Source organism: Bos taurus, chromosome 20 (genome assembly GCF_002263795.3).
Source record: "Bos taurus isolate L1 Dominette 01449 registration number 42190680 breed Hereford chromosome 20, ARS-UCD2.0, whole genome shotgun sequence".
Classification (NCBI taxonomy): domain Eukaryota; kingdom Metazoa; phylum Chordata; class Mammalia; order Artiodactyla; family Bovidae; genus Bos; species Bos taurus.
Genome location: NC_037347.1, coordinates 5,563,941 through 5,708,119, shown reverse-complemented (window position 1 = coordinate 5,708,119; position 144,179 = coordinate 5,563,941). Strand labels below are relative to the sequence as shown.

Here is a 144,179-nt window from a genome sequence, read left to right as displayed (position 1 = left end):
CAGGGCAGCCAACTAGAGGAAAGCTATTCTAGCTCAGCACAAAGTTAAAAAAGCAGAGAGTTGGTTCCACAATCTGAGCTCTTTGCCATCCTGTCGTTTCTACCTAACTTATGTGGGGATCTCCAGTACTCATTCATGCATCCTTTCCCTTCTCCCATGAGCTTCTTCATCTGTTTTTCAATATTCTTCATTTCTAATCTACTACCTTACTGCTGGACTATTGTTTTTCTCTTTGATCTGCTGGTGCTAATGCAATACTGGATCCATTTTATTCTTTCCTCTCTTCCTGCTCTCTCCTTTTTAAAGTTGAAGTGCTCACCACTACCACCACACTCGTAATTTCTAGAATGAGTCTTTTGTCTGTTTCTATTATTCAAAGGAACTGGAAACCTAATGCTAAAATGTCTTACACTATTCCTAATTTTTTAGATCACCAGTTCAGGGGCCAAAAAATAAAACTCCAAAACAAAAAACCTGAGCACCTTTTAACAACAGGACCTTTGGAGGGATATGAAGTCTAAAATAGTGCCCCTGATGAAGAATCTCTGAAGGTTTCCCACCACAGCTGATTCTCAGGAGTCAATCAAGTTACATACAGTACAGTTTTATACTTCTAAATTATCAAAATTAATTTAGGTAAATTAAATTAGCAAAGTAAAATTAAGTCCTGAAAAAGGATAGCAAACAAATTATTCATGTATTTTTCAACTTGGGCTTTATTCTTGCCTGCCTCCAACTCTCCTCTAAACAGCATGAAATAAGTAAACCTGTTCCTACTATTTCTCTTGTTCAAAACCTTTCAGTGCAGAACTTCTGGTAGCTACAGTGAATAGCAGGGGGAGGGGAGAGAGAGACAGGGTACAGTAATAAACATGCCAAAATTTCTCCCCAAAAAACTTGACAAGGATTCTTCACAAAACCATACCCCCAGCATTACTTGAAGAGAGAGAATGCTGAAAATACAAAATTAATATAAGTAAAATGAGAAAAAGCATTAAATCACAGCACTACGATCCTATTTGCTTAAACCTCACCCTAAGCAAGGCTTTGTGGCCAACAATGAAGAGAAAGGAGGGACACTAGAAGAGGTGCCTGCAAGAGAGCTGGAGCAAACAGATGAAATGCACCCTAAATCTCAAAATACTATTACAGAAGATAACCAGGCAGATCACAGCACAGACTACAGGAAAGAATTTCAATGTGTGATTTAAAAGGCCAGACACCACATAAAGGACCAAAAGCCTGCAATTTAATGGAACTGATTTGGTTAAAGCAGCAAGCATGAATTTAAAGGAAGAAACACAACTTAAAAGGCCAGTCCTCTCTCTTGGCTTTTGGAGAAAAAGAACCAGAAGCAGAGTTCATGAACTGGGTCACAAAATAAACATCAATAACATTCATAAAGTGGAGACATTACAAACAACATTCTGATCACAATGCAATAAAACTAGAGCTTACTAGGAGAAAAGAAAGAAAAAAAAGAATAAGTCCTGGAAACTTTTAAAATCAAATCTATTAAGCAACTCTAGAGTGAAAGTGGTAATACAAACTGAAATTACAAAAATGAAAATTTTTTTAAGTGACAATAAAAACATTATATATTAGAATCTATGGGATTTAAAGCAGTAATTAATTCCTGTCAAATAGGAAGTCTGGTTGTGGCTAAGTCATGTCCAGTTCTTACAGCCCCATAGACTGTAGCCTGCCGGGCTCCTCTGTCCATGGGATTCTCCAGGCAAGAATACTGGAGTGGGTTGCCATTTCCTTCTCCAAGGGATCTTCCCAACCCAGGAACTGAACCTGGGTCTCCTGCATTGCACACAGATTCTTTATCAACTGAACTATGAGGGAAGCCCATTTATTAGAATCTATGGGATTTAAAGTAGTTAGAAAGAAAACTCAGGTGCTAAATACTTTTATTGACAAAAAGGAAGGAAAAATTAAATTTTTTGCTCAAAACAAAAGCATAAGGACAAAGTAAACCAAGAGAAAGTACACATAAGGAAATAATGGAGTTTTATCTTTATTGTTTATCTTTATTATTGAGAAAGAAATTAGAAAAATAAAACACCTAATTAACAAACCAAAATCCTCTGTTTTAAAAAATTAACAAAATAAAACACTGGTGAACTTGATCAAGAAAAAAAAAAACAGATACATCAAAAAATGAAAAGGGGGAACTAACCATTGAAACACAAATAATTTTTAAAAATCACAAGACGCTACTGAGCAGACCTCTATGCAAAGAAATAAAACAACGAAAGCAATAATCTCCTAGAAAAATACAGATTAGCAAAACTGGCCCAATCCAATTAGAAAATGTAAAGGGACTAATTTCCATAGAAGATACAGAGAAAATTATTAAGGAATTATCCCATAAAAACTAGACCTAGATGTTTTCACAAAAGAATTCTACCAAATCTTCAAATACCAAATATTCTCAGTGCTCTATAAACTATTCCAGAGCATTGAAAATAAAGGGAAAGTTCCTAATTCCTTTTATGAACTAAGTTTAACTATGATACCTAAACCAAATGAAATAAAGAAAGAAAAACTGTCTCAAATTCCAAAACAAAAATCCTAAACAAATTATTAGCAAACAGAATCCAACATCATATTAAGAAAAAAAATACATTATAACCAAGTGGGATTTATTTCAGGAAGACAAAGTTCGTTCAATCTTATGAAATCTATTATCACATACCATATTAATAAGTCTAAGGAAAAAATATTATCTCCAAAAATCTAAGAAAGTCTTCGACAAAATTCAACATTCATTCCTGGTAAAAACAATGAAGAAAATAAAAACTGAAGAATACATTTTAATGTTTTAAACATACAGGCCTTAGTCTTAAAGACAAGACTTCATTTAATGGAGAAAAACTAGAGGCATTTCCCCTAAGATCAGGAACAAGACAAGGATGCTTACTATCCCTACTACTATTCAACATTCTATTCATGGTATCAGCTAGAGCAATTAAACAATAATAATTTAATAATCAACTGCAGGCATAAAAATAGGTTAAAAATAAAGCTATATCTATTTACAAATAATATAATAGCATACCCAGAAAATCATTAAGCATTAATGACAAAACTAATTCAAATAATAAAAGAATTCAGTGAAGTACTTGGATCAAAAATTAACATACAAAAATCCACAGGCTCTGGCCTGGAAAATCCCATGGATGGAGGAGTCTGGTAGGCTGCAGTCCATGGAGTCGCTAGGAGTCAGACACGACTGAGCGACTTCACTTTCACTTTTCACTTTCATGCATTAGAGAAGGAAAAGGCAACCCACTCCAGTACTCTTGCCTGGAAAATCCCATGGATGGAGGAGCCTAGTAGGCTGCAGTCCATGGGGTCGCTAGGAGTCGGACACGACCGAGCGGCTTCACTTTCACTTTTCACTTTTATGCATTGGAGAAGGAAATGGCAACCCACTCCAGTGTTCTTGCCTGGAGAATTCCCAGGGACAGGGGAGCCTGGTGGGCTACCGTCTATGGGGTCGTACAGAGTCCGACACGACTGAAGCGACTTAGCACCAGCAGCAGCAGGGACTTCCCTGGTGGTACAGTGGATAGGAATCCACCTGCCAATGCAGGGGACACAGGTTTGACCCTTGATCCGGGAAGGTTCCACATGCTAAGCCCACAACTCCTGAAGCCTGAGTGCCTAGAGCCTGTGCTCCACAAGAGAAGCCGCCACAAGAGAAGCCGCCACAACGAGAAGCCCGTACACTGCAAAGAAGAGTCCTCTCCACTCTCTGCAACTAGTGAAAGCCTGTGTGTAGCAACCGAAAAATTAAAAATCAATTAAAATCAATAGGTTACTTGAAAGAAGCAAATCACAAAAGTGCCCGTACTGCATGATTTCATATATACAAAATGCCCGGAATAGGTAAATCGGTGGAGACAGTAAATAGTTGAGTGCTCACTTGGGGCTGGGGTTAGGTGCAGTGAGAAGAAATGTTGAGTGACAGTAAAGGGTACAGGGTTTGTTTGGGGGGAGGTAATAAAAATGTTCTAAATTGATTGTGATGATGGTAGCACAACACTATTTTTAAAAATCACTGAATTACAGACTTTAAATGAGCAAACTCAGTCTACTGTGAATTATATCTCAATAAACTATTAATTTTTTTAAGTACAGCTAGAGGGATGGGCTGTCAAAAGAGAGGCAGGACTTTTTGAGGTGATGTCCATGTTCTCGATTCTGACTATGGTGGTATACTACCCAGTGTATAACTCTCAACTCTCCTGAAACTTTTTGTTTTTTAATCAAGAGGCCTTATATACACAAACAACATTCAGAGGACATTATGGAAGAGGAAATCACATTCACGACCGAATATAAGATCAAATACCTAGGAAAAAATTTAACAAGATATATGAAAAACCTAAAGAAGAAAAAACGTTCGAATATAAAACATTCCTGAAGGACACAAAGTGAAGAGTAAGTTGCCCAATCACGTCTGATTCTTTGTAACCCCATGGACTATAGAGGCCATAGAATAATCCAGGCCAGCATACCGGAGAGGGTAGCCTTTCCCTTTTCCAGGGGATCTTCCCAACCCAGGGGTCGAATCCAGGTCTCCTGCATTGCAGGCAGATTCATTACCAGCTGAACCACAAGGTAAGCCCAAGAACACTGGAGTGGGTAGGCTTTCCCTTCTCCAAGGGATCTCCCCGACCCAGGAATCCAACCCAGGTCTCCTGCTTTTCAGGCGGATTCTTTACCAACTGAGCTATGAGGGAAGTCAGGTAGAATGAAAATATAAAGACATCCTCTCCTCTGTTTTCAAGGAGGAAGAGACAGCATTTTAAAGGTGTCGGTTCTCCTTCGGCTAACTCATAAATTCAATGAGTCCTAAAAGGAATACGGACACTTAGGCCAAGGCCCCCATCATCCTGAGAGACACTAGTAGCTCCTTCCAATAGCCTCCCCTCTCGGATTCGGATCTCAGGCTTATTTCAAATGACCTTCATTGCACTTCTGCGGCTTCTCGGGGCAATCCCGAAGCGCAGTTCGGACTCGTCTCTTCGTCCCCAGACCGACAGGAGGGCTGTCCATGGCGAGTGGCCCACTGCCTGTGGTCTAACGGCCGCTAAGCAAAGCGACTAACCCGGAGCCGCCCACGGAGGGGCGGTGGGGGTGTGGCGGCGGGGGAGAGACTGAGAAGCCGACCGTTCAACTGACTCGAGCCCCTGGTAAAATGGCTGCTGAGACGGATGGAGAGGTCAGCTGACCCGCTGGCCCCGCCCGCCCAGCCAGCCGCTCTGCCGCCTCGCGCCGCCGGCATGCGCCTGCTCGGCTCGCTCGAGGAGGGCGCGGGGGAGGAGGCCGCGAGGGCCCCGGACCGGAAGCCAAGGGGCAGCTCCCCAGCACCTGGACTCCCTGGCGCTGCCGCCCGCGGCTTCTCCTGGCTGTGGCCGTGCTTGAGCCCGGCGTTCTTCGGGCCCTGAGCCCTGCGGCCGCCCAGCGCAAGCACGCCGCCACACTGGTGCGAGCCGAAGCGGGTCACGTAGACGAAGCGCGCCCGGTCCCGCTCCAGCTCCCGGCCTACCGCTGCCATCTCTGCCTTCGTCTCGCCTCAGGGTCCTCAGAGACCAGCCCTGCGAGTCTGGGGGTCGGACCACTGGGTGTATGAAGGAGGGGGAGCAGACCTGTTGGAACGGACCACTGTGTGTGCGGGGGTGGGGGGTGGTGTGAAGCGCTAGATCACTGTGCACCACACAGGAGAGGAGAGGCGAGCTTCGGAGCAGGACCCTGTTGAGTGACGGCACGTGGGTTGCGGAGGGATCAGGGAAGAGGAAGGGAGTGAAGAGAGACCAGAGAGCCTGGTCACTGGATGGGCAGCGGGAAAAGGGACGTTTGGACCACTGTGCTGGGACAGGGGCCCAGGAGGGTCTTTGGTTGGGGGGGTGATGGTATACCGCTCATCTGAAAAGTGGTGTTAAGAGTTTGGAGACCACATCACTTGGGAGTGGGGAGCAGACCAGGCAGAGCGGACTTCTCTGAGGAAAAGAACTGAATCAAAAGTAGGGTTGGGGAAAGGAAAGTTACTAAATCAATGGGGCACCCCTCCCCGTGGTCCGGTGTCGGGCAGATTTCAGAGTGAGGAGCTAGCCCTGGACTTAACTGGTCTGGACTGTCAGCCAGATGAAGATGGGAGTCTTGGGGGAAGGGTGGAGCGGGGAGAGAATACTCTTTGATGCCAAAGGATTCTAGTGTGACCTTGGTCTGGCATGTGTTCTACTGGGCCATGAGCTTCAAGAGACCCTGTGCAGAGAGGTGATGGGCCTGAGGTCAGCATCTTAACTCAGGTAGTCCTGAGGCCCATCAGGGTTTAGCTTCTGACCAGCTGGGTTATTTAGGCAAGCCACTTTCCCCGTCTGAGCTTCTGGTTTCCTCAGATGTAACTCAGGAAATCTGGTAAAGATATACCAAAATAAGGCATACTAAGCACCTGGCACATAGTAAGAGGTAATTCCTTTAGATATAACGTTCAGTTCACATTTATTGCGGACATTTATTGGGACTTCCCTGGTGGCCCAGATGTTAAAGCATCTGCCTACCATGCGGGAGACCCGGGTTAATCCCTGGGTCGGGAAGATCCCCTGGAGAAGGAAATGACAACCCACTCCAGTATTCTTGCCTGGAAAATCCCATGAACAGAGGAGCCTGGTAGGCTACATTCCATGGGGTCGCAGAGAGTCGAACACAACTGAGCAACTTCACTTTCTTTCTTTCTTTCACATTTATTGAGTACATACCCTCTGAAGTATCAGTTCAGTTCAGTCGTCAGTTGTGTCCTATCTTTGAGACCCCATGGACTGCAGCACACCAGGCATCCCTGTCCATCACCAAGTCCCAAGCTCAAACTCCTGTCCATCGAGTCAGTGATGCCATCCAAACCATCTCATCATCTATCGTCGTCTTCTCCTCCTGCCTTCAATCTTTCCCAGCATCAGAGTCTTTTCCAAGGAGTCAGTTCTTCACATCAAGTGGCCACAGTATTGGAGTTTCAGCTTTAGCATCAGTCCGTCCAATGAATATTCGGGACTGATTTCCTTTAGGATGGACTGGTTGGATCTCCTTGCAGTCCAAGGGACTCTCAAGAGTCTTCTCCAACACCGCAATTCAAAATCATCAATTCTTTGATGCTCAGCTTTCTTTATAGTCCAATTCTCACATCCGTACATGACTACTGGAAAAATCATACCTTTGACTAGATGGAACTTTGTTGGCAAAGTAACATCTCTGCTTTTAATGTGCTGTCTAGGTTGGTCATAGCTTTTCTTCCAAGAAGCAAGCATCTTTTAGTTTCATGGATGCAGGCACCATCTGCAGTGATTTTGGAGGCCAAGAAAATAAAGTCTGTTACTGTTTCCATTGTTTCCCCATCTATTTGCCACGAAATGATGGGACCAGATGCCATGATCTTAGTTTTCTGAATGTTGAGTTTTAAGCCAACTTTTTCACTCTCCTCTTTCACTTTCATCAAGAGGCTCTTTAGTTCTTCGCTTTCTGCCATAAATGTGGTGTCATCTGCATATCTGAGGTTATTGATATCTCTCCAGACAATCTTGATTCCAGCTTGTGTTTCTTCCAGCCCAGCATTTCTCATGATGTACTCTGCATATAAGTTAAATAAGCAGGGAGACAATATACAGCCTTGTACTCCTTTCCTGATTTGGAACCAGTCTGTTATTCCATGTCCAGTTCTAACTGTTGCCTCTTGACCTGCATACAGATTTCTAAGGAAGCAAGTCAGGTGGTCTGGTATTCCCATCTCTTTCAGAATTTTCCACAGTTTATTGTGATCCACACAGTCAAAGGCTTTGGCATAGTCAATAAGCAGAAGTAGATGTTTTTCTGGAACTCTCTTGCTTTTTCGATGATCTAATGGATGTTGGCAATTTGATCTCTGGTTCCTCTGTTTTCTAAATTCAGCTTGAATCTGGAAGTTCACGGTTCACATACTGTCGAAGCCTGGCTTGGAGAACTTTGGGCATTACTTTGCTAGTGTGTGAGATGAGTGCAATTGTGCAGTAGTTTGAGCATTCTTTGGCATTGCCTTTCTTTAATTAGAATGAAAACTGGCCTTTTTCAGTCCTGTGGCCACTGCTGAGTTTTCCAAATTTGCTGGCATATTGAGTGCAGCACTTTCACAGCATCATCTTTTAGGATTTGAAATAGCTCAACTGGAATTCCATCACCTCCACTAGCTTTGTTCATAGTGATGATCCTAAAGCCCACTTGACTTTGCATTCCAGGTTGTCTGTCTCTAGGTGAGTGATCACACCATCGTGGTTATCTGGGTCACGAAGATCTTTTTTGTATAGTTCTTCTGAGTAGTCTTGCCACCTCTTCTTAATATCTTCTGCTTCTGTTGAGTCCATACCATTTCTGTCCTTTATTGTGCCCATCCTTGCATGAAAAATTCCCTTGGTATCTTATTTTCTTGAAGAGATCTCTAGTCTTTCCCATTTTATTGTTTTCCTCTATTTCTTTGCATTGATCACTGAGGAAGTCTTTCTTATCTCTCCTTGCTATTCTTTGGAACTCTGCATTCAAATAGGTATATCTTTCCTTTTCTCCTTTGCTTTTCACTTCTCTTCTTTTCAAGCTATTTGTAAGGCCTCCTCAGACACCATTTTGCCTTTTTGCATTTCTTTTTCTTGGGGATGGTCTTGATCCTTGCCTCCTGTACAATGTCACAAACCTCCATCCATAGTTCTTCAGGCACTCTGTCTATCAGATTTAATCCTTTGAAACTATTTGTCACTTCCACTGTATAATCATAAGAAATTTTATTTAGGTCATACCTGAATGTTCTAGTGGGTTTCCCTACTTTTCTTCAGTTTAAGAAGAAAATGGTCTTCTGGAGAAGGGAATGGCAAATCACTTCAGTATTCTTGCCTTGAGAACCCCATGAGCAATATGAAAAGGCAAAAAGATAGGACACTAAAAGATGAACTCCCCAGGTCAGTAGGTGCCCAATATGCTACTGCAGATCAGTGGAGAAATAACTCCAGGAAGAATGAAGAGATGGAGCCAAAGCAAAAACAACACCCAGTTGTGGATGTGACTGGTGATGGAAGTAAAGTCCAATGCTGTAAAGAGCAATATTGCATAAGAACCGGGAATGTTAGGTCTATGAATTAAGGCAAATTGGAAGTGGTCAAACAGGAGATGGCAAGAGTGAACATTGACATTTTAGGAATCAGTGAACTAAAATGGACTGGAATGGGTGAATTTAACTCAGATGACCATTATATCTACTACTGTGGGCAAGAATCCCTTAGAAGAAATGGAGTAACCATCATAGTCAACAAAAGAGTCCAAAATGCAGTACTTGGATGCAATCTCAAAAACAACAAAATGATCTCTGTTCGTTTCCAAGGCAAACCATTCAGTATCACAGTAATCCAAGTCTATGCCCCAGCCAGCAATGCTGAAGAAGCTGAAGTTGAACTTGTAGGTTCTATGAAGACCTACAAGACCTTCTAGAGCTAACACCCAAGAAAAGATGTCCTCTTCATTATAGGGGACTGGAATGCAAAAGTAGGAAGTCGAGAAATACCTGAAGTAGCAGGCAAATTTGGCCTTGGAGTACAGAATAAAGCAGGGCAATGGCTCATAGAATTTTGCCAAGAGAATGCACTGGTCATAGCAAACACCCTCTTCCAACAACACAAGAGAAGACTCTACACATGGACATCACCCAATGGTCAACACTGAAATCAGATTGATTATATTCTTTGCAGCCAAAGATGGAGAAGCTCTATACAGTCAGCAAAATCAAGACTGGGAGATGACTGTGGCTCAGATCATGAACTCCTTATTGCCAAATTCAGACTTATATTGAAGAAAGTAGGGAAAACCACTAGACCATTCAAGTGAAGTGAAGTGAAGTTGCTCAGTCGCGTCCGACTCTTTGCAACCCCATGGACTGTAGCCTACTACGCTCCGCTGTCCATGGGATTTTCCAGGCAAGAGTACTGGAGTGGGTTGCCATTTCCTTTTCCAGAGGATCTTCCTGACCCAGGGATAGAACCCAGGTCTCCCGCACTGTAGGCAGATGCTTTACCCTCTGACCCACCAGGGAAGTCCATTCAGGTATGACCTAAATCAAATCCTCTTATGTATACATGATAATAATTAATTTATACTTTAAAAATAGCTTTACCATGAATCATCTCTTTAAATCCATGCAGCATTTTACAGCAGAGGAATGGGGGGGGGGGGGTGGCCAAAATGTAGAGTGACTTCCCCAAAGTAAGAGACAGAGACATACACAATTTAACTTTTAAAAACTGATTTATAAATATGTACAGAAAAAATCACCAGTCATCAGTAGATAAAATAGATAGATCTATAATCTATAGATTTTCACATAGTGAATACACCTACATAATATCCACTGAGGTTCAGAAATGATGCACAGCAGAAACACTTCTTATCCTTACCCAGTCCCAGTAAGGACTTCTTTCTTGACTTCAGACAGCATCAATTAGTTTTGCCCATTGTGTTTGACTTCTTTCACTCGTTATGTTTATGAGATACAAGTTATTGCATAAGTTTATATGTCATTTTAATATACTATCATTGATTCATTCATTCCACTGTCGATGGACATTTGGTTGTTTCCAATTTAGAATCATCATCAATTGTGCTGCTGGGAACATTATATATTGATATATATATAGTAGAATATATGTTATAGGATATATCTTAGTGTGGAATTGCTTAGTGTATTCATATGTTCAGCTTTAGCAGCTACTGACAGAGAGGAATCTGAAGTGGTTGTACCAATTTTCACTCCCACCAGCCAAGTTTGAGAATTCCAATTGCTCCACATGTTCATCATCCCTTGGGGTTGTCTCTTTCATTTTAGCCATTCTAATGGATGTGTGTGTTAGGACTCTGCAGAGGCAGAACCAATAGGGTGTGCATGTACATGTGTGTATGTGTGCAGACAAGTCCAAAATCTTCACGACAGGTCAACAGGCTGGAGACCCAGGGAATAGTTGATGCTGTAGTTCAAGCCTGAAAGGCCATCTGCTAACAGAATCCTCCTTTCTTCAAGAAAATTCATTCTTTTTCTATTTTTTCTATTAAGGCTTTCAACCGAGGCAATAATGAGTACCATCCATATTATGGAGAGTAATCTGTTTTACTCCAAATCTACTGGTTTAAAGAACTTCCCAGGTGGTGCTAGTGGTAAAGAACCTGCCTGCCAATGCAGAAGACATTAAGAGATGCGGGTTGGATCCTTAGGTCAGGAAGACCCCTGGAGGAGGGCATGGCAACCTTGCATTCCAGTATTCTTGCCTAGAGAATCCCATGGACAGAGGAGCCTGAAGGGCTTCAGTCCACAGGTCACAAAGGGTCCGACACAACTGAAGCAACTTATCATGCACTGGTTTAAATGTTGATCTCATCTAAAAAAATACCTTCACAGACACATCCAGAATGTTTGACCAAATATCTGGGTACTGTGGACTAGGCAAGTTGAGACATAAAATGAACCATTACAATGTGATATTGCTTTCTTGTAATTTGCATTTCCCCAATGATGTATGAAGCTGAGCTTATTGGCCCTTTGGATATTATCTTTTGCATTTTAATTTCTTATCTATTTCTATATGGGGTTCTCATTCTCATTCGGGAGAAGGCAATGGCACCCCACTCCAGTACTGTTGCCCAGAGAATCCCATGGATGGAGAGGCCTGGTGGGCTGCAGTCCATGGGGTCGCTAAGAGTCGACACGACTGAGCGACTTCGCTTTCACTTTCCACTTTCATGCACTGGAGAAGGAAAGGGCAACCCACTCCAGTGTTCTTGCCTGGAGAATCCCATGGACGGAGAAGCCTGGTGGGCTGCAGTACATGGGGTCGCACAGAGTCGGACACGACTGAAGCGACTTAGCAGCAGCATTCTCATTCATTAAGAGGAGTTCCTTATATATTCCATATATTTACTATTTGTTAGTTGTGTGTATCGGAGAAGGCAATGGCACCCCACTCCAGTACTCTTGCCTGACAAATCCCATGGACGGAGGAGCCTGGTAGGCTGCAGTCCATGGGGTCACTAGGAGTCGGACACAACTGAGCGACTTCACTTTCACCTTTCACTTTCACGCACTGGAGAAGGAAATGGCAACCCACTCCAGTGTTCTTGCCTGGAGAATCCCAAGGACAGAGGAGCCTTGTGGGCTGCCATCTATGGGGTCGCACAGAGTCAGACACGACTGAAGCAACTTAGCAGCAGCAGCAGCAGTTGTATGTATTGCAAATTTCCTTCTCTTCTGTGCTTCACCTTTTTATTCTCTTTATATTATTTTCTTCCATAGAGAATTTCCTTGTTTCTGGCATGCAGTTAAGGTAGGGGAAGTTCATCTTAATCCTATCAGGAATTGAGTTTTCTATAGCTTGGCTTCAGTCTTTATACAGGTAAATGTATGTCTTGAAAGTGAAAGTGTTAGTTGCTCAGTCGTGTCTGACTCTTTGTGACCTCATGGACGATAGCCCCCTGGGCTCCTCTGTCTATGGAATTCTCCAGGCAAGAATACTGGAGTGGGTTGCCATTTCCTTCTCCAGGGGATCTTCCCAACCCACGGATCAAACCTGGGTCTCCTGCATTGCAGGCGGATTCCTTGCCATCTGAGCCACCAGGGAAGCCCCAAATGTATGTCTTATTTGGTCTTATTCTTTAGAATAAAGCTCTTCAGGTGTCCCAACTTAAAATCTAGTGCATTTACTAGGACCCTAGAGCTGACTGGCCCTGGACTCCAGATTTTATTCCTTTAGGCCATTAGACTGCCTGTAGTTCTGCTCAGCGTCTTAGCCTCTAGGCTGCCACTCATAAACCAGCAACATCTGTTGCAGGAAAGCTATGCTGAATATGGAGTCATTGCAGTGCTTTTTTGTCCCTGGAACCTTGGGTCCTCAAAATCTTAGCACCTCACTAGCTTCCCAATTCTTTTGAACAGATTTGTTTCCTTTTTTCATTCAGTGTTTTGATCTTTTTCTTGGTGGAAGAGACAACAAATCTAACACAAATCATTTCCCCCTGGCCAGACCAGGGGTGGGACAACTACAGGGAAGTCTGAAGTCACCGTGCCTTGTGAAGCTAACCACATGAAGCAGTCACAGAGCTCACGGTCACCGTCTCTGTCACCTGAGGCCTTCCCAGTGATCCGCTAGAGCTCAGCATGAGTGGACACTGATGAGACGCCCAGCAGGGTGACAGGAGTGCCTGGTGGGTGAAAGGGGTTTATACAGTCAGAACCTTCTCACCATTCAGCTCTCAGCCTACAGGCCCATTCTGAAAGAACCCACCCTGGGACCCTCTCTCCAAAGCAGTCCCTTTCCCCAGTCTCTGCCTTATACATGGTCTCTACCATTACCTGAAATTATCTTTTTCATATAGTGTTTACTTGTTTATTGAGTACCATACCCAAAATTGCTACACGACAATGAGAACCTTGGCCCCTTTCTTCCCGCATCGTGTTCTCAGGTGTGTAACAGTGCCTGCTGGGCACAGGCATTCCACATCCATTGGTTGTATTAATAAAGAATTCAGGCAGACCTCGGAGGTATTGTGGATTCGGTTCCAGACCAGACCACCGCAATAAAGCAAATACAGTGATAAAGTGAATCACATGAGTTTCCCAGCACATATGAAAGTTATGTTTACACTAAACTGTGGCTTATTAAGTATGCAATAGTCTTATATCTGAAAAAAAAATGTGCATTAAAAATACTGTCTGAGATTTTCTTTTTTTTTTAATTTTATTTTATTTTTAAACTTTACATAATTGTATTAGTTTTGCCGAATCTCAACAAGTTTTAGTAGTAATAGCAAAGATCACTGATCACCATAACAAACACAGTAGTCATGAAAAAGTTTTAAATATGACAAGAATTACCCGAATGTGACACAGAGACAGGAAGTGAGCTAACGCTGTTGGCTAAAAGGGCGTAGACAGACTTGTCTGAGCAGGGTTGCCACAGACCTTCGATTTGTAGAAAAACGCAATGTCTGTGAAGTGCAATGAAATGAATTGGAATACAATGACGTGCTTCTATAACCAAATGAATGGCCGGACAAATTATAAAACGACAAGAGCAGAAGGAATGAAAGGCAAAAAGTCCCGTGAGAACCATCTCTTTCACAAAAGACCTTTGCAAAGAGCACGTTTCCTCCTTTCCTGGCTTTTGCTCTTTCCCAGCCCCACCCCACTTGCATGCAGCTGCCTCTGTTTCTCCCGGAACTCACCTCCCTCAGAAAACCTCACCCTGCCCAAGAGGGGCTCATCCCTCTTTCTCTTCTTGTGTCTTTGATGTCCACCAGGCAGGTGATGGCCTTCTCTGCTCTGTCCACCTGATAGAGATGGTGGTGGTGGTGGGACTTGAGTCCTAAGAAGGAAGGTGGATTCCTTCCTTCCTGGGATTGGGAATGTCCCAATCCCAGTTGGGTCTCTCAGCACAGCAGTTTCTCTTTACTAAGTTACTTAGTGAAGATAAACCTTCATTTGCTGTGACTACATACAGGTCAAAACTCTGTGGAGGAGGTACTTCCCTGGCAGTGTAGTGGTTAAGACTGCACTTCCAGTGCAGGGAATGTGGGTTCAATCCCTGGCTGGGGAACTAAGATCCCAAGTGCCTCATGGCCAGGAAACAAAACTCAGTTGAGGAAAAGCTGGATGTTTCTCCTGCTAGCCTTAGAGGCCAGACCTCTAATTCTCTCCTGTTCACCATCACACCTTGTTGGCGCCATTTCAAAAGAAGCCATCCCTGATGTTATCCACTGGGTTTCCGAGGGCTGGCCCCAGATTTCCCCCATCAGTTCCGCTGGCTTTCTTTGACTTTAGTCTTCTGATAGCAGGTAGGGAGGGCGTGCTGACTCATCCCACTGATTACGTAGGCACATATCCTCCGACATATAGCTAGTAGTCAGCCCTCTGTACCAGGGTGTTCGCCTCTGCCATTCCACTGCCAGGAAGGCACCTTACAAAGTGCAGTCCCTGTCATGGGTCCTTGGGGAGCTGACTCTTGCTCGCATTTTCATCCTCAGCTCAGCTCTCCCTTGGCCTCCAGCCCTACCCAACCTCTGTCAGTTCCTCAAAGGCATTGAGTCTGATTTCTCTATGAGCCATTGCAAGCAGCGTTTGAACTGTTCAAATTCTCTTCTTCTTGCCTCAGTTGGCTACTCTTTCTCATCCTTCAGAACTCATCTTATAGGTTCCTTCGTCACAAAACATCCCCCTCAGCAGGTGACTTAGTTGCCCCTTATGTTCTCCTATGGCACTGAGGACCATTGTGGAATAAGCTTATTACAAATTAGAATCACCAGTTTACAGGTCTAACTCCCTAGCTAGACCCTGGACAGGGACCATATCTATTTGCTCTTCGAGCGGCTGTTAGTTGGCTCGTGCCTGTCTCCCTCCAGACAATGAACTTGATGAGACTAAGGCAGTGTTTCTGTTCACCTTCCTGCACCGCCGCATGCCCAGCATGTAGTAGGTGTGGTCAGTCCAAAGGTGCCCACAGCCCCACGTTTTCCTCCGTACCAGCAACTAACTTTTACTGAATGTTTTCTATGTACCAGACTTCTGGTAAACATTTGCATGGGGTAACAGTTTATTTCTCACAGTCACTCTGTAAGATAGGATTATCAGGCCCACTTCACAGTTGAGGAAATGTAGACACAGGAGAGGTTTAGCAACTCAGCCAAACTGACAATATTAAAGTCCTAGTGAGTGAGTGACTGAAGTTGCTCAGTTATGTCCGACTCTTTGCAACCCCCATGGACTATAGCCCTCCAGGCTCCTCCGACCATGGGATTTTCCAGGCAAGAATACTGGAATGAGTTGCCATTTCCTTCTCCAGGGGATCTTCCCAACCCAGGGATGGAACCCAGGTCTCCCACACTGCAGGAAGACTCTACCGTCTGAACCACCAGGGAATCCCATTAAAGTCCTACAGCAGAGATCAAACCTGGGCCATGTGGCTCCAGCACCCACGCCCTTTACCCCTCCTCAGGACTCTCCCTATCACGACTGCGCTCTGTGTGATGGCTGGCCTCTCCTCCACTCCAACACCCCCCCCCCCGCCCGTCCCCCACCCCCCACATCCCCAGAGCTTCTTCCCATGAAGACAACAACAGGAGAGGAACCAAATGGATGAAGGGCTAACTTTTAAAAGAAAGCAGCCTTTTTAGCTGCTCAGCTAACATTATCCACCAGGTGGCAGTCGCACCTCCCAGATAAAATCGTCTCTCCCTTTACTTCCCTCCACTTTGAGAAATAAAGAACTCCATTTTTATTTTTTGCCAAGGAATGAGTAGTCTGAATTCAAACCTCGACCCTTCTCAGTTGAGCTTTTTGAAAATGGCACTTGGAGAAAGTGTGTTTCCCATCCCTAGGCACCCTAGGGTGCATGGCCAGCACTGCTCAGCCAGGGCAGGAGAAGTTCAGCACCTGCTTGGGGGGGTGCCCTGCATAGGGAAGCCGGGAGCAATTGTGCAAGATGTCGTTTCAGCACGAAAAAGAGATGATTTGCTCTTCCCTCCGCCACCTCTCATCAAACAGCTGCAGGAGCAGAAAACCAAAGGATGCATATTCCTAGTCATGAATTTCATTTGGCCAGCAGCAGGCACGGGGACATATGGTCCCCTGAGGAGATAACCGCAGATGACTGTCAGAAAAGGGCCTTTCCACCTGGTCTGTGCCTGAAATGTTCCTTTGCTCTCCAGGCTCTGCCGTGTGCTTCTGGCAGCTTCCACTGTGTTCCTGAGAGTGGGATGGGCTTGGGGGCTGGAATGGTCCTTGATGCCAAGCCCGCCCTGACTTTCGAAAAGCTAACCACAGGACTTCAAGAAACAAAGAAACCCAGGCCAATACTATGGCAAGAGGAGGGATGCAAGAGAAAATATTTTTTTTTAAATGAAGAAATTGTGATATGTTTAAAATGTTTACATCAAACCAATAAATGGCATTAACCCCCAAAATACAATGTAACAGAATTATCCTTTTCTCCAGGAAATTCCAGGAATTATTTTTAAGACTGAATTCTTTGTGTGTTGTAAGCAGCAGGTGTAATAATGGCACTCAAGCTTAAAGGTGTGTGATGGCTTGACCTGTTCCCGTACCTGTCGCTGGATCTCTGCGGCCACTGTTTAATGTCAACTGTCTCCATTTGGGGCCCTCTGTGTCTGAAAGGACTTGGATCCCTGGGGGCCTAGACTAACATTGAATTTGTTGGGACAGAATGGATGGGAGGACCTCACCTTATGGGGAGAGGAGAGAGAAACTCTAGACTTGATAGTAGGGAAATTGAGCCTTTTCCCTTCCCTTGCCGCCTCACCACACTAACCCAATACACACACACGCGCGCGCGCGCACACACACACACACACACACACCCCCCTCAGCTCCTGGTTTTTGAGCCCAATCCCTAAGATTAATTGAATTGCCTACGTCTTCCATCTATCTCATCTTCCTTTCATATACCCTCTCTGAATCAAAATAATGCTTAATCAGAATTAGAGCCTGTTCAATGCTGCTAAGTGCCACTCAGTAGTTGTTAAAGCAGGATCTCCGGGCCCTTTCGAACAAGCCAAGCATTTCAATGAGACTTCAGAGGACAAGGAGGGGACTGGGGTAAAGATCATCCTTTGTAATCGATACCCTCTTTCTGAAGCTTCTGTGTCTCCCGGTAGGATTAGGACAGGTCTTGCTTCCCTCTCCTTTCATGAAGGTTTTATCTTTGCTGCTGTGTGGCCCAAGGAAATGGGGTTAGCACTGCAGGGTAAATTGTGTCTCCTCCCTAAAGGAGTGCAGCATGTGGGGTTTTGCCAAAGCCCAAGTCCTCGTCTATCTTCCTCCCCACGTTTCCCCACACACACAGCCCTAACATGCCCCGCTCTGTCCCTTCTCCTGTGCTCATCCTAGCTCAAGCTGTTGTAGGCAAGAAAGTGGAGCCAGGGAGGATGGTCACACCCCAAGTCTCCGGCGAGTCCCTAGAATGGCCACTGAGTGTGGGTTCTTGGCTTCGCACAGGAAAGAATTCAGGAGTGAGCCAGAGTAATGCGAAAGGTTTATTTAGGGAGGTACACACTCCACAGAGTGGGGGCCATCTCAGGTGAGAGGCACCAGGGTATGGGGTTGTCAGCTTTTATAGGGTGGATAATTTCATAGGCTAAAGACTGGGAGGATTATCCCAACTATTTGGGGGAAGGATGGACACTTTCAGGAACTGGGCCAGCACCCACTATTTGGCCTTTTATGGTCAGCCTCGGGACTGGCAAGGCACCTGTGGGTGTGTCACTTAGCTTGCTAATATGTTACAAAGAGTATACTGAGGCTCAAGGCCTAGTGGAAGTCAGCTGTTTGCCCTCCTGGAGCAAGTTGGTTCTAACCAGTTTATGTAGTGTTCTTGATGGCTGTCATTCTTTTAAAGGTTGTGCCCTATCACTGTCCTGTCTCAAAGGCTTTGTCACCCACCAACATCATTCACAGGCCCGCTGCCATCCCCTCCTAAATGGTTCTTCTGCTCCCATGCTTCCTCCCCTACAATCTGTTCTCCATGCAATTGCCAGTTCAGTTCAGTCACTCAGTCATGTCCAACTCCTTGCGACCCCATGGACTGCAGCACACCAGGCCTCCCTGTCCATCACCAACTGCCGGAGTCCACCCAAACTCATGTCCATTGAGTCAGTGATGCCATCCAGCCATCTCATCTTCTGTCGTCCTCTTCTCCTCCTCCCCTCAATCTTTCCCAGCATCAGGGTCTTTTCCAAAGAGTCAGCTCTTCGCATCAGGTGGCCAAAGTACTGGAGTTTCAGCTTCAACATCAGTCCTTCCAATGAACACCCAGGACTGATCTCCTTTAGGATGGACTGGTTGGATCTCCGTGCAGTCCAAGGGACTCTCAAGAGTCTTCTCCAACACCACAGTTCAAAAGCATCAATTCTTCGGCACTCAGGTTTCTTTATAGTCCAACTCTCACATCTATACATGACCACTGGAAAAACCAGAGCCTTGACTAGACACGGAGTGGTCACAAAATCAGTTCCTATCCCTCTACTTCAGCTACTCTTCAGTGGCTCTCCATTTAATTTAAAGATAAAATCCAAAGCCTGCGCCCTTGCTAGGAATGCCTTTCCTTATCTGGCCCCTTGACATCTCTGAACTCATCTCCTGACCCTTTTTTCTCTTGTCACTAAGCCCAGCTGCACTACTCTGCCTTGGATATATCAAACCCAGTATTGCCTCAGGACCTTCGCATATGCTGTTTCCTTTGCCTAGAGTATGTTTCCCTCAGATTTTGGCATGGTTTGTTTTTTCTTTCACTATTCACATCTCAGCTTAAATCTCACCTGTCAGAGATAACTTCTCTAATCTCCCAGTTCAAGTAGCCCCATTCTCAGTCTCCACCATATTATCATTTTGTTTTTCTCGTAGCACTAACAGCACTATTTTTTTCTGGTTTATGTATGCGTCTGCTTGTGGATTGTCTGATTTCATCTTCTGAACTATAACTGCCAACAGACAGGGACTTTGCTGGCTTTGCCTCTCCAATACTTTTAGAGCCTAGGACAGGGCAAACACTTGTATAAATGATTGAATGAATAAGAAAATTCCTTGATATGATTCTTCTTTGCAAATTTCCACCTTTGGTTAACAGAATGCAAGTTCAAAACTCAGGTTAGTGATTCTGTGAACAATAATAATCCCTTATCTTTGTAAGGCATTCTATCTTAAGATCCATCCAACAACTTCCAACACTAGGTGTGGGCATCACATTTCACTAGGGCTCAGATCGCTGAAATGAGTCACCAAAATCACACAGACACACACACACACACACACAAACAGCTGAGGCCTCAAAATGTAGGTCTTTGTCTCTAGGATGTAAATGCCAAGAGGACAGAGATTTTGTGTCTTATCCCCAGGTGGTGCAGTGGTAAAGAATCCACCTGCCAATGCAGGAGACATGGGTTCCGTCTCTGGGTTGGGAAGATCCCCTGGAGGAGGGCATGGCAACCCCCTCCAGTATTCTTGCCTGGAGAATCTCAGGGACAGAGGAGCCTGGCGGGCTACAGTCCATGGGGTTGCAAGGAGTCGGACACAACTGAGCACACATACACACATCCCCACAGTATCCTTAGAATAAATAATATGAAAATAATTGTTGAAGAAATAAATGAATGAACAAACTCATGGATAGCACTCTCTCTCTGGGGCTAAAGCAGATTCTCAGACACAGCAGCTCCCCTCCTCTCGCGGTATCTGAGTCGTCTGCTCTAGCATCAGAGGAGGCCAGGTCTTTCTTGTCCTCTACCCTCCCTTCCAGGTCCTGGATGCCCCCACTTCCAATCCGGGAGCTGCACCCACAACCCAGTCAGACTCTCTTCTGGCGCCCACACTCTCCCAGTCCTTGTTTCTCCCAGGTTTCTGCAGGGACTCGGTGTTGGCTTCTCCAGCGTGTTCAGAGAAGCTTGTTAGAAATGCAGTCTCGGGCTCTCTCGGGGCAGAACTAAAACCCGCATTTGAACAATATCCCCAGTTGAACCTGGCACCCACTGGCATTTGAGGACTCTGAGCTGCCTTTATCAAGCATTCCCATCTCTATCCTGCTTGGGAAATACCTGAGCCTTGAGGCCCCGCTGCAGCCCAGCCATCCTCTTGGCCGCAGTTTTGAGAGCTAGCCTTGGAAAGAGAACGAACGTCAGGATCCTATGAGTCACCCACTCGGCAAACATTTAACAAGCACTTACGGTATGGAAGGCTCAGACAAGTCCTGAGGACGCAAATAGGATTCAGGCAGCACTTGTCTGCCTCGCCTGAAAAAGCAAGTACACAAACTATATATCGAGATAATTAGACACTGTACTGAATGCCAGTCAGGAGAGCTTCTGACAACAAATCAAGTGTGATGACGATGAGTGCAGGAACACAGGGCGTTTAGAAAGAGTGATTCAGGAATTTATCTCAGAGGAGGTGATGTTTAATCTAAGCCCCAAAGGGTGAAGGAGGAACCAGTTCTGTTCTGAGCTGAGCTGAAGACAGGGAGAGGGTGGAGCAGGGCAGGCAGATAATTTCTTACTGGAGGTAAAAAGGAGTGGGAAGACCCTGCCCCATGAAAGGTGGCTTGCCCTGAAGGAAAGAGAGGGGTCTGTCCTGTGCCAGGAAGGTGTGATGGAGAAGGGTTAGGAGAGGAAGTTGGGGTGGGAGTGGGGCTAGATCATTCAGGTCATCCACACCTGGGAAAATGTGCTGATTTTATTTCCAGGGCCTTGGGAAGCTGTTGGAAGGGTTTATCAAGGCTTGGCAAGGCCAGATTTCTGTTGTACTCTAGTTGCATCAGGCAGAGCACTAGGCTTTCACGGCACTTGATCCAGTCATCGTAGCTGAGGATCACTGTCCCCTCTGGGTGGGGTTGGGTGTAATATCACAGAGGGGAACGGACTTCCCCAAGATAGTTACTGGCCACAATGTCAATATCTATGACAATAACGGTCATGATAATAAGAGTCACTCATGTTTATAGTTTGTGCGTTTCTTTTTTTTTTTTTTCATGATTGCCTCATTTAATCCTCACTTCAGTCTAATGATGGAGATGTTATTTGCCCCTTCTGATGGATGAGATGACCAATACTCAGAGGTTACCTAGTGTGGCTGAAATCACTCAGCCAGACGTGGCAAAGGGACAGAAATCCTGGGCCGGGGGGAGGGGGTCTCACCCTTAATCTCACCCAAAGCCACACCATTAACCCTACGGATCCCAAGTGGTCTCTACTATCCCACACTGTGCCTGGGTCACATTTGCCTGAGATTTGCTATTTGTGGGGGCAAAAGGGAAATAACTGAGGAACTGAAAATCATATTTCCTCAAAGGCAGGATAATGGAGCGGTCACCTGGGAGACAAAAGGCCTACTTTCTAGCTCCCACTCCTCTTTTCCTGCTTCTTTCCCTAAACTGAAAGATTCCAGAAAACAAGTCCCAGCTCATGGCCCCTTGGAGTTTTGCTCACATTGGTAGCATAGGCTCAGCCCCTCTGCTACAGAGTATGGATTCCCCAACCCCCACCCAGTAGGAGGAAGAAAGCAGGAACTAGGCGATGTGGTGCTGGGCCTGGAGTCTCTGCTTTCTCCGTCACCATGGCAACTCTGTCAGGCTAGATCCTGTGGAAATGTGAGAATAAGCAGGAGGTGGGAAGACAGCATCAGAGGGTTCCCCCTGCTGCCAGTGACCCTGCCGCCCACTCCTGCCTCCCACCCAGCACAGGGACCTGCAATCTGTAACAGTGTAGATAGTCATTATTATGATACTACTAATCATATGTCATTATGTTGCTACTAATAACAGGTAAATGCATTGAGTACTTACTCTGTGATAGCACGGCAGTAATTCTTATCAGAAACAGACATGTATAACCCCAACTTTTGAGAATTATGGCGCTCCACTCTCCATATGTATTAATAATTTAAGGAAGAAACTATAATGATATAAAACAAGAATGTGTGCACTCTTAGTCACTCAGTCGTGTCTGACTTTCTGTGACCCTTAGGGCTGTAGTCTGCCAGGCTCCTCTGTCCCTGGGATTTTTCAGGCAAGAATCCTGGAGTGGGTTGCTGTTTCCCCCTCCAGGACTGTGTGGATTGTGTTAGTCGCTCAGTCGTGTCCAACTCTTTGCAACCCCATGGACTGTAGCCCACCAGGCTTCTCTGTCCATAGAATCCTCCAGGCAAGAATACTGGAGTGGATTGCTATTCCCTTCTCCAGAGGAACTCCCCAACCCAGGGATCAAACCCTAGTCTCCTGCCTCACGGGCAGATTCTTTACCGTTTGAGCTACAGGGAAGTCTCCTCCTCCAGGGGATCTTCCCAACACAGGGATTGAACCCAAGCCTCCTGTGTCTCCTGCATTGCAAGCACATTCTTTACTTGCTGAGCCATTGAGGAAAACAAGTATAAGGAAAGTCAAACAAGATTCCAATTTCCCCCCTTTATGGGTGACTACACTACAAAATTGCCTCACCCTAGGAAAAAGATGAGATTTTCATCAGGAGTGTGGGAGGCTGAATCCTGGTTAGGGTGTGGTGTGTGTTGAGGGAGGTGCCATTGGCTTCTGGACACTACATTGCACTTGACAGCTGAATTCCGCTGTCCTTCTCTTCCTGTCCTTTCCTTCCATACCCTGTATGCGCCCCTTCACGTACCCGCTTCCCCACCACCTTCTGCTGCCCCTTGTAGGGGACTGTTGATCCTGTTTCAAGTAGGACACTTCAGGGCACTAAATTTGAGTCCCCATTTGCATCCCTTCCAATTGTAGAATTTTGCTTCTGGTCTTTGTTAGATTTGAAGACTTTGGGTGGCAAGTGAAAAGGAAGTTGCTGATGACTGTATTTGACTATTGCCTTAATGTCTCCCTCAGAAGGACCTTTTTGCTGCAAACCTATGTTCCAGAATTCTAAGTTGATTCTTCCAGGCTCCACAGCATCACATCTGTTCAGGAACAGCTGTTCAGGCTGCAGTAATGATCAAAGCTCTGCATTCCAGAGCTCTGGTGCTCTAAAAATGGCAAACACTTCTTCTTTCTTTCTTTCTATATATATATATATATATATATATATATATATATATATATGGAACATAAATTCTCAGTAGAAATCTATTTTAATGATTCTGACATCTCAGCCCAGCCCAGAAGCAAAATATTCAAGTGCTGTTTTGAAATTTGACAGGACGCAGCAGTAAGAAAGCCTCTCCCTCTCTCCTTTGGATTTTCAAGACTATTTTGGTTCTGATGACAGAGATGGTGCAGAGTCTCAAAGGAAAAGATTCACAAGGAGGCTTGATTTCTATATAGAATGTGTTCAATTATAGCTCTATAGAAAGAAGTGAAACCCTTTCATTTTGGTGGAATTTTCTTTGAATTTGAAAAAATGATTTATAAATATATACAAGTATATCTTATCTGTGTTTGTCTGTCTGCGTACTTACCTATCCATTTATCCATTCATCCTTCATCCATTCATCCATGTGCCCCTCCATCCATCTACCCATTGAATCCATCCAGCCAGCCAGCTAACTAGAGATCCTTCCTTAGCACCCATGTGATTATGATTGGCTGGACCACTTCTTAGGCCCATGACAATTTAGCAGACAATGTAACAACCATAAAGAATAGCCATCACCTTATTGTTAAAGACATCCCTATCAAACAAAATAACTTTTTTCATAGGAAGGACTGATGCTGAAGCTGAAGCTCCAATACTTTGGCTACCCAAGGTGGAAGAACTGACTCACTGGAAAAGATCCTGATGCCGGGAAAGACTGAGGGCAGGAGAAGGGGATGACAGAGGATGAGATGGTTGGATGGCATCACCGACTCAACAGACATGAGTTTGAGCAAGCTCCAGGAGTTGGTGATGGACAGGGAAGCTTGGTGTGCTGCAGTCCGTGGGGTTGCAGAGTTTGACACCACTGAGCGACTGAACTGAACTGATGTATCCTTTTAGTATAACTTCTTGGTGACTTCTTAGTCAACGCAGTGGGGAAGGTGGAGGATAAAGGTTTAACAAAATTTTTCTTGTTAGAAACTTACAGAGGGTGAAGTGAAACAGCATGTGTGTGTGAACCCTAACTTTGCAAACCGATTACCCTTTCTGAATGTTGGCCACCTTTAAAATGAGCATGCCAACAACAGTTGCCTCATCGGGCTGTGGGGGCAGGCAGGGAGGCATGATGCCTGCACCTGGTGAGCTCTCCATCTGTGTTAGTAGATGTTGTTATCGGTACATGACTATTATTCTCACACCTACGGATTGCTTGTGTTTCTGGGATTGGGACTTCACTGTGCTAGAGAAAAGGTCCTTCCTTTTTCCTTCTTTCCTGCCTTCAAACTGATATTTGTCTTTTCCTGGTAGTGAAGTCAAAGAGAAAAGATATGCTCTAAGGAATCTGGAGTTCTCTGACATAAAAGAAATGACAAGGTTTCAATTCCTTTGCCCCTACTCCTAGAAATGTATAACCCAGTCTGACTGCTGAATCGGACACACTTTTAAGGAAGGCCAGTGGGGCAGGCAAGAATTGTACATGGAGTCACCCATGCTTGACAGAAGAGATCTGGCTTCCTTCCCTGGCCTCTGCTACTCACCTATATGACCTTAAGCAGATCCTTTAACCAAGAAGTAGTGCTTGAGGAGCAAGTGGCCTCATGTCTGGATTCACAATCAAAACTCACCTTCTCTCTAGAGAACTGATTCATCGTCCTCTCTATATACTTTCAAATATGAGAGCTTGCACCCAGATTATGTTTAGGAATGAAATTTTTTGTCTTAAAAACAAACCTAACAACAACAACAAAAAATTCTGTACATCGCTATTCTAGGAGCAATGAGCATTCAGTTCAGTTCAGTCGTTCAGTCATGTCCGACTCTGTGTGACCGCATGGACTGCAGCACACCAGGCTTCCCTGTCCATCACTAACTCTCAGAGCTTGCTCAAACTCATGTCCATTGAGTTGGTGATGCCATCCAACCATCTCATCATCCTCTGTTGTCCCCTTCTGTTCCCGCCTTCAATCTTTCCCAGCATCAGAGTCTTTTCTAAGGAGTCAGTTCTTCCCACATCAGGTGGCCAAAATATTGGAGCTTCAGCTTTAGCATCAGTCCTTCCAATGAATATTTAAAGACTGATTTCCTTTAAGATTGACTAATTTGATCTCTTAGCAGTCCAAGGGACTCTCAAGAGTCTTCTCCAACACCACAGTTCAAAAGCATCAATTTTTTGGTGCTCAGCTTTCTTTATAGTCCAACTCTCACATGCATACATGATCACTGGAAAAACCATAGCTTTGACTAGACAGACCTTTGTAGGCAAAGTAATGTCTCTGCTTTTTAATAAGCTGTCTAGGTTGGTCATAGCTTTTCTTCCAAGGAGCAAGCATCTTTTAATTTCATGGCTGTAGTCACCATCTGCAGTGATTTTGGAGCCCAAGAAAATAAAGTCTGTCACTGTTTCCATTGTTTCCCCATCTATTTGTCATGAAGTGATGGGACCAGATGAGGGTTACAGGGGAAGAACTGGGGATGTGGTAGGTGGGAACTGGAGTCCAGGCTTTACCACACACTAGCTGTGTAAGCTTCTAGGTCACCCAACCATTACAGGACAGAGTTTTCAGTATTTTGTTCAGTACCTCATGGGCGAGAAGTGGAAGTGTGTAACCTGCCAACATATGTAAGTGCCTGACCCATCACAATTGATGAGCAATTGCTAGTTTCCTCTTCCCAGAACCAACCATCATTGTTGTAGTCATGAAGCCATTCCACATCCATTCCCCACCCATGCAGTTAGACACACAAGGGGCCACTTGGCTTTTCCCTCCAATGACAGGTGAATTATGCCTCGATTCGGTAAAATAAGAGGGCTCAGGTCTTTCCTGGATTCTATCTAAAACATTATACTGCTTCACTGACGTATCACTGCCAGTTCTCTTCCTGGTAACAAGTTAAAGACGCTTGAGTTTGGTGGGGATCCTTCGTGGATATGTTTGGTTCTTTTCTTGTGTCTTTTGGTGTTGGGGGTGGGGCTAGAGAAATGTTGAAAATAGTCTTTTTAAAAATGGTGACATCTGCTTGACTGCATTGACATTTTGATGGTGTTAAGGCCCTGCTTACTGAAATAGAACGCCAATGAAAAGGATGAAGCAGGCGGAGGCTGAATTTCTGGCATGGTATTCACTGACTCACCACACTCTACTTCCCACCTATCCACAAGCAGGTTTTTACTGACACTTAGTCAGATTGTATGCAATAGAAAATACTGTGTGTTTGGGCACACACTGGATTTCAATGCTGCTGTTCATTTTTAACTTCTTTGAGACAAACTGTACTTGTCCAACTCTGGTCACCATAATGAATCACAGTGACACTTTTTTTTCCCCCAGCCAGCCAACGACACCTGATTTGACTAGAAAAAGATTCGAAGTTAAAAAACACCAAAAAAGACTCAGGCATGCCAAAACAAAATGTTCTCTAATAAAAGAGGCTGGATGAGTGCTGCCAGATAAGGAGTTCATAGTGGGGCACAAATGTGCGTGTTCTGATTTCTCATTTATCTGAAGCTTGTGGTCCCTATTCTGAGCATGGGGTGGGAGTATGTGCTGACGGAAGTTGGCAAAGGACATTTTTAAAGGAGAGAAGTGATAGGCTTTCCCAGAAAGGCAGACAGCATCCCACAGAAGGCCGATTCAGAGCACAGGTTTTGTGGGTGATGTGGTATTTGTGGCACTCATGAGACATAAGACTTGATCTGAGCCAGAGAGGAGCATAATCAAAATAGCTTTGCAAGCTGATAGTTCATGCTGCAGACTAATCTCCTCTTTTTCTCCTGGGGTGGGAACAGGGGGAGAAGGGGAGAAGGAACTCAACTGGGAATGGGACAGGGGTTAGAGGTTAGGCAAGTACGTCGAGTCCCAGTTAAGTTCAGTGCAGAACGTGGTAACAGGCGAGGATAAGACTCGGCCAGGGCAGGAACAGGAACCCTTGTAGAACGCCAAAGTGGGGTTCGAAGGCTGATGCCAGCAAACATAATAACATGTAAAGCAGGGTACCCCCAAATACCCAAGTGCCACGGGATCCTGTATTACCTGGAGACAGTGTTCCACAGTCTGAGCAATTTTAGGGGAAAAACATTTGAAACAAAGCAAATAGGTTTTCTTCACTGCAGAACTCCTCAAAGCCAACCCAACTGCCTATTTTCTAAGAAACAGGATGCTTTACTTTCTAAGCTAATTTTATAATTTTTTTTTTTTTTTTTTGTCCTTTTCTCATGGTAAGGACTATCTTAGTGCTCTGAAGATCAGAATTTGGGAAACAAATATTAAAAGTTTTTTATTTTTCTATCAGTACATACTTCAGAAAAATAATCCCTGAAATGTGTTTGACTCACTTCATTGACATCTTCAATGCTCCTTAATTTTTATCATCAGGGATTTACTTTCGCAGACTTTTGAGCCAACTTTTAAGTATTTCTCAAACTTGAAAACAAAAATCCTAACAAAATGACTTATTTTCCTTCTGGACTGGGTGTGACTATAAACCTGTTACCAAAGAAGTTATGAAATAACTTCATTGTTAAGAACAGTTAAGAATGGAATAGAGCTTTCCTTGTTGGCTGGATTTAGGTAAGTGACCAGTGAATAATATAAGAAAATGCAACCCTTATAACCTTGCTCTTTCCAGATTCACCATTCTGAGACTTAGGACACCAGAAGTATTTCACCTATATATTATCTCAAGATATAGTTGTTACATCACTTATAGTTGATATAGCACTTGCCTAAGTTAAGTATTTCCTGAAATAAAGAAGCTAAATCTACCTATGTCTTCCCCCCTACCCCTACAGTGCTGAAACCATGCCAGAAAGTCCAGGGATATTGCAGAGGTGGCAACCAAATGTCACCCACATTCTCCTACGTCGCTGGGGCTGTCTCAAGGGCACATCACTGAATTCTGAACATACTGTCAGCCAAAGCTTCTGTGACCCAGTATTCTTGGGGGGTCCTACACACTGCTGGGTTTGGTTACTACTATCAAAAACCCCTATAGTTGAAAGAGTTGCATACTGGGAATATTTAGGCAATTTAGAAGCAAAAGACTCCCCGAGTCCATTTGTCTAAGGACAAGAACTGCTTCTTCCAGTCTTAAGAATACTATGCTCCAAGTAAGAAGGAGTAGAAATTAAATTTTACACAATGGGATATATTTTAGTATTAGGTTCTAGGTATGTGGGTTCAATCCCTTGGTCGGGAAGATCCCCTGGAGAAGGAAATGGCAACCCACTCGAGTATTCTAGCTGGGAAATCCCATGGTCAGAGGAGTCTGGTGGGCTACCGACCACGGGGTCACAAAGAGTCAGTGACTAAACAACAAAAACAAAACCTTTAAAAGCTTGAAAATGCAGTCTAACATATAAATGACTAAAACACCACAGTACTCAATGGTCCACATGATTTATGGACCAACCCAAAGATAATATTTTCAATTCACATGCTGTAGAGAATATAATCCCAGAGGCCACATCCTGTGGTGTGAGGATATACGGAGGAACTGGAGGGTTAACATTCAAGAGAGACTTGTTAACCCAGATCCTCTTGCTGGCATGGCCAGAAATCGAGGCTCTTCACTGACAAAGACTCAAAACTGACCCTCTCAGATACTGACTTTCCCTGTTAAGTAAACATGTGTTCCCCTACTTTCATCAGACAGTTGGCCTTAAGCAGATGACTGAACACTGGGGTCGCGGGCTCAGGCCTCACACACACACTGAAGACCACAGACAAAAAGACCTCTGCAGGGCAGCATGTGAAGTAACTGTGCAGGCCAAAGACAACAACCACTGCCATTTAGGTGTCTGCATAAGCAAGGCACATCTGCCAGGAGCACTTACATGACCAACATCTTTTCATTTCAGTTTCTTCTGCTTTGGCCAAAGAATATGTTCCTAATATTTTTTAAATGTTATATTCCCAACCCTGGAAGCACAATCTACTTATGTTGAAAATAAATAAGTATATTAAAAGAAAGCTGAGTTAAAAGTTTTATTCATTCAACATCTCACATTACAAATATTTAAAAATTATACGCATACTGGTATAAATAGTCATTTGCAAACTATTTAATAACATTAATTTTCCACTAGCACTTCAACAAATGAACTCTTTTAAAAAAGGAACTGTGTTATATAACTTAAGAGTAGAACATACAAAAATAGGAACTTAACGTGAAAATGACTTTAATAAAAAATGAATTACCCTTATTTAAAATGCTATAATAAATACTACAACCTCCCCATACACAGTAAAAACTATATGGAAATTCAGCCAAGTAGTACAATTAACTGACATACTTAAATAACTTTTCCTTCTGATAATATGAGCAATACACTGGAAAAAAAACATTAGGGATTAGTAAAAACTAGACACCCACTTGCTAAAAGTTTCACTTCCAAAAAATATAACAAAAATCTGATGAAAATTATAAAAACTAATTATACTTTAAATTTTAAAAATATAAAAAATAAAACAGTTGAATACAATATTGTCCCAATTCTTACAATGCTATCAATCACAGTAGCTTTAAAATAAGATAATAAAATAAAGCAAATGACCAAAACCTCTTTTATTCCATTTTTAAAAATAATCTCAAATTTACATTAGTAGAAAGATTGATTTCTGATTCTTTTCTTTAGAAACACCAGCAAGAAAGAGGATTACTCTTAACAGTAGAAAATGACATTTTTAAATGTCTGCAATTAAAAACAAAGAATTACACTGCAAAGATCTTTCAAAAGTTTGAAATAAGTATTGCACATAACTTGAAGTTAACTTGCCACAATTCATCACATTCAAGTTTTAAATCACCTTTTAACAGAAGATTCAACTCTTCAAAACAAAAAGGGTGAATTATCAAGTCTTTCCAACAGCACTCTCATAAAATGCTAAATTCATTCACTGCAAGTTTTATTTTGCATTCTGCAGAGGTCTGTGTATGGAGAAGTATATATATTATACCAAAGCGTGGGGACCAGAAGGGGAAGGGAGAGGGTTCCTTTACATAGAAAATAATCAGAAACACTTTATTTTACATTGCAAAAATAACCATGTAATTACTCTGTAACTACATTGTAAGTACATGGCTGGTGCCATGCTAGTGCGCTAGAACTACATGCTTGGTAAATTGAAGTGATACCCTAAAATCTGTAAACTAATTACATGTTAATTATGTTTTGAGTTACATGGTAACTCCCAACTACAATCCCATGTAATCTGAAGGACATGTAATCAATAAAGTTCAGAGTAATAGATAATAATTGTTTATGCCCTGTAAATTGAAGTGTAACCAAATAATCTGTAAACACGCTTGTCACACAATCACAAGTAAATATTAGTAGAATAACAATTTCTTACATTAGTCATGCATACTAACATTACACACCTGTCCCACGGCAGGCTATTTTTTTTCTTTATATATAATTTAAAAGAGCAGACATCTCTGAATCAAACACTTAACATCAATTTATTAATATTAAAAATGGCTAAACATTCACCAAAAATGTCTGCATTATGAATAATTTTAAAAACTTAGTAAGAAGCTGTAGACAATTTTGTTATTTTAAATTTCTACCCTATGCTTATGCATTTAATTTTTTTTTTTAGGAACTACAGTGTTATCTGTCATTTTCATGCGAATTTTTTTTCATTAATTTGTTACTTTACATAGACTATCTCTTAAATTATAGGTACACCAATAGCTGGTGTTGGGGAAGGATGTTTAAGCAACATGCTTTCTCTTCTCTGCAGACTCTAAAATAGCATTGCCAGTGCACAACATTCATAATTTAAAATGTATGCAGAGCACTGAAATGTATAAAAAGCAGAATATAAGAAAATAAAATTTATTAAAATTATTTATATTAAAAAATGAAGTATATGAAGATCTCTCAGTAATAAAAGTACAAAAAGCTACTCTTTGCAATATGAAAAATTGAGGTATTGCATAAAGAGATATCCCGTCAGTGAAAAGTGTGCCTAAAAATGTTCACTGTTGGAAAAACAAGATATACAAAAGTAGTGCATAACAAATATACATTATGTGCATGACAAAATAAGTTAGCTACAAAAACACTGTACCGAAATTCAGCAGGTCATGTACAAAGGGAAAAATTATTATTCAAAGCTAGTTCTCAAACAGTGTTATTTCTTGTTAGCTCATCACACCTGTTTACTGAGTAGGAACAGCACGACAGCACACCCCAAGCCACCTACAAGCATTGAAAAGAATAAGAAGAGGCAAATGAGCATTCCAATTAGAATTATGTCACTCAGGAGAAAAGAAAAAGTCCCTGACCAGCTACACAAGAGCACCCTCCGTTCACATGACCGCTTTCAATATTTGCAGGGGATTCTTTAATAAGCAGCTCCCTTTCTTGTGTCTGACTGTTAGACAGCAAATGCCTCCATTTTGACCTTTGGAACTTAACAGGTATACAGTTCATTAAAGCCTGGATTAAAAATAAAGGATTGCTTTTCCTAAACATGATCAGTAGGGGTCATCAGTCAGGTGGTTTCACCGCAGTGCTAGGGCAAGTCTTTGGTTTTGAAGGATCCAAGATGGTACTGATAGGTAGCACAACTAGCAAGATTGCCATTAGATTTTTGTTTTTAATGTTTTGCACACTGATGATAATAATCCTTTTCATGGTGGATAGGGCATTTCATAAGAAAATGTCCATTAAAATAAAAGTTACTTCCAATGACCAGGGCTTCAAGAGACTATTTTTCAATTTACCCCTGAAGCATACTGTTCAACACATAATAACGCCTTTCAAAAGCTAGAGTTTTATTTATAATAAAGCATGCATTACTTGATGAAGTTGGCACTTCAAACACTGACTATGTCCCATGCTAAATTCTGAAACTGTAATGTTATTTTATTTTATAGGAAGAGTAAGATAAACATACGTACCTTTGCACAGATTTACACAGTTACTTAGTTCAACAGTGCAAAACACTTTGCAACTACTTTTTGTTTTCATTTTCTATGTTACAACTAAATTACAGGATATCCAAAGTAACTTTAAATCTAAAAGTAAGCCAATCAGGAGCCAATTTGAATATTGGTTTTGTCTTCCAGTTTTGGCTACACATGGTAGTCTAACAAAATCAAAAATGATATCCTTGAGGTATCTCTTGATCTGTTTGCTTGCTTTTTTTTAATGTCAAAATGGAGAGCAAAGGCTGACACCTGATGAGTGTTAGGAAATTAGGATATAGAGTTTATATATAACATCAAAAATAAAATTTATACATTTGTTCTTTAGGAGAGGAAATGCTAGTTTTCCCACCAGTTGTCGTTAACTCTAGCTTTGGTAGGTTTCCTGGGGCTGTGACCGGATAAGTAAAAGTTTAAAAATAAATAAGTGCACTCCCCTCAGAAATAAATGTACCCAACTTTTACATTCTAAATTTAAAAACCTGTTTAAAAGAAAATAAATCTAGCTCTGCCTACTTTACTTTTTTTTTCTGATGTGGTAGTAACTTTGAGGCATAATGAAATGATATTCTGCCTCTAAACCCTTAAAATTAGTTATAATGCTGCTTCAATCTTGCTCATGCATTTGTGTTTGCTTTAACATGCTCTTTCCTGTTAATAATTGTTAACTTCCTCCACTGCTGTTGAAAGAACAGAAAGGGGATGGGAAAAAAAGGCAAAAAAGATGAAAGAAAAGAAAGAGAAAGGCAAAAGCACTTCCCTGGGGGAAACCCCGCATCAGGAGAGACTGATAGTGTTATTGTTACGTGGTTATTTTAATAAAAGTATTCTTATCTGTTATATTATCAACAATAATTTAATTAAAAACCCAAAATACTCTATTGTTTCATTTTTCTTTTAATAATTCTCTCTCTCCTCTAAGAAAATGCTGCAGGAAGTTTGGATCCTCTTAGTCTCCAGCGAAACAAGAGAATGAAACTTCCATGCAACATGATGGCAATACAAAAAAGGAGTTCATACATCTTGTTTTCAGTGACACGGGAATCTACAAAACACCTATATTATAGGTCATTCTCTCTTTTAGACTACTGTTAAGTTACAGACTGCACAAAAGGACATGCCAGCGTGAAGAGGTTGAGGAAGGGGGCAGAATTAACAGAAGAGTGCACTTATTCTGAGGCCTGAAAATGAGCACTGTAGTTATCCTTTAGTTCCAGCGGAATGAAATATGTCGAGGACGGTCACCACCTTCCTTCACCAGGGGCTTGTGGAATTCCCTGCCAGCACGAGAATGAATAGCAGCCCAGCAATATTCACAGTAATACTGCAGACAGGTAACATTAGCACAGAAAAATGGAGCAAATTTTCCCCCACAACGGGCCCCCTGACATTCATCACACAGCTGATCATCCAAGACATATGGCTTAACTTCCACCTGCAATCAAAAATAAAAGAAAGGCGTTGAACACTTCTCAGTGAATGGACCTAGCAACTCAGACTGTGTGTGTACATTTCCATCCACTGTCTGAATGAATCTGTGCCAAGGTGTCCAAAAGGAAGGGTCAATAACTACTCTACTGAAATTAAATTATCATCTTTTAAGCAACTAGCAAGTTTTTTATGCCCATTATTTTACATTTTTGTCTTATTAATTAAAGAGTTTTCAAATGAAAGACAAGGTTCCAGCATAAATTTAAAAGTGAAGCCAACTTAATGTTTAAGAACATTACAAGGTTAAACCCACGGGAGAGTTTTCATAGACACAAACCATCACTTTAATTAGTGGATCTGGATTCTCGTCATACGTGGAATTATAATTTGCACAAGACCAACTAAGAGATTCCCAGAGCCACAAAATACCACTTCAATGTACAAATCAGAGGGAAGCTGCCTGACTTCTACACCGTAAGCCTCTGAGCTGTAAGAAGGTCATGGTTTCTATTTACAGTGTACACATCTTGGGTTATAATCACAAACCTCCAACTCCAGGAAAACAAGACACAGCCATAGTACTCATAATCTAAAACCTTGCTTTGTTCTTTGTCAGGAAGAATGGTTTACTTCAGTCTAAAAGTCAGAGGTAAATTTATAAAACTGGGTCTGTTCCAGTGTTCAATAGGCCGATCTGTCATTTGAGCCTCTCAAGCATTAAAAATAACCTGGCTCTTAATTCTCCAGTGAGAAAAAGAGTTGGTTATTTTTAGTCTTGGAGAGACTCACGATTGAAACTCCCTTACACCAGGCTATCACTACCACTGCTGCCATCCATTTCTGACAAGGAATCCTGATGAAGGCAGACCATGAACAAAAAGAGGAGTGACACGGAAGGCCCGAAGAGCAGATGCAACAAGAAGATTAGGCTTCTGGCCCCGAGGCCATTCCATAACATCTACAGTGTGGCAAGAAAACTGGCCAAAGAACTGGAGATCCTAGCGGAATACAAATTAAGTCTGAATTTCTAATGGCTAAACTTACAACTCCTAAACTGATGATGGAATGAAGCAATGAGGTGGGAGACACTGTTTACTCAAATGTACATATTTTTTAGTCCAAATAAAAATCAAGGAGGTATGTTAATACATACAGCAACTAATCCTGCCCCCTTCCTCCATGTTTATTAACAGATCTATACCTTTCCCTTTAACATGTTCACAGTAAGATGACCACTAGGATGAGAAATTTTCAGCTACCACTTATGTGGAATGTACATGAAATGGAACATAAGCAGTAAACGTAAACCACTGCTGCTGCTGCTGCTGCTGCTGCTGCTGCTGCTAAGTCGCTTCAGTCGTGTCCGACTCTGTGCAACCCTATGGACGGCAGTCCACCAGGCTCCTCTGTCCACAGGATTCTCCAGACAAGAATACTGGAGTGGGTTGCCATTTCCTTCTCCCATGTAAACCACTAGCGACTGACAGTTTTTACGTACTAAATTGAGAAAGTCACAATATGGTCAATCACTAAAGACTTTTGAGCATAGGGCTTTGGAGCGCTGGATATCTCAGTCAGCCCTAACCAAAGTACCAGTCTGGCATGAAATAAGGAGCTGACACCAGAATGAAAATCAACGCACTGCTTTCTTCAAGAAGGTCTTTCTGTGAAAAAGTCTCAACTGAACTAAACACTGTGCTCCCTAGTGCAGTGGATTTTTATCTCAACACAAACTCACAGCAAACCATTTACCGACAAGCAGTCGATTCACAGGCCACACTCCGTCCACCAGAACATAAACCCATGAGTACAGAGACTTCTTACCCTAGGCACTAAAGTATTTGTTGAATGAATGAAACACAAAGCTAAGAAATTTGTGAATGCAAAGAAGACATATAGGGAACACAGAGTCTCAAATACAATACATTAAAAAACAGAAGAGTTCTCTCTGAGGTTTTCTCCAGCTTTCTGATGCAGAGGATAAACACAACAAAGAGGAATTTAAAGTGTGAAAATAATTCTAATGAACTCCCACCAAATTTCAGGTGGTAAAAGAGATTACAAATGGAAGAGATTACAAATTACTCCATTCTGAGTTCTTCTAATTAATCTGTTATAATGAAATATTATTTCTTAGACACAGTCCTTGAAGTGAATTATTCAATCATTTGTTACATAGTGAATAGGAAAATAGGGCTTGTTGAGGTATTCTTGATATCCCAGGTTTAAAAAAAAAAAAGGTGAGGAGATGTCAAAGGCATTCAAGTCTATATACTTAATATAATGAAGTACAAAGGATCTGTTAAATATTTATTGAGTGACTAACTGAGTAAATGAATGGATGGAGGTGATAGCTTAGGAAAGATGAAGTAGACTCAAGCAAAGTGACTTTAGTATTTTGTTAGGCTACTCAGAACACTAAGAGATGAAGAAAATCCACAGGAAATTCTTAGACACGCTCTAGAACTTGCATCTAGTGGACCCAATGGGCGGAAGTCAGCTGTCACTTCACTGTCATGTAAAATTCACCCATTCCGAGCTTGGCAATGACACGGAGGGCCCTTCTGAGAACTCCCCAGAATGCAGTCCAGGACTTACCCGTTTATCTATCTCTCCATGCTGCAGCTGCACGAAGCGCGCACTGATAGCAGCTATGTAACTCTGTTGATTAGAGAATGCGACTCGCCCAGCTCCTTTGGGGTATTTCAGCTCAGGGTCGGTATCAATCCCAGCATAGCACACACCTCCGTACAGCCGGTCCATTATCATGGCGAGCTCCACTACATATGGAAGGAGTAGAGAGGACATTTGAGACCAGGAAACATCATTTTGCTCACCAAAGGTTTCATCGAAAGAAGCTCATCTATTCATCATTATAGTAATTATTAAAATGAAACTAGTTATTATAATCAGTTGTCCGTTGTGTTCATTTTAATCTACTGTGACTAAGGACAGGGACTCTGCTGAGTGTTTCACATATAATCTAAACAACCGTATGACGTACGTAGTGATTTCCTGGAGAAACTGAGGCACAGAGAGGATGATCAACCTATGCAAGGTCACGGCAAGTAAAGTGGTTGTGCTGGACTCGGTACCCTGGTCTATCTGCTCCATACCACAATGCCACCGTAAATTTACCAGTTAACAATGTAATGCTTAATAATCATTTAACACTAGAAAGCTAACTGGTAGACTCTCTGGGAGTCCTTTGAGAAGATTTCCATTAAAACCCTTTACCTTTCCCTACAGTCTAGCTATTTGCCAAATTTAAATTTGAAATAATAAATGAATCTTATTCTCCACGAAATGTTACAACTTTGAAATGGCATTCTTGTTCATTTTATGTTCTTCATCTCTCTGATAATATTAAAACTCATATTATTTGAAGTTAAGGATGAAATTTCTTCTGTGAGTACTGCTCTAAAAACATGATGCACTGCTTAGAACCTTGTTGTAAAGTTCAGTGCTCAGTAAGTAGCTGTTGAGCACATGGGGTCATGGGAACAAACAGTGAACATCTCGATACCTAGCCCGTCCCGGAAGGGCTTTCTCTCTTGGATGATGACGACAGTGATGAGCATGAGCATGACGGGACCCTGCACTAAGCACCGGGCATCTGCTACCTCATTTAATCCTCAGAACAACTCTACATAAAGGACATACTTTTAATTCCATTTGACAGATGAGGAAACTGAGAATTAGAGAAATCAATTTGTCCAAAGTTACTCAGCTGTTAAACTGGAACAGAACACATGAATTCAAGCTAAGACACTTGGAGTCCAGGACTCTCACTATTAAGACATTAACTCAAATGTTTATGGAAAACTTATCCTAAAAAAATCTTTATAAGCTATTTCTTATGCTAAAGGATAAACAGAGTTTTTGTTGCTCTGTTGAATCATACCAGCTCGCAATGGTCGGGGAACACCACCAACAAATATAGTTTTTCGTGGGTCAAGAGGCTGTGAACCATCCATCACGAAGTCACTGTCACTGAGATTCCAAGGTCGAATCTGTACCTAGGGAGTGTGCAAACCAAAGTGTCTCGGTCTCAACACAGGCAATTTATGTGGAAATCAAGTTTACAATTATTACAGAATATTTTACTTTACAAAGCTGTAATTTATATAATTAAAAATCAATAAAACTGGAAAACCAAAGAAGATTTAAAAGCATATCCCAACACTTCATTTAATTTTTAAAAGTAATCTAACCAAGGCTGGAAAGTTCAATTTAATTGCCTATTATAAACCAAACTGCTTAACAGTAATACGACCTTAATTATCTGTAAGTTAATTAACAATTTTACAGCTTATTTGGGCTTCTATCCTACCCAACCCCTCAGCAGCCATATAATTTAAATTTAGCATGGTATTTGATGTTGATTAGTATACAGTGCTAAGAAACTAGGGTTGTGTGTCCAAACCTATGTCCAGGAAATGCAAACTACTCCTGATATTAACAAATCTAGTGCATTGTAAAGCATTTCAAAATAAAAATATGGATACCTACAGTAAATGTTTTATGATAAAACACTTCAGTGTGTCCATTAAAACTAACCAATACTCTGGTTTCTCTTCAGGTCATATAAATCTTTTGCCTTTTTCAACACCAAGAATCAAGTACCTCTATTTAACTGTTTGCATTTATATAACCGTTACAAATGCCCACACCAAAGGCTAAGGGGTTAACATCAGGGTATTCTCAACAGGTATACCAACCAGGTCCCAAGGCCCAAAGTTTTCAAAATTAAATACCTATGGGGACCAGCAGGGGACAAAAAAGTCAAATAGAAAGAGTCTAGCCACACAGAAAATTGGGGACAACCCCAAGACACCAAGAGGAGCTCCACAAATTACTGCTTGAGCTAAGCCTACTGGAGCCTCCATCCCAAAATGGACCCTACCACTAGGTACTGGTCAAGGGATAAAAGATTGTGGTTTGTCAGATTTGTCAAAATAGGCCAATTGCTATTGCTACTATTCCTAAAGACTGTGTGAGCATGTGCTCAAGTCATATCCAACTCTGTGACCCCATGGACAGTAGGCTGTCAGGCTCCTCTGTCCATGGCATTTTCTAGGCAAGAATACTGGAGTGGGTTGCCATTTCCTCCTCCAGGGGATCTTCCCAAAAGACTAAATTTTATAATAAAAACTCTTTCAAAAAGAAACAACATGTAATGTACATTTACGTATATACATAATTTATTTTATTAATACTTGGCAAGAGTACCATAGGCAGCAAGTTATTTGTATAACATAACTTGCTGCATATGGTACTGGGTAAAATCTTGACCAAAGAGAGGAAGGAGAAAGACAGGTATATTTGTGATTCTGAGTTCTATTATTCAGAGGAAATTCAGCTACTTTATATTTATCAAATGCATACTAGATGACATCTTTTAATAGAAAGATTCACCAATACTTTAGTTAACCAAAAACTCAATGTCAGAATAATGTGCACAAATATATAGAATGTCAAGGTTAGGAAAATGACAACAACAAAACTTTTTCATTTTGATTCTACTTACAAATGTTTCAATTAACAGATACATTAAGATGTCTGTGTATTTTTCAGGAAAAATGAACAGAGGCAAAAATGAGAAGCTATTTTCATACTAGACTGCACTTACTGGCTTGTCCTTGATAGTGGGACTTGATACACACAGGTAGAGTTTTCCATCTTCTTCAATACACGCATCAATGAGAGCCTGAACAGAGCTTTCATCTTGAAATAGCAGGAATGCATAGCCTAATAAAAACAATTTTGAAAGACTTTTATTTTTCCCATTTTTTTCATAATTCTTCAAGTGAAAGGAAGCATAAAAGTAAGGAAAAGGTTAGAAAAAAATTAAACAAATAAACAAAAACCCCTAAAACTTAATCTCACCCAAAGTCTGACAGTATCAACATTAAGTTCAATTTGGTATTATCTTGAAACCTCTTTTAGAGTAAAATCAAATTTGAATTAAAAGTATATATTAAGTAGAAATTTTAAAAACACATTTGGGAAAATGTTAGTTTAGCAACAAACAGTTGTACACTGAAGGCAAACACTTATGAAAAAAATATAAGGATAAACTACACATGTATTTGAATCCTTAGAAATTACCTTTAGGAGGAAAATAGGATTTGCTCTCTGCTTTATGAGGCCAATCCACAATCAAAGGGCCAAAGCGACGAAAACTGGCTGTGATCTCATCTAATGAACAACAAACCAAAAAAGTAGATGTAAATATTCTTATGACCATTTTGGGAAACAGTTTAGAAAAAACAGTCTCAAATCTACTATTTACAAGAACAGTACACCAAGAACCCCTGCATCTCTTCATCTGGATCCCCCCACTGTTAACATCTGTGCATTTGTCTTCCCCCTCTTCCCTTTTCTCCTTCTACTGATGCACGAGTCTACCAACTGGTCTACCATCTTTTTCTGATGTGATGCTCTAGTACCACAAAATACAACTACTGGTACCTGCTCAAAGCAAGGTCACTCCCTTATGTACCAACATACAACTCCCCTCCAATAAGGAAATCAACAGTGATACAACATTCTCCCAATTCACAGACTCCATCCAAATTTTTAACTGTCACAGTAATACTTCTCTTTTCCTTTCTGATCCAGAATCCTATCTAGAACCATGCTACATTTAGATGTCATGTTCTGAGGGTATCTATTTTTTTCAGTTTACAATAGTTCTTCATTCTTTCCTGTCTTTTCTATAACTGATAGCTTCAAAATATACAGGTCATTCCTTCTGTAGGATGGCTCTCAACCTAGGTCTGTACTTGTTTCCTCATGACCTATGTATTCCAACCAGGAATACTATCATAATGATGCTATGTCATCCTGTCCTTTCAGAAGATGTGTTAATCTTGATCTGCTAGTCGAGTTGATAAGTGTCTGTATTTTTCCACCAAAAGGAAACCATTTCCCTTTGGATATGATCAATATTTTGTGGGGGAATACTGTGTTAACCATCAATATCCTGTTCCCTCATTAGGCCTGGCATTTACTGAAGATTCCTGCCTATATCAACTACCACAATGATAACTGCCAAATGCTGGTTATCTATTTCTATCAACCCTTCTACATTTACTAGTTAGTATAATTCAGTAAGGAAGAGTGTTCCCCTCTCCTCCATTTATTTAGTCATGCATTTATTTATATCAGTGTGGACCTATTTTATTCAATGGACTATAACCTGATTCTGGAGAAGGAAGTGGCACCCCACTCCAGTACTCTTGCCTGGAAAATCCCATGGACATAGGAGCCTGGTAGGCTACAGTCTATGGCGTCGCGAAGAGTCAGACACGACTGAGCGACTTCACGTTCCCTTTTCACTTTCATGCACTGGAGAAGGAAATGGCAACCCACTCCAGTGTTCTTGCCTGGAGGATCCCAGGGACAGGGGAGCCTGGTGGGCTGCCGTCTATGGGGTTGCACAGAGTTGGACACGACTGACGCGACTCAGAAGCAGCAGCAGCAGAACTTGATTCTCTTTCATTTATTCAGTTTGTCCTCAAAACTGCCCCTGATTCAGCCAGTGGAGGGGTTCCTGTGTCCTTTGACTTACCCCCTCCCCCCATCATTCTTCAAGTGCTTCCATACTATCTGACCCAAGAAGATACCCCAGGCTTTCATCTTGTTCTTTCTCTGCCCTAGCCCCAGAATCAGCCTTTTTCCCCCTCCAAGATATCCTGGTTCCTTTCAGTGACAAAAGATACTTAGAAACTCCGATTTGGGTATTCCCTATAGTCATTGTTAGCGGGTATTTATTATTTCTAAGTCTTCTCAGAGGACAAAGCTAGGAAATACATGAACATACACAGACATATTTATAACTATTTCTGTATCTGTGTACATTTATAAAAATGAGTTCATATTGGTACTTGTAAGTCCATTCCAACATCTCATGTCATCTTCTAGCCTTTCCCCTTCTCCTGTTTATAAATTCCCTTCTTACTATGAGAAACCAAGCTCTCACTATCCTCAATTTTTTGCTTCCTTGATCAACGTAGCCCATCTTTCAGCGAGCTGCCCTGGCAGACTCCTCTGCCCTCCACCTCTGCACATAGCCCGTGCTGCCCTGATCTACTGGTCCCACACACACTGCTGCCACGGCCTTGGCACAGGCCCCTCCACGTGTATGTCTATGACACACCTCCACTTGGCACCCTCTTCCTGCTCACCAACCATCCTCCTTGGACATCAACAACTCTGAGTCTTACAAGGAAGGAAAAGGAAGGGGACATGGGATGGACAAGGAAGACTTAATCATATTTTACTATTAATGTAAATGACACCAGTCATGCTGTACTATATATGTGGACAATCAATGAACAGACTTTGCTGCTAAGTCACTTCATAGGAAAATAAATTTCCAAGGAACTTCTAAGAAAGAGTAGGTGAGCTGTGCAGAGAAGATCTGGGAGTAGGGTGGGACAGGGGAACAAAGAAGAGAGATGAGAAGCATTTTGAAATTCCAGTCTGCTAGGACTGTTTTCCCCTCCTCCAGATTGTGATGAAGTTGTCTGTATGAACTGCTACAGTGCCTGTGTCTACATTCAGCCCTGTGAGACCACTAAATAAGGGAGTGATATCAGTGTAACCTAGACATACTGGGTTCACAAATGACTCTTTGTAAGCAAGGTGGGCCAGCCTAGTAGGAGAACCATAATCTTTAGCAGAAGGGAAAAAGCCTCCAGCCTATGTGATGTGCAGGCAGGAACCTCCTCAGCTCTATTGCAAGAAAATTAAAATGAGCACAGCAAGCAAGGCTCTCTAGTCAGAGGTGTCCCTGCAAGCTTTCAGGGCTAGCTCCCGAGAATTTGCACTCCTCAGGGCCCAGAGGTCCACTTTCATCTATGTCGTCTCCAAGCTCGGAAGCCAGAATTTCTGCTCTATTGGTTTTGTGCTTTTCAATATTCTTTGAGGCAGCCTCTAGTAGGTCATATAGTAAGCTACTTGCCTAACTGTCCAAGTTATTTTTCAAAGTATTAATTCTCTTTTTGTTAGTGCTTCTGGTACAAAATTCATTAGGTTCTAAGTGATCTGCCTCTAGCCCCATCTGCCCCATAAACTCTGTGATTCTTAGCATATAATTCTACAGAACATAGTATTTTTCATAAATACATATTTCACATTTTAATATAAAGGCCTGTCCACCTAAACTGCTACTGACTTATCGACATATGTGGTATGAGGCTAAAACAGGATGACTAACACAATCCCCATTAATTCTGCTCAGTTTAAACCACTTCCTGTGATGATTTCTTGGCAATTTTCCAAAAAGATATAGGCTATCTGGGCAAGAGGAGAAGTTTATCCTAAGCAACGTCAGATAAAATTCAGTCTTCTTTTTTTTGTATAAAGCATATAGTTTCCTCACTGAAGTCCATCCAGGGCTCAAAAGTGTTAAGGATTTGACCTCTAAAGGGTCATAAAACCTAGAATCCATTATACTAAGGAAAGTGAGGATTCCAGCTAGAGAATGAGGAGGCTGCATCTGGGAGCTTACTGGACAACACCATGATGAACTGTTTAGCCCCAGATGAACACTCTGAACAGAAGATACGCTTTCTGAGGAGAGAATGGAGACTGAGTCAGCCTGGCCTGAAATCTCAGCACAGCTTCCTTCAGGACACTTTATTAAAGATTAAAAAATAAAATTCTGGTGTTTATTTCAATCTTTGGTTGTTTGGAAGCCATTTTGCCTCAACCTTCCAAAAGACTGAGCATTTTAAGGAAAATGTAGTGTCACAGTAAATTAAATCTCAATCTAAATGGGACATTATTAAACCTCATTATTAGACCTTGTAGGTTTTTAGAGAAAACTTTTCTATCCTCCATAACGTTTCTATTTCCATTCAGGAAACCAAGACAAAATAGATAAGGGAAAAAAGCAAGCAAGGATATATGGTTGCTATATGGTCTGCTACTTTGATTTCTGTCAGGGTCACTTAGACCCACAGTTAAATGAAATACTTCTGGATAACTAGTTCTCTGTCTTTTTGCACGATTGGCTTCTTATTCAGCCATCAGAGCTCAAGTATTACATCTGCAAAGAGGATTTATTTAGCCAACAAATATCACAAGTCTCTCTTTTGAGATTTTGACTATCACATCAATCTGCTTTCTTTTCAGGACTTATTCACTAATATTTTCACACTTATCTCCCTTCGCCCACTAGAATATCAACTCTGTGTGAGCAGGGGCTTTCTTTCACAATCTTATTTACTAAATAATCCTAAGTACAGTGCACAGCATTCAGAAAGCATTTGATGAGTGAAAAAATATTCAGAAAATGACACAATTCTTCAAGATTCCCTACAACTCTAGTTATATTTTTCAAAAATTCAGACTTAATCTAAGATTTTAAACTTTTAAACAATTAACTATACACTATATAGTCCATGGAATTCTCCAGGCCAAACTACTGGAGTAAGTAGCCTTTCCCTTCTCCAGGGGCTCTTCCCAACCCAGGGGTCGAACCCAGGTCTCCTGCATTGAGGCAGATTCTTTACTAGCTGAGCCACAAGGAAAGCCCAAGAATACTGGAGTGGGTAGCCTAATCCTTTCTCCAGAGGGTCTTCCTGACCCAAAAATTGAACTGGGGTCTCCTGTGTTGCAGGCAGATTCTTTACCAACTGAGCTATGAGGGAAGCAGCAGTCATAAAAGGTAGGAAATAGGAAAATGTATAACTGAATTTAGCCAAGGCAGGACACACAGACAGTGCACTTAGCAGCTGTTTGCCCACAACAGAATCCTAGAGTTTTCCAAATAGGGTTTACGCTCTTTGATTTAGTCCAACCACTTGCCTCAGCTAGTTTCCAAAGTCCTACTCCCCTTCCTTTCGAGAACTGATTTTATACACTGTACTAGGAAGACAGGACAAGGGAACGATGTAATCACAACTGAACACCTGGAGCCAGATAATATTAGTATTATACTAACAGCAACATTACCTATGCATTACCTACTATGTGCCAGTCTGGGCACTGTGCTATGAACAGCTCTTTCTAAACATACCTTCATCAATGTCAGGAGGCAAGCCACCCACAAACACCTTGCGAGAGTATCGCTCCACTCTTTCTCCATTCTGGTGAGTGAAGCAGTGAGGCGAACCCAGACCACTGTGAAGAGGCTGATCCCCACGGCCATCATCCAAGAATCCATCTTCCATTGGAAATAGCGAGGACTGACCTGGAAGAGAAAGCAGGAAGAAAAAAAAAAAAGCTAACAGAAAATGCTCCTTGCCACTGATTATCTTAGACAAGAAACAAGGGAAACAGCAGATCCAGTATCGCTGCTGCTTTTGTATTTCTCACTGAATAATAAATCACTTAGATATGCTCTTGAATTTCCATCACCTTAAGGTCCCAACTGAGTCAGAGAGAAAGTACATGGTTAAATAGAGGGCTGCTCAACCATCCCACTGGGTTCCAGAAACTTGAGAGAGGTGAAATGGAAGTACAGTAGAAGAGAGCAGTCTTTTGAAAGGCGTTGGCAGAGACTGCACTGCCTTGGCAGGGCCCCATGGCCACTGGCAATCTAGATACATACACTAAGTATTAAATTTGACCATCAGATGCTAGACGACTTAAATTTCTTTAAGACATCATACAATATAGCCTGCCCAATTTCCTTTAAGACCACCCCTAAATGAACAAGTTGATTTTTAAAGTAAGCACTTATCTTGGTTTACCTTAACTAATGGAAGGTCATGAAAACCCATTTATGCTGTTTCCTAACTTCACTGGCTACTCTGACAGAATTTAAGATTTTTAGGTATGCTGAAGATAAATTTTCTTTTAGTTGAGTAATCATCAGCTGGTAAAGGTAGTATCTAATTCTAAAAACTAGTCATTAAATTTGCTGTTAGAAAATCCTATTATATAGAACATAAAAGCAGAAAAGATCAGAGATGCCAGTTGTGGTTAATATTCTTGCCATACTTACCTGCCAGCAAAATACAAACTTATAAATCATAAGCAAAACAGAGAGCTACAAAGAACTGTAGAATCTCTCAAAAACTGTTTTGTCACTTTTCAGGCTGCCAATTTACTTCTAGGTTCTGCATAAGGAATTTGTTAATGGATCCTGCAGAAATATATCTTAAGTGCTCTTCCTTCACTGAAACATTCCAATGTCTTTCTGTCACACCTGCCTTCCTTAACAGTATATTTATTACGAATTTACCCTATAAAATCACAGTTCAAAAGTTATATAATAAAGATAAAAAATGACTCTAAAATTGGATGTTATTTCTGGATTTTCAAAAGTCACTTTTATTTTAAAGCTACCTTATTTAACTGACTTTCTTATAAAAAGGCAAAACTAATACAGGAGGCAAAAATAAAGTTTATTCACGTACCTCTAAGAAATGATTCTTCAAAAAATTCTCTAAAATGTCTAGAGCTTTCCCCCCTAATGTTTGAAATTTATAGGATTAGGTGTCTACTTAATCTAATTTTAAACAAAACACAGAACTATGCTTAGTAATAAATAAATAAATTTAAAAATCTGAAAGTTGATATAAGGTATTCAAGCATAACTTGTACCTCCAATATAATCAGGTGTTTTGAGACTAGTTATACCATATTTTCCTTTTTAAATATTCTTAATTTTATTCTAAGATATTCCTTTCAGAAAGGAAAACAGAGAAACAAATCTTCAGATATAAATGAGTTTGAAATTATTTCAATTCAAATCCAAATCCTACCATTCCAACTCCCTCAAATTAGAATGTCTATGATGCTAACTATAACACATAAAGTATATATCGATCACAGCTACATATCACTCCCCCTCCCCGCTTCCCAATAAGGGTTAGAAATTGAGCAAACTTGGGTCCTCTCCAAATACAACTGATACATTCAAAAGTTAGAAATAATAATGTTACCTCTCCTCCGCCCATATGTCCTTGCTGCATGTCAAATGAGAAAACAAAAAAACAAAAAAAAAACCTTTCAAACATTGTCAAAAGAATCAACTGTGATTTCATCTACCAGCTTAAGAAACTGAAAAAACAAAACAAAACAAAAAAACAAAAAAACTGGCTATATTCCTTGTTTCCTGGTAAATATCTCAAAAAAATATGGAATTTTGATGCCGAGAGGTCAATGCATTCTTTAAGTTCTTCAAGGACACTGTAAAAATCTATCGAGCATTACTTGTATTAAGGGGAAGCCTTCTGCTGTAACTGTCACCCAAGGTCCAAACTAGTATGAAACTAAAGGAGTATATAACATAGTTTAAATCAAGTTCCACCATATTGATCTTAATTTCTCTCAGAATTTCCTGCTAACTAGCCATTTAATTCGTGACTTTTTTTTTTAATCACGACAGGATAAACAGCAATTCTGTACTATTTCTCAATTATTCCCTAATGAAGAAACTTATAACAAATGAAATCTTTAGGCAATTTATAAACTTCCTTTTAGCCAGTTTCTTGTCCCTAATTAAATCTTCCACCATGGCCCAGAAGTTGAAAAGTATTAAAAACGTTTGGCATTTTATCATGAAGTAGATTCCAACTAAGAAGAGAAGAAAAAGAATACAAAATAATATAGACATATGACTATAAGTATATATCTGAATACTTGGAAAATGGCAGCATAAATTTCAAATCAGGAAACTTGAGAAAATGTTTTCCTCAAATGAACTGAACTTGTATGTGTAGTTACTCTTAATTCCATTCAACATACACTTCCTGAATGCGTGACCTTGCTAAGCACTATAACACACTGCTCTGACTGCAGGGAACTTATAGGCTATTCAGCCAGATAAGCAAATAATGATAATCTGACTATTACAGCAATAAGCCTGTTAAGTGTTAGGTGCAATGGGAGCAGAGGAGGAGGAGAAACTGGTTCTGATTAAAGAGTCAGAGAGGAGTGGGTATGGCTCTGAGATAGATCTTAAAGGTAAAATAGAGAAAGGGCACTGCAGACCTGGCAATGGCACTTAGGGGTGCTATAATACTCAGGGAAAGATGCCCAGAACAGAAGCATATGGAACAAGTGAGGTCTTGGCTAGAGAGAAAATTTAAACAGGAAGCTGGGATAGGTTTTCCAGTTAGAAACTGTTTAAGAGATCATTATATAAACTGGTCAAGGTTTTCACTCTTAGCTCTCTAGATAAATGCTAAGTACAACTCAGTTATAACTGAGTTACAAATATAACTTAGAAGTACCATGTGCCTATTTTCCAAAATGAAATCATGTCTCATACTAAAATAATTTCTAACATTATTAGATAATATTGAATTTCACCAAAGTACTTGGACAAATGGATTAAAACCAATAAAATCTCCCTCTGCAGTTAGGTTTTTCACTTTAGTAATTCTTAAATTTGGGGTGAGGGTGGAGGTATTTTCTTCCTTAGTGAACTTGACAGAGGTTAGGAAGAGAAAGATATCACAGAAGTAGATGTTTGTTTAAGAATATTCTATTCATATGACTACTTCAAAGACAATGGAGTTTGGGGAAACGAATAATTTGAAAATCTTGGTTCTGTCAATCTTAAAAAGTTGATTGATACTGCTTGGATTTCTGAGAAAACAGTTATTTGAAAAAGAGTAGGCATTTAGAAGCTACAAAATTAACATTAAAAATTCTCACGGGCATGTTGCGTGCTAAGTTGTTTCAGTTGAATCCAACATTTTGGAACCGCGTGGACTGTAGCCCACCAGACTCCTCTGTCCATGGGATTTTCCAGGCAGGAATACTGGAGTGGGTTGCCATTTCCTTCTCCAGGGGATCTTCCTGACCCAGGGACCGAACCCATGTCTCTTACGTCTCCTGCATTGACAGGCGGGTTCCTTACCACTGGCCCCACCTGGGAAGTCCAAATAGTTTTCACTATTTCAAAAGTAAGTTTCAAGAACAGTAAAGCCTATACATCAAAAGCAAAAATTGAAGAATCTTAAAGTCTTCAAATGTATACTTTCAAACTTTCATTCTATACTACAAAATTAAGCTGGTTAACACAAAAGAATTCACTATTAAATTCAGAGATTAAATGCCAAAAACTATTTAGAAACATTTTCCCACATTTAGGATACAGGCATATAATGCTTAAAGCAACAAAAACTGCCCAATTAAATAAGCAAATCAATATAAACTAGTACCAAAAAATAAAAACAATGACATTCTGGAGCAAAGAAAATAAGAATGCTTAAATTTTTTATTTCCAATGATATACATTATTTTAATATATATTTGGATGTATGATATATATACATATTTGTGTACTTTCCTATATGTATATATAGGAAATCATAAGCATATACTTCAATGAACTTTCCATAACATAAACACACCTATGTAACCAGAACTCAGGTATGAAAGGAACGGTAAGTGATGCCACTTCCTCTATGTATGAAAGAGGTACTAAAGCATTGTTTTCTCACTAGTTTCAAATTACACTTGGTGCAAACAGTATTATGATGAAATGCTTGTAACACATATCTTCATCAGTTTCCTGAGGAAAATGTCAGACAGATTTCCAATCTCAAGACTATCAAGCATTGCACATTATTTGACACTTTACAAACACTAGAGGTAGTGGCAGTTTAAAAAATCACTTAAATAGAACAGTCTTTTGGACTCTGTAGGAGAGGGAGAGGGTGGGATGATTTGAGAGAATGGCATTGAAACATGTATAATATCATATAAGAAACGAATCACCAGTCTAGGTTCAATGCAGGATACAGGATGCTTGGGGCTGGTGCACTTGGATGACCGAGAGGGATGGTACGGGGAGGGAGGTGGGAGGAGGGTTCAGGATGGGGAACACGTGTACACCTGTGGCGGATTCATGTTGATGTATGGCAAAACCAATACAATATTGTAAAGTAATTAGCCTCCAATTAAAATAAATAAATTTAAATTAAAAAAAAACAATGTTTAAAGAAACCTGTATTTTGGAAAACTTCTAGCTAAGTCAGCAGAAATAAACTCTGCTTAGAATTTTCCTGTAATTACCAAAGAATATGCACTGTTAAGACTTCCCTGACAGCTCAGCTAGTAAAAAATCCACCAGCAATGCAGGAGACCCGGGTTCGATCCCTGCGTTTGGAAGATCCCCTGGAGAAGGGAAAGGCTACCCACTCCAGTATTCTGGTCTGGAGAATCCCATGGAAAGAGAAGCCTGGCGATCTACAATCCATGGGGTCCAAAAGAGCTGGACACGACTGAGTGACTGGGCACAGCACAGCATATACACTGTTAGTTTTTAAAAGATCTATGTTAGTATTGAATAAAACCCTCTGGTTCCCATGAGAGTTAAGGTGAATACTATTTATATGTTTATCATTTATATTACTTGGTTTGATCTATATAATTTGCTGTTCAGTACTAAAATAATTCAAGAATGTTCTAAATGGGCTGGAAACATTATAGCTATAAATTTTTATAACTTTTGGGTGAATATTGCTATTAGATGTATTGATAAATACATTATTTCCAAAATATCTTTACAAGATTGCTTACAAATGCCCTATATTCATCAGTAAATTTTCTCTAGTAAAATATTTCAGTAGTCTGGCATTCTAGACTTGCAAAAATGTACAGAAAGACTCTTATGAGGTCTTTTTCAACACACATTTATTTATATATATATATATAATAAAAATGAAAATATTTATCTCTTAAAAAGTATCTTTTTCTTATTTGGTTGTAACATTTGTTAGAAAAGGAACAAATTAGATATAATAGTGGTATATTTACAAAATATATCACAAAAAATAGTTATTTTAAAAATATGGTACATATTCATGTGCTGATACTAAACATCTCTAAAATGTAGCTTGCATGAGGTACCTAAGTGTATACTGTATGATTCTTATTGTGTGAACTTAACAATAAAGGAAATAGAAATAGATACATGGGAATGTACTCAAATATTTTTTCTAGAAACAACCACAAGAACCTTTGGGGACAGGAACTAGAATGATAAAAGAAAAACTGATTCCACTTCTTATTTTATCCTTTTCTGTTGTATTCAAATTTACAATCTTATGTGCACTGAATTACCATATTTGTTAATGGATCCTTTTGAGTTTTCTTCTTGGTACTTATATTAAAAACAAGACTTAAACAGACATTTCTCCAAATTAGACATACAGATGGCTAATAAACATATGAAGAGATGGTCAACATCACTACTTCAACGCAAATTAAAACTACAGTGAGGTATCTCCTTCACCCCAGACAGGATGGCCATAATCAAAAAATCTACAAACAAGTGCTGGAGAGGGTGTGAAGAAAAGGGAACCCACCTACACTGCTGGTAGAAATGTAAATTGATACAGCCACTATGCAAAACAGTATGGAAATTCCTTAAAAAACTAGGAATAAAACCACCATATCACCCAGCAATACCACTTCTAGGTATATGCCCTGAAGAAATCAAAACTGAAAAAGACACATGTACCCCAATGTTCACTGCAGCACTATTTACAATAGCCAAGACATAGAAGCAACCTAGATGTCCATCAACAAATGAATAGATAAAGAAATTGTGGTACATATACACAATATAATACTGCTCAGCCATAAAAACGAATACATTTGAGTCAGTTGTAATGAAGTGGATGAGCCTAGAGCCTATCATACAGAGTAAAGTAGTCAGAAAGAGAAAAACAAATATTGTATATTAACACATATACATGGAATCTAGAAGGATGGTACTAATGAATCTGTTTGCAGAGCAGCAATGGAGACACAGACATAGTGAACAGACTTATGGACAAGGGTGGAGGAGAAGAGGGAGAGGGTGAGATGAATAGAAAGAGTACCATGGATGCATATACACCAACATATGTAAACATACAGCCAATGAGAATTTGCTGTATGGCTCAGGGGACTCACACGGGGGCTCTGTAGTAACCTAGAGGGGTGGGCATGGGTGGAAGCTGGGAGGGAGATTCAAGAGGGAGGGCACATATGTACACTATGGTTAATTCATGTTGATACATGACAGAAATCAAACCAATACTGCAAACCAAACATCAAGTAAAAATAAATAATTAAAAAAAAACAAATGATATATTAAAAGCATCCTTTCCTACATCTAATTCTGTAAATAGGACTTTAATAAAAAGGAAAGAATTTGAGCCAGTTGAACTGAGGTAATTGAACCTAGAGCCTGTTACACAGAGTGAAGTAAAAACAAATACCGTGTATTAATGCACATTTATGGAGTCTACAAATATGTTACTGATGAATCTATCTGCAGGGCAGGATGGAGACACAGATGTAGAGAACAGACTTGTGGACACAGCAGGGGAAGGAGAGGGCAGGACGAATTGAGAGTAGCATTGAAAGCGCACACATTACCATGTGTAAAACAGAGAGCTGGTGGGGAGCTGCTGATGCAGCACAGGCGCTCAGCTCAGTGCCCTGTGATGGCCTAGGTGGGCGGGATGGAATGCTGGTGGGGGCAGGCTCAAGACAGAGGAGATGTGTGCATACTTACGGCTGGCTGACGTTGTACGGCAGAAACCAACACAACATTGTAAAGCAATTTTCCTCCAATTAAAAATAAATTAAAAAAAAAGAATAGGACTTTAGGCTGTAAAGAATAAAATACGACTAGCTTTTGGTGGGCAGTGAAAGACCTGTGCTACTTATGCGGCCTCAGGCTGGTCTACCTCCATCTACCTCTCTCTGCCCGCTGTGAGAAGGTGGACAGCAGTGCTACTTGGAAAAACAAGGGGAGGTGGGTCGGATTCGAAGATGTTATCAACTAACTTGTTTTTCCAGTAGGACCAAAAAAAAAAAAGAGTATGGGGGAGAATCAGTCAGATTAGTAAGCCAGTTAAAGACAGAAATCAAAGACTGGACGCTGAGTCCATCTGTAAACAAGAGAATAAAGGTGCCAGAACCAAAAAGCAGACAATCATCACAAAGGCCAAAGTATATAATCCAACAAAGACGCAAAGAATCATTTCAAACGATTTTATAGATCATCCCCTAATTTCTTAATGGGTTCACTGTCACAAAATTATTTTAGATATATGCTTTATGGGCTTCCCTGGTAGCTCAGCTGGTAAAGAATCCGCCTGCAATTCCAGAGACCCCAGTTCAATTCCTGGGTCGGGAAGATCCCCTGGAGAAGGAATAGGCTACCCACTCCAGTATTCTTGGGCTTCAGTAGTGGCTCAGCTGGTAACGAATCCACCTGCAATGCAGGAGACCTGGGTTCGATCCCTGGGTTGGGAAGATCCCCTGGAGAAGGGAACGGCTACCCACTCCAGTATTCTGGCCTGGAGAATTTCATGGACTATACAGTCTATGGGGTTGCAAAGAGTCGGACACAACTGAGCAACTTTCACTTTCATACGATTTATAGAATTTCCTATGTCACATTGGCTTGTGTTTATACTAGCTTGCTATACTACTTCAAAGAATGTTGACAAGATATAATACAGATATGAGAGGATTGTTTAAATTGCCTTACAGAAGGGCAGAGATTGAATGTAATTCAGTTTCTGTATTTCACAAACCCTGTTTATTATTTATAAAAATGCAAAAATGAATAACAAAAGATACCACACATATATATGATGGTCTGACAGGTGCTCAGTAAATAATAATTTTCTTCCTTCCTCAAAAGTAACCTCATATGTATATATTCTTAGGCTGATCTTCAACAGTTACTTTCAGCTCTTCATTACTACTCCCAGGATAACAACTGTAGACCACTTTATAGAGTTTACAATAGGTTTTCATATTGTCTTTTTCATGAAAGGATCTTTCAGCATGCTCTTTCCTGTAGCAACTATGAACCATATTACATACATTTTCAGCAAGTGACTATAATCTACATTTCTCCTGGGTAAATTATGCCCTCCCTTTTCATAGATTTCTGTCCCCTACCCTCCTTAAGCAAACAATCTTCTCCCTTTAAAAGAACTATAATTAAGAGGTATTTTTCTATGCTAACTTTTAAAAGATTTCTTACTAATCTCTTCTGAGACAAACAAGTACTTTAGCTAATGCTTCTATATGAGAGACATCCACAGAGGAAAGGAAATACATAGATACATGCATCTGTTCAAAACCAGTACTTTTTGAACTAAATACCAAACTAAATACTAAAGCTGTAAAGTGGGAGGTTGAAGAAAAAAGTACCACACACAAGCACTTTTATACAGAGGTGGTGGTAGTGGTTAAATGTTAGTTTTCTTGGATAAAATAAAATTTCAAGTTGGATAAAAGGAAAACTAATCATTCAATCTAATATCTAGCTCAGAGCTAAACCAAAACACACCAGAGAAATATGAGATGAATCGGCCTATGCTTAGCACTGCTTTCTGACTTAGCTGAGAAACTGTTTTAGGGTTGCTTTTCATAACTATAAAATGGATATTCTAACTATATTCCTACTACATACGATTAACTAGGAAATGGTTATCTGTTAAGGGATGAATAGTGTTTCCTCCTCAAAATCCATATGCTAAAGTCCTGATCCTCAGAACCTCAGAATGTGGCTATTTGAAACAGGGGCTTTAAAGAGGTGGTTAAAGTTAAAAGAGGTCACCAGGCTGGCCCTGATCCAATATGACCGGTGTCCTTATAAGAGATTAGGACACAGACTTTCACAGAGGGGAAAACCATGTAAAGACAAGGAAAAGACAGCTCTCTACAAGCCAAGGAGGGGAGCCTCAGAAGAAACCAACCTTGCTCACCCTTTGATGTCAGACTTCAAGCTTCGAAGACTAGAAATAAATTTCAGTTTAAGCCATCCAGTCAGTGGTACCTGTTATGGCAGTCCTAGAGAACTAATTACAATATCCAAAATGTAGCCAGAAAGTTGCTTTGTTTTTTTAGTACATTTAAAATCCAAGAATCTCCCCCTAAGGATTCCCCTCAAAAAAAAATCTCTACAACTAGTAATACAACAATAGTAATTCCCTAGAATACACAATTAATATTGTTGAATTATACTGGCAATGTCTTTTAAAAGTCTTGAATGGTAATATGAAGGTAATTGCAGTCTGAAAACTGATGATTGAGTATAGCCAGGGGAAAAAAGAAAGCAATCTGATCTGCTGGGTAAGCGAGCCCTTTTTTATCTTTGTACATGTAAATGCTGATATTATTCCAATATAACTGCTGAAGCTAGTAGACTAAGTATTTAGAATCTTTTCCTTTTTATTTATTTAGAATTTAAACCGCACTTCTTCCCCCAAACCTCTGATTGCTTGAAAATTTCAAAACAAGTTATACAATAAAAGTCACATTGAAATTCAAAAGTACATTTAAGAGAGGAAACAATTCTTTCATATTTTTATTCAAATAAAGCAAGAAATGGTTCTCAATTCAACAGAGGCTTGGAAGAAAAAGCTCTGAAAGTTATTAATTGAAGCAAAGTAAAGTAGCTATATAATCACCTTTCTAAAGGTTTTTAAAAGCCTGAATAGACTACTTGTGATGGACAGAAAAGAACAGCTCCTGCTGGTTCATTTAAGTTTCAACGTTGAATAATGAATACAAAACAACACAACATATTAGGCTTATTTTCAGCTTTAAGAAAAGGCTGAATGGATGTAAGATGTAAAGAGACTGCATTTAAAAGTAAATAAATTAAGTTTCAGGCTATCTATCCTAATAAGAGACAAATAAAGCATGTTCAATATTAGATAATTTTTTCAACTAATCATAATCTCTTGGTTTGTGTTTCTTTTTCCCCTTACAAATCTTTAGCACTAATATTCCCATAATGATCTTCTAATTAATTTAGTTTGACTACATGCCAGGTGCTGTGCTAAATTATTTTACATGTACTCAATCTCCACCACAATCCTACAAGATGGGTATCATTTGTGATTTTTGAGTTTCTCTTCATTAAACACAAGTAATGCATTAAACTAGCTCTGCAATACAGGAGCCCCCAAAATCTGAGCTATAGTGAGAACAAAGTGCTACTAAGAATTATCATACGACTGCGACCACTTTATCTATAGAAGCAATCCACCATGGAAGATGTTTCAAAAATCTGACTGAAGAGAATGGGCAATTTATTACTGTTGTTTAGTTGCCCAGTCATATCCAACTCTTCTGCAACCCTGCCAGGTTCCTCCGACCGTGGGACTTCCCAAGCAAGAATACTGGAGTAGGTTGCCACTTCCTTCTCCAGGGGATCTTCCCGACCCAGGGATCAAACTCGAGTCTCCTGCATGCCTAAATCAAGGTGACTCAAGAACTGTCTTAACATCCCTCCACCTCCACCCTGCATTAATTTCAAGATTTTTAAACAACCTTCTATAATCTGGACTCTGCTGTCAGAGAGGGAATGGGTCTATCAGTAAACTCCAGTATCTAGAGATACTGGAAGCATTGCCTCATCATGAATGTATAAATTGGCATCCATACAAGTCAGCTTGTTATTAAGAACTAACACTTGCTCATACTGACAAAATCAAGTTCTGGGACCCTGCAAAGCTGAATACTGGATCCGAGACCATGGCAGCCACAGCCCCATACTCTGGGTCTTGCCTGAGGAGGCAGCAAGTTTCCCCTCTTTGACATCTCTTTGTTCTTTATCTTCCTATCTTTCAGTTTGAGCTAGTGTTAACCTCAGTCCGTTTACTTCTAGAATAAAATTTCCATGTATACAACAGTAAAAAACCATCTAGTCTACTTCTAGAGGGTGTGGGCAGTAAAATTTCAAAACATAAATATTTATTTTTCCTTTGCCAAGTGAGGGTCATTAAAAAATAATCTAATCTTGAAAGAAAGGATATTAAGGGGGGTAGGGGGTATAAAAGGAAAAAAATCTTATACTAGACTCTAAAAAATTAAGTGAATTTGGCTTCAAGGAAAACCCACCAGAGAATGTTTCTTTTTCTCAACTCAACAAAGATACCCCAGGGGCAAGTGACCTATTAATAATTTAGCAGGAATGAAACAATTGGGAGAACGAAGAGTTGATCCCTTTGCCTAGGACAGAACAACAGTATCTCAGGTCTTGGTTGCCTGCAATTTCTAGCACCTGCCTCTGGAACTCACTCCACAGGAGAAGATGAAACCACACTACGAGGGCACCTCTTACATTACTCCGCTTATCCTGACGCCACTCACCAGCTCTGGATTTCAGTCTATACACATTTATGCTAAAATACTGTATTTTGGCATTATTTCTGGCACTGTAGCATGTAAAGACCAAAGACTGATGAACAAGGGAGATTTTTACAAGCCACATGGTCTCCAGAGGATTTAATGCATGCAGCAACTCTCATAAATCAAATCTCCTTCTAACTTTTCTTGGCTCTATAATCCTATAGTCTACAGAACACTGATTTTTAAACACTACAGAAAAAGAAATCCAGTTAAAAAAGTAAGTTTCAACTCCTCATTCATACTAGACCGTGGACAAGGAGGAGGATTTTTTTTTTTTTAGTTTTGCTTTGTTTAGGGAATGTGGAGAATATGGTTATTTGGTCAAGAATATTTCATAGAAGTGGTGGGACTTAAAATGAGTTTTAGCAACTCATTTAGCTAGCAACTCATTCATAGTGGATGGCACTATGAATACACAAATTTGAAATCCATATACAATAGGAAAAGAGTGAAAAAGAAGTAAACAAGACTTCTGTATCCCACCCAATTAAACTATTGTCTTATAAAAAAGACTTTTTAAAAATTCTTTAATTCCTTTAATTCTTTAATTCCTTCTGTGAGTAGATGGCCCCTCCTTCCTTAATAAATATAGTCTGCTTCAGAATACACATATAAAAAGAGAACAGCTCAGTGGTAATATTTAGAATAGGCAAGGAGAATTTACTGAAGGCACTGCAAAGGCTAATAAAACTTCATTTTTCTTGTTGTCATTAGATAGCAAATAGTGAATGACCTTGTCCTTTGCAAAGTCAAGCCCTGTGGTCTTAGGCTGTTTTTTCTGATTTTAGATCTCTGATTACCTTCCCTTTCCTTTTCCAACTACAAAGAAATGGTTTTCGTGTTGACATTTCAAAGGTCACGCTACAGAAGCAAACACTTGAATTAAGCCATTCTTTATGTGTCATTATGGGATCCTCATTTATTTTCATTGTCACCAGTTTTAAGACAGCAAATTAGTTGGCTCTCATAGTTTAAAAAAAGTTTCTGCTCTAATTTGGAGGAACAGTAATTATTCATAAAATATCTGACAGATTAATAGCAACTTGCAGTTATCACTGCAGAGCAAACTAATGTCGTTTCTCCACCTGCTGAAGCACAGCTACTACATTTTCTAACCAGAACTAACTTGTTTCAATTCTCTGAATTTCACTAGGGTGAATCAATTATTATCACTTACCATTAATAAGCAGAGAGCTATCGGATCCTGGATATGAATAGTTTAGACGACCTAAGGGTAGAAGAAGGCCGTTACTATACTTTATTCATAGATGATTTAAATGTATTCAACAACAAAGCTGAATTAATTGCTTAATAGGTATTTTAAAAACCATATTATGGGAATAAAACTTAGCTGTGCTAATAAACACAAAGAGTTAGAGGACATATCAAACAGCATGTTCACAAACATTAAAAAAGGGAAAGCCTGAAAGTGGGAAAATAAAATATCCCTTATATTTCACTATTCAGTTATTCTAATTTCCAAATCCCCATCCAAAGTAATCTTTACACCATTATGTTCTCATATCAACTCCTAATAACAATCTTCATGTTTTTTCCCCATCAGTGTTCAAGTTTTCTTTCATGTGTAGTTCTTTACTGCTATTTAAAAGTATGTAGCTAGCAGTAGTATTTTTTATATGAATCATACCAAAGGTGCCAGTTTTATGCCTACATGTACAGCCATGCCAGTAGGTTTAAATTCCTATCTGGGGGAATAAGTACAGAAAGTAAAGGAACACATTTCACTGTACTTACACATGAAAAAAATAGCAAAGCACACAGCAAAACGCACAGAGGCAGAAGAGCATTCAATAAATGCTGGGTTAATTTTCTCTGAATTTGAACCTAAAATGGGCACGCAAGATACCCATGAGAAAAGGGCTTATGAAAGTCTAAAATTTGTGGAGGATGCACCATCCTCCACAAATAAAGGGGGGAATGCATTTCTACTCTGGAAGAGTTTCTACATGTAAGTTGAGGTATCCAGACTGCACATACTTAAGCCTAGATCTATGCTATAAATTATAAAACTCATTATTACAACATTTTTATGTCTCCATATTCCACATGCCCTTCGTAAGAATGGTAAAGAACCCTCAAGTCTTGTTCATTTAAGCAATGGAAAGGGGAACTTAACAGTTAATTACCTACCAGAGTTCAGCACTCTATGCATCAGGAGTAGTGTGAGAATATAAAATTGACTCAGAATTACAAACATTCCAATTAGGAAACAGCAGTTTAAACTCTGACCCCACAGAACCATAACAGACTCTCCAAGACAATAAAAACGGTGGGTAAGCAGAGCTTCTCCCATGACTGGAGCAAGCCTTTCAGGATGCCGGGAAGACTCCAGACCCCACCTAGTTCCGATGAACACTATGGGAGCCAGGGCTAGTATGTGGTCCTATCCACCACCAGCCACACATTTAAAATTATTTAGAAAGGAACTTTAGACCACAGCTATCCTTCAATCTCTCAAAATCCTCTTTCAAATAGTCTCCACAGAAATAAACTCATGCCATGAAAAGAGAAAAGTGTTGTCTGTTGCTAATAGCTTTAATTAATCCACATGTGAAACTTGGGAGTCTAATATGAAACAAAATCTGAAAATTTTTCTACAATTTAAAACCAAATACAAGGATTTTTTAAATTGTAAATTGCTTCACTTAAAATTTCAGTGTGTTCCTGTTTAGGGAAGAAAGGTAGGGATGGAGACCGGCAAGGAGGAGGTGAAAATTAACTTTGATATTTCAATTTCTTCCTAAAAATTGGCTTTGTTACTTAATGTTTATATACACAACCAAGGAGCTAAATCCAGTGAATTCCAGCTTAACTGCTTTAACTGCAAGCCCAGATCATATGACCTGTCACAAGAATAACTTTAAAAAAGCATAGACTTGAGATGCTGGAACAAGAACATGACCTTAACTGTTAAAAACTTGGGAGGGAGGGAATAGTGTTTCTAAATCACTTAACTCAGAGTAGCAGCTGATTTTCTGTGATGGAACACTTGGATTACTTTTGTAGCTGTAAAACCTTATAGTCAGTGAACTAATAGTTATCACTCATACCATTTTTATCATAAAACACATTTTAAAAAGATGTTATAAATCAACACAGGAACAAAAAATATTTAATGATATTAACTGAAGTTAAGTTTCTGCTATTTCGAAGAAGATACTGTTAATTTTTTTAAAAGGTAACATTAATGAAACCAAGGCTGTTCTATATGAACTATAATGCCTCTTATTCGATACTAAAAAAGGATAAATAACAATGAGAATCCAAAGATAAATTCCCAAACTAGCTGGCCCAATTTAACTAGTCAAGTTCCACCTTATCAGGAACTGACTTTTGGGGTACCTTTTAAGGAGAAAGAGATAAGAACAGTTCAACAAAACAGGCACAAAAATACCCCCTCACTCAGTTCTCTCAGTCTGCCTCGACACACACGTCCTGAGATGCCACCCTGCACTCACAAAGTAGGTATCCTTTGAGACTTTTTCTGTTCCTCAGACTTCTAAATACTGTAATTCTATCCTTTAGCTAAGACAATAGGGCACTGACAAAATTTGCAGTTTAACTCTGAAAGTGATACTTGTTTTTATTTTTTGACCTGTTCTTATGATAAGTCCTGTTGGTCTGAAATCCGTTATGCCCTCTGTATGGTAAATACACCTGTTAAATATTTTGTTAAACAAATAGCAATGCTTTCTATTTCAATTTTAAAATATTAGCAGTGACATGAGAAAACTTTTGGAAAAAACTTTCATAATGCTTCCCCATCCTACCTGCCCTATCCTATAAATTCTTTCTATAATTAAAATATTTAGAGTCATCCATTCATGACATCTAATATGAAGAACACAGACTCCTTCCTTTCTGCAAGTCCTCTGAAAGCTCCCGTTATAAGTTCCATGTTACTCTAAAGTCTTCTACAAGCCTTTCACATTCTCCTTGTGCCCCTTTTATTTCTGCTCTACAGATGCCAATTTTCACCAGGAGTTTTGCATTTTCTAGTCCATGGCTAGATTACTGACAACCCCCTCCGTCCCTTCAAGACCTCTTTGTTTCCAATGGAGAATATTTTCAAATCTTTTTTGTTTGTTTACTTGTCTTTTTTTCAATTATTTTCCCTAGGGCACCTTTCCCAAAAAAGAACCCCCCTTTTTAGATTAACTCACCAAATTTTATTTCTATCTATACTGCAATAGACAACCATCTTAGGTAATCATCTCAGCTACTTGCTAACTGTCTTATCTCTTAAGTAACAGCCCCCCTCTTTAAGATCTAAAGCTTCATTGCTGTTGTTGCTGCCATTGAACCTAGGTATCTTGAGTTTCCTGTTTGGGCACCAAATAAGTATTCAATGAGTTTACTCCACTGAACTTAAAACACCATCATTTCACAAATGAATACACTGAAGTAAAATAAAAATCACTGAGATATCTAAATATGAATATAACCCAGTGTTTTTGAGTTTTGTTTTTTGCTTTTTGATAACTCATTTACCTATAAACATAACCCAGGCTTTGGTACATTTAGAATTGAATTCCTCAAGGGAGAAGAAGAGCATTAGGACTTCTGGCAAGTGAATCTATTTCGTGGATAAAATTCAGTCTTTGAGGGTCTTAGTATTGATTATGTTATAAACACAAAGAAATACTGCCAGATCAGCAGTCCTAACCTTAAGGGACGCTATGACAGGAAAAGTAGTTGTCCCTGGAGGCCAGCTGTGGCATTTGGAGCCAGAAGCCTGGCATGCATCTTGCAGAAGGCATAGACTATATTTGGTGACATGACTCAACCTAGCCAAATATAGGCAACTGATACAGTGTGACTCTGGGGAACTACACTACCAAATTCTACAGCCTAGAAAAGATTCAGATTCCAAGCAGGCATTTGCGAGTTGGAAAGAACCAATATTTACCAACCAGAATGACTAAGAATTACTGGGGGGAGGAGGTGCTCAAAAGAACAGTATGCACTATCATAACTCTCATATTAAGACACTAGCTAAAGTAACCGAGTTAATAAGATCAAAGGAGGGAAAAAACTAGAAGGAAATACTCTAATAAATTAGTATCTCTTACTTTCAGAATTAGGTAAAATAAGTTATTTTCTAAAAACTAACCCAGATAGTATTGCTACTGATGACTCAGCAGGAAATGATATAATAAATGCTGCCATTTCAAACACACAAGCAATAAAAAATATCAAATGTTCTCTAGTGCTATTAGATTTCATGCTATGGCCTTCTCTTTCTCAGTCATGCAGTATTGTTGGGGGCATGGTAGGGCAAGGAATGATAACAGGGGACAGCTCTGCAAGGCTGTGTAAAATATAGCCATGCTGACCAAAAGAGTGACAAGCAGCCTGAAATGCTGAGTTAATTTTGTTAGATACTAACAAAAAGGGAGAGGTTTTCAGTGGACAGGCTTCCCTGATGGCTCAGATGGTAAAGTGTCTCCTTGCAATGTGGGAGACCTGGGTTCGATCCCTGGTTTGGGAAGATCCCCTGGAGAAGGAAATGGCAATCTACTCCAGAACTCTTGCCTAGAAAATCCCAGAGACGGAGGAGCTTGGTAGGCTACAGTCCATGGGGTTGCAAAGAGCCAGACATGACTTAGTGACTTTTCAAGTTTCTTTCTTTTCATTGAACATCATTAAAAATTTCTCACAGGGAAAGGATAAGCATGGACTTAGGTCCATTTCTAAGACAGATAAAAAGGTTTATGAACACAGCACAACACTCATACATATAAATACACATTATTTGTTGCTGTTTAACTAGAGATGTTTCTCCTGGTTCTGCTCTTACTGCCATAAATAATTGTTTAAAGGAGGTGCTGTTCCTGCCTTTCTACATTTGCTGTTTCTACCAATATTGTCAGATTTGCAGCAAGATGGCACTGTGGGGGCCTGCATGATGTAAGCAAGGTCCAAGAAATGATAAATTCAGTTTCTGAATACTAACTTTATACTAAAACAAATGCAGAATACATATAAATATGAACTAATAAAAATGTGCTCATTATGTTTTATCACTTAATGATACAAAGATCATTTTGTACTTTATTGTTGATATGTGGGAATCTTAATTCCCCGACCAGGGATTAGACCCGCTGTGATCCCCGGCATTTGAAATTTAGAGTTTTAACCACCAGATCCCCAGGCAAGTCCCCAGAGATGATCATTTTTAATAATTTCTTCCACTGACCTAAAAGTAACTCCACAAAGCATAATCAGTAACCTTATTCTACCCCATGACCTATTTGTGATACAATCAACTGCCAGTAAAGATGTTTCCGTGCAAAATTATGAAGGAGACACCAGCTGGGACTGACATCAACTGGATGGAGAGTCTTGCCCCCCTCCCCAAAAAGCCATTTAAATTACACACACACACACACACACACACGCATACACGTAGAATCTAGACTACACAAAACCCCTTTCCAGGATAGATTTGACTTTCAGTTTAAAGGCTGGAGCTTGTAAAAAATACTTGAATTCTCTTAACTCACTGCCATTTCCCTTCTAGATACTCTAGATATTCAGAGCTACTGGCCCATTAACTTTCTCATCTGGGTCCCTTCCTCTGTCTGGAATGCCTTCCTTTCTCTCTGTCTCCAGTGTTTCACCACTCAAGCCCTCTCCCTTTTACCCAGGTGGCTTCTTTCTTAGGCCTCACATCCTATGGAAAGTACCTGCCCAAAGCCACCTGCTCCTTGGTTCAGAGAGCCCTACTGGCTCCATGCAACACTCTTTACACTTACTATGCTATGCTATGCTAAGTCACTTCAGTTGTGTCCGACTCTGTGTGACCCCATAGACAGCAGCCCACCAGGCTCCCCCATCCCTGGGATTCTCCAGGCAAGAACACTGGAGTGGGTTGCCATTTCCTTCTCCAATACATGAAAGTGAAAAGTGAAAGTGAAGTCACTCAGTCGTGTCCAACTCTCAAAGACCCCATGGACTGCAGCCCACCAGGCTCTTCCGTCCATGGGATTTTCCAGGCAAGAGTACTGGAGTGGGGTGCCATTGCCTTCTCCGTACACTTATTATAAACTGTATTTAAATCACCTATTTCTAAACTCTCTTCCTCTAGGACAACAAAATCTTTGAGGACAGGTTTTGGGTCTCACATCCCAGAGCTTAGAGCAGAGAAAGGCACTCGATAAATAGCTGTTGAATAAATAAAACAAAGCTAGCAGCTAGTGGTCTCTCTGGCATGAAACACGCAGTGCAAAGTGTGGAGCTGGACCAATCTCATCTAGTGAGGTAGGTTCAAGTTATTTAGTTCCTCTGAAGTAAAAACAGAGCTATTTCCACGTACATGTGAGAAATTCATAATTTTTGCAAAATGCCCAGAAAAGTCCCCCTGGATAGAGTATGTGTTCAATTAACAGTAATTCCTTTCCCTTCAGTAACTTAAAAGCCAGAGACAACTAACAGTTTCCCACTTGTGAGAGAAACAAAGAGGAAGGATTCCTCCTTGCCAAGTAAGACCCAAACTGGAACCCTGAAGAAAGGAGTGGCCATCTGGGGGATTTTTCAGCTTCAGAGAAATGAGTTTGCTAATGTTCTAAGTTACAAACAGGGATATAATTCTTCTTTCAGGAGTTAAGAGGAAAAAAAGCTAACTCTTTTCTTTTATGATAGCCAAACTGGTAAAGTAGCATCAGTATTTTAGGAAATGAAAACTTTGGAAATTCAACTTAAAAATATTATTTTCAATAAAAGCCAAAGAGGAACTTCTTTTTGCACCAATAGCTCAGATTTCATTTTTCAATTGTGATATGGTAGCTGAAAATCAGAATACAGAGTGGCAAAAAAAGACAGAGAGAAAATAACATTTTATCTTTAAGATAAGTAAAGTCAATGGGCTATGTTTCTACAGATTGAGGAAGGTTTCATAAGGATTGCTTTAACTCTTAACTGAGGGCAGGTATAAAGGTGGAAGATCTAAAAGCATCTAAGAATTTCAGGCAGAGGGGAATGTCTAGAGAGACACCAGCAAAGAGCTGACCCAATTAAGGAATTCAAAAGATTTCCTACTGCCAGTAAACCTAACAACAAACCAGCAAGCAGGAAGGCTATTTTTATCCTTGCCAGAGGCCTTCTGACTCTGGATGCTACATTTAGAGGACAGAGCAACAAGATAACTTGCCTTAAGAGGATGTTATGATACCAGCGATTAATGGCAACTTTTCAAGCTTTAAAATATTAGGCATAGTTTTTATTCAAAGTAAACGAGCCAAAGCCAGTTAAAAAAAGAAAAGATAATATAATGGAAGGAAAAGTGGGAAAACAGACCAATGGGTATTAAAAAAGGTTTAAGCAATCTAGAAACAAAGCCAAGGCAGTTAAAATTAAAATTTAATTAATTAAAATTCTCCTATCTTGTAAAATGTTGATTAAAACAAGCATGTGTTATAAGAGACCTATTTTAAAAGAACCAGTGGATTAAAATAAATAATTGTAGAACTGACCTGAAGGTAAAGATTTTGAGAAGTGGCTCTCTGCACTAACATGAAGATCAAGACAAATTTATGGAGTTCCTAGGAACTATAAAGTAAGTTGCTTGCAAATGATTGAGAACTTCAGAGACAAGCCACTCTTAACATTGGTTGCATGCGTGCCAAGTCACTTCAGTTGTGTTCGACTCTGTGACACTATGGTCTGCAGCCTGCAAGCTCCTCTGTCCGTGGGATTCTCCAGATAAGAATACTGGAGTGGGTTTTCATGCCCTCCTCCAGGGGATCTTCCCGATCCAGGGATCAAACCCAAGTCTCTTATGTCTTCTGCATTCGCAGGTGGGTTCTTTATCACTAGTGCTACCTGGGAAGCCCCTTAACACTGGTTACTGAAGTCCAAACCCCAAAAGCAATCAGCAAAGTCAGTAATTGGCATTCTGCATACACACCTATCAACAACACTAATCACTTACTTAATATAAATTCTGATGACTTGATTGAACTTTAACATTCACTTGAATTTCATATCTAATTTCATTTGTTATTTCTCAAAAGGCCCCGTTCTTATTTTCCTTTATTAATACTAAAGGCATTAGTCCTCCTCTTATTCATTAGTCTTCAAAACTAAATAACAAACAGGCTGTTCGAAGATGTCTGCAAATTATCTGGAGGATAAGCTGCACGAGGTCAAGAGTCTTATTTTTTATTTCCTTATATACCCCAAGAGGCTAAAATAGTGCTTGGCACTATCTGCTTGATAATATATTTGTTTTATGAACAGCCTCCCATAACTTTAGACTTTACATATATATTCCAAGTGATTCTCAAAGCGGTATGAGGGTGGGGTGAGGAGGGAAAGCCGTCTATCTGAATCACTTCTGGAATACACATGCTTAAGTCTCACGACAGACCTGGTGAATCAGAATGAGGAAAAAGAAAAAGCCAGCTTGGAAAAGTTCGCTCAGTGATTCCAGACCTTCACCCTCTGAAAGGTACCCTCCAATAAGAAATCAGTAGGTGTGCAAAATCTGAATCTTTTACAGAAGATTATGATAAAATACCAGAGAAGGCAATGGCACCCCACTCCAGTACTCTTGCCTGGAAAATCCCATGGACAGAGGAGCCTGGTGGGCTGCAGTCCATGGGATCGCTAAGAGTCGGACACGACTGAGCGACTTCACTTTCACTTTTCACTTTCCTGCATTGGAGAAGGAAATGGCAACCCACTCCAGTGTTCTTGCCTGGAGAATCCCAGGGAAGGGGGAGCCTGGTGGGCTGCCGCCTATGGGGTCGCACAGAGTCGGACACGACTGAAGCGACTTAGCAGCAGCAGCAGCAGCGTGATAAAATACAGATTCTAAACTCTGTCCCCAGTTCCCTACATTAAGACACCTGAATGCCTAAAGTGTACTAAAATAAACGTTTCTAATGTTTGTCTCCTCATAAATGCTGCACATAAATATCTATTGTGTGGCTACTGGACCATCAGCCAGAGGCTCTGTGTCCCATCCTGATTCTCCAGGCACCAGTTAGTCGACTGACTTCCAAAGCTATTATATCTCTCGGAACTATAGTCTCTTCAACCATAAATTGGAGACCACAAAACTCACGTGGAAGGTTATCTCAAGGATTTAAATTAGAGATAATTTTCAGAAGGGGCAAAGCATAAAAGTCAGAGAAATGATATCAGAAGTAATTACCCTTTCACTTGAAAGTTGTTGTTAACCCTGCTTCCTATACAGAATGTCCAGGTCCACGTCAAAAGAGAAATATATAGACCAGCATCAAATGTGCACTGTGACCTACTACTACCCAATACACAGAATATGCTCAAATGTGTGTGGAGCTGGAATTTAAGCTGAAGCTAAAACGTAAAGTACTACGTGGCTTGAAGAAGGCCATCTCCCCCTCCTACAAGAGCTGCTGTGTTACCCCACACCAGGGGGCACCCCTATTGTGACAGGGCTCCCCGTGACCCTGGCACTGTGCCAGTTGTAATCTGAACAGTCCACACCCCCAGCTATGCTTCAAAAAGCAAAAAGATGGCTACAGATGCCCCCAGAGTCAACATTCCAAAATGCTATTAATACTTGGTGGAGATGATAAGCTAGGATAAGGCAAGTGACTCCTCACTCCCCCTTTGTCCTCATCCTCACCATTTTCCTCTATGGAATTCCTTTTTTAGTTATGTTCTTTTTGGTAATGGGGAACATTCTAATGGCAGGAGTTTAAAGCTGAACAATTAGAGAAGTTCTCCACAGCAGTGTTTCATAACATTTCATAATTATTAAGACCTACGCTAATCAAAATATTTCGTAGAGGCTCCCCACCATAACTGAAGCCCTCAAGCCCCACTCCAGTGGATATTACAAGTAAAACAACTACAAGAAAACCCTTTAATAATAAAAGGCTACTATGAATTCAGCAACACCTTTAAATGTATTTTCATTGTGTTACATCAGCATCTGCATGCTTTAAAAGATAATCATGCAACACACACATGACAAATCTATCATCTAACTGGAATGTTTGGTCCTAATAGGTTCCTGCTGCTGCTGCTGCTGCTGCTGCTAAGTCACTTCAGTCGTGTCCGACTCTGTGTGACCCCATAGACGGCAGCCCACCAGGCTCCCCAATCCCTGGGATTCTCCAGGCAAGAAGACTCGAGCGGGTTGCCATTTCCTTCTCCAATGCTGGATCCCATCAAATAATTACCATGTCTGAAGAGGCCCATGATCCACAAATTAAGAACAGAAACATTACATAAAGCCAAGTTTAAACAATTGCTTCCGAGACATAGCATTTTTAGGCCTATCTCAAAAAGAAAAAATGCACTCTAGAAACAAAGCCTCGACTCAACTGAGCAGATCTGACTGATTTCTGGTTATATCCTTTCTTACAAGCTGCTGCTGCTGCTGATGCTGCATGTCCGACTCTGTGCAACCCCATAGACGGGAGCCCACAAGGCTCCCCCGTCCCTGGGATTCTCCAGGCAAGAACACTGGAGTGGGTTACCATTTCCTTCTCCAATGCATGAAAGTGAAAAGTGAAAGTGAAGTCGCTCAGTCGTGTCCGACTCTTAGCGACCCCATGGACGGCAGCCTACCAGGCTCCTCTGCCCATGGGATTTTCCAGCCAAGAGTACTGGAGTGGGGTGCCATTGCCTTCTTACAAGCTACTCAATATTAAATGCTCACATGAAACCCATATGCTACTTTCAGTCATTAAACCTTCAACCTTGACATTTAGGAATACCATGCCAGAGACTGTGTGGAATTGCTGATAGTAACTTAAAGTTTACTAAGTTCAATCCCTGCACTTCCTCTTTTAAATGAAGACACCAAGATCTAGAGAGAAGTGACCAACTTAAGCCATGTAACTGCTAATGGCAAAACCAGGTCTTAATACACTCCTCAATGCTTCTCTTTATTTCTTACACTTTGGGAAAGTCTATTATAAGCTAACAACTTCTGATCTTTTACAATAAAGACATCAAGTGGCCAATTGAAGTATCTCCATTTAATTAACCATGACAGACATTTATTATTTGGCATATTATAGCCAGTGGAAGTTAAGACTTTTTTTTAGATTCTTTATACAAATTAAGAGTAATTAATCATGGCTGCTCTTCAGAAGATCTGCGCTTCAGTGCTGGTTCTCAAGAATTAAAAAAGGTTCCTCTAATTGGTTGATTCCTCCTTCTCTTTCCCAAAGTACAGCAACTGGCATCAGCTCAACCGGATACCAAAGAGATTATGGAACTACTTTCCGTTCAGAGTTTCACTAATGTTCTTAATTTAATGGTTACCAGGTAATAAGCAGAATAAAAAAGAGCCCTGCTTTTAGAACGGAGTGCACTGATGTGGGACTGAGCTCAGACTAAGTCTGTCAGACAAATCAGACAAAATAATGAAGCCCAGAGGCAGCCAGGCCATCTCCATACCTGACTTGAAAAGTAGTAACTAGTTTAAAAGTGAAAGAGGAAAGTGAAAGAGGAGAGTGAAAAAGTTGGCTTAAAACTCAACATTCAGAAAACTAAGATCATGGCATCTGGTCTCATCACTTCATGGCAAATAAATGGGGAAACAGTGGAAACAGTGACAGACTATTTTTAGTGTGGCTCCAAAATCACTGCAGATGGTGACTGAGGCCATGAAATTAAAAGATGCTTGCTCCTTGGAAGAAAAGCTATGACCAACCTAGACAGCATATTAGAAAACAGAGACATTACTTTGCCAACAAAGGTCTGTCTCAAGGCTATGGTTTTTCCAATAGTCATGTATGAATGTGAGAGTTGGACCATAAAGAAAGCTGAGCGCCAAAGAATTGATGCTTTTGAACTGTGGTGTTGGAGAAGACTCTTGAGAGTCACTTGGACTGCAAGGAGATCCAACCAGTCCATCCTAAAGGAGATCAGTCCTGAATATTCATTGGAAGGACAGATGCTGAAGCTGAAACTCCAATATTTTGGCCACCTGATGTGAAGAACTGACTCATTTGAAAAGATCCTGAAGCTGGGAAAGGTTGAAAGCAGGAGGAGCAGGGGACAACAGAGGATGAGATGGTGGGATGGCATCACCGACTCAATGGACATGAGTTTGAATAAACTCCGGGAATCAGTGATGGACAGGGAGGCCTGGCGTGCTGCAGTCTGTGGGGTTGCAGAGCCGGACACTACTGAGCGACTGAACGTAACTGAACTAGTTTAAAACTAGTTTAAAGTTACTCCTTTTGCAAATTTTTACTGCAGAACAGCAACAAGTTCATCAACGCTTTTCTCTTTTCCTTCTTTTAAATTTGGTAGTGAGGAGAGTGGCAACATGAGGGGAAACAATAAGGATCAGCAAATAAAGAAATTCACAAATCAGGTATACACAACTGATAAATGAATCAACTGCCTACAATATTTAGGTTGAGATTCCATACGTGTCAGGAAGAAATTCCAACGTGGCACAGTTGTGCAACTGTTCTGCTTCCTGTTGTTAAATTGAATGCAAAGAGAATCTCGGATATTTTTATGAGAGCTATGATTCAAGTGGCATGGCCTCCCCTCCCTCAATGTCAGCAAATAACATATTCTAGGATTATATAACAGCATTAAGGAAAGTCTTAAACCTTCACAGACAACTCACCATTGTATTACTCCATAATCAAAAGGGCTTTCATTATGCAGATTTATAGCATAGGGCTGTTCTAGTAGCTATCAGGAAATGAAATAGCAAGTCACCTCTCTATAGAATTTTACCATATAGAAGGAAAAAATAGAAAAATAATAAGTGATACTATCAAAAGGTACAATATACTATTGTTAATTTAGACATGGTGCATGAACAAAATGGATCTCTATAAATGTTCTGGACCTCCTTCTACTTTTTATACTGTAGGGAGATCCCTAATATTTTGACAATGACAACCTGCTGACAAAGTCTGAAAACCTTACTACTTAAATGTTATTCAGATTTCACTTCTGAATGGAAAATAATATTATTATCTGTCCATATTGTAATATCTATATTTATTACGTTGTACATAGACGGAGGAGCCTGGTAGGCTACAGTCCATGGGGTCGCAAAGAGTCAGACACGACTGAGCACTTACTTACAAAATACTTAATGTGAAAATGTACAAGATTTTAGAAAAGCACTCATAAATTTGCTACCTGATTGCTGCTTGGGTTTTGATATGGTATTTCTAACTGTAAATTGTCACATATATTTATTTCTTTACCAACTTATCAAGAAATTTACCAATTTCTTTACCAATAAATACTACCGATGTTTATTTCTTTACCAATCCCTGCCCTGAATGTGAGTCTAACAAAAGTAAATCACAACAGTCATAAAATATGTGAGCCTTAATACAGCTGCAAAGAAAAGAAAAAGCTGTATGAGTTAAAAGCATCTTTAGAAACAGTTAGGCTTTTTAACCTTTTAAATAACATAAAAAGTTTACTGTCACTTTCCCCTCTGGTCCCCTTTACCCTCACTTCTCATCCAGGTAAAAACAGAGTTACAATAATGTTTTAAGATGCCTACTCAATTTTCCTGGACTCAAATAAGATTCTTTGTGTTCAGTATTCAGGATTAAGATATGGAGACTGCTTGAGTAATTATGGACCGATCATGGATGACATAAGACAAATTCCCCTTTTGTGACAACTACTTATATGATTTTCAGAACAAATAAGAACAAGGGTCAATATTTCATCACCAACACGTGGAGGGCAAAGGATCACTACTTTGTATTTACCAGCACATGTTATATAAAAAGTCCAGCAGATGAGAATCTGGCCAAGGAACAAGGGGCATTTAGTATGAACCAGGTTGGTTTCAGTTCAGAGCTTAGAATAAGGAAGACTTCAGTCTCAGGCTACCATCACATCAGTGTTCACAGACATCCCATTCTGTTCTCCCAGGCATTTCCCTTTCCCCTCCTTCCCTTGAAAATTTTAAAACAAAACAAACCTGAAACAACAGCAATCCTCCAACCTGGAAAAGTACAGTCACACAGTTTGAAACCCACACCTTTGTAAACTCTGCCTACACAGTGCTATGAGGAATCAAAAGAATCCTGAGCAACAGTGAACCAGAAAGGAGTGGGTCTGAAGTCAGAACTCAGCCTGCACCAGCGACAGACAGACAATCATGGTCCACCACTCTAGTCCCCTCCTTCCTCACAAAGGAAGTTACCTCAACGCAGAAGCCCAGGTCCCATCCTTCAGCACAACTAAGCAAAAGAAAAAGACTGTTTAGGATGTTCCATTTCAGCAGTCAGGAACGGGAGGGTGTGGAAGGAAAGGAAATCACTTCACTTCTCAACAGCCACACGCAAAGTTCATTATAACCAAGTTTATAAACTGCACTCTCTGCTGTGTGCCTTACTCCATTACTCATGAGGCTTCTAAGAGTAAGGAATTTTCTCCTCCCTAGAGCCCTCCACTACTCACTCCCCTGCTACGCTGCTTTGAATCATTTGGTATCATCCAAACAGAGCAAGAAAGAACCAGCCAGGTTTGCAGGGCAGCTGCCTGGAAGACTCTTGAGTCTTCAAGGCTTGTAGTATTTAAAGATGCTCCAATTCACCAGAAGACATTTGATACCACACAGTGGTAATTTGCTAGGAAAGAGAAATTTGACTATGAATCCAAACATAATTTAGTTGCTTTGCATTATCCGTGTCTTCTCTATGGTACTTTGTATCAAGGACCATTAAATATCCCTTGAAGAAAAATGTCCACCTAATCCTTTAAAAATGTGACTGGGGATTGGGTTGCATAGTAGTACATAGCTGTCTTTCCACAAATTGCCACTGATTTAAACAGAAAAAGATGAAATACTATAAGAAATTATATCCCTACACCACTATTTCAAATAAATCATTTTAATAGTATAGCAATAGAAATTACTTTGTAAAAGTCCCTTTCATATTTAAAACTATGTACTCTGAAACTCACATTTATAACTGAATATAAAATTTAGTCCTATTTTCAGAAACTCTGATGAAAGGTTCTAGAGCTTTCTCAGTGTACATAAAGTCATATACAATATCTGTTCAAAACATCTGTATCAGTATATAACACCTGTTCTTGAAAATACAGAACTACGTGACTGCAATTTTACGTATAGGAATATGAAAAGAACTGCTGATCCAAGGAAAATTTAAGGTTTTCTGGTTATTATTTATGATATCTTTTTAAAGTAGACTAACGTTACTCCTTCCACTGTTGTAGAGATACAGAATTTAAGTAATTATTCCAACAGTCACTCTCTCTCTCACAGTGACACAGAAAATCTTACTCAAAATTAGCAAAACTGGCTTTGTGTACTAAACTTTCAACTGATTTTCATGATTTTCTCCTAGAGAGATTATTATAAATGGCTTTTCTTAGCAACAAAGAAAAGAGGCACAGATGGAATCATCACTTGCGCACTCGTTTAAGCATTTGTTTCAAACAAATTCACACATATGAAAAATAGTTGGGGAAGAGCCCTCTAATTTAATGTGCAGATAAAGAAAAAAATTCCCAAAAGTTATTTTAAAATGCAAGGTCACAATACCTTAAGCAGTCAGGAATTAAATACATAGCATTTGGGGGATAGGTCCAGCTCTTCAAATAAGTTCTTATTAAATGAAAACATGAAGCACGTAAGGCACGAAGGTTTAACTGTACAACACACTCCCACACTTACTCAACATACGCAATAGGTTTCTTGGGCACCATGGGAATATGTAAAAGACTGGCACTTTAAACAACTTGCATTTCTGAATTCGATCATCATTGCCCACATGCAAATTAAGTATTTTAAAATGCCTGAAACTCAGAGAGACTGGTTTAGATAACACTGAGCTCCCCCTTCCAAAACCTGGAAGCAAGATGCATTCTATAACAACATGAAGAGTAAAAGACTCTAATTTCATAATATATTGAGGAAAATTAAAACAGTATTCTGATTATAACTTAATTAATATCTGAAGAACAACTATATAATGTTTTGACAATTTACAGATTGCCTTTGTTCACTCAATAATTTTGCTGTTTCATTAGGCTTTCCAATGAAATGAAGCAAATTGGATATTAAGTTGTTTTAATATATAGGATTTAAAACACTCAACCACTAATATGAAACTATGGATTGTTCAACTGTGTGATATCTGGTAATTTTATTTCTGATAATTTGTCTCTTTATTCCAGTGCTGTCTCCCTCTGATTCCATTCCATAAACTGGTTTATGCATATATTCCTTTATTCCATTCATATACAGAAAAGAAAAAAAAAAAAAAGGCCCCTTAATTTTTAGAGGACTCTTCTACGTATACTGAAAATAATACCACTTCATGAATCTTTATTTCACTGTGTCCAAGCTATGCTTGAGAGACTGAAAGCAGATGCACTGGCACGTGATTTTAATCTATTTCATGCTGCTCCATTTCTAAACAGTAAGTACCAATTTCACAGGCAAGAGAAAACACAAATAGCACTAAGATACAATATTTCCCAAGGAAACATCTCAGCATCTACAACGGTAAAAGATTTTCCTGTTCAAGTGAAGGAATTACTTGATAAGCCTAATAATTATTGTAGCAATGCACAAGCTGCCATCTCGGAGATAACTCAAAAATTGGTGTACAGCACAGGCTCTTAGCTTATGAGACTGGGTGTACAACGAGGAAAATGAAATCGGTCTCCAGGGAAGAACTGTTACAGATTGTCACTGGTGTTAGTTATGGAGAAGGCAATACATAATTTCATGGGTAAAAATAACATATAGACATGCCAGCTGATCAGTGAAAGGACCTAGAGATAAGGCAGAGGGAGGACCTTTTCCTCTCAAAGAGGTAAACCTCTGTACATGGAGAAGATGATAAGAAGCCTTAAAATTCTTAGAAAAACTATTTTTAAATAAACCATAAAATTTAAAAAAAACAATGTAAATTATGAAATGAAAGCTAGCTATTCCATTTGCACATTTCTTTTATCTTTTTAAAGGCTGCTAAACAAGCCAACTGGAATCAACAGCATATTCATAAAAAACTGAAAAATTATATTTGAAAGTTGAAAGTTTTGAGACATAGACATATTAACATCTTGTCTGTTGATGGCAAAAATAAAATTTTGAACCCACTTTATTAAGGGAGTTTCTTTTCCCCCCCAAAAATAAGCAAATTTAATTTTTATGTAAATAAATAATACAGCCTTACAAATTCATTCAGTTGACAGATCTTGTATCAATTTAGGCTCTATTATTTAAACATATACACACAAACCACATTTCTATGTGGGATTGCAAATGAAAATAAAAATAAATGAAGTCATTCAACATACATTTTATAAAATCATTTTAAAATAAAATGAACCCAAATATAAAATCTGCCTCCACATGATAGTTTTTTAAAAATAATTTTCAAATTAATTCTTTTAATTGCATCTTTATACCACTTTTCTGAAAGCCATATTGTTCTATACTAATCTCACAGAAATAATGCCTATTTTCTGTTTACTCTATTTCTAAGGAAGCAGAGCACATGAAGAGGCCACTTATTCAAAATGGATAGGCATTATTACTTTAAAAGGAGAGAGGAGAGTCTGACAAGAAATAAAGTATTCCCATGAGCAAAACTGCATTACAATGGACTACAATGGTACAAAGTTCATCATCTTGGTTTAAAAAAAAAAAAAAGCATAACTACTGTCTGACATTTTAGGACCATGAACTCATCTATGAAGTACTTACTGCTCTTAAAAGGAAAAAATACACAAATTCATTTAATATGCTTAAGTCACCTTGGCACCTTATATTGAAACTGGTTTTCTCATTTGATAAGCATGAAAACAGACAAATAGATGTTTAGCAATAAAAATCGATACCATGTATTGAGTGTTTTCTCAATGAACTGGGCAGTATGCTGGATTTTATAGACACATCATATCATACCACAAATTAGTGGCAGAATGGCAATTTAAATCCCAGTCCATCTGACTTGAAAACCCATGGTCTTTCATTCTGGCATATTTCCTCTTATAAATCACAATTTTACAAAATCTTTGTGTTCCCATATTAGGTCAATCAGGTTTAATTCTGTCACCAGACTTATCTTTTAATTATCTCTAGAAAATTAGTCTAGGTAATTATTTAGGTAAATATTGGTAAGAAGAAATTAAAAAGGGAATATGGTGACTCAGATAGTAAAGATTACCTGCCTGCAGTGGAGAAGACCCATGTTCAATCCCTGGATCAGGAAGATCTCCTCAGAAGGGAATGGCTAACCACTCCAGTATTCTTGCCTGGAGAATCACATGGACAGAGAAGCCTGGTGGGCTGCAGTCCATGAGGTAGGTGGCAGAGAGTCAGACATGACTGAGCGACTAACACTTTCTTTTCATACAATAAAGGCAGAAGTTTATACAATAAGCCACTTAGTGAACTAGAAAAGAAAAAATAAATCTGAGTTGTCCTGACTATATCTGATAAACCAAGCAAATGTTGTTAATCCTATTGGAAAAATGTGTACAAACTCTTATAAAAATACTAGAGGCTTACTTCTTAGAAGTGAAGTGAAGGTCACTCAGTCGTGTCTGACTCTTTGCGACCCCATGGACTATACAGTCCATGGAATTTTCCAGGCCAGAACACCGGAGTGGGTATTCTGAAAGGAATACTGGAGCCTTTCTCTTCTCTAGGGGATCTTCCCAGCCCAGGGATGAAACTCAGGTCTCCCACATTACAGGTGTATTCTTTACCAGGTGAGCCACAAGGGAAGCCCTACTTCTTAGAAGCATGACATAATAAAGGGTTTATGACTGCTGCCATTTGTAAACGGTTTTCTCTGATAAAAGACACAGGCACTTATCATGAAAATGAGTTCTAATTATTATCCCTAGTATCTACTACATAAGAGAAGAGGCTCTTAAAAGAAGTTGCTGATTAAATCAATATAAATCAATTAAGGAAACAACCACAGATTCACAGCAAGTTACAAACAGTAGTACAGAGAGATTCTGTGAACCCTTTATTCAGTGTCCCCAATTGGGAACGTCTTATGTAACTATACTACAAAACCAGGAAAAGTGAGACTGTACAATCCACAAACTATATTCCTATTTCTCCTTTAGCTACTTCAAAGTGTGCAGTTTTTCTGGTGCCTCATTTTTCTGTTGGGAAAACAAAGGGTCAAAGAGGCTGAAAGACTAGCCAAAGTCAGAGTGCTAAGAAGTGACAAAATAAAAAGCCAATTCTGAAAGACCATCTTTCCTCAGAAACAAAGTATACAACCCCATTAGAAGCCATCAGAAGTCCATGAGGAATTCAGTAAAGACATTCAAAATAATCCTATTTCAAAATTTGTTCATCAGAGAGATACATATTTTTTCACGTATTAGTTTTCATCTTTCCAGACTTAAAAAAAATCCTCATTAAAAAATGTTCTGTTATAGGTCTGCTGAAAAACAGTTTTACTGCATCAGTAATATGGTAAACCAAACACAAAGAAAACTAGGCCAAGATAGTTACCACTTAAAGTCACACAGGCTCCTTGCCACCTTCGATCCCAGTACAAAGCTGTCTTGGCAAAAAGCAGGCTCATAAACAGTGAATGAATGAACAACTTAAGTGACAGGACCAAATATACCAAACAACCCAAATGTTTTTAAAAACAAACAGGAAAACTCTGCAGTATAGTAAAATGAGATTTTTTGCAGAAAAATATTATTTTGTGGGGTAGTTTTCATAACATCAGAGATAGAATGGCCCTTAAAGAACACCTAATCTGGTCATTCTCATCTCTGGCTACACATGAACATCACCTGAGATATTAAAAAAAATCATAAGCTTCACCCCACACCTGGAATGGGGCCCAGGCATCTGTGTTTTTCAAGTTCCCCATTATTAAGTCCCTTATTATAAGAGTGGTTCTAAGTACTTTATTAAAAATGAAGAAATTGAGGCCTAGTCAAACTGCAATATCTTATTCAGTATAAGAATTTATACCAGAATCCAAGTGGGAATAGCATGACTTTTTCAACATAATATATAAAAAGGATTTCAAGAACTACAAAGCTTCGTTTTAACTTTGAAACTGTTGGCAATTAAAAAAAAAAATGTGAAACTAGGCCGAAAGCTCTATCAACATTTGAACTCTTCCTAGTGTATGGTTATTGTCATTGGTGAGCAGACATACAGGTGAGCAATACTAAGCAGGTTCTGCCTGAAAGATTAAAAAAAAATGAGAAGTATGGTTCCCATCTTTCCAGTTAACTGCCCTCCCTTAGCAATCAGTACTCTTGTAGTTCCCTTAATTGGTACTGTAAAGGGCTTACAGTGGATGTCTATCAAGTAAGTTTGATTTTTGAACAAAATGAGATACATGTATAAAATAGATGGAACTGGATACAAAATGTGAACCTATAATATTCGCCATATTGCTCATCAAGTTACTCAGATAATAATACACATTTTACACTATTTACTAAAATCAAACAGTTATATTTGGAAAATTACCTTTAATTGAATCATTTTCAGCTCTCATTATGTCAATGAGTGAACTCTCCAATGAGTGCATGTCAAAAGTCCTGGGGCGATCCTGTAAACACAAACAGCCACAAACCACTTTTAAAATAGCATATAATTATAAAAGAAAATAATAAGCTGCATCTGATGAGACACAGATCAAAAAGCAGGAATTTTCTTCCCTCTCCATGTAAGGCACATTATTACTACATTTTATTTTTAACACTTGCAAAATATCAAAATCACAAGTACCCAGGGCTCAGCAAAGACTGACTTGATTTCCAATAATAATTTTCAATAAAAGCATTACTTTCAAAAACAAAGCAAAAACTAATTTCCATATGGTTAAGAATATTAAACATATATAAAAACAGAATTCATAATCTTTTTCTGTCACTTAAGATTTCAGTAATGTGGCAAAGCTTCCCAAACTTGTTTCAGCAGTATTCTGTTAAGGTGACATCTACATGTTCTATTCAGAATAGCTATATTTACTTATAAGCCAAGATCTGAAAATAGTCATCAAATGTCTACAAGACCACTAAGTAGCAAAGTAGTCTTGATTTTTCTGCCATTAGAATAAAAGGAAGACAGGATATGGAGAACACTGCTGGTCTCAACCCTGGCTTAACAAAATGGACTTCATGAATGGGTGAGGAATCTGAAAATACACAACCATGCTGATGCTGCGGCATTCTTCAGGGTATTAGACATCATTAAAACCAAAGTTTAGCTCGACAGTGAAAAGGAAATGAAAACATTTTCAAATTAAATACTAAAGGGAAAGCAGTGTAATACCTGTTTCTGACCCACCTTGAGAATAAATATATACTTACAAAGACCACAGCAAGGTTATTAAAGAAAAGGGGGAGGTGAAGAGCGAGCGAGAACCGAGTTCTGTGTAGTTGTTTCCAAGGGGCAGCAAGGGGGAAGGGTTAACCATGTTGTCTTTGGTCAGAAAGATAATCAGCACCACGAAAGCCCCCGCGGCCACTGGTCCCTACAGTCAGGCTGTGTTAGTCGACAGGACCATTTACATTTCAGCACAGCTAGGCATGGACCCTGCAAGTGGACAGCTTGTGCCAGGAGGGTGGCAGAAGAGGCTAAACAGGCTCTTACAAACATAGGTGAAATTCTGAAAGCAGCAGGCTATGACTTCACGAATGTGGTAAAAGCAACTGTTTTGCTGGCTGACATAAATGACTTCAGTACTGTCAACGATGTCTACAAACTATATTTTCAGAGTAGTTTTCCTGCAAGAGCTGCTTACCAGGTTGCTGCTTTGCCCAAAGGAGGCTGTGTTGAGACCGAAGCAATAGCTGTGCAAGGACCTCTCACGACAGCATCGCTCTAAGTGGGCCAAGTGTTATTTAGTCTGGAAATTTAATAGTATTTTTAAACTAATGGCTTAATCCTTGTTGGAAAGTGTAAGATTGAAATATCTAGAAATATGGAAATACCATATAATAAGGGAAACAACATGAAGATTAATGATGAATCTAGTTACTAATGTTACAAATTATACTTCTATAACACTTGTATTGCTGGATGTGGGAAAACAGACATGCCTTACTGAGTTAACTCAGAAGAATAAAAGTAGAGAAATAACATAGGAAAGATGAGCACACCTAATTCAACTAAACCCTATTAATTTAATGACGTGAAGTATTTTATTATGTCAGATATGTGATTTTTGCTTGAATAAAATTAAAGCATTTAAATTTGAATGGCAGAGATAAAGGAGAAGAAACGGGACCAAATTTTATATAGATAAAATTTTTCTAGTGGAAATAGTATGCAGATTTTCCTTGGTGTGATTCCATTTACTGATTTTTTTTTAACAGTTTAATGTATGCATTAAATTACGTTACCTAAATAAAAGTGAAGAAACCAAAAAAAAATAAAGAAAGAAAGAAAAGGGGGCTTCCAAAGGAATTTCAGAAGCGTGATTTCAGAACTCTCTCTTCAATGATATTTTTCTCTCATTACTTTTTAATTCAAAGCTTTGGCTTTTTAAAAGAATTTGCCTAATTTTCTCCACCCCCCGCCCCTTTTCTTTCAGACTTGCTGGGCTCTCATTTTCCACATTTCAGCTAACTCAGAACTTTATGTTTGATAGAGTATGTCCTCCATCTTTCGATCATTCTGACATTTCTCCTCTGTCCTTCCCTAAGACTACTCACCCTGCTGCTAAGTCGCTTCAGTCATGTCTGACTCTGTGCGACCCCACAGACGGCAGCTGCACTCTTACTCTTCTTCCCTGAAACAGGGACCACTCCTTCTGACCCCACCCACCAAACAGATATCCAAAAATGTTCACTCTTATGGGTGGAACACAAACTTTTTTTTTTAAGTTCCACAACCTGAAGGGTCCAAGGGTAGTTATATTGGGATATCATCTATATTTAAAGTAGAGAATGTTACAGGTTTTTTCCCCTAGGACGGCATGGGATAAAGATGGGAAGGGGAGTAGATGTCTTAACATGTTCTTCTGCTCTAAACTAGTATGGCTCCTCCAGAATATCTTTCCCACTTTTCCTCCTGATTCTTTCCTCATTGTCCTCATCTTCTCAATATGGTCAATAGAGAGAGGCAAGAGGACAGGTGGCCAGAATGAGAATTTCTAAGAGTAAATGTTCACAAAAAGGAGAAACTCTTCTGTTTTTATCCTTCCTCATCTCAAGCACTGAATTAAATCAAAACTTTAATGCGTATTCTTTTGGAAGTCAAGTGGATTTGAGGCATAACTGGAGAAAGAAGTTAAGAACAAATTCCACTATCTCATTCTGCAGTCACTGGATCTGTCCTCCCTTCAACAATCTAAAATCCACACTCAAAATCAGGCCAGCCACTATCTCTATTTCCACAACAAAGCCAGTCTTGGAGACACTAATGCTCAGAGTCTTCACTTGCCTATGTCCTCTGACTGTGGGTTTCCCAAGGGTAGGAAGTATGTCTTACATCAAATGTTCCCCATGTGTACAATTCCCAAAGGGTGATGGTATGTTGAGATGTTCATCTCCTCAACACACAGGACTGTCCATAGGGCCTGGTGTGGCAGGAACTCCCTGGCAGATGATTTCTGCTTCTGTATTTTCATTTTCTATGTATGCCATGATGTGAAACAGGCTGAAAAGCCTTGTTCCACGTATCTGTATCACTGTACCTCACACAGGGTCTGGCAGCTTAGGAAGCACACACGTTTCCTCAATTGATGAATGAAGGCGTTTCTTTGAGTAATTTTTATTAAGTGTTGAAAGCATTTTTTCTCTCCTATTTCCTTATCTTGAGGTTTGTTTTTTAAATCCCCTTTCAGAGCTGGGCGGGGTGGGGGGTAGGTAAGCAAAATGAAACTGTGATGGCTATGGGGGAGATGTAAGAGGAGACCTCAGCCTGTTTTTTTAATGCAACTACAGTAGTGAGCAGCCTGTGAATTTTCAGGACTTGCGTTTTGCCAGTCACGGAATGACAAAAGCACCCAAGAGAATGAGTTGGTAAAAAAAAAAATCAGTGTTTTTGTTTGGTTTGTTTTATGACAGCTGCTTCTGGTAAGTAAAGAAGCATCCTTTTCACCTAGAGGTTTCCAAATGTAGTGGAATTCAGCAAAGCCACTTCATACCGCCTTGCCCCAGGACTCTCCAGACTATTGTCTAAAACATAAAGGTTTTTGCTAAACTAACCACCACTGACTTATGATTGGTAGAGTACATTAAAACTAAAACCCTAAATGAATATCTAAATTTTCAGTAGTGCTTGGTGGAATTAAAAAACAAAAACCTCTCTATCCTTTTTATACTTTTACTAGTTTTCATTTGTCACAATATAAATCTGATAAATAAACACCAATATACAAACTCTGACTCTCAGATGCAATGTGTTAAGAAGAATTTTCAGGCTCTGAATGGATTTAGAAGAAAACAGTGTCTCAAAAGACACGTATGTGTAAATGCAAGATACAAGTCCCACTGGCACAAGTACCACATTTTTGCCAACCCTGGTCTAATATGTTCGCTCTCTTTGTAGGTCAGTGGGTAAACAATCTACCTGCAATGCAGGAGGCCTGGGTTTGATTCCCTGGGTGGTAAAGATCCCCTGGAGAAGAAAATGGCAACCCATTCCAGTATTCTTGCCTAATATGTCTAACACGTACTTCTCCCCACAATTCAATCTTATTTGAAATTATAATTATTACAACTACTTTACATTTATATAACACTTTGTTTCTTATGATGCTATAGTAATTCAAGCCACATATTTTGCCAAGCAAATGTTCTGTTCTCAGGCAGGGTCCAAAGTTTATCATTTTTGATTACTCTCTCACTGATTTTTTTCTATTTTAAATACCCAATTTTACCAAAAGGACTAAAGTGTAAACATCTGTGCCATTAAGAAGTAGATGGAAGGGGACAGACACAAATAAACCCAAGAAATAAGAGCAGACAAACAATGCTGGTTTTTCTGCCCAAAAACCAGGGTGTCAAATCAAGAGTGTTCTGATTTCTATGTTTCATCCTTTGATTTTGCCTTTTTGGCTTACTAATTAACCCAAACATCATAATCATTTATTTATTTTCTAGAATTCATTTCCCAGAAAGTAAACTAACTATAAAATAGAAATTCTGTTAAGTAATAGCTCTTCTTAATTTAACTTGAGATGGTGACCAAAATATGAACATCAGCCTAAATCCGCGGAGCATTAGACATTAGGAAGTGTGACATGTCATGTGAGCTTGAGCACTTTCATCCTCTAGACCTCATTCCTGATCTGAAATAGGAAAGAGTCTAATTAAACCTCTAAGGTTCCTTTCCCAACAACAAAATACATCTGTATTTTAGCTTTCCCATATCCTAAAACAGTCTGTGCTCTTTCAAGATTTGCAGTTTAAATTATAATGAGTTTGGCAGGAATCTAAGATGTGAACGAGGATGACTGATGAAAGTTTATAACTTCTTGCCCACAAAAAGGTGGGAGTTAATTAACCTTATTAATAAGAAAACGAACTCTTGTAAGTCTTAAAAGGACAGTCACTATGTTTTCATTATGCTATACATAATGCAAAATAACAAGCTTTATCAAAAAAGAAAAAAAAACAATTTGTTAAAGGGGGAATGTCCTGATTTCCAATAAAAGCTCAAACAAAACAAAAACACTGACAACTCTATTTGCTTCAACCCACCACTGCCAGTTTATCTTGGCAGCCCACAGAGAAAAGCAGATCTAGTCTTTATTGAGAATCTACTAAGTATCTGACAATATTCTAGGTAGTTTTTAAATACTGTCATTAGTAATCTTCAAACCTCCTTATAATTTAGATTGTATTATTCTCAATTTTGGAGAAGGAAATGGCAACCCACTTCAGTATTCTTGCCTGGAGAATCCCATGGACAGGAGTCTGAGGGGCTACAATCTATGGGGTCACAAAAGAGTCGGACACAACTGAGCAATTAAACAACAATTCTCAATTTAATGATAAAAACTAAGACCAGGGAAAAACACAGTTTACTGCACAGATAGATTACTGCTTAGTTCAGCAGCTTAGTCTGGATTCAAGAGCCCAAGTTTCACTCCAAAGCAGGTGGCGCTACCTTGGGTAAAATAATGGTCATGGCAGTCAAAAGACCACACTAATTAAGATACGTATTAGAATAAATGAGACACTCTGCCTGCCTTAACGGTCCTGGGGTGAGGGACATGCTGGCTGCTGCTGCTGCTGCTAAGTCGCTTCAGTCGTGTCCGACTCTGTGCGACCCCACAGACGCAGCCCACCAGCTCCCCCGTCCCTGGGATTCTCCAGGCAAGAACACTGGAGTGGGTCGCCATTTCCTTCTCCAATGCATGAAAGTGAAAAGTGAAAGTGAAGTTGCTCAGTCATGTCCGACTCTTAGCGATCCTATGGACTGCAGCCTACCAGGCTCCTCCGTCTGTGGGATTTTCCAGGCAAGAGTACTGGAGTGGGGTGCCATTGCTAGTACCTAGCAAACAGGAGGCACTCAAGTATGACTCAATAAATGAAAAAAAAACAACAAAATGTACATAGGTAATATAGGATAATATCAGAGCCACTAAAAACATGAGAGAGAGAGAAGCCTTATCTTCCTTCTTCCTGTTGAGATGACAGATCGATGTGGTCCACAAATTAAGAGACCTAACTTGCATCTCTAGGTTAACTACAGCCAACCACAGAAGCAGAAATGGTAGTAACAGTAATAGTATCAGGTAACATTTATCAAGATCTAATGCAGTATGAGTGAACTCCAGGAGCTGGTGATGGACAGGGAGGCCTGGCATGCTGTGATTCATGGAGTCACAAAGAGTCGGACACGACTGAGCGACTGAACTGAACTGAATGCTTTACATGCATAATCTCATTTAGTCCTCACAAAAATTCTATACAGTAAGTGTTCAGTTATTATCCCGTTTCACAGATAAGACGGCGTAGCTTAGCATGATTAACTAACTTTATCAGTGTCAGGTTAAGCAGAGAATGCAGAATTTGAACCACCAGCCTGACTTTAGAAATGTGAGCTTAACAACCACGAATGAAAATAAAAGACCACCAATTATTTTCAAGGCTCAGCAAAGCAAACTTGATTACAATGCAGAGATCTTTTTTTTCCTCTTTTTTTTGGTAACCTGAGTTGTTGTATTTAATACATTGAGTTGCATCGCAACTGGTTGGTTTCAATTTATGTCATCTCTACTTCACAGGGCAATTTCTAAAGGAAAAACCACAAAAGCCACTATGAAAATCAAAGTTGATAAAAATAACCTTCTGACAAAACAAATTAGCATTTAAAAGAGCAAGATCTGTCCTTTTAATATACATCTGAATAATCCTGACTGCCACAGCAAAATAGGAAGATTTACATCAGCAAGTAACTGATGACATGGCTTTTTGTAACTTCCCAGAAGTAGCCACAAGAAGCACATGAACCTGTGGGTCTATTACTACCAGGATGAACAACCTGACTGCAATTGTGCCACAAACCAAAATTACTATTTCGTAGACTTCAAAAAATATATCCAGATGAACAATGAAAGCCAGTGTTTCTCATATTTAAGAGTATTTCAAAATCATTTGGAGGTCCTATTGAAACACAGCCTACTGAGGCAACACCCAAAGTTTTTCATTCAGTAGGTCTCAGTAGGTCCAAGAATTCACATTTCTACTAAATTTCCAAGTGAAGATGGGGACCATGCTTTGAGAACTACTGAGTTAAGCAATTCCATTCCACAGGTTAATTTCATTAGATACTTTGGGATGTGATTTATAGCTTACATCCTGTTTAACAATTATGATGCAGTCCAGCTTAAATATCAACTATTTTACAGTTTACTTATGAAGAGAAAGGTTTTGCTCTCAAAATCAAAAACAAAGTCCTCTCTTCCAAGCTCTAAGATGCATAAATTGGCAAAAAATTACAATTCAGTTCAATTTCAACAGAACCACCACTATAACCACTCCATTACTGGTTCTTGTCTTGTCATACTTGAGTTAGTATGTTTTAGCATTACTAGACCTGACTAAAGCACGAGTCCCTTGGACTACAAGGAGATCCAACCAATCCATCCTAAAGGAAATAAATCCTGAACATTCATTGGAAGGACTGATGCTGAAGCTGAAATTCCAATACTTCGGCCACCTGATTCGAAGAACTGACTCACTGGAAAAGACCCTGATGCTGAGAAAGACTGAAGGCAAGAGGAGAAGGGGACGACAGAGGATGAGATGGTTGGATGGCATCACCGACTCAATGGACATGAGTTTGAGTAAACTCCAGGAGTTGGTGATGGATAGGGAGGCCCGGCATGCTACAGTCCATGGGGTCGCAAAGAGTCAGACACAACTGAGCAATTGAAGTGAACTGACATTCTTAAGAACCAGAGCCAAAATTCAGCTACACCCTTTACTCACTGTCTTCCTATAAAGACATACATGACTATGAGCATCATTCTCAGATTGCTATGTATCTGTACTAGCTTATGGAAGTTTCTCTTTCTGGCTTACTCTCGAAGTTTCTCCCTGGTGAAGAAGGGAAAGGAAAACATTTTGGTCTGAAAGGCAAAGTCTGTGCCAGTATAACAGCTGCCAAAAAAAATACGAAATTTGAGATGCCAGGAGAGCCCATAATTAATCAAAGGCAACTATGACAGTTTTAATCCAAAATTTGCCAAAACGTAAATATTTTCTTGGATTAAATATTTAAGGCCACAGACATCAAAAGTTGACAATATAGTCAACTTTCAAGATTCCACTGTCAGATGACCCTTCCATCCCTATGCAAACACAAGTCCCCTTTTCCCATATCTGCCAAGCACACTGACAGCCCATATTTATGAACAAAGTCTATGATGACTACCCACTCCCTCCTTCCCTGGACTGTGAGCTCCACTCATCCCCAAAGCCACAGACTGCGGCAACTGTGCAGGGCAAAGTAAGTTCCTCATCATTGCCACCATCATTATTAAAATGGCTAACATCTCTTCTGGCTCTGTGTCTCAGATAAAAGATGCATGATTTCTGTACACTAGTTCCTCACAACCATCATGTAAAGTGGGTACAATTATCGCCCCCATTTTAGGCTTCTCATGAAGCTATGAGATGTTAACTACTTACACTCAAAGTCACCAAGTAAGTGGTGGAGTCTACTTCATAGCAGAAGCTCAGAAAAGTGGTCCGTTATTAAATGAACTTTGTCACAACCTATGATATCCTTCACTTGTATACAGGGTCTGAATGCAGAGAACAAGTGTCAGAGGTTAAAGTGAAAGAAGTAATTATCTCAAGTAGGAAAAAACTACAGTTACTAGCATCTCATATTTCTTAGCAGGGTCCCTCTTCAGTCAGTGTTTTCTCATTATGAACACTTTATAATGAGGCAAAGAGTCTTACAGATCTTAGGCTACCAAGTGTTTCCTAATAGAATAATAAACTATAACAAAACGGATCAATGTCTTTAGTATATTACCCTGATTGAATCAATAGCTCCATTTTCTCCCATGTGAACTGATGAATCAGATCTCTCCAGAAAGCCCTTGAGAAAATTTGCTTTTATTCCACCTTCACTAAATAAACCACATTCATGTTCAGTATTAGAAATCCTTAAAGTGATAAATATTTCTTGTCACCACTTGACTATATTAAAAAAACAACTTGGCATTCTAGACTTGATTAGTCAGTTCCTAAATCAATAGACCCCTTCTTCTTGTTAACCATTTGTTCATTTCCACTTTACCTGGCAGACGAAAATAACTAAAATCTATTCTAAGACTTGTGTTTAAATCACCACTTACTAGACAAATGGTCTTGACATCATATCTCTGAACCTTGATTTCATCAGTGAAATAAGGATCTCCCTTACTTCACACATCTCCCTTATAAAAACTGGGTTGAGGAGAAATGAAATAAAGTCCATAATAGATCATGCACAATACCCACCAGTTAGGAGATCCACTCAATAAACATTCCCTCTGCTCCTTCTCTCTCCAGTGCAATAGCAGAAGAGCCCCAAACCAACATATTAAATTAGGTATTGTTTGTATCTTAATAATTCAGCTGTTCCGTGCTACTTCCTATGGCTCATTTTCATAGAGAAACAAAAAAGGGGGGGGGGATCTTTCCTACTTAATATACTATTTGGGGCAAGAGATCATTAATTCAGGAAAGTGAGTAAGTTCTATTAAAACTCAGGCCATTCCTCTATCTTTGGCTGCTTACTGGCAATCAGCATTCCTCTGCTATGTATCTGCTGGGTGTGATCAGGGTCCGGAGTCATCAGAGAGAATGGTCACCCAAATACACAATCTTTATTCCTAAAGTGAGGTTTGTATCCTGTAACCCACACAATCCATAACATTTCTCTCTTCCATGAGCCTTGACCATAACATCAAAAGGCAGCCTGTACCCACTGTCAGCCTCTGGGCTCTCATAGCTACCACCCTCAGATCCTTAGCTCTCCAGTGTCTCCTGAGAAGGCGGCACTTCTCAATATTCAGGCACAAAGCAAGATGTCACCGACACCTCAGTTCATGAGGAGGAGAGTGTCTACCTTGGTCATGCACTCCCACCATACGGTCCATAGAAGGCATAAAACATTTGTGGGTTGAAAAACAAAGAGATGAAAAAGTGTGATGCAGTCCAAAGGCCTGGAAAAGATCACAAACCTTTAAATTCCCCTTAAAAAGAAACAAAAATATAGCCCAAAAGCTCTGAGTCCTTCCTGTTCTCTCTCCTTTTGGAGAAGCTTCTCACAAATTCACAGAAATATAAACCCAGGAGAAAGCTGAGATGGCGTAGAGAAAACTGGACAATCTCCTCCTGAGTGTCTGGTCATCAGCTGATATTCTAGTGTTTTGTTGGATCTCTCTCCCTTTTCTTTGACAGACATGTGACCACCAGCACTCTTCTTGTCTGAGAAGGGAGATGTGGCCAATAGTGGCTTTTTTAGAGATTAGCATCAGGTTGGGCAGTAAAACAGGCTGGGCAGGTACAACAAAAATATGGGCCTTGCCTCAGTTTCTCACTGTCTTTTTTTTAAAAAAACAACTAGAAGATATATTTGTGTGTTTTTAAGAGGGAAAAAAAGACTATCTTTTAGAAACACATACCAAACCATTTACAGATGAAATGATACAGTACCTAGGAAATGTTTCAAAATAACATGAAAGCAGGAAGAGAGGGTTAGGAAGATAGATGAAAGAGGACTGTCAAGGAGCTGATCATTGTTGGAAGCCAGGTGACATGTATATGGGATTTTGCTATATATTCTATTATTGAATATGTTTAAATTTTTCCATAGTAAGAAATTTAAAAGACTTGGGGGTCAGGGGAGAGACTTTACCCAAAGAAGAAACAAACAAAAAAACCAGTTGGTCACCAAATTTTCCAGCAGTGTTCAAGAAAATGAGAGCACCATCTGGGCTGATTCCCTAGTGCACTGAGTTTACTAAACAAAATTATAGTTCAGCTTATAAAATTCTTCTTTAAAGTTAAGCACATATTACCACACAACAGTTAAACAACAGTTTTCACATTTTGAATGTGTGCAATTTCCAACTTTTGAATTAATATTTCTAGTTGATGACCTTCTCTCTTATACCAGCAGAATCTTTTGGAAGCCAAATATTAGAAATACTTCATCTTATTTCTAAAAGACAAGACAAAGAAATGAGAAAATGAAGGATTAGGAAAGCTGAGTAGCTTACCTTAGGTCACACAGCTAGCAAGTGGCACAGCCATAGTTGAAACTCAGATCTGACTTCCATACAATAATTAATAGCTTTTTCTGAGTAGCAATGTTCTTACATCAACTTTTTTTATTTGGTTCTTTTTAAAGTTCTTATAGACAGTTTGCACTCATCTCACACGCTAGTAAAGTAATGCTCAAAATTCTCCAAGCCAGGCTTCAGCAATATGTGAACCATGAACTTCCTGATGTTCAAGCTGGTTTTAGAAAAGGAAGAGGAACCAGAGATCAAATTGCCAACATCTGCTGGATCATGGAAAAAGCAAGAAATTTCCAGAAAAACATCTACTTCTGCTTTATTGACTATGCCAAAGCCTTTGACTGTGTGGATCACAATAAACTGTGGAAAATTCTGAAAGACATGGGAATACCAGACCACCTGACCTGCCTCTTGAGAAATTTGTATGCAGGTCAGGAAGCAACAGTTAGAACTGGACATGGAACAACAGAATGGTTCCAAATAGGGAAAGAAGTACGTCAAGGCTGTATATTTTCATCCTGTTTATTTAACTTCTATGCAGAGTACAATATGAGAAACGCTGGGCTGGAAGAAGCACAAGCTGGAATCAAGATTGCCGGGAAAAATATCAATAACCTCAGATATGCAGATGACACCACCCTTATGGCAGAAAGTGAAGAGGAACTCAAAAGCCTTTTGATGAAAGTGAAAGTGGAGAGTGAAAAACTTGGCTTAAAGCTCGACATTCAGAAAACGAAGATCATGGCATCCGGTCCCATCACTTCATGGGAAATAGATGGGAAAACAGTGGAAACAGTGTCAGACTTTATTTTTCTGCTGCAGATGGTGACTGCAGCCATGAAATTAAAAGACACTTACTCCTTGGAAAGAAAGTTATGACCAACCTAGATAGCATATTCAAAAGCAGAGACATTACTTTGCCAACAAAGGTCCGTCTAGTCGAGGCTATGGTTTTTCCTGTGGTCATGTATGGATGTGAGAGTTGGACTGTGAAGAAGGCTGAGTGCCGAAGAATTGATGCGTTTGAACTGTGGTGTTGGAGAAGACTTGAGAGTCCCTTGGACTGCAAGGAGATCCAACCAGTCCATTCTAAAGGAGATCAGCCCTGGGATTTCTCTGGAAGGAATGATGCTAAAGCTGAAACTCCAGTACTTTGGCCACCTCATGCGAAGAGTTGACTCATTGGAAAAGACTCTGATGCTGGGAGGCATTGCAGGCAGGAGGAGAAGGGGACAACAGAGGATGAGATGGCTGGATGGCATCACTGACTCGATGGATGTGAGTCTGAGTGAATTCCGGGAGTTGGTGATGGACAGGGAGGCCTGGTGTGCTGCGATTCATGGGGTTGCAAACAGTCAGACACGACTGAGCGACTGATCTGATCTGATAGACAGTAAGGCTACAGCAACTATTTTACTGACCAGCAGCAGATGCATTCCTTGAAAACATCTGGAAGATCTATTATTAAAAGTATGTTGTATAATGGGGCTACCCTGGTGGCTCAGACAGTAAAGAATCCATCTGCAATGCGGGAGACCTGGGTTTAATCCATGGGTTGGGAAGATCCCCTTGAGGAGGGCACAGCAACCCATTCCAGTATTGTTGTCTGGAGAACTCCCATGGACAGAGGAGCCTGGCAGCCTACAATCCATAGGGTCACAAAGAGTTGGACACAACAGAGCGACTAAGCACAGCACAGCACATGCTGCATAATATTTAAATATAAACATGGCTTTAAAATGTATAATACTGAGGGATTAACTATAACTCATTACAGATCTGCAAGAAAACAACGATTGGGATACGTGTGTGTGTTAGTCATTCAGTCATGTCCGACTCTTTGCAACCCCACGGACTGCAGCCCGCCAGGTTTCTCTGTCCATGGGATTTTCCAGGCAAGAATACTGGAGTGGGTTGCCACGCCCTCCTCCAGGGGATCTCCCGACCCAGGGGTCAAACGGTCTTCTGCATCGCAGGTAACGGTTTCTTTACCGACTAAGCCACCAGGAAAGCCTGATGGGGATATACCTGGCAACTATTCAGCAAACAGTAACTACCCAATCTAAATATTCTACAATATGAAAAATATGTGTTTAGCTTAAGACTTTAAAAATTCAGTTTACAAACATGAGAGGACCTGTAGGTGGTCCTTGACATATAATGAGACCTGAATTCTGTGACTCACAGGTTAAAGTTTGCCTTTTGTGGTACCATTTTATCACAGAATTTTAAAAAAGCACATGTGTATGTGTATATTTATAAATGTAACCATCAATAAAATATTTTAAAATGCCATTTATACATTTTTTCTGTTATACCTAAAGCTTAACCTGTTAGTTTTCCTTAAAGTTTAAACAACCCATGGATTAAGATGAAATATAACTATTGGGCTAGTTGTTAATATTTTTATAATGAGAAAAAAAGCAGGTTCAGTATCATTCCAGTACTCTTGCCTAGAAAATCCCATGGATAGAGGAGCCTGGTAGGCTGCAGTCCATGGGGTCGCTAGAGTCGGACACGGCTGAGTGACTTCACTTTCACTTTGCACTTTCATGCATTGGAGAAGGAAATGGCAATCCACTCCAGTGTTCTTGCCTGGAGAATCCCCGGGACGGGAAAGCCTGGTGGGCTGCCGTCTATGGGGTAGCAAAGAGTTGGACATGACTGAAGCGACTTAGCAAAGATCATCCTAAAGGAGATCAGTCCTGGGTGTTCACTGGAAGGACTGATGCTGAAGCTGAAACTCCCAATACTTTGGCCACCTGATGCAAAGAACTGACTCATTGGAAAAGACCCTGATGCTGGGAAAGATTGAAGGCGGGAAGAGAAGGGATCAATAGAGGATGAGATGGTTGGATGGCATCACCGACTCAATGGACATGAGTTTGGGTGAACTCCAGGAGTTGGTGATGGACAGGGAGGCCTGGCATGCTGCAGTTCATGGGGTTGCAAAGAGTTGGACATGACTGGGGGATTGAACTGATTGAACTAAAAGATTAGAACAGATCAGAAATAATTACAAATCAAATCAAAACCATTTTTATGAGATATCCAGTCCTGTGCCTAGCTCATAACATAGAAAGTTCTCAATAAATGTGTTATATTTGCTCAGTTGCATCCGACACTTTTGTGACCCCATGGGCTATACACTCCATGGAATTCTCCAGGCCAGAATACTGAAGTGGATAGCCTTTCCCTCCTCCAGGATATTTTCCCAACCCAGGGATCAAATCCAGGTCTCCCACATTGCAGGCAGATTCTTCACCAGCTGAGCCACCAGGGAAGCCCATTATACAAATTAATTAAAATATATATTTAAAAAAAAAAACTTAATTCCAGGATAAAAGTTAAAACATATCTAATTTAAATCTATGATACCTTTCCTGTCTCTTAACCAACCCCATCAAAGTACAGTATCCTCTAATGTATACAGAAATAATCAAATGTTGTAAATTTCTTAAAAATAGGCAAAATCTTTTAGACTACTGAAAAATGCAGACTGCTATTGCTAATAAAAGTTTAGGTATATAAACAATTTAAACTCTTCAAGGAAACTGATAATTCTGCTAAATGTTTTATCTGTCCTGGGTTGCATCTAGCTTATTTAAAAGGAGTATTCTGATGAAATTTCCTGACAGTTTAGTAGTTAGGACTCTTCCCTTCCCTTGTAGGAGGTATGGTTCGATCCCTGGTCAGGGAACAAAGTTCTTGCATGCCAGGTGGAATGGCCAAAAAGAAAAAAGACATATTCTGAGAAGTGTAGAATATATGATAAGATACAACATTAAGAACTGCTCAAAAATCTATCACAGATACCAAAGCTTTTTGTAATTACTTTAATTTCAAGATTGTACTCAATATTAGAGATTTTAATTTTAAATTAAACAAAAAAATCTAAGCTACTTAATATGGCCACATAAAGTACCTCACAATAACCCTTCACTTATAGGTACTAATATCTGATGAGGTACTGTCTTCCCAAATTTAAGTGACTTGTTCAAGGTCAAGCTAAATAGAGATCAGAGTCAAATTTAAGTCTGTTTGGATCCAGAACCTGTGCTTCAGTATACTGTATTTTTGGCCTCACACAATGGCCTTTCTCGGTAATTATCCAAGTGTCAGTTTCAAAAACTGATTAAAAATAGGATCTATACCTATATATTTCCATATACTAAGAATTTTCTAAAAACTTGAAAGTGGAACTCCTTCTAATATTATAAAGTATTATAATATTATAAACACCTTCTGATGTATAGATCAGTCTTATGGACTCTGTGGGAGAGGAGAGGGTGGGGAGATTTGGGAGAATGGCATTGAAACATGTATAATATCATGTATGAAACGAGTCGCCAGTCCAGGTTCGATGCACAATACTGGATGCTTGGGGCTGGTGCACTGGGACGACCCAGAGGGAGAGTATGGGGAGGGAGGAGGGAGGAGGGTTCGGGATGGGGAACACAGGTATACCTGGGGCGGATTCATTTCGATATTTGGCAAAATTAATACAATATTGTAAAGTTTAAAAATAAAATAAAATTAAAAAAAAAAAAAGAACAGAGAAACATGAAAAAAAAACGCCTTCTAAAAAATTATACATTACTATAAATTTATCATGGCAAAAATACACTTTAATTTCTGTAAGAACGATTTTCTTTGAACAATATAAAATGACTTCTGTCAGGAAAAATGAAAATGAATGCTCATGTTACAAGCTCCCTGAGAAATGCATTTTATATATATTATCTATGTTGGGACCAAAAACTAAAGTACAATGTAGTGCTGAAAAAAAATGTGATAATGGTACTTCAAGCTTATTTTCCTTATAGCAAGAGAGAAAAGTCATACGGAAAATAAATTTAGACTGCAAAATTCAAAACAGGCATATGTTAACTTTAAGCCTACTTTTCCATTTCTTTCTTATGAATACCAACAAAAACTACTCTCAAAAGCATAAACTCATAAATAGCATCTTTCCAACTGCAACTAGCAACACAACCACATTCACTAGGCTTGAAATAAAGAGGCATTTCCTGAAAGATGTTGAACTGTATGTTGATGATATTCCATGGCTTTTCTGAAGACACAACAGAAAATAAAAATTTTCAAAACTACCCTGCCCAAGTTTTGATTTCATCATAAAAGCAATTAAACCTAGTTAAAAGCCTTTCTACAAAAAGGAGTAAAATTGCATCTGATAGATTTTTCCCAAAGTTTCGCCAATATATCAATTCTGCTGGAGCCAGAACCATCCAACCCATGCTTTACATTTAAAAATAATGAGTTTCCCCTCTTCTAATATAAATAGATATAATAAGTCAAAGAAAATGTTTCCTATGCAAAGATCTCTCTTGGGACTACATGAAAAATATGTAATGTAATAAAGTTGCACTTTAGATAATTTTAATAATTCACCATGACTTTTGGACAAAGCAATGCAGTAACTCTGTTTTCAAATATAAGATGCCATGTAGAATTTTGTAGATCAATAAACTGACAACACAAGGAGAGTTATTAAAGTGACATGAATTATTTTGCCTGGTTAAGACAACTTAACAAATCCATGGTGACCAAAGCAAATGGACTCTAAATCCTAAAATGCTTCCCTAACAACCCAGTTTTAAGATCATCTTTGCGACAGATTTTGTCTCCCCTCTTTCATTTTGTTTTCTTTTTCTTTTTTGGCCTACTTCTTGGTTCTTAGCTAACAGAGATGGGGGCGTAACTGAGCTGAATGTAAGAGAATACTAGAATCTATAGCACACAATTCTCATTTACTTCCTGTAAGGACAGAAAATCTAGGCACCCCTCCAAAAACGTGCTATATTCAAATATAATTATTGGCAGGTGCCCCAATACATTATTTGGTTTGGACATCAGGATTACACGATGTGTTCAGTAGGACAGGTAGGATTCTTTTCCTCTTGAAGTAAGGCTCAAATCATGTCTTTTCACAAGATATGGACCTTGTTTCTTCATTTTGAAATTAAGACAATAAAATTAAACCTCATAGGGTTGAAAAATCCTATATAGGAAGTGAGATAACAAATGTGAAAGCACCTAGCTCAGTGCCTGATATCTAGCATGTACTAAAAACAAAAAAAAAAAACCACTGATTTGAGGACTATTCTCTAAGTTTAATATTTTGAAGTTGACAAATATATTCTACTACTTTCCACTTTCAAAACTTTATAATTAGCTTTTGATCATCAGATATCAATTATTCACTGTAAAAATTCTCTTCTTACCTACATGCTTCTGGTAGGCATTTCTTACCCCCACCCCCCAACTCCTCATCTGCATCATGTCTATGTGAAAAGATACTGTAGTATAATGGTTAAAAGCCTAATCTCATGTGTGAATAGTAATAATAACAATAATATTTATTTCATAGGATTATTGAGTGAAATGAATTAATACATGTAAAAACATTATCATAAGCATGCAATTATTAAATATACATTAGTTATCTGAAAACTGGATTTGAGGCACGTTATCTGAATTCACGTAATGAGAACTTTAACTCGCTTCAGCAGCACATATACTAATACGAAGAAAATGCTAGGATATGCCTGTCATATCACTTATTTAGAAGATAATTCAATATTTTCAATCTTTGCTCCTGGTTTCATAAACATGGATAAAAGAGAAGATTAAGACTGGCCCCCAAAAAATTAATTTAAAATGTCATAATGAATTTTAATTCACTGTATGTGCTCAAACCTGTATTAAACAAATGTAAAAACCATTCTGATTCATTTCAAACTAAAATAAACACTGCCCAGTATTAGTTACATTTCAGGTAAATTATTTCCTTTTTATATAATAATTCAATGCTAGACTTTGAATACCAATATTATAATATAACCATGTAAATTCTATCCTGTAATTTCTGCGGTAAATTTTAAGATCTCTCTATAATAAATAAGGAATTCTTTTCAATAGCGACTGAAATTGAATTACTAATGTCTAAAACATCTTTCCTAAAATTAATAGTTTAAGTTAATAAAGTTAAATAAGATAGCAGTGTTTAGAAAAAAGTATGGACTGTGATTGCAGCAATTTAAATTTCACAGTAGCTTGCTTTAGGATCATAAGGAACTTAGAAATCACCTAGGTCATCCCCCACTCCAATTTTATGAAGAAATTGAGGCCCCCAGATGCTATGACTTTGATAGGGCAAAGACCGCAAACTAGGTGTCTGAGCTCCCAGTCAAATAAACATTCCTTCAAATGTTTTCATATCAAATTTAACCAAGTAATCGTATCAACTCAAAATGGCATTTTTTTTGGCCAAAAATTTTTTCTAAAGAATAATTCTTTAAACACACACACATACACACCTCTGCATTCATTTAAGTAAGCACCAAGGTACTCAGTTTACTAATTTCTTATATTTTCAAAACTCAATTAGGAATTTTTTTCATAAAGAATTTTTTCATATCACTTATATTTATTGTGACTTTCAAATCACCATTCTCTCAGCTCCCCACCTTCCAACCTCTCTCTCTCCTCTTCTCTCACACACACAAATACACACATTCTCCTAAAAATGGTGGGGATGGTAAACAGAAATCTACAACTTAGTTTCTAATCCTACCATATTTGAACCAGGTATATTGACTCTTCCTTTTTTCCACCCTCAGCATAACAGACAACAATTCTAAGAGAAGAGCTGGTTTCTAACAATATCTTTTAGTATCAATCTTTGTCTACTACATTATTATTTCATACATCAGCTTCATCTCTTAAGAAATCATCTGACTGAAAAAATTTCACATGTTAAACACATCTCATCAGCCCCATAAAAATATTAATAATGTGCATATACGTATAATTTAGTCACTTTGAAATTAATTTCCCAAATCAAATCTTTATCAAAAGTCAGTAAACTGAGAATGGAAAACAAACTATGCAGTCACATAAATCCATTCTGTCACTTGATTAGTAGCAAAATAAAAAAGAAAAGTATTTGCAATTGTGAGCTAATCTTAACCCAGTTAAAATGTCGAGAATGCCATCTTGGATTTTTTTTAATTTGGAATATACGAATAATTTGCAAAAGTTACCTTTGCATTAAACTTCCCTTAAATTTATGTTCAAAAGACTATCAAAACCAACTTTTTAAAAACAGACTTCATGGAATTGCCAATGTATTAAACAGCCTTTTACCTGATCACTAAAGCATGAAAATTGCTCTCTTCAGTTTGAGTAAAAACCCTTTCTAAAAACAAAAGCCAACATCTTTTTTCAACCTGGGCAAAAAAAATATTAAAAAAAAATTCAAAACCAGGTTTCACCAAACATTTTGATACATCCTAACTATTATACCCGAATCCTTAGAGAATGGATATTTAATTCCTGGGAATGACACAGGGTTCTCTTAGCAAATTTCCCTCCCTCTGAGCAAATTATTAATTAAAACAGATAATTCCACTTGTGCTGACATCATGTCTGGATACAGTATCACTATTTTGAAATCTGTTTTAGCCTTTGCAGAAAGATCTCTCAAATAACTTTTTAGATATAGCACAGTATGTTTTAATCTTTGCTTTTTAGCCTAGAGTTTGTATATCAGCTGTGTGCTCTAGGGCAAGTTATTATATCTTGCTGATGCTCCATTTTCTCATCTCTAAAATGGGGGTAATAATAAAACTTACCTTGTGGGGTTCACTGTGAGGACTGATTCAATGTTAGCTTATAACCCATATAAATTTCCTAAACACTTATAAATGATCATACCCCCCAAAAAAAAACAAATTTAGTAGGGCATCTGATGCTCAATTAACTCTGAAATTCCCTTTATATCTATCAACTAGACTGGCTGCTCATTAATTCAAAAACATCAAACAATGTGACTGTTGGAGAATAAGAATACACTGGTGGCAAAAAAGACAAGTAATCTTTGTCTGGACCTATTTTTAGGAATGGTTTAATTATCTACAACCCTAGTGTTAACACTGGGAAATAAACAAATGGGTGAAAAGGCATCATAAGAGTCACTCAGAGACCAACAGTTTCATAGTATTCAAAAATAATTGGGGATCGAGAAAATATTTACATCATTTCTCTAGCAGTCCTTACTGACACAAGGCAAGCCAGAATTTGCAAAAAGGTTTAATAGGAATTTCCAAATTGATAATTGCAAACTGTTCAGACTGCATGGTTCAGAGAGGTTTCAAGTTTAAAATATGACCAGAGAGAAAACTATATTTCAGTAGTTGGTTTTCAGCAAATCAGTAGTGAAAAACAAATTTGGGAGGGTATATAGTTATGCATATGGGCAGAAAATGCTAATCAGTTTCCATAATGAAATATATTTATATCTATATTATTTATTCTCACTTAAATAAGTAGGGAAAAACCTACCACGATTTTCTTGTCAGGCTAGAAAGGTACTGCAGTTAATAATCATGACATCACTAGCTACCTGGTATTCACAATTATGCTAATTTATATGGTTATCTATGGAAAGATAACAATTAGAAAATTACAAAAAAAGAACAGCTGAATATTTTGTTCCAAATTACACTGCTCTCCTGCCAAAATAATGTCTTGACAATGAACTCTTTTTCTAAGAGCTCTGATATGAATACAGACAATTCAAACTCTCTTAGTTACATAGATATTACACCATGCCGTTTCCTTATTTCACCTTAATCTATTAATGGAACATAATCTTACCGGAAAAGGAAAAATGTTGTCAGCCCTGTTCAAGCTATCTTCCATCCAGGATTTAGGAGCAAAGGCAGAGCTGGGGCGAGCATACTTCTGGAGCTGAATATGATTGCTTGCAAAATTTTTCTTCAAAGGCGAGATGGAGTTCAGGGGCGTTATGCCTCCATTCAGCCCCCTACGGTGATCTCGGCCTTGGGAACCTCCCCAGCCACCGTATCCTCCACCTCCTGGGCTCCAGGAAGAAGACGGTGTAGGAGAGGGACTCTGGTAGCTGCTCCACGGAGAAGGGGGCTTGTTAAGATTATTCGCCAAATGAGGCAGCTGGTTAAAAGCAGCATTTCTATGTGTGAAAGGTGGGGGATGGGGACTGGCAGGAGACCTCCTTTGCTGCTGATGCTGGCTGTGATGATGTTGGAAATGAGGGTGATGAGGGTGGTGCTGTGAGAGAGGCCCAATCTGAGGAGAGAAGCTGCCTCCGAAGCCAGGGCTGACATGATGGGGGAAATTTTGAAACAACAGAGCACCGTTATTAGCCGAAGCAGCCGGGACCCCTCCCTGGTGAAAGAAACTTGCATCTTCATTGATGATTGTAGAGGAGGAAGGCGCTATCGCTGCTGACCAGTTACTGAAACCAGTGAGAGACGATGCGCTTGATGTCAAGGGTTGGGTCGAAGTACCTAGCCCCGTGGCTTCTTGATAATCAAACCCTGTCAACACTGGTGATTCGATTCTTATTTTCTCCTTCCCGTTGCCATTTTCTGAAGAATTGTCCCCTTGATTTTCTTCAGATTTAGCCTTCTCAGTTTCAGGCAGTATTCCAGCTTCCTGACCTGGACTGGGGGAGAGCTGCTGCTTTTCCAAAGGGTCTTGCGGTTCCTGTTGCTGACTTTTTGCTTTTTCTGATCCCAAGATCTCATCCTGAATGTTATGGGTAGCCGGAGCAGGAAAGAGCCAAGCTGACCCGGCACTGCTGCCATTGGCAGCTGTGTTATTATTTATAAAAGCAGCAGGGCTGGGGGTGGCATTTTGGTGATGGTGTGGAGGCTGCAGATGTGGATGGAATCTGACTGGAAAAGCAGATTTATTCCCAGTATTGCTTTGCACTAGCACTCCAAACCCGTAATCCCCCATTTATTATTTTTAGGCTCAGAATCTTAAGATAAAAAACAACAAACTAGTATCTCAAGCCTTTGTATCCTCTACTCCAAATGTAAGTTGCTTGTTTGAAACGTCTTATTTTTACCTAGCTCAAAGATGCAGCTTATCACCCTAAATAGTTCAGATTTGGAATTCTGGTCTCTGAAAGAAAAAAAAAAAAAAAAACTAAAAAAAAAACCTTAAAACACTGACATGAATCCAACTAGGCTTATTTCTAGAAGGGAATAAAAACGAAGAGGGTAAAAATCAAGTCTTTGGTTAGTAAAATAGGCGCTTTCTTTTTCCAAAGGAAAACGTACATGAATGACAAAAACACAGCTTCTCAAGCATCTATGGATGTAGAAGAATAAGCATTGCGAGGAGTAAAAATATATATATATATATATATAATTTAACAATCACATATGGTCTTCTTCAGCAGTTTAGATTCACTCACATAAAAATCAGAATAGGGTATGAGGAGAATAGGTTCTTTTCTTGGCAGCTTGGTTAAAAAAAATCAGGAATAATTTAAGAACATTATATATTATATATTTATATATATAGATTATATTAGGTTATCTGGGGTGGGGGGCAAATTCCTGGTTGCCGGAGAGGAAATCAGCATTGACTAATGGAAAGATGATTGCAGGGAGGTTTCTGCTCTTCCTGATCCTGTTTCTGCTCTTTCACGGGGTGCAGTTTTGGCCTCTGGGGCTGTTCCTGAAGCTCTGGGTGCAGATCTTGCTGCGGTCGCTGTTCCTGGGCTCCCCCTGGCCTCCTCTCCCCCATGAAATGGTTTGGAAACACACCCGTTTCTCCCTCGTGGGGGTGTCGCGATCAGGATGGATTAGGGACACTCGACGAGGACGAGCTGGCGGCCCGGGGGTGCGGGGACCAAGGGGGCGACCTGGAAGGTCCTGCGGTTTCGGCCTCTTCCCCTCTCTGCGGCTCCGGGGTTTTTTTCCCTCATGGGACCCAGGGGCGGTTTGTTCAGTTCTCTCAGTTCGATTCTCCGCGGAGGGGGTGGGGGTGGGGGGTGCGGGGAGGGGGAGGGAGAGGGGAAAAAAGAAAACCCCACTAGCTTAGTTGTTCTAAAGGAGAAGGGCCTCCCTACTTTGCTCTCTCTCTTTTTGCCCCCAGATTTTTTTTAAAACTATAATTTAGAAGGCTTTTGTTTCTCCTCACGGTTGCTGGGCCGTCGTCGTCGCCGCCGCTTTACCCCGGTCCCGCAGTCCCCGCTGTCGTAGCTGCGAACTCCGCCTGGCTCTTCTTCTTCTCTCCTTCTTCCTCCTCTTCCTCTTCTGCTGTCGCCGCCGCCGCCGCCGCCGCTGCTGCTGCTGCTGCCGCCGCCGCCGCCTCCCGGTGCCCGGGTCCAGCAGCCGCGGCTGAGTCCTTCTCCTCAGGACCTAGCCGAGTGAAATGACAACCAGCTGGAAAGACCGAGAGACACTTCCGGTTCGAAAAGGGAGGGGTGGGTTAGGGCAGACACCCCGCCCACCTGCCTAAAGGCCAATAAGCTGCTAGAATTCAGATAAGGCCACGCCCACAACCCAGGTCCCCTCCCAGGAAGGTCGAAAAGTTACGTCGAGAGACGCCCCTTCCGTCTGCGCCTCGCCCAGTGAGGCCTGGAGCCTGGAACTCGCTCTACTACCCAGAGGGAGCCCAGCGAGTCGCCATCTTTAGTGTGGGCAAAGGACTACTGCGCTGTTTATTTCGCTTAACCGCGCTCTGCAGGTGGAGCGTACAGGGACGCGCGGAAGAGAACGGATTTCCCTAGCACTGTGAAAAAGAGTCCAGGAGTAGGAGATCGGAGTGGCTACCCATGAAACCGCGGATGAACAGGAGGACTGCCCAGAGTAAACGTGGTTCCCCAGGCATCTCGTGCTTTGGCTCGAGCTCCGCCCCAGAGGGATCTGGAAGAGGAGGCGGGTTTTACTAGCTGCTGTAAGGTGTCTAGAATTGCGTATGTGCTTGTCCTGAAAATGGATCTTAAACGGGACTCTCCCTTCACCTTCCATCCCCCCACCCCCACTCCTGCTTGGTTTAGGCTCCCGTCCGGTGCAGTGTTTCAGGCACAAAAATACAGCTCCTGTCGGCGTCCGTGGCCGAGCCCTCCTTGTCCCTATCCGCTCTAATGTACCCTACCCGCTTATTAGGGGGACATTTCCGAAACGAAGAATCTTAACCAGGATCCTCACCTGTTCTGCTCTCTCTACGACTGCCCACTACCTCCTTGAAAAAGACCAAACTTTTTATCCTGATATTCAAGGGTTTTGCACTCTGGGGGCAGTATATCTTAACATCTCATCTCCTCCAAACGTCCCACACCAAGCTCCTCCAAATATAATCTCAGGTCCTTTTTACCTTCCGTTTCCTCTCTCCTCCACCAGGTAAACTCTTATTTAGTTTTAGGAATCGGTTCAAAAGCTACCAACTCTGTCTTCTGAAATTCCTCTTGAATGAATATCCATGGCCCAGTATATTTCTCATGCTTGTCACCCTCTTTGTAATGGTAACTTATGTCTCCTGGACCTGTGGTCACCTGTGGGCTCTTTGAGGAGAGGACCTTGTATTGATAGATAGGAATCATTAGCGAATGGATGCTGAAAAAAAAGAGTGAACAAACCAACCAGAATGATATCTTTCCTGAATCCTCTTTTCAGGTCTGCCATTTGGTTTGGGGCTAATGTCTCTCAAACTTTCATCATTTAGGTTATTCCTTTGCTACTCAAGGGTTCCTTGTCTTGTTCATATTTGTACATGACCACCATCAGGACCTAGATTAACGCCTTGCTCTCAGCAAAGGTTCTAAATATGTTGAATAGTGAGTGTTTTCCTTTAGTAGAAAATGAAAAATGAAGAAATCAGAGTAGATCCACAAGTGACTATGGCAAAAGTAGTGAGTAAAAAGGAGAGATTACAGACTTTTAAGAAAGATCTCATGAAAAGAAATGACTTCCACTTCCTTTCCCTAGCCTTTCCTCAATGGCCCCAACTTCTGCTGCCTCAGTTTATCAATCCTCCCATACTTCCATGTAGAACACCCGTTTGGGATCTTAGTGATTTTATTTATTTATTTATTGTCTTATGTCCTGAACATGAGTCTTTGTAACTCTTCTTTGAGTTCCTTGAGTGATAGGGATTGGGTCTTACTCTGTTGTTTATTCCCCATAACTGGTCATACCTTGAGACTGAGCTGGTTTAATTAGGTGTCCTTTCCTCCAGAATGGTTTCCCTGACTCTCCTTTTTGTAGCATCTTGTAGATTCTTCTCATTTGGTTACTGCTGGTTGTCAGTTAGTTTCTTTTCACAGGCAGAGATTTTGTCTGGTTTATCTGTGTGTCGCTAGTGGCCATCAGAGTATTTGGCACAGAGTGGACTCAGAATACGTTTATTGAATGAATGAATGAATGTTCAGTGTTCAGTAGATGGTTGAGAATCTTTTGGGGCTGCCAATTCTTAGTGGCTGAAATGGCTGCCATGCTTGAAGGAAAGAGGGTTATCTTTAGAACCAAACTGATTATTTGAATCCCAGATCTTCTACTGCCTAATTGTAGAGCTCTGGGCAGGAATCACCTCTACAATACCCTGGTTCCTTATCAATAAAATATGAATGATAGTTCCTCCCTGGCTAGAAAGTAGTAAATTACAGTGAAGTGCTGGGCTCATAGGAGGTTTTCAAAAATGTCAGTTCCTTATTGACATGTTAAGCATAGAGAACTACTTCAATAGTGTCTTTTTCCCAGAAGCTGCATGCATGAGTGAACTACAGAGTGATCTAGGAACTTAGGTCACTTTGTAGAGGGAGGAGGCACACCAGCACCATAGTCAGGATGCTGGTTGGTCAGCCTGATCTTTTAAAGCTAAATCAGGGTTTGGGCTGGGCTGAAGCTAAGATGATCTCTGGAGACATCAGACTTCTGGGTAGCAATTAAGAGCATGGGAGAAGGAAGAGGGAAACAATTCTCTTGAGTCAGTTGACTACTCAGAAACCCAGGATACCGAGCTCAGGGCTGCCTTCCTTGAGAACATTCTGGCTCAGAAACTGCCCCAGGTAACCATGACAACAATTCAGCAGCTCTATTTAGGATTTCCAAAGAGATCAACAGTTGCAGATAAGTGCTGGCTTGAAAACTGTTAGCAGAAGAGAGCCCCTCCCATGAAACATGCTCACTGGGAAGCTTTCAGGTTGCAGAGAAAGGGAGCTATCCCTGAACATTAAGGAGCTACCAGATTATTTTTTATTAAAACTTAAAAAAAAAAAAAAAACTCTCCCTTCCTGTCCACTGAGAGCCAACACACTTTCCAAGAAGTTGTAGGCTAGTGAATGGACTCTGCTTGCCCAGCCCCCTTTGGGGTTTGAGGTCAACCTGACCCAAACTCAGAGCCCCCTAATATTTCCTTCACCAGTCTCTTTTAAACTTGACAAGTAGTATAAACCTCACCCCATAATCACACAGCGTGAACTCTGCCCCATGCTAGCTAATGTCTTCCACCACTGCCCTTGAAGCAGACATGGTCTTCTCCCAACAGCACACACCCAAGCTCCTCAGGGGCCTGTCTTGATGACTAGCAATCAGAGCCACCACCCAAGGTTGCCTAGGTTGTGCACTGTGCAACTCCATAAAGCACCACAGACTTTGATGTGAATGCCACTCCCCTGGAGTTGCACAATGCGGTCTGCTTTGGTTCATTTCCATGAGACACCAAGGCACATTATGGAAATATGACACATACACAAGGCCAACAGATACTACCATATATTACATGAACATGTGCTCATCACATGCGGAAATATGTAAAGCAGTTGATCTTTTTAGTTTTGGTGGCCCAGTTCTGTAATGGAACTGAAGGACACGGTGTCCTTGGTGTCGTCCTGGGTGGGGAGCTGTAATGAGAAGACAAGTCCAGGCAAGTATATGGTCCAGTCCCCTAAGAGATTAATACCTAGCAGTTATTTTGCCTAGCAGCATTAATAAGCTTTCTAATGTAGTAGAGGAATATATATGTTACTGAAACAAAAATATATATAATAATTACATTCTAAAGCAGGTCCTGTGAAGTTAGGGGAAGAGAAAAAGATGAAATTACTTGTGGAATATCCTCTTTTCCAAGAGTAGAAGCTCACTACCAGAAGGCAACCTAGACAGAAATAGAACCAGGTCCTGAAAGCAGATTTTATTAAACTCACCTCTGATCTTCACCTTGTTTCAGTATTGGAAAGTGGGTATATTTACTTGGAAAGCACCATTATTATTTTTTTTTTTTTGCAGTTAATTGCTAGGTTACATTTTCTCCTTTTGTTTATTGTTTTATAACCCTGCACAAGCCCTCTGCTTTTTAAATACTATTTCTTCCTACTTTCCCATTTCTGATATTATCATTAATATGAAGTCCATAGTTAACAACCCATTGTGTGGTGACTGATGAAGCCAGTTCTTCCAGTGCACTGTTACTGAACGAAAGATTTGGAAAGGTCTAGGACAGAGACATGCTTCACTTGAAATCACCAAATCCTGGCAGAGATTTAGAGGTTGACCTTCCAAACTGTGACTTGTATCACATGGAATGACTTGGATTCTTTTGTGGCTCCAGTCACCTATGTGGATGGGCAGTTGACCTAGATTACCCCTGGCTGTTTTGATTGGACACATTTCACTTCCCTGTATTAAAACCACAGCCAGGCAGCCGAACTGCTGCCATCTCACACACTGTGGCTAGACTAGAGGATTTTCACCTGCAATGCTGGAAAAAGAAGAGCTTTTTGGAGCTTGCAGAGAATGCAGAGTCTAGAGGTCAGAGATCTAGGAGTCAGAGACCAAAATTCTAGTCCCAGTATAGCCTTGAACCCAACAGGCACTGGTCCAGTTTGATGATTTCCTTTCAGCCAGAATATTTACTACCAAAGGAATTTCATATTGGAACTGGTAAGCAATAAAGTTTCAAAGAAAGTCATCTATTAATATATATTTCTAAAAAACACTAAAGATGGCCCTTTTCTTTTATGTCCAAATTTCTTGATTCTCTATTCTTGGAGTGTATGTATATGTATGTATATTTATATGTTGTGCCTGCTTAGTCATGTCCAACTCTTTGCGACCCTATGGACTGCAGCCCACTAGGCTCCTCTGTCCATGGAATTTTCCAGGCAAGAATACTGGAGTAGGTTGCCATTTCCTCTCCAGGGGATCTTCCTGAATCAGAGATTAAACCCTCATCTCTTGTGTCTCCTGCATTGGCAAGTGGATTCTTTACCACTCCACCACCTGGGAAGGGAAGCCAGATTCGTAATCATCCAACCTTAAAGTATAGTCAGTCCCCATATTGCTGCTACTGCTGCTAAGTTGCTTCAGTCGTGTCCAACTCTGTGCGACCCCATAGACGGCAGCCCATAGGCTCCCCCATCCCTGGGATTCTCCAGGCAAGAACACTGGAGTGGGTTGCCATTTCCTTCTCCAATGCATGGAAGTGAGAAGTGAAAGTGAAGTCACTCAGTCATGTCCGACTCTTAGCGACCCCATGGACTGCAGCCCACCAGGCTCCTCCATCCATGGGATTTTCCAGGCAAGAGTACTGGAGTGGGGTGCCATTGCCTTCTCCAATCAGTCCCCATAAGAGCCCATCAAATGCAAATTCTCAGGTCCTGCCCCCACAATGTTCTGATTAAGTTTTTTCATAGTATTTTCTCATAAAGTACAAAAGATTTTCTCATAATCATGTAAGAGCACAGAAAATCTAAAAGAAGAATAACACAAAAAGTGCCTTTCTCACATAAAAGAAGTTTGCAAGAGTCAATAATAGGGCTGGTGAAGTAGTTTTAAGAAATCATCAGAACCAGCGTTCCTTTTATTTCATTGCTCTTCCTTGCTTGGAATTCTGCCTGGGATGTAAGATAGTTGATCAAGCTTCCGCCATCACATCTGTTCAGTTCAGTCGCTCAGTCGTGTCCGACTCTTTGCGACCCCATGAATCGCAGCACGCCAGGCCTCCCTGTCCATCACCAACTCCCGGAGTTCACTCAGACTCAGGTCCATCGAGTTGGTGATGCCATCCAGCCATCTCATCCTCTGTCGTCCCCTTCTCCTGCCCCCAATCACATATGTATTCCAGACCAAAGGAAAAAAGAAGAACGACACAATGCTTCTCTTTGAGGAAACTTTTCAAAAGACATACACATCACTTTCATTCTCTTCTCACTGGGCAGGATTTGGCATATGGCTACAGCTAATGGCAAAAGAGGTTGGGAAATATAGTCTTTTATTTCATGCTGTATGCATTATGTTAAAAAGTGATATTTTATTACCAAAGAAGCAAAGTGAGGCAGATATCAGGGGTTGGGTATGTAGGCCCAGAGAGGTTTCATGACTTGCTTTTGGTCTTAGAGCCAAATCAATGACCTCATTCTGCAGTTGAGGAAACAGGTCCAGGGGAGGGCCTTGTCTAAAATAATTAGGTTATTTTGCCCAGGTATATTGACTCAAAACTCCGCCCTCTATTCAATGGTCCTCAGATTTTAATAAGCATTAGAATCACTTGGAAAACAAGTTAAATCAGAATTTCTGATTGAATAGATACGGGGTAAAACCTATTCCTTTTGGGATAAAGCCACAAATCTGCCTTTCTAACGACTCTTCAGGTGATGCTAATACTGTTGGTGTCTTGAAATCACTTTGAGAGCCCCTGGTCCACAGGCCATCTCCATTTGAATTTAACAAGCTCCTTCCATTGAATGTGACCAACCGAACCCTTCACTTTACTCCCCTACCCCGCCCCACCGCCCCAGCCCTGGTGCTCTTTCCATTTTCTCTAGCTCACTCAATGGTGCCATGATCATTCTCTGGGTTACCTCAGCCAGACTTAGGAGTCATTCTAAGCTCCTCCTACTTCTCCATCAGCTAATAATTGGTCCCATGTTTTCTTCATTTTGCTACATCAGCATCTCCCTTTTCTCCCCACCTTATGCTTTGGTTCAAACCTGATTATTTCTCACCAGGATTTTTCTTTTTTCTTTTTTCTTTTTGCAGAAGCCAGGTTTAATACCTGGCCTTGCTCACTGGATTTTTCTAAATAGTCTACTGACCTTACTCTATTGCTTAAATCTTTCAGTAGCTTCCTGATGTATTCAATTCTGTTCTTCAAACTTCAATGTTTTTCATCCCAGCCTTCCAGTTCTTGCCATATGGATGTAGTTCCTACGTTGTCATTCCTTTAACATGTTTATAAACTGGCTTTAAAAAGCAAAGAAATATACAGTCTAGGCAACTTGATTTGCCACCCAAAATGCTATAATCAAAAGGTAATTATCACATTTAAAACAATGAAAACAAAATAATGGTATTGAATTGGTCCTAGATCCTGTATATATATCAAAGGCCATAAGTCTGAGACTTTCTTTCTCTTTGTTAAAAGGGAAGATTAATAAGGTTAGAGAGAGGTGCTAAAGACTCGCCAACCCAATCTGGAAAGGTCTTTACTTGTGAAGGACTGAAAAAGAATGGAAAAGGAACTAAATTTCTCATTGTGTGATTCAAGATTATATACTGTCTTGTCTGTGTACCATTTACGACCATCTCATGTGCGCCAGTGGGAAGGGAGCCGTTGTCTGAAAAGCACTGCCAGGTCCCTGAAGGTGGTACCCCAGGCACCTGGTGAACTAGTACCTGCATGACATTTCAGCAGCATCACCTGCAACTCTCTGAGAGCACTGTTCCAGCCATTCTGAAAAATCTGAGGTTCCATGAACTTAATGTCAGGAATACTATTTGCTGAAAGTAACAGAATGTATGAATAAGACGGACAATAAGAGGTGATTTTCCTTGCACATGAAGAAGTCTAGAGGTGAGCAGTTGCCGATGCTGGCTGGTCAAATGTGACAAGGCTGTAGGCTGGAATCTCTGGATGTTCTTGCCCTTACCTTCAGGGTCTTAAGATGTCTTCCACAGCCCCAGTCATCACACCATGGCATTCAGAAGCAAGACACAGGGCTTCGAAGAGCTGAGCATTTCTGGTCAAGAGCTGTCCTCTGATCAGGGAGGAAAGGTCTTTCTCAAGGACCCTCCAAGCACACTTCCTGTTATATCTTTATGCTCAAGATGGGGTCACATGCTTTGATCTAGACCAGACCTGGGCCCACCTTCCCTGAGATCCAAGGACCCCAATGTGAAATAAACAAATCAGAATTCTCCTAGCAAAAGAGTAGGAAAGTTTCTGGAGGAATCAACAAATGTATCCTATGCTCACCATACAACTTCCTTAAGCAGACACCTACCAGGGAAGCTTGGACTCAAGCAGCCCCACTTCCTTCCCTGAGCCCACCTCCCCGCCCCAGCAGAGGTGGGTATCTTCTCCTAGGTTGGCACAGACACTTGGTCACATAACTGAATATTATTTAATTGACTAGATCACACCCACTGGAGTTGCTCTTCCAAGTCAGGAACTTCTGTCTTTTGTATCCCCTGAGCCTGGCATTATGCCCAGCACACAGTAGGCCTTTAATGAGTGCTTGTTGAATTAAGGTTTAATTAATCGATTTTCTTTCTTCTTGATGTATGAGTCATAACAAAGTTCAATGTAATGAACGTTAGGTCGACTTTTAACAACAAGCCTTGGAAAATTTGGGAAATTTCCTAATAATGTACATCAAGTTTCTACTGACATAAAACTTCTAAAATGCTGCTCATCTTACAGCAAATCCATCACTGTAAATCCTGGCGGGTGATTTTCATAAACTTAGTAAACCATTTCAGTCTCGTGTAAAGCACATTATACAGGGTAATAGCTTCATTTGGCCGAGTCATCTTAGGTGCAGTTCCATGATTGCATTAAGCTAGTCTTTATTGATATACCTTAGTGTTAAACCGCCTCTTAATGAAGCAAATTGCCTAGAAGCCATTGAATACTGCACATACACACATGTACACATATACAAAGTTATCACCTGAGAACAACAGCAGAGGTGGTAATTATGTAATATTAACGAGCAATATCTCATACAATTGAATGTGCCAGTTTCTAATGTAGCTGAGTTGATTCTCAGTAATGGGTTTCTTGAAATGACCTGGCCCCCGCAGAAGTACCTTCAGGTTCAACAGCCCATGTGAAATATAATAAATGCATAAATAATTTAGCAAGGGAAATAGGTAGCATTATGGCTGCACTTCTGTGCTGCTGTTATTTAAAAGCCTGGCAGCTTGGTAGTTAGAAACACTATGTCCAGGGGTGTTGTAATTCACCATTTGCTCAGAGTTGAAATGAGGCAGAGGAGAGCTCCAGGCCCCTAGCTCATTTTTTATTTAGAGGCAGTTTTTTTTCATCCATTTGGCTATTTAAGTTCCAAAAATAGAAAGAGGAAAAAGAAATAAACAAGCTTCAAATTTAGAACTTTAGAGGCTAGTTGGAGTCCTCTTAGGTAGGCTCTGGGATGTGTTTTTTAAGCAACATTCTGCAAACTTGAAAGTGCATGGTGTGAGTTTAAAAGTTAGTTTCATTGTGTGTGTGTTTCATCCATTTGTGCCAGTTTATGAGGCGTGCTTTTCAAATTTTAGTCTTTATATAAACTCAAGACATATAATTTCTGCTTTATTGTTATATGATCCATCTTACTTATTATTCACCCAACATCATTTGTAAATGGACTCAATTTTTTTAGAACTTAATAAATTTAAAAGGAAAATCCTGTATCACTAACGTAAAGAGAAAAATCAATACACCATGCCATAAACAGATGCTGTCCTTTTTTTTTTTCTAACACACACTAAATACATAATTTGAGTCCGAAAATGCCAAGTAATTGAAATAAGAGTTCCTCTGTGCTGTCTAAAAACATCTTGAGAACGGTCAGTGGCACTTTTAAGGAAGCCTGGCTTACTGGTTGAGTAATAGTACTGCTAAGGAGGATACCCTGTACCCAAGGGGTGGCCAAAACAAAGCTGGGGGAAGGGTAGGGGCTAAAGCTTGAATGCACAGGTCCCGGGGTCCATCCACCCGCACAAAGTTCATTTCAAATCAGGCAAGACTGGTTCAAGTCGACTTCTGACGTTTGTCAGCTGAATGTCCATCTTATTTGTTATTCACCCAACATCATTTGTAAATGGACTCAATTTTTTTTTTATCTGTTTATTTTTTCATCTCTCTGAGCCACAATTTCTGTATCTGGAAAATGGAGAAGAAAAATTAGTTGAGAGGATTATATGAGGTAATACGTGTAAAGCTCTTAGCATGGTGCCTACCTATAGCAAGGAACCAAGAAATGTCACCTATGATGATTATTCATTTGTGATTGGGGAGATGTGGGTCATCACAAAGAACCAACCACCAATGAATTCAGTCCAGAACCAACAAATGTGCTAGGTATATACCATATGACGGGCTCTGTGGTAGGCCCTAGGGACATGGAGGTAACTCTGGAAGTGACAGATGTATATGGAACTCATGACAGTGAGAGGTATATGCCCAGGTTATTATGGCATGCCAGAGGATAACGTGATGAAAGTCAGTGTCAGGAAAAAAAAAAGTAGAGATCCAAAAATCAGGCCTTTCCTGATAGCTTAAGGGGACATACATTCATCAGTTCTAGGAGGTACCAAGTAAATTAGATTTCTGCTGGGGAACAGAAAGTACACGAAATTCAAACATATATATGGTGATGGAGGCATATCATTTACTTATGGGCTAAAGTGACATTAATGAATTGGTGTGTATCATTTTCAAAACCAAATGGTGGTCAAGCAACTTGTGAATGGAATCTTAATTTTCTTTCCTTTCATAGAGGTCACAGTGGCTCACAGATATTTTTAATTTGACTGGCAGAATGATTTTTGTGTTTTTTTTAAATTATTATCATTACTTGGTAATGTAAAAATTAGGCAGTTTCATAAGAAAACCCAGATTGGTGGTCTGTCTTTTAAAAAAGTGGAAGAGGCAGCCATCTGAATCCATTCCCCACATATGGCAGTTTAGGGCTGGCGTTGAACAGCTGCTGCTGTTGGGACTTTTGCTCTATAGCACAACACAGTCCCAACCTTCCCAAGGCAGAGGTGCTGCCCTAAGGCTCAGGCACGCGGGGCCCCTGCCCTTGGCCCCATGTAGCCAAGGGATCCCTGCACTACCCCTTCTAGACCTGGGATTCCCTGCCCACATGACCTAAGCCCGCTTCCAGAGCCTGCAGAGATCTCTTCCTCAGTTACTTCTCCCAAGGGGTGGCCAAGACTAAGTTGGGTGGAGGCAAGGGACCGAAGCTTGAATGCACAGGTCCCAGGGTCCATCCACCTGTACACAGTTCCTAGCTGTGGCGGATGAAGTCAGGCCTGAGACAAGAAGAAGAGCAGACACGCTGTGTTGAGCGGGCTTGGGGAGGCCTTTGGTACCCACTTGGCATGGGTACCAGTGTTCGCCATCATCTTCAGGTAAGGAACTCCGAGGAGTCTGAGAATTCTACATTTGAACTTGGCCTTCCAGGTCATTATAAAGGTACATTTGTCAAGGGAGGAGGCTAGAAGTTATTTAAATTTGTTAACTTAATTTCTAACTTAAGTATTGAGTTATCTGGTAAATGGACTTCCATTTAAACTTTTTCCCAGGGCCTGTAAATGTTAGCAAATATTAGAAGTGGGTCTGCTGGTGGACTTCACTTTGTTCTCCTTGCTGCATGGCCCCCATCCCTGCCTGAGTTTGCAGTTCCCACTAGAACTGTAAGCTTTGTGAGGGTGGGGAGTGTACCTGATGTTGCACCTTATCCCCTCATCCCTAGCATGGTGCTCAGCTGTGGTACCCAATTCATACTGAATGAGTGACTATCTAACCTGAGAGGTTAGTTCGGGTGAGCCCTCTTGGAATTATCTTCTGTCATGTCCACACATCACAAATTATTTCAAATCGTCTCCTTACAAACTTCATTAATTGCTAGGAGTGGTTTTGGTTTTTTCTGTATTTCTGACATAAAATGTACGTACATGATAACATAATCTGGAAGGCTTTTAAAAAAGAGTAAAAAGATGAAGAAAATAACATCACACATCATCACCCTAACTTCAGTGGTGCAGCCATTATTAACATGTTGACATATTTATTTCAGTCTTCTTTCATATGTTTCTTTTCAATGTAGAGATCTTACCCAGAGATTGATGACAATAAGCTGCCATACTCCAACTATTTGAACAGCTTTCTGGCTGCTGTTTGTCACTCCCTGTGATGCACTTTAAAAGATAAATTGCATAAGAAAACTTCTAGATTTCATGGAGAAATACTGATGTGAGGAGACTTATAAACGTTTTCCCAAGAGGTGAATGACCTGGTTCTACATTTTTGTGTAAGAGTTTGTGATTTACCCTACTTACCCACCATTCATCATTTTTATCAACATATTCACTGGTAAGGGTCAATTTCACCATCTAATTTTTTACAACCTTTTGCTGTTAAGCTTGATATGAAAAATGCTGCATACACTTGGCCCCCTCTCTTTCAAAGCCAACAGACTACCATGCATACAGGCTTTTTCTGTCAACAGTCCACAAACACTGATCAGGTGATGCCTGAATGTCATGCACCACTGAAATCCTGAGACTACCTAGTGTAACAGGGATGAGGTGACTAAATTCCATATTGCAATAAGCATGACAGGTCAATAAATAAGGGTGCCATGGGGACATGAGAGAGAAGCTGCCATGTTCAGTCAGCTCCAGGGAGGGTTTCCAAGAAGAGGGGATATTTGAGCGCTGTCTGGAAAGATGAGCTGGGGATTGGCAGCTGCAGAAAGGAATCGGGTGTTGGGTTGAGGCCCCTTGAGGGTGTGGTGGTGCAGAGGAAAGGACCTAACTGGTACTTATGGACTCTGCACTTACGGACTCTTCAGGGGCCATGCTGGATCCTCAGAAGACAGAGGTGGGTAGGCTAGTGAATGAATACATGAGCAGACCTTTCAGTGACATCCTACCTGATGCGACACTTCAAAACTACATCCTGATAATAAAGCCCCAATCCAAGGCATTCTGGAAGATCCTTAATGAAAATAATTTAAAATGTCCTCTACAATTTAGGAATATCTACTAAAAATAAAAAGTGTGCACATGACCCAGAAATTCTCTTCCTTCATTTCTACTATAGAGGAAAATCCTATTCAAATCACTTGTATAAAAAAGGTGTACATTGCAGTAATTTGTGTCAAAATGAAAAACTATTGGATCAACCCAAATATTTATGCATAGGTGAATGACTGTCAAAACGAGGCTGAATCTATCCCACAGAAATGTATGGAAAATTAGAAAGAATAGGTTGATTTATATAACATATATACAGCAAAGGCTATGGAGAAAGCTGAGGAAAAGGAGTCACATAGTATACATACAGTATCATTCACATAAAAAAAAATCCACACACAAAACCACCATGTTTTGCATAGTTACAGAGATATGCAAATTTGTATTAGTTTGTAGACACACATTTTATATAAGCACATGCATTATAAATGCATATATAAAAGCATTGATTGAGGGCTTTTTAACTGAAAACCATGGCTGCCTCTGAGGAGTTCAGGGACTAGAGGAAGTGGTGATAAGAGATCTAGGACTTACCTTTTAAAACCTTTTACAAGGAGCTTGTATTCTGTGAATGACTTCTGCAATTAAAGGTTAATTGAAATGATGAAAATGTTCTTTCAGAGTAAATCAGTACCACTTATTTACAATCAAATTGGGCAACATGAAACAAGACACTAAAATGTTCCTACCCTATGACCCAGTAATTTTCGTTTCAGGAGTCCATCCAAAGGAAATAATCCCAGAGAGTTGCAAAGATTTTGATAGAGAGATGTTCAATGCAGTATTATTTACATAGTAAAAAAAAAAAATTATCTGAAATGTGCAATAATGGGTAAAAGCTTAAATGGTAAGTTTACATAATGGAATACTGAGTAGCCATCAAAACTTACTGAAGAGGAATTTTACTGATTTATAAAAATGTGACCAAAGTAATATCAATATAAAAAGTGAAGGTAGAATGATCTCAAATACGATATAAGCACAAATACACACAGGTAAGACCCATGGGGGTGAGGTAAAGGACACAGGAGAGCGATTTGACTTGGCCTCACATTCACTGAAGGTCTCAAATTTAGATTTTTGACAGGATCTCTAAATACAGTTCTATAAATAAACACAGGGATACTCTCATAGTCACACAGTCACAGATATACTCTTGCTAATATCATGTGACTCTGATTGTTGCATATAAATATTTAAAATACAGCAATGTGTTTTTCCATCCTGCCTGAGCATTTGCTTCACAAATAGAGGAAGCCCAGACTGTTCTCACTGGCGGAAGGGTTCTGCCACAGGCACAAAAGATCAGAAGGAAATACCCCCAAATGGGAGTGTAGAAGCTCTTGGCAGTGCGATTTAGATTATTTTTTAATGGAGCATTTTCTGTTTTTCCTAAATTTTCTACAATGAGCATGGTAAATTAGGAGTTTGGGATTAACATATACATGTTAATATGTATATGTTGTATATACCATGTATAAAATAGGCAAACAACGACCCACTGTACAGCCCAGGGAACTATATTCAACATCTTGTCATAACCTATAATAAAAAACATATATATGTATAACTGCACCATCTTGCTGTACATTTTGCAACTAACACAGCATTGTAAATTAACTAACTTCAATAATAATAATAAAAAGATAGCTCCTAGAGTTAAAATTTTAAACGCAAACAGGAGAAAAAACAAAAACACGAAAAAACAGAAGAGGAAGTGTCCTCCTTTAAAACACAAAAGCAGTGCCTGGCTCGAGAATGGGTCACTTCAGGATGTCCCGAGGCGGAGCCCTCCGGCAGGCTGGCACCAGGGCTGGACAGAAAGAATGCGGCTGGACCCTGCTCCAGGGTGTCACGGGAAGGCCAGCGCGACGCGGGCCCGCCCCGCCCTCCCCACCTCTTCTGGGTGAGGCCAGAGCAGTTCCGCAGGCCAGAGGGGCAAGAAGATTCGGGTTCAAAGCCAGATCCGGAGGGGGTGGGGCGATTATCCCGATAACACGGGGGAACCTGCATCCCGGGTTCTAAATCAGAGTGCGCAAGAGCAGGAGGAGCAAATTTGCAGGAACAAATGGGACACTCGGGTCGGGCTGATAAATAAATCCCTTTATCAGGGGACTTCAGAACGGAGGATTTATTTGCGTGGCAGACAAGCTGCACACGAGGACAAGAATTACTAGATCACAATGGAATCTCTTATTAATAGATTTGGAACCTAACTCTTGACAGGTTACGGTTCAGGGGCGGGGTGTGTGTGTGTGTGTGTGTGTGTGTGTGAACACTGCTTCCCACTGTGTGTGTGTGTGAACAGGTTGGGGTGTGTGTGTGTGAACAGGGCGGTGTGTGTGTGTGTACAGTGCTTCCCACTGTGCGTGTGTCTGTGTGTGAGAACACTCCTTCCCACCACCCTCCACCCCCATGCCCTAGGCCTTTTCCCCCCACTAACAAAGCAGGTATAACTGGTTCCATCAGCAGAGCAAACACAGGCTTCCAGTCCTTCCCCTGCGGCGGAAATGGCTCCCGCATCCTCATCAGAGGAACACGTGCATGCATAGGTCAGGGAGCACGTGGAGCGTCTGGTGATGAACAGCTGGGACCTGGAGCTGGCACCCTCATTAGAGGAAGCTGCTACTATTTCCAGCCTGCCTCTATTCAGTGAAAGCAGGTCATTACAAACACAGGGTGTTTTTTGCATATTAACCAAATTAAAAGAATAATATGTTCTCTGCTTTCATGTGCTATACTGATAAATCCCAATTTATGAATGAAACATGCTGATTAGTTAGTTAAAAAATAATTAGTCCCAGAATGTGTTTCAGAGTAGGGGACTTAATGAATGCACACAAATACGGCTTCCTGGGTCCTCCTCACATTAGTCTTTTAAAGAAAAATATAAGATACATTCATGAGAGACTAATGTTGAAGTAGCCTAATTTTATTTTTATTTCTTTCTCACCATGTAGGGTAAAATTTGGATGTTATTTGGTGCCTCTCAGTCTGAGTCACTTTGGAAATATGAGTCCAGGTGATGGCTATTAATCCTGGATTGAATTTTGATGTTCAGATTGTCAAGAGAAAGAGTGTCAGCCCAGAAGTACCTTCTTGTCCTGGAGAGGATCTTCCAATTCCATTAAGGAGACTTCATTTCTGAGGTCCGAAGGTTAATAACAAAAAGACTGGCAGTGGAGAACCAGGGGTAGCATCCAGGTGGGATTCATTAGGTTTTCACTGTATTCCCAAGCTGGGAAAACCAATACCGGGTTTCAGACAAAATCTAAGTGTTTTGGCCACTTGGAATCAGAAGATTCCGGATACTCCAAGACAGGTAAGGATGATCATCAAGCCACGGACCTTTAACCCAGTACCAGCTGACCATTCCTAACCCAGGAGGCTGTACACAGAACAGCTGCCCCTTAACAATACGTGACAGTTCGTACTGCAGTGTGTATTGTAAAAACCACCCTAGCAAACACCTTTACTTGTGCATAGTATGGTAAGATGGCTTAGCTTCCATTTGGGGGCCAAACCATGGTTTCTTTGATTGAGCCCCAAATGGAGTATAGGTTTTCATTTAGGAGCTTGTGTGGAAATCACACTGAACTGCTTTGGCCATGAGAGGCCTGTAGGAACAGAGATGAGTCAGGCTTCTACCCCATAGATACTCCAGGGAGCAGGCCATGGAAAATCAAAGTGTTGTTGTTGTTTTAATTTGTATAGTACAATTCACATACGTGAAACAGTCCTACTGCAGGGTATGGGCTAAGAGAATGGGATTTGATGTCAGACAGGCCCAGCTGTCCAGACTGTCATCATATTTCTCTGTTTCCACATGTGTATTTGTAACTTTGGAATGACAGTAACTAACACCGATATAACACTTACTATGTACCAGGGACTGTTTTAGGTGTTTCATATGTATCTTCGCTCCTCTAATCTTGGCAATTCATTGCCCTCTGACAGGCAAGACAGAACACAGTAGACGACAATAAACAGCAGTTCCATTATTGTCTTGGGCTTCCCTGGTGGCTCAGACGGTAGAGAATCTGCCTGCAATGCAGGAGACCTGGGTTCAATCCCTGGGTTGGGAAGATCCTCTGGAGAAGGGAATGGCTACCTACTCCAGGATTCTTATTGTCTTATTGATGCTGTTCAGTATCATCCTCTATGCCTCCCCATCCCACTGCCTCCACTTCATTCATTCAACAAATGTCTCCTGACCACTCTGGGCCTCTAAGGGACCAGAGATAAAGAGATCTCAATAGTTCTCCTCAATCTCTCGCCATCCTCACTCTTGAAGTATGTTTGTCTAATGACCAAGCCCTCATAATACCATGAAAATCCTCCCCCCACCCTGCCCCACCCCGTCCCTCCTTCCCTTACCCTACTCTGAGCTCCCACAGAACTCTGCATGCATCTTCATCTTTACTTCATCATCCTGCATTTTCATCTTCAGTTTTTCCTCTCCTATCTCCCCTACATAACTGTGAGCCCCTGCAGGGCAAATTTGAAAGTCATGCATCTCTAAAGCTAGCCCAGGGCTGGCCACTAGAAAGTACCGGTAATGGAGAGAGAGGGAGATGGGTAGAAGATCAGAAACCTGGGGAGAAAGGGAGCTGCTGTGGTGTGTATTTTTGGTCCATGTGCTGATCACTATGAGGAAGTGGCCACAGGCTATAAAGCTGTCTTTATAGACACCTCCCCCAGCCATCTGCCCCAAAACTCTGGTACAAGAAATCTCTGCCTTTCCTATAAAAATGTCAGCTCACATGCAAATTGTATATGTGTTTTGTATTCTCTGAGTTTTGCATTTGGAAGGGAGAAAAAAAGTCTCTTGCTCTTGCCTGTGTCTGTTTCATTGTCCGGCCCTTTGAGGCGCTGGTCCGTGAGTATCTGTGCCAGTGTGTGTGGCTGAGAATGGACGCTTTATGTGTAAAGGAAGCAAGGCTTTTCTTTGGCTGCTTCTCTGAACCCAGCTGCCAGTCACAGAGCTGGCTGCCTTGAGCCGCTTCAAGGAAGTCTCCCGTCTGTGCTTTAGCTCTGTATCGAGGAGGCTACTGCCTCTCCAGGCAGGCCTTTAGGACATCCCTTGAGTCAGGAGTGTCCCTGGGCCATGGAAGGTCCACAGCCCAAGTGCCAGGCAGCAGAAGGCAAGGCACAGAGCCCTCACAAGCCTTCTTCCCCAGGAAGCTGTGTGCTGCAATGAAGAGGCGTCAGGCAGCACCCGTGGGCCTGACCTGTGCTCACGGAAGCTCCAGGGGCAGCAGAGAAGGGCAAGGAGGGACATGGCCCATGGCAGGTCAGAGATAAGACAAGTGGGGGCCGGGTATTGGGGCCTGGGGAGTTGTTACATTCACAACAGCAGTAGGAATGTCAGCCTGGGGACTTTGTGAAAGAGATCCTGTCCTGAAGGAAGTCCTTGAAGGCCGAGACCAAGATAGGTACTGGCCACGTGGAAAGCTTGGACTTGTCATCATAGATGGTCCAGCAGAAGCCTTTCCAGAAAACCTGGGTGCGAAACTGTCAACCTCAAACATCTGTGAGACTCAGAGAGGGGAACACCAGTCTTCAACACACCAGACCGTTGAGAATTTTCCTATCCCTTCACTTTCCTTCTCTGTCCCCACGTGATCCTTACAGGGACCAGAAATCAGGTTAGTCAGCTAGGGGAGGAGCAGATAGACCTAACCCAAAAGATCCTGCTGGCACCAGGCCCTGGCAGAAAAAGGAGAGAAGTAATGAATTAAGGCAGTTGCCCTGACTTGAAGTGACCACAGGAGCTTTTTGTTACCTAACAGTGATTAGAAAACTCATAAGACTGCTCATAATCTGATTCTAGAGTGAGGAACAGATTGCATACCCTGAATATGTTTAAAGGAAAATTGGAGACAAAAATCAAGTTACTTTTATAAGAATCCTGCTTGTTCAATGTATTAGATACGTTGTTTTTACTTAGCTAGCACTAACCATGGGCTAAGGACTGTGCAAAACACTTTCTATTTTCAGACTAACCCACAATGAAGTAGGTCCCATTATAATGTCCATTTTGCAGGGGAAGAAACAGGTTCAGGAAAGTTAGATAATCTGATGCAGGTTGCAGGATGGATGGGGAGGAGCCAGGGCTGGGAGCCAGGCAGTCAGGCTCTAGAGTGCCATCACGCCTTCCCACCTCCCTGTCTCAGGAGGCAGATCAGACAAAGGCTAAGGTTGTCCAAGTATCTGCAGCTAAAAATACTTCAAGAGTTCACAGGAATTTTCACAAATCCTTTTGGGGAAGAACTTCAAGGGGACGTGATGTTTGGGTTAGAATGACTTGGTTTTAAATATCAAGACCCACTCAAGCTAGCTTAAGGAGAACGAGGGGAGGGAAACATTGTCATAAGGATACAGGGATATATTCTGGAAGCCTGTTCCGATGCTCTCTGCCTGCATCCCTGCTTTCTGCTTCTTGCTTCTCCTCCTTTTCGCATTGCACAGTCCTCAATCCTTTTGCAGATCGTGGCTGCCTGATTCCAAGTGCAGAGAAAGATTCAGTTCAATATATACTAAGTATCTGTGCCTGGCATAATCCTAGGCACTTGGGATTTAGCAATCCACAAAATAGGGGGAAAGGAACCAAAACAAGCACTGCCCTTGTGTATGTTGGGGGGAGGGGTGTGCCTTCCAGCCACATTCTGATTGGTCTATCTTGGTCAGCTGAACTCTCCCCACCGAGACCAATCAAACATGCCCAGGTGCGGGGTCACAGAGGACTACCTCAATGGCTGGAAGCCCAGCCAGAAAGCCGAGTTAGCTGTGGAATCCAGAGCTTCCGGTTCCTGAAGCCAACCTGGCCGGAAGATGTCCATCCCCTTTGGAGCTGGTTCCAGCAAAACTCCAGCCCTGCATAGTGGCAGCTGCCCGCCGCTGGGTCCTACTGGCATTCCTTTGCAGGAGGGCCCTTCCCTTATCAGCCTTGTCCCAGGTCTCTCATGCTGGGATTGACACACGCTGTCCCTCTTTTGTGTTGGATGAAGCCAGATCTTATTTTCCTGTTGCTTTTTGTCCATCTGTCCTCTGTGAATGAAGGCTTTTCAGGGGGACACAGGGTCATCTCCCCCTTCCCTGGTACAGGCAGCCGGTCCAGGCAGGCAGAGTGGGGTGATGACGGCACACGCAGAAGACGGACTGTATACTGGGGCCCCCTCATATGGTCCCCTCTGGGGCAGTGGCGCTGCTCTGTACAGCTGGGCCTGCCTATGGGCTCCCCGCTGAACCGGGCCTTGTCAAAGTGTCTTCATCCTTCACTGTCCTGCAGGCAGTGATGGCGATGAGCTCGGCAGTTAGGGTCCTCCCCTCCTTCCTGTTTGATGGCCATCATGCTCAGCTTGGATAATGCCAGCTGCTGCTCTGCAATTGGCTGGGTTCTGGGCCTCCTGCCTTAGTACCATTTCTACAGCCTTTCTTTTTTTTTTTAACGTGAGCTTCTGCGCATTCAGTAATGGAATAGATTACATCAGATGCTGCGTTTGCCAGCCTCAGTGCTAAGCTATGCACCTCACTGCTGCAGCAGAGGCTGATGCCAACCTTGTTTATATTAGGATCAAGTTCGCAGGGCAGAATACCCCCAGACAGGTTTCTGGAGGATCCCTGAGTTTTGTCAGTTGAGAAGCATGGTACTGTCATTTCTTGGTTAAGAACATGACTGTCTGAGTCAAGGGAAACCATGATATCATCCTGCCAGAGCTGCTTAATATGCATGACCTTACGTGTGTAATTTAACCCTCGGTGCCCCAGTTTCCTCACTTAAAATGAGGTTAATAATGGTTTCCTGGTTACATCATTGGAAGTTGAAATCAGGATAACGTATGCAAGGTCCTTGGCATAATTCCTGGCAAGCATGGTAGGGCAGCCATTGTTAATATATTCATTACATCCCTCCTAGAACTCTGTTCCCAAAGATAATCCCCACAGCCTTATAAGCAGTGTGCTATCACCAGGCTTTGGAGTCAGAGAGATCTACAGAGCTCTGACAATCACATATACCTCTGGGGTGGCTGTGAGGATTGAATAATTGTAATAAGCCTATGTAACTTGTTCTACACACTGACTCACTGAATCCTCACAACAAATCTAAGGTTGGGACCCTTATTGTATACACTTTACACGTGAGGAGACAGGCTTTAACAGGGGCCTTAAGTAACTGGCTCAAGGTCACAAGTTGGTAAATGAGGCAGGGAGTGGGTAGAGTAAGCATGTCTAGTCACTGTCAATCCCACTCTACCACAGGAGTTCAAATAAAAGTGAATTATATTTCTACATGTTGCAGATGTAAAATGACAAGGCGACAGAGCAGAATGGATGTTTGAGACAGTATCTGTGTGAATCTGTGAGTTGTTAGGGAATAAAGTCAAGCCAGTGATACGACCAAATCGGGTTAAGAATGCCTACTGTTTACCAGGTGTTCTCCTGAGGGCTTGGCATGTATAACTGCAAATTAATTCTGAGAACCTCCATGCCTGGTAGTTGAATAGGCCCCAGTGGTTCATGTGAATTGTGTCCACACATGCATTTGAGGTTCCTAATCTCAGACGAGGTTTGAAAACCACTTTTCCTTAGAGCTGGGAAGAAAAGAGACTCTGGCTGGTCCAAACCAAAGAGCAAACAGGATGTGCAAAGATTTTGAAGGGCAGCTTCATCGAGGCCAAATTTCCAACCTTATTTTCCACTGGGCCGGAAAAATATATGCGCAGAGCAAAATGATCTCCAGGCTGAGAACCTGGAGGTGCCAGTCAGGGGCTGGCAGGAAGCAGATGGCATGCTCAAATTAGGCAACTCGAGGAGAGTTTAATAAAGGAACCATTTACAAAGGTGTGGGGGCACCACAAAGATAGTGCAGTTCCCTGGAGGCTGGGAATAGCTGAGTGGTCTCACCTGCCCTAAGCCTGAAGGGAGAGGGGACAAAGTTGTGACCTGAACCCTGAGACAGAGTACTGTGTGGCGAGTCCCACCTGGGAGGAGCTGTGGCCTTGGATAGAGGGACTCCCCCCAACCCACACAGCCCAGCAGGGCAGAGGCAGGGGAATAAATATCCCAACCTCAATTTCCTCCTGCCTCCCCATCCACTCTTCAGGCTCCCCATTTTTGTAGCCTAACCAGAGGATAAGGCGCTTCATTGATTCAGATGCACCAGGTCAGCCACCTGGAGCAGACATACAGCAGGGTGAAAGAGTGCGGAGTGTGGTCTGGATGGGCAGAGGGAAGATTTCAGGAACACTAGTTCTCAATTGGAACCACATAGAGGCTGTTGCCCCTTACCACCAGGACTGGAGATTGAAAGGCAAATAGTTTAGGACCTTAACGGTCTGTTCCTGGGACTGTGGAGGTGGATGGCTGGTACATCACTAGACTCCCACTGGCCAGGCTGGGGGCCTGACCTCACCTTCTGTCCGTCAGCACTTAACCAGTTCAAATTGAATCAACTATTGAACCTCATTTTTTTTTTTTCTCTACAGCTATGAGCTCTTAAAAGCTAGAAGTAGCCCAAAACACAAGCGTAGGAGTGTCTCTGACTACAAACCCATTTGTGTCCTTCAAACCTGGCATAAATTTCACTTCTGTGATGTCTCTCCTGATGTTTATATGCGTGTGTCCCACTATTTAAAATATAGACCCCACGATGGCATGTTTTATTCATCTGCATATGCCTGGTACCCGACACGAAACTGACATACAGTTGGATCTCAAAAATATTCGTTAAATCTGTAGGTCCTCCTTCTAGTCCTCAGTGCGTTCCAATTTAACTGGCATTTATTAAATCTCTACCACTTTCCAATTTCAGCGTTAGGTCATTTTCACATCAATTCTCTAATTTAATATTCTCTACAGCCCCCATTATCATCTCCATTTTTACACATGAGGAAGCTGAGGCTTAGGGAGATGAAACAGGTAGAGCCTGGATTCGAACAGACTTCCACTTCCCTGGCCTATGCGCTTGCCTTTCCTGCTCGGAAGATATCCTTTGATTGGGCACTGAACAGTAACTTTATGCCTATGCATGAGCAGACTGCTTGAATGAGCTCAGTGGAGCTTTTTGTGTGTGTGTGTGTGTGTGTGTGTGAGCTTTGTTAAACTCTGAACATTACTGATGCTGCTGGCCTGTTCATGGTGCTCATCCCAGTTGGATGGCTGCTGCCAATTACATTACTCGTGGGTATCCTCCTGTTTAGACTCCCCAAAACCCACCCTGCAATATGATCATGAAATCAGGTCAGATGGATGCTGGATTCTGCCCCTGAACTTGGCTCTACATTGGATACAGGAGCCTGGCTGTCGCATAATTGGCTTGCTCCCATTGATTCAGAGCACACCTATTGCTGACAGTTTCCTCTGTCGAATACTAAAATATGAAATTGTCAAGTGTCTACCCTTTAGTTGTCCTGCAATGGAGCTGCCAAAATTCTAATTGGCCAATAATATCCACCTGTCTCAGAAGAGGCCCAGGCACACCCCCACTCATCAAAACCAGAATGAAAGGTGGTCCTTGTTACGCATATTCCATATGTGCTGGACTTGCATGTAGCTCTCACAATCCTCATAGCAACCCTGTAGGTAGAGCTGTTGTTGTTAACTGTGCTTTACAGGTGATACGCTGGGGGCTTCCGGGTGCTGGGCTCTTGGTCCAACATCACACAGCAGAGTGGGGACTCAGAGCAGATCTGGACTTCTGGCTCTTGCCCATGGATGACACCAGCCCAAGGGAGCTTTATGCTGCTTCTAAACCTGCTGGCCCCAATCACAGGTAGGATCACCTCGATTCCTGCTCATTACCTTCTGCCCTATTTTACAGAGGATTCAGGGCAGATTTGAATCTGGCCTAGAAAAACATCTTCCTGACCCCTCAGAGAGGGAGAGAGACACACACACACACAGAGAGAGAGAAGGAATGTGTTTCTAGGCTGTTTAGAAACTGAGGCATTTCCACGAGAATGCCTGCTAGTCCTTAGGACACTTTAAGTGCCTCTTCCTAGGGCCCTTGTCACACTCCGCCTTGTTAATTTCTGCCCTGTCTCCACTTCAGGCAGGGAGCTCTTCAAGGACAGTGTCTGTGTCTGACCCTTGTGTCTCCTCTCACACCCAGTCTCAGCGTTCATCAGCACGGACTGAGAACTGGTTGCACACCACATTCCGTATCCTACATTTTCACAGTCACAACCAGCTTTCCTGTTTGCAGCAACCCATGTGGAGACAACGGTACAATGAACCCATCTTACAGATGAAGCTACTGAGGCTAGGAGCAGGGCAGCAAGGAGGGGGAGAATTTACACAAGGCCACAGAGCAGGAAAGAACTTGCCCAAGGTCGCGGGCAGAGCTGGGAGTTGAGCACTGGCTGTGTAGCCCCACTATGAGTGATCTTTGCTCAACACTGAAGCTGCTGCCAAGAAAATGCTTCATCAGTGTCTTTGGTTGAATGAGGAAGAAGGCAAGGGAGGAGGAGAAGGAGGGGTATTGAAAATAGTTGAAGAGAGCAAAATAAAGAGCAACAACAAGCTATTTCAAAGCAGTAAATTGATGGAAGGTTAGAGAAATGGGTCTGGGGTCTAACTTCCTTTCTTCTAAAGCCAGGAAAAGACAGGCACGCCCCTAAAATCAGAAAAACAAAAACAAGGAAGCAGCTGGAATTTGAGCTTCTGAGTGGATCTTTCCCTGGGCTTTCTCTGGGGATGGACACGCTCATGCGGTCCACCTCACAGCGTCAGAATGCATATCCTAGCTCTGTGTCCAAGCAGTGAGATTCTTTTCAATGAACCTGACCAATTTATAGATGCGATATCCATCTACCTATAGAAGTGAGAGGTTTCTGCCCTTGGAGTTAAATAACCAAGGCCCAAATTCTAGATCTGTTCTTTCCTAGCTGCCCAATCTTTGATAAAACCTCTTATGTCTCTTAACCTCAGTTTCCTCATCTACAAAATAGACATGGCAAGATTCTTCATTTCACGGAGGGCTAGTAAGTCAAATTAAATAGTGAATATAAGCCCCTAACAGGAGCCTAGTTAAATATTTCCCACATTGTTCTAGCTAATGAATTCCCTTTAAATGAGGAGAGGCAAAATAGTCCCCATTGCTGTGAGTTCCAGCTCCCCACCGGGGTTAGCACATGGAGACAATTGGGAGAAGTGGGGCTTTCAGGGACTCTGGAGCCAGACTGTTGGGATTTAAACCTGGCTTCGCCATTTGCAAGCCAAGTGACCTGGAACAACTTACTTAACTGCCCTTTGCCTCAACTTTTTCACCTGTAGAGTGGGAATAATTATAGGACTTCCTTCTTAGAGTTCTTAACAAATATGTGGCCCTTGGAACCCTGCCTAGCACACAGCAAGTGTTCAGAAGCTGTTAGTTATCCCAGTATTCTCACTGTTATTATTCTGTGCTGAGGGTTTCCTTGTGGCCGTTTCACTGCCTCTTCCCCCTCTACCCCTACCTTCCAACTGCAGAGCTGGAGGACCCAGATCTGCGGGGCAGAGAGGCACTACTTAAGCGAGGAGAGAGCTTTGTCATCTTTCACTGATGGCAGGAGGACTCCTTATCAATAATTGAACAGTTTTTCCAGGAACCCAATCTAGAGAGTGCAGTGCCCTGGCTGCTGCAGAGCCTGGCTGGCTGGGGCTCCCGGAAGGCTCTGGGCACCGTGAGGATGGTTATCTGCCTGCTCTGTGGGCGGACGGGTCTGGTTGCTACTGGAAGGGCTCCCAGGGCAGGGTGGGACTCAAAACTCAAGCCTCCCAGCAGGGCCCTTGATCTTCCCCCGTCCCTGCCCTCATGGTCCCATCCTGACAGCCCCAAAATAGAAGGTCTATTCCACACCCTGTATGCTTGAGCCCAGAGCCTGGAAGTCATTCTGAACACCTCCTGCTCTCTCACTGCTCACTTTCAGACCATCCCTAAGTCCTGATAATTTTGTTTTCAAGTGTGACCCAAATCTGCCCCCTTCTTCCAGTCTTGTTACCACCACCCTAGTCCAGACATGCTGGGGCCCCCACAGTAGCATCTCTCTGCCTTCTCTGACACTCACCTGCAACCCCACCCCACCCCCAGCACACATGTGCATGCATGCACACACACACACACACACACACACACACACAGCAGCAGCAGCAGCAGCTAAGAGTAATCTTTCTAAAATGCAAATCTGCTCATGTCACCTCCATGCCTAAAACCTTCAGTGTCTCTGTGCTGCTCATAGGACAATATCCAGCCCCTCCATATGTCCTCAAGCCCAGCTTTCACCCCAAGCCCTTCTTGTCCTCACTCATGACCTTCTGGACACACAACCTTCTATCACTCCCTGTCACAGAGCCTTCCACCTTCAGTCCCTCCCCCATCCTGTTCTCTCTCCAGTATCTGCCTCCTGCTTATCATGCCATTCTCAGATAATGTCACCTCCTCAGAGAAGCCCTCCCTGACCTCCTGTCTAAAGCAATGACCCCACGCCCTCATCCCTTCTTCTCTCCACAGCCCCTGCATACTTCCACCGTAAGACTCATCCCAACCACAGTGATTGTCAGTTTATCAGCTTCTTTATATTTAGAGTCTCCCTCCCCTGCTAGAAGGTGAGCCCAAGAAACACAGACCCTGTCTATCTTGCTCACAGCTGCATTCTCAGGACCTCCAGTAGACCCTGATGTTTGAAAAGTGGGCAGCAAATATTTATCACATGAATGCACAGAAGCTAGGATGTCGTGTAGTGTTACGGGGTGAGTGCTGAACCCAAGACTAGAGCCCTGGGTTTGAGCCTCAGCTCCCTGTGTGCAGTGAAGCCCTGCATTGGACCCTCTGAAGCTGCAGTGGAGTCAGGAGACCTGGGGTCTGGCCTGGGCTCTGCCACTGGCTGGCTTGGTGAGATCGGACTGCTCACCTTATCTCTTTGAGCCTCCTTTTCTTCATCTGTCCAAGGGGTTGGCACTGTCTACCTCATGGGGGACTTGTCAAGATTCCTTGAAATGGTGGGTGTGGAATCTGGGCAGGCAGACAGAGACTGACACATTCTGGGGCTGATGGGAGGGGAGTCTAGGGTCTGTCAAATCAAAAGCAACTAACCATGCCAAAGCCTGGTAGATGGTGCCCACTTCAAAAGAGCCAAGACAAAGCACCCACACTCTCTGGACTTTACCGAGTTTCCCTTTGGGAATGAGCTGCTAGGGAGCTCAGAGAGACCTTGGGCCTTCAACTGCAGAATTTTCTCCTACAGCATAAGTGTCCATTATGCAAACTGGCTATAACCAGATGGATAATTTAGAGTATACAGTTGGTCTTGCATGGCCCCCTGAGGGAACCACAAGGGTGATAGGTGAATGGCTTTGAAGTTGTAACCTTTGCCTTGAGAGACTTCATCATAACGCTGGCTGAGATAGATGATAAAGAGGATAAAAAAATACCTTGGATGCTTTGCCCCGATGTCAGAGCTGATGGCCAGCCGTCAGAGAAGTAGCATGTGACCCAGCATCACGGCAGCTGCTGACATTTAGATTTTATGGCTGTGAACTCCCAGCTACAGAAACACTTTTACTGCTGGGACTCCGGGAGGAAAAATTATTTTTGTTATTGTGACTCTAAAGCTCTCTAGTCCAATCCCCCTTATTTTTTTCTGCTATCGAAACAATTTATTTTATAACTATGACCCTGAACTCAGCCAGAAACGGGCCACCATTGCTTAGCGATCTGTGTTCACTTGCTTGCTGGAGTGTTCTTTTTTTTTTTCTTTTTTTCATCTTTGGAAAAACATTAATGAGGGTAAGGCACTTAGCTCGGGATCTGGTGTACAGTAAGTGCTCTGTAAACACGGGTTGCTCTTATTCCTGCTCCTGTTTTATTAACAGAGTATATATAAACACACTTCTCAGTCAACAGTCTCAGATCCTTTGTGGGGGATGAGATGAATGGTAAAGAAATCCTAGGGGTATGGGGTAAGTTCCAAGTGTCTGCATAGAGTGAATTTTGTTCCATTTCCTGGGGATCCTATATCCATCAGGTAATGCCTGTCTGTCTCTAAAGCTGACTTAGATAAGAAGCCCGGAATTAGATGGGAGAAGGAAATTTACATAAAGTAAGAAGCTACCAGGTAGCTCCAAATAACCTTATCACTTTGAGGCCTCATGGCAACATTGGAAGGTAAGCCTTATTTTCCCCGACTTACAGACAGGGAAACCAGGTCTCAGTATGACTCAATAACTCACCAGGGGAATGGAGGTAGAAAATGGCCAGGCTGGCTTTGAACCCAGATTTTTATGACTCTTACAACTGCAGTTCTCTGCTCTCCAGAATCAGCTCTCAGGTCTCCGCCACTGCTTTGGGGGCTGCAACAAGTTTGAGCTTACAAGGTGTACATTTTTTGAAAAAGTAACTTCCTAAGTTGCAGTTTGTTTTTTAGTGTTCATTCTCCATATTGCATGGGCTTCCCAGGCGGTGCAGTGGTAAAAAACCTGCCTGCCAAAGCAAGTGACACAAAGACCCAGGATCAATCCCTGGGTAGGGAAGATTCCCCTGGAGAAGAAAATGGCAACACACTAGAGTATTCTGAGAAATCCAGAATTTCCTGGAAAATCCCATGAACAGAGGAGTCTGATGGGCTACAGTTCAGTGTTTTTGCAAAGAGTCAGACACGCCCGAGCGATTGAGCATGCATGCACACACTCCAGGTTGCAAGCAGCCCTGCTTCAGACCTCTGACTTCTCTTAACTGGTCAGACCTCTCATCTGTAATCCAATCTGCAATGCTAGCAGAATCCAGTCAAAATAAGTTATCAGCTGTCAGAGCTGCTTAAATATTTCATGGTGGCCTGGATCAAGCTGGAGGACAGATCTCTCTGCTCTGGGGACAGGCAAGGAAGCTAATAGGTCAGCACTGGCACCAGATGTCCTGGAGCTGGGAGAAGTGGTCCATCAGATGTGGCAAGCTGACAATGGATGCTTCAGGTTAAGCATCTTTTAAGGACAGCAGTGCATGTTTATATGAGATCAAATTTTTAAATGCCTGATATAGATGGACATTGAACTTGGCCTTAAAGAATAAGCTGCTTTGGTGTTTATATAAACATTATACCAGTCCTTGCATGATTTTCTAAGAAACACATACACACACGAGACCATGAGGCTGGCTGAGCATACCAATAGGCAGATGGGTAAATAGAGGCTCACAGAATTTAAATGACATGTTCTCGGTTACCCTGGAGGTAATGGCAACTTGGGGGGTCTTATCCCAGTTTTGTCTGTCTCCATCTAAGAGAAGTAACAGGTTATTGAAAAGATCTTGGAATCCAAAGAGAAAGGAAACCAAGGTTCTCTTCCAATCACTGCCTGGAGCAAGAGCACTTTCCTAGTCGGAGTTACAATTTCCATCTTCTGATGGATTTCTTGGGACTCGTTGCCTACGCAGTCTTTGTCCCTCCGCAGCAGATCAGGTAGGGGCTTCTAGAGAGAGGGCAGGGAGATGCACCAAAGGATGAGAAAGCCATTCCAGTCCTGGGCCTGGAATCTCAGCCTAGGGATCATGGACAGCATGGGCAGAGAAACCAACTGCAAACCAAGAAGCTGCTTATGTGTTGGTTGTCTGTTTTTTACGGGTTTGAGTGCAATGACAGAATGTTGATGATTAGGGTGAAATGTCAGTGAGATTAACCAACTGAAGCTTGCCTCCTAGAGCTGGTGGGCCCACACTGCTAGGGAAAGAAGGAACCTGAATTTGAATAGAGGGAGGGGAAGAGTTCTGAAAGGTGGTGGCTAACAAGTGAGAGATGCCTCGGTTTGGAATGCCAGCTCTCCACTTCTCATTCACCCAGAAATTATTTCTTGAATGCCTGCTACATACCAGGCACTGGGCTAAGTCCTAGAAAGTGAGATAATGAATAGCCCTCAGGGGACCTGCATTCCAGTTTGGGGGAAAAGATTATGGTCCCTAAACCAGAGGTTTCATGAATCCCAAGGGCTCTGCAGGAGACAGGACAGGATGAGATGGCGTGATTGGCAGGAAGTACGTCCAGCAAAGTGCTCTTGCTACAGGGAGGTGACAAGGAGTGACTTCAGAGGTGGACTTGAAGGATGGGCTGGAGCCAGCCCAAGGGAGAGGGTCAAGCAAGAGGAAGTAATTTGAGACTGTGCACACATTTTCAGCGGAAAATAACAGAAAACCCGACTCAATGTGGCTTAAATATTAAGGAAGTTTCTGACTTCCCTTACTGGGAGTTCTCAAGTACAAAGGCAAAGAGTGGGGGACACAGCAATGCTCAGCCATGTCTTTAGAATGTGGGATCTTCCATGTGACTCTCTGCCAGCCCCAGCATCCCAAGGCTGGGTCCCTTTTATGGTTGTAGGATGGCTGTCAGTAGCCATCCAAATACACTTCCAGGTGTATTTGGACCTGTGTCTAGGAGATGGAAAGAAGAAAACTTTTCCTATGTCATTTTGGAAAGGGAAGACAATTTCCCTGGGACACCTTCCCCACCACAGGACACTTTTCTTAAACCAGAACTGGGTCACAAACCCAATCCCAAACCAATGACAAGTGAAAGAGGTGGCACTACCCATGGTTAGACTAGAGATCTCTTCAAGAAAATTAGAGATACCAAGGGAATATTTCATGCAAAGATGGGCACAATAAAGGACAGAAATGGTATGGACCTAACACATGCAGAAGATATTAAGAAGAGATGGCAGGAATACACAGAAGAACTATACAAAAAAGATCTTCATGACCCAGATAATCACAATGGTATGATCACTCACCTAGGGCCAGACATCCTGGAATGCGAAGTCAAGTGGGCCTTAGGAAGCATCACTATGAACAAAGCTAGTGGAGGTGATGGAATTCCAGTTGAGCTGTTTCAAATCCTAAAAGATGATGCTGTGAAAGTGCTGCACTCAGTATGCCAGCAAATTTGGAAAACTCAGCAGTGGCCACAGGACTGGAAAAGGTCAGTTTTCATTCCAATCACAATGAAAGGCAATGCCAAAGAGTGCTCAAACTACTGCACAATTGTACTCATCTCACATGCTAATAAAGTAATGCTCAAAATTCTCCAAGCCAAGCTTCAGCAATACATGAACCGTGAACTTCCTGATGTTCAAGCTGGTTTTAGAAAAGGCAGAGGAACCAGAGATCAAATTGCCAACATCTGCTGGATCATGGAAAAAGCAAGAGAGTTCCAGAAAAACATCTATTTCTGCTTTATTGACTATGCCAAAGCCTTTGACTGTGTGGATCACAATAAACTGTGGAAAATTCTGAAAGAGATGGGAATACCAGACCACCTGACCTGTGTCTTGAGAAATCTGTATGCAGGTCAGGAAGCAACAGTTAGAACTGGACATGGAACAACAGACTGGTTCCAAATAGGAAAAGGAGTACATCAAGGCTATATATTGTCACCCTGCTTATTTAGCTTATATGCAGAGTACATCATGAGAAACGCTGGGCTGGAAGAAGCACAAGCTGGAATCAAGATTGCCGGGAGAAATATCAATACCCTCAGATATGCAGATGACACCACCCTTAAGGCAGAAAACGAAGAAGAACTAAAGAGCCTCTTGATGAAAATGAAAGAGGGGAGTGAAAAAGTTGGCTTAAAACTCAACATTCAGAAAACTAAGATCATGGCATCTGGTCCCATCATTTCGTGGCAAACAGATGGGGAAACAGTGAGAGACTTTATTTTGGGGGGCTCCAAAATCACTGCAGATGGTGACTGCAGCCATGAAATTAAAAGACGCTTACTCTTGGGAAGAAAAGTTATGACCAACCTAGATAGCATATTAAAAAGCAGAGACATTACTTTCCCAACAAAGGTCTGTTGTCAAGGATATGGTTTTTCCAGTAGTCATGTATGGATGTGAGAGGTGAACCATAAAGAAAGCTGAGCACCAAAGAATTGATGCTTTTGAACTGTGGTTTTGGAGAAGACTATTGAGAGTCCTTTGGACTTCAGGGAGATCCAACCAGTCCATCCTAAAGGAAATCAGTCCTGAATATTCATTGGAAGGACTGATATTGAAGCTGAAACTCCAACCCTTTGGCCACCTGATGCAAAGAACTGACTCATTTGTAAAGACTCTGATGCTGGGAAAGATTGAAGGCAGGAAGAGAAGGGGATGACAGAGGATGAGACAGTTGGATGGCATCACCAACTCAGTGGACATGAGTTTGAGTAAACTCTGGGAGTTGGTGATGGACAGGGAGGCCTAGCGTGCTGCAGTCCATGGGGCTGCAAAGACTCGGACATGACTGAGCAACTGAACTGAACTGAATGGTTAGATTTGTATTTAAACACAATGGGATATAGGATAACCCTTCTGTCCACCCCGCAAGTGGACACATCTATCCAAATCAGAATTCTGTTGGAGGGGGGTGAGGAGTATTAACAAGACAACCAAGAGTACCCAATACAAACCGGCATGAGCTGGGATTGAGAGGCAGGAAAAGAAGGCAAATGGTACAAGAGGGAGGTGTTCTAGGAAGAGGGGAGGTCAGGGAGATGGACAGGAGACTTCTGATTCATGTGTGAGCCAGGCTATTATTCATCCATGAGAAATGAAGACGATAATCATACATTTCACAAATAAAGGCACCGGCAATTATAAAGCACGCCATTGTTTTATGAACCACTAAGAAAGAATCACCAGTATCACCCTATGACATGCTGTTAATTGTAAATTATGCTCTGGTTTCTCAGGTGTTAAAATGTGAAATAGAAATATGTGTAAATTCAAGTCACTGAAATATCGTGGTAGCAACCTCTGGGGCAGAGGTAGAACTGGAATTTAAATCCAGGTCCCCTGTTTCTCTTGCTATGTGAAGGTTTGATATCTGATTTTGTTTACCGCTGTGGTAGTATAGTTTCTGTGGGGGTGAATGTTAAGGCCAGGCCTTACATCTAGAGCTGACGTGTTTGATTCCTGATGGGGTAGGAAACATACATGGTGGAGAGTGAAACAACCTAAGTCTGGTTTTTCTTGGGCCACTCGGCTGTGACAGGACCTTGGACAAGACCCACGTCCTCTCTGGGCATGTTTCCTCTTCTGCCTGTCCACGTACCATGAGGATTCTAGGAGCCTCCTAGCCCATTACCCGGCACATTTGCAGGTACCCAAGAAAGTTCTCTTCCTTTTTCTCTTGCAACTGGGTAAAGATTCAAATATAATTCCCCAGAGACAGAAAAAGCCTTTGCTCTCAACCCCTCTTCCAAAGCCACTGGCCCTAGTGCTGCATTGAGAGCCCACAGGGCCTGGAGATGGACACCGCCATGGATTCCTCTGGATGGTGGCCGAACATGTTCTGTCCAGCCCACCACGTGCCGCCAACACACTTGCTATTTCAGTCAGTCACCAAGTGCTCCCATCTAAACCTCTTGAGGCTACAAGGTACCAAATGTTTTGAATTAATTGGCTTCTATTTTCCTTCCCCGTACATGTGCCTCGGTGCCTTTTTAGGGCAAGATTGACTAGAGGAATCCTTCCTGAATTCTGGCAGCCCTGATTGTACTTGGAGTTAATTATCTCTAATATGCTATACAATTCCCTCTGTACTTTTTATGACACAGAGTGGAGGCATAATTTATCCAAGTCGATCATTTGAGACCTTTTTCTACAAAAAGACAATTATTATGTGTGTGCCTTATAAAAATATTCATTCTGCCATCATTGTGTATCTGTGATATGTTTATGCAGGACACGGTTCTGTGCCAAGCATCACACTGCCTCCCTTATAATTCATTACCAGGCTAACTGCTCACAAGTCTATCGGGTCAGTAGTCTTACCCCCCAGTTGGCAGAGAAAAATCTAAGTTCAGGATGAAGAGGGAGCTCCACCAGGATCTGTGTCCTTCCATGACTTAATTTTCCATAACCTCTAACAACTCGACTTCCTCCCTTTGTCCCCCAGCCCTGGGGCTGCTCCTAGCTTCCCTCTGTGGCTTCCCCATCCCAGGTTGTCCTCTAACCCCTTGCTGTGAATGACCTTTCCTCCAGGGCTCTGGTTGGTCCCACCCGCCCAAGACCACGCAGCTGACAGATGAGGGGTGACTCTGAGACCCCATGTTCTCCCTTTGCCCACCCTCTGCACTATTTTGCCCTCCAACCCTGTTATCCTGAGAACTGCTTTTTTGAGGATAAGAAAAAGAGAGACATGTTACATCTTCTAATGTCTCTGTATTTTTGATAGGACATTTAGAGGAAGGCAGGCCTTTTCAGAATCTGGTGAAAGGGCACGTGTTTTGCTTCCAAAACTCTGCTCAATTTGAGCCAGTTGACATCTCTCACTGGTTCCTTTTGACTCTTGTTCAGAGGTAGAATCAAAGATGACTTTGGGGGGCTGTGTTGAGTTCCCCAGTTTCCCATAACATAGCACACACACTGGGGGAATTTGTTCTCTCTCAGATCCAGAGCACGGAAGACCTGAGTCGCAGTGCCAGCAGGCCATGCTCCCTCTGAGCCCCTGGGGGGATCCGTCCTGGTCTCTCCCCAGCTCCTGGTGGTAGTCGGCAATCTTTGGTGCTCCTTGGATCGTGGCTGTGTTACTCAGCCTCTACCTTCTCCCACGTGTCTGTGCGTTTCCTCTTCTTCTAAGGCACCAGTCTTATGGGATTAGGGTCCCCCCCGCCCCCAACTCCAGATTGACCTCATCTTACCTAATTACATCTTCAACAGCCCTATTTCCAAATATGCTCGCTTTCTAAAGTCGGTGCTGGGGAGGGGGTGAGCCTGGCTTCCAATGTATCTTTTTGAGTGACACCATTTAACTGATAACAGAGCTATCATGGAAGAATGAGGGTCAACTTCGTGGGGGTCTGTCTGCCACTTGGAGGTGGTTTTAGAAAAAAAGATTTAAGAACAGAAAAAGATCAGGAGCCACAAGAAACTTTAATTTTTTAATAATTTTATTTATTTACTGGCCGTGCTAGGTCTTTATTTCTGCACAGGCTTTTTCTCTATCTGCAAACAGCAGGGGTTACTCTCTAGTTGCGGTGCAGTGGGTTTCTTGTTGCAGAGCACAGACTCTAGGGCACTCAAGCTTCAGGGCTGTGGCCCGTGGGCTCCATAGCTGCCCAGGACTCCCAGGCTGCCAGGGCTCTCAGGCTCTAGAGCACAGGCTCAGTAGCTATGGCACACAGGCTTAGTTGCTCTGTGGCATGTGGAATCTTCTCAGTCCAGGGATTGAACCCGTGTCTCCTTCATTGGCAGGGAGATATATTTACCATTGAGCCACCAGGGAAGCCCCCACGATAAACTTTTAAGGGCAGCCTTTTTTTTTTTTTTTTTAAAGGACTGTAAGCAATATTTGCATACTGTGGCTCACATCCATTTCAATTTCCATCTGGAAAGACGAGGATGGCAGTGGTGGAGACTCTGAGAGGTGGGTGATCAGACAGATCATTTCCATAGAACTAACAGGACCTGTAGACCCAGGGTGTGCATGTGTGGTGGGGTAGGGGGATGATGGTAGGCTTTTAAAACATCCCCTTTTCTTGTGCTTCACAGAAATGTGTATTGATCTGCACCAATCTGTATAATATGCAAGAGCAGGGGGCTGGAAGGAGAGAAGGGGCAAGGGAAACCTGGGGCAAGGAGCAAGGGTCTGGAAGAAGAGAAGCTTTGGAGAAGAGTCTGCAAAACGCTAGCATCAGCCCCCTTTCCCCCTCTCTCCCTGTCTTCTTTCCTCTCTTTCATCCATATTTCTTCCAGGCCTCCTCTCCCCTCCTCCACTGACTTTTAATATATCCCACATCACATCTTTCCCCGTGGCTCAGTGGTAAGGAATCTGCCCGCAATGCAGTAGACACGAGTTTGATCCCTGGGTCAGGAAGATCCCCTGGAGGAGGAAATGGCAGCCCACTCCAGTATGCTTGCCTGGAAAATCCCATGGACAGAGGAGCCTGGTGGGCTACAGTCCATGGGTTCACAAAGAGTTGGACACAACTGAGCACAAGGCACATATCCCACATCATGATCTTGCTTTAAAAAATAAAGTCAGGCATTAGGCCACCCAAAAGTCCCAGGTTAAAGGATCTAGCCAGGCAGAAGTAGGGACTCCTGAAGAGGGTGCACGGTGAGGAAGCTGTGGGTATATAGATGCAGCGTCTCCAGCAATGACGGGACACGGCCTGAGCTGTCTGCAGTCTGAACAGGCATTTAATGAACAATACAGAAGCTTCCCAAGGGCATTATAAAACAGTTATTCCCTTTTTATAACTTTATTTTCTGTTTAAATAGGCTGGAGTTCTTTTTTTAAGTGTGAATATTTTTCATATTTGGTATAGTTGGTTTTACGCATGTAATGTACACAAATGTAGTATCACATTTACTTGTTTCCTTTAATCAAGTAATTTACATGTAACTGATTCATAGTGGGATCACTATTGAAGATATTTCCATAAAATAACAGTTCTGAGTAATTTTAACCAAAATATTAGAACTGAAATAGAAAGTTGTTAAATCCCTGAAAACTCTTATCTTACTAAGCCATCAGTAAGATGATGTGATTGTCATTTCCATGCCATTTTTGATTGACTATCAGAATCCTTGAGTCAGTACATACATATATTCAGATGCCTTCTGCCAATAGATTAGATTTTAGAATTATAAATAGGCTGATGTTCTGATTGCAGTAGGAACCCTGACTGAGAGGAGCCACTGCCCTGCAGAATTAGAGGATCTGGGAGGAAACTGAGTCGGGTTAACAGAAAAGGACCTTGGGAGTCCCACTCTGCGTGATGTTTTCAAGACTTCTTGTTATAAGAAAAATGGAATTGATCCTCTTTGTGTTTAACTATAAGCTGTATCAATGACCAACTATGTGCTCAGCAAAATAATTGCGACCAAGAAGAAACTCTTGCAACATTTGAATTTCCCACGTTTAAATTCTTATTTTTTTTTTAATGATAAACACCACATGTACATCAGGAAAAAGTTCTTAGAGTAAACAGTAAAGCATAGATGTTTCCACCAAAATAAAAAGGCAATGTCTTCTTTGCTGATAGTGTTCTGACTGTTCCAAATGGAATTGTTTTAAAGTAACACAAGAGGTTTTTTAATTTTCCCCTTTTTCCCCAAAATAAACTTGTTTCTTTGGAGAACTGACTAAGTTTTCTTCTAATTGGTCAGACCAGCTCAAGGTTAACCAACAAGGCTAGGACATGACCAATGAAACCTGGAGATACCTTGTGATCTGGGTGTTGTTACTCTCACTGGTAGGCATAGTTGTCCCCATTTGACTGATGAGCAAACTGAGATCCAGAAAGACTAAGTGACTTACTTAAGGTCATAGGAGAAATAAGGTCTGACCACAGGTTTGGCAAGGTCTCTTCAGTACATGGAGCTGCCTTCTCACATATTCCAAGAAGACTGTAAATCTGTTTCAAGGTCAGTGATTCCCAAATTAATACATAAGTAAATGATGGAATCAATTGATTTCAGTTTCCAATCCTACTCTGTATAGATGATTTAGGAGGTTATTCAGGTAAGGTGCATTCAAAGATGGCTGCACATTTTTTTTGCCCCTTCTCCCATGAAGAGGTAGTGGTGGTTTACTCACTAAGTCGTGTCCAACTCTTTTGACCCAATAGACTGTAGCCTGCCAGGTTCCTCTGTCCATGGGATTCTCCAGGCAAGAATACTGGAGTGGGTTGCCATTTCCTTCTCCAGGGGATCTTTCTGACCCAGGAACAAAACCCCGGTCTCCTGCATTGCAGGCAGATTCTTTACTGACTGAACTACAAGGGAAGCCCTCTCCCACAAAGAGTCTATTTCAAAAATGGATTGACCTGTGACTTGCTTTGACTAAGAGAATTCAGCAAAAGTGATGCCATGAAACTCACGAGACTGGGCTTTAGATTTGCAGCTTCCAGGTTCACACCTTGGAAATGCTCCCTGTTGGAGTCCAGCTGTCCACGCCACATGGAGATACCACAAAGAGAGCAGAATAGTCAGGTTGACAGCCTCAACTGAACTCGAGCTGACAGCCAGGACCAACGACCACCCACTACGGGAGCAAGGCATCTCAGCCGAACTGAGCTTCTAGACGAAAGCAGACTTTGCTGACACCATGTGGGGCAGAAGAACTGCTCAGCAGAGCCCAGTCAACCCTCAGAGTCATGAGAAATCACCTCTGGTTGTGGTTGTTTCAAGCCACTGAGTTTGGGGATGGTTTGGTACATAGCAACGGATGGACCGAGATACCTAAGTCATGTCCCTTGCCATATGATAGCTTACAAACAAACTTCTGGAGATCTCATGTGCTGCTCTATACCCTTTTTATACATTTATCATCTGTGTAAATAGGCAGGACTTCTGATGAGAGCCACTGAAGGCATTTTTGCTAAGCAATGTCAGGATGTCTGAATTTTACAAAGACCCCTTTGGCTGTGACTTGGAGAACATCTGGGAGAAGGAGAACACGGGGAGGCAGGGAGGCCAGTTAGGAGGCCACCAAGGATGATGACCATGTCAACTTGGCGGTGGCAGGGAGGAAATAAGCGCAGAAGGAAGATGCTGAAGATGTAGCTTTACACGTCTTGGTGATGCAGAGGTAGGGGTAAGGAAGATGTCCAAGTTCCTGACTTGACCAACTGGATGGATGGAAGTTCTGATCACAGAGATCAAGAACCCTGGAGACAGAAGGGCAAGTGTTAGCTTCCTTCTTTCCTTAGTGTGTGATAGTGCTGAGCAGTTGCTGACTTCAAATCCAGCCTCTAATTTATCCTCCAACCTTAGGAGATGTGAAGTCTGGGTGATCATTCCAATAAGCACATCTGATCATGACATATTTCTACTTAAGACCTCAGATATGCAGATGACACCACTCATGGCAGAAAGTGAAGAGGAACTCAAAAGCCTCTTGATGAAAGTGAAAGTGGAGAGTGAAAAACTTGGCTTAAAGCTCAACATTCAGAAAATGAAGATCATGGCATCCGGTCCCATCACTTCATGGGAAATAGATGGGGAAACAGTGGAAACAGTGTCAGACTTTATTTTTGGGGGCTCCAAAATCACTGCAGATGGTGACTGCAGCCATGAAATTAAAAGACACTTACTCCTTGGAAGGAAAGTTATGACCAACCTAGATAGCATATTCAAAAGCAGAAACATTACTTTGCCAACAAAGATCTGTCTAGTCAAGGCTATGGTTTTTCCTGTGGTCATGTATGGATGTGAGAGTTGGACTGTGAAGAAGGCTGAGCACAGAAGAATTGATGCTTTTGAACTGTGGTGTTGGAGAAGACTCTTGAGAGTCTCTTGGACTGCAAGGAGATCCAACCAGTCCATTCAGAAGGAGATCAGCCCTGGGATTTCTTTGGAAGGAATGATGCTAAAGCTGAAACTCCAGTACTTTGGCCACCTAATGTGAACAGTTGATTCATTGGAAAAGACTCTGATGCTGGGAGGGACTGGGGGCAGGAGGAGAAGGGGACAACAGAGGATGAGATGGCTGGATGGTATCACTAACTCGATGGATGTGAGTCTGAGTGAATTCCAGGAGATGGTGATGGACAGGGAGGCCTGGCGTGCTGCGATTCATGGGGTCACAAAGAGTCAGACACGACTGAGCAACTGAACTGAACTGAACTGAACTGAAGACTTTTCACGGCATCTCCATTTTTTAAAGGTGAATCCACAGTCCTCCATGACTTGCTCCTTACTCTTCCAGCCTCCTCCAAAACCTTTCTCTGAAAGTTCCAGGAACATGTGGGTCCCACCATGCACCGTGCTCTTGTCTATTTCCAGACCTTTGTTCCCACGGTTCCTTTTACCTGGATCATCCTTCTTCTCTTCTTTGTTCTGCTGAATCTTTTGTCAAGGTCCAGTCATCACCTCCTCCAGCAGCTATCCCATCCAAGAGTAGGCGTCAATCCTCCAAGATCTGAGAATACCCTCTGTTTACTTCTGGAGCCAGCCTGCTCAGATTCCATTGTAATGGCCTGTTTATGCATCTGGCTCTCCCTCTGGACTGAGAATTCCCTGAGTATTTGCTTCCTCAGAGTTGGCCCAGAGGTGAGTGAGGTGAGTGAGGGCTTTTCCCCCGCATTACTTCATTTCTTAACTATATTATAATCGTCAGCATTTTTATTATTGTTCTTGCTTCTGCTTTTGTAAGGGAATCCTCTTAGGACAACACTGTCCAAACAAAATCATAAATGTACTTAAAGGAAAACAACAAACAAATAGCATTTCAGAGCTGAAAAACTGAAGAAAGAGGCCCAAAGTTTATACAGAGCTTCCCGTGGTAATGGTTTCAGTGAGAGGACAATGAGTCCCCAAGTAGTGTTCTACAACTCAAACAAGTCCCAGGGGACATATGAAAAGTCTAAAGGAGTGTGAAATTGCACAAAATTGGAGAGCTTCAGCAGAAACCAGCTTCTGGGAGCTACAGCAGCCTGGCTTATCCCCACCTCTTCGATCCCAGACCTTTTGCCCAAACTGCTGGCAGGCTGGGGCTCCCCACCCCTGCCATACACCCTGGGGTGATGCCCCCAGCCTCTCTCCTAGGGCTGTGTTGGGCGGCAGAGCAGGGCCTGGAGAGAAGTCCTAGAGTACCAGTATTGCTGGTTCCATGGGAAAACTCAGATTCTCTCCAAATTATCCCAGTGTCCCATCCCTGCCTTTCCTCAAGGACACTTGGCTGCAGATTTAGGCGGCTGGAGTGGTGAGCAGATGCCATGGGACCCCACCGTCAGCACTGCAGGCAGCAGATCCCTGGGGGAGGCTGCAACCTGCCAACTGGGACAAGGCCAGTGACACAAACAGGTGAACTGGCCAAGGGTATGTTGGTAGAGAAAGGTGGGGGGTGAGGCAGATCAGGGTGCCCTGCTCCATCTCAGTTCATTTGCTGCTTCCCAGGCCCCACTGATTTTTTTGCCGAGAGAGAATGTCAGGCCAGGGAGGCCAGATCTTCTCATGTTTCTTCAGTTGTACCCAGAAATAAGAACTTTAATGTGAATCTCTCCCAATATTTAATACCAAACATGAGTTGATAAAATTTTAAAACATCCCTTGCCAAACAAAGCACAGGCAAGGTGGTCTCTTTTCTATTGACAGCATGTGTCCAAATTAAGATCCATATCTGAATGTTTGCCATAGCAGGGACCTTTCCAGGTCTGGTTTATCGATAAAGCCACAGGTGGAATGAGGTAGCAGAAAGATCTAGGGTGTCAGAAATACATGGGTTTGAATCTCAGCTTCACAGTTTTCTAGGTATGTGGTCTTTGCTGAGCTTTATTTTTCACACCTGTAAGATGGGTGCAATAATCGTTTGCATCACAGGCTGTTGGTTGCCTGCAAGCAGTCACTCCCTACCCCAACACTCTGATTGGTTCTTTCTAATAAGGAATAATTTTGTTCGGGCATTGGAGGGGCAGCAGTGAGCTTACTGCACTTATTAGAGAGAGGATAATGCCCTTTCGTGGAGATATCTTACATATCAAGCAGAGCCAAAGTGTTCAGGCAGACCTTAGCTCCTTTCATTCTGTCTTTATTTTCATCTAAAGACACTTGAAAAGGTACTGTTGTCCAGCCAGCTTAACCTGACGTGGGTCCTGCCTGAATTAACAGTCTAAAGTATACCTGGAGTGCTGTTCTCAAAAAAATATTCATTAAGCAAACAGAAAGGACAGTGAAATTGCCACCATTTAACTTCCCATAGAAGTTACTTCTCACCTCCAGCGTGTTTGAGGAACCTCCTCAAAACATGAAGTATGGGATGGCTTCTGTACAAAATGTCAGCTCAAATCTTTGACAAATGTAGTGGATTGAGACACAGCTCTGGTTTTGCAGTGGAAGGGCTTGTGATCAAGAATTTCCCTGTACAATCTCCCATGTGGGGACTTTACCTTACTTACTAGACACCCACCTAATGACGCTCAGAAACTGGTGTAACTACCATTATCTCCCATCAGAGTGGAGTCCCTTCAAAGCTTCCCCAGAACTTTCTCAGGCACTCTCGGTTTGCTCTCCCCATGCTTTGTATCCTTTTTTCCTTTTCATTGACATCTCTAGTCCTACTTTCTAAGAATCCTTTCTTATTCCCCAAGCCTTCTGCATTTTCCCTTTTCAGGCTGCGCTGATCTTTCCTGCCCAACTGAAAGGGCTCAAGGGGACAGTGTGGATCAGTATAAATAGCACAGCAAAATCTCTCCGAAGAGGCACCACCACCTGGCTCCCCGTCTAGCTCTGTCCCTCTCTCAGTGGAGTCAGTTGGTCTAGGAGCCTTCAACGGCAGCCAGCTTCTCAAACTTCAATGTACATATCCATCGTCTGGTGATCTTGCTAAAAGGCTGATTCTGCCTAGGTTGGGGCCTGAGATTCTGCAGTTGTAAATGCTGCTGGCCCCCAGACCACACTTGGAGTAGCAGCTCTAGACCTGCGCTGCCAAACAAGACAGCCGCTAGCTGTTGAAGGGCTGTCAGGCATCTGAAAGGGAAGCTGGACTGAACTGAGATGGGTTGTCTGGAATTCAAAGACAGTA

The 144,179-nt window shown here is 41.2% G+C and overlaps 2 protein-coding genes and 1 pseudogene across 8 annotated transcripts in view; 1 reads left to right on the top strand and 2 right to left on the bottom strand.

The window, feature by feature from the left end:
* C20H5orf47 (chromosome 20 C5orf47 homolog) overlaps nucleotides 1–5,617 on the bottom strand; it is a 17,565-nt gene extending 11,948 nt beyond the window's left edge. For 2 of the 5 annotated variants that reach the window (NM_001435103.1, NM_001435104.1), the window contains exon 1: nucleotides 5,389–5,617. In NM_001435103.1, the coding sequence (NP_001422032.1) occupies nucleotides 5,389–5,575 (187 nt within the window). In that variant the 5' untranslated portion in view covers nucleotides 5,576–5,617. Of the gene's footprint in view, nucleotides 1–4,982; nucleotides 5,275–5,388 lie in introns of those variants that run through there. The other 3 variants (NM_001435105.1, NM_001206649.2, XR_009491862.1) reach the window with 2 other exon arrangements.
* Nucleotides 5,618–29,610: 23,993 nt separating this feature from the next.
* CPEB4 (cytoplasmic polyadenylation element binding protein 4) lies at nucleotides 29,611–102,087 on the bottom strand. 3 transcript variants are annotated; one of them, XM_003587502.4, is made up of 10 exons: nucleotides 99,534–102,087; nucleotides 78,617–78,698; nucleotides 58,319–58,369; nucleotides 46,914–46,937; nucleotides 45,041–45,214; nucleotides 40,120–40,209; nucleotides 39,641–39,759; nucleotides 37,913–38,027; nucleotides 36,607–36,788; nucleotides 29,611–34,012 (listed from the first exon to the last, which is right to left on the bottom strand). In XM_003587502.4, the coding sequence occupies exons 1-10, from the start codon at nucleotides 100,656–100,658 to the stop codon at nucleotides 33,785–33,787; spliced, it is 2,190 nt and encodes a 729-aa protein (XP_003587550.1). In that variant the 5' UTR covers nucleotides 100,659–102,087; the 3' UTR covers nucleotides 29,611–33,784. The 3 variants fall into 3 exon arrangements, with proteins under 3 accessions (XP_003587550.1, XP_005221490.1, XP_005221491.1); XM_005221433.3 differs by lacking the exon at nucleotides 46,914–46,937; XM_005221434.4 differs by lacking the exons at nucleotides 46,914–46,937; nucleotides 58,319–58,369.
* LOC613880 (ribonuclease UK114 pseudogene) lies at nucleotides 79,494–80,307 on the top strand (annotated as a pseudogene).
* Nucleotides 102,088–144,179: the final 42,092 nt, after the last annotated feature.

Coding starts and splice junctions, on each gene's coding strand:
- CPEB4 (XM_003587502.4), bottom strand. CDS start 100,658: ATGGGGGATTACGGGTTTGGAGTGCTAGTGCAAAGCAATACTGGGAAT. Junction 40,210..45,040: donor GCCTCCTGACATTGATGAAG/GTATGTTTAGAA, acceptor GTTGTTCATTAG/ATGAGATCACAGCCAGTTTT. Junction 38,028..39,640: donor CCACTATCAAGGACAAGCCA/GTAAGTGCAGTC, acceptor CACACTCCCTAG/GTACAGATTCGACCTTGGAA.